Raw genomic sequence first — 144179 nt, forward strand, 5'->3', positions numbered from 1 at the left:
CAGCACCAAAAAGAAATTACAGCATCTCTATGCTTATATAACAGTGAAGATCAAGTCTAGCTGCATTTGACAGGGAAATCCAAATAATGTGGCATTAAATAGGACAGAAGTCCTATTGCCTCCCATTGAAGAAATCTGGAGCAAAGTAGACTTTAGCTAGTGAAGGACTTCAGCTTCATAGCCCTTGTTCTTCCCTGCCTAATGACATCTGTCCCTGAATCCACCTCACAGTCCACTACAGGTTCAGGAGCTTTAGCTATCCTATCAGTATCAAAAACTGCAGGAAGGTAGAAAGAAATGATGGATATGCTCCTCATTTTAAAGGAAATTTTCAGGAAGTCTTATACAATACTTTTGCTTGGCTTCCATTTAGCCAGAACTTAGTCACGTGGGCCGCTTAGATATTGGAGAAAGACCAGGAAATGTTGTGTTTTTGCTGTGTGGCAATGTCCCCAGCTAAAATTTAGGGTCATATTTATTGCAAAAGAAGGAAAGAACATTTTTTTGAACGATCAACAGTCTATGTAGCAATCTCAAGGCAGTTGCAATACAGAAGTTAGTTGGGTAATGAAAGGAATTATAACACTGGCCACTAGGAGTGAAGGAGCAGAAGAAAGAATACACAAAGAACAGTAAGTAGTGGTTCTTAGAGTGTTTTCATGAAAGGGACAACATCTGAAGGAGACTTAGAGGGGATAGTGGTGTATCAGACACTTCTGCACCTGCTAATGCACTCTGCTGCTTTGTTTCCGAGTGGCACACCCCAAGTTGGAGGCCCTCCCTTAAGAGCAAATCTTTCCAAAGGATGGAAAACTCTTGTTATCAGTTATACCTTAAATGTCACATAAGTTAAAAATATTCTTGAAGAGAACCTGAGGGCCTTTTTGGAAATGTATGAGTGTCTCAGGGGCTCTGGGACCCTTGCTTGAGAAATACTGGTTTATGTCTAGAGAAAGAAACACATGTTTTTGTTCTTGTCATGAAAATTACACTGGTTTGGGGAAAGTAGGCATAGTTTGGGGAAGTAATTAACCTTTTTTTCTTATCTGGAAAATGGGAATAGTAATAATTCCCATTTCATGGGTTTTTATAAGTGCTAAATGAATTAATATTTATGAACTAACTGAACAGTGTCTGACACATAGCTTGTGCTCGTAAATACATTTTCAAAAATTCAAATTGTTTCTTCCTCTACACAATCAGTAGTTGTCAATATTTAATAAAGTCTACTCCTATAACTTCGTTTCCTATCCTCTTTCTGTTTGTGCTTGCTGGGAAGAAAAGAAATATCTTTTTGCTGGCTCATTTTCCCTGAAGTCCTCACCTCATTGCTGGCTCGAAGGGAACCTCAGAGAACCCTGGCTTAGCAAGGGCTCCACTCAATCCTTAGCCAATGTCTCTTATTCTCCTCAGATTCTGCCTTGGAGAACAGAGTGGTTCATTGTTCCTCTTGTGAAATGAGCAGATCTAGGTGTGACTCCAGACTCTGTCACTTTTACTGCACGTTTCCTCAACCTTTCTAAATTTCAATTCCTTCATATGTCAAAGGGAATAGCAATATCTCATAGGGCTGTGATGAGAATTAAGGGAAATGATACACAGAGAGTGTTCACCATGGTGCTCAGGCACATCTAAATTCACAGTAAATTGCATTCATGGTTATTATTAGAATTAAAGATATCATGGAATTGGTCCTGCGAGTGAGCCCCAAGGAGTAGGCGGATGATGAACTATGATGTCACCTAACTCAGCCTCCCAAAGGTCAGGCAGACAGGAATTAAGGGAGCTAGGATTAAAGCAAAATCGCAGTAGCTGAGGAAATGAGACAGTGAAAAGGTAAGGGAAAATCCTGATGGCCAGAGAGCAAGTCCTCTGCCTTATAAATATAATTTGAATACCAAACATAAAACAAAATATATCCACTGCTACCATTTTTCAAAGAGGAATTTTGACATTTTGCAAAGATCACAACAAAAATTTGGGCTAAAGAAATTTATGATCATTTCACTCAGTGGAAGCAACAGTTACCATGAAGCATAATATGAAAATTCAATGCAGAAATAGTGGAATGTAAGAGCATGTGAGAGCAACATTTCAACTTATTTCTTGGAATTTCTGGGCAGAAGTGAGAACTCCCAAAATAATAGCACATGTTAACACAGCTATAATCAATTATTTTAAAAAATAGAAAGGGTCCCTTGGCACCCATTTACCTAAACTGTATTGTAGATTGCTAGGGAATTCTCTGAACTGGGCTGGCTCAATCCACAAAATGCTTCAGCTTTCTGCAGTGGTTTGAGGCTCCCAGGTCTTTGCGCTATGTGGTCACTGTTTTCATTAGCTGAAGCCAAATGATGGGTCTGATATTTGATACAAGATTTCCAAGATGGTGTAGGATAATTGGGGATAATTAAGTGATTGCAGTTAGTTAACTCATATTTTTTTTCTGAAGTACAAAGGTACCTTTGTGGAAATGTATTTCCAGAAATATACATCCTCATGATGCATGGCTGTTACTGTGGAATTTCCATTACCCTGTGAACCTGCATACATCGTAGCCCAAGGTGAAGGGCCATTATTTTCTTTTTCTGCTCTTTGGTCCAGTCCAGAAATTTCTGGGAAGTTTAAATAATATTTAAATTTCTGAGAAGTTTAAATAATATTCATGCATATTCACTCTGTTGGGAAAGGCAATATTTTATTGATCAACTGATACAGACATGTACTAAATAATTTAAGGATTTTTTGTACATTAGTCTTTGAGTTATTTTTAACAATATTAAATTAATACAAAATGTTTATTATTATTTGTTTTATAAAGGGATAACTTCTAAAATATTACATGTTTTTGGTGCAAAAAAGGAGGCAAACATGCTCTGGATAGTGCATCTGAACTTACAATGACCTTCATGCCACAGAAAACAGAATGCTTAACCTATTCTTGGATTTCTTATTATGCAGTAGACAGGACAATGTTAGTATAAAACACGTTGTTAAAACTAACACAAGCAGTCTGAATAAACTGTTGTAAACCTTCAATGAAGTGAAGAGGTAACAATTTTTACAAAAGGATTGCTCCATTTTGGGCCAAAATTATAGTTCTGCAAGGGTGTAAGAAGTTCACCAGATGGGAGACGGCTTGAATTTGCAACCATATATATCTTTTTCTTCTGAAAGAAAGAGGCATTTGTTGCCTGACATGCTATCAGGAAAAATGTTCATTTTTATTCTTCATCTGTCACTCAAAGTTGTCACTACATTTAGTGGCTATTTATTCTGCACATCTTTCCTACCTCTAATAGTGCTGTCAGCCTCTCTGGTATTCATATGCCAGCAACACATTTCTTTATAGTTCAAACACAACTTCTGCAAAGCAACTTCCTCCTTCTGTTATAAATCCCAACCAAGTCACTGCAAGCAGTCCTAGTCTGCTCACCCTCCTTTCTGTTCGTCATTTTTAATCAAAATAGGAACTAGTGACATTTTCCCTGAATAGTGGAGTCTTGTTTTCACTTATTCCTTGAGTTGAAGTATTCAATTCAAGTTGGTATCTCCATGCATTTCGACTGAGTTTTTTTTGGGACAAATGGCACAAAATTAAAATTGAGCAGTGGGAAGTTAAGGTGCAAATTGATCTGTGGCTCTCATAGCATAAACATTTCAATAAACAGAGCTTAACAGTAAGTACTTAGAAATAATAAAATCCATTTTTATTACTCATCTTTTCCACATTTGTGTCAAAGCTCAGAAGCTGGGGCCCACAAAGTAGCCAAACAACAAACTAGGAATTTCATATAATGCGTGAGTTAATTTCAAAGTAAAATAAAACAAAAACCAAAACTCAAATCAAACCCAAATAGGAAACTGAGAATTCCATTTCTTTATCAGTAATATACTTCATGATTATCAGTAAGTCATTTCACCTCTCCAGTCTAGTAATTCCCTTGACAAAGAGACAAAAACTAAAGCTATTTCAGAGAATAATACTACTTACTAAGATTGTTTTGGAAAGATTTTCATTAAGAGTTCTTATTTAAATATTTATAACAATAATCCATTTTCCAAGAAAGGACTAAGTAATACCTGACAAAGATAAAGATTAATACATAATTATTTGAAACAATTGTGAAGTATTCTGAAATGCACTACCTAAGTGAGCAGAAGAGCAAAAAGTACCACATAGCTTGAGAATGTCCATCTCCACAAGGAATTTTACTGTTGGTCGTGTCTGTTCAGGGGAATTATGTTTTCTCATACATGACTGTAGCAGTTATTTCTAACTTATGACTAATATATTCAGTCATGAAACATAGTTACTAGGTCCAGAAAGGCTAAAATCTATCCATAGAAAGAAAGAAACTCCTCAAGAATTTTATTCCTTCTCACATAAGTGATGGTTGCCCTGTGATGTTGGAAAGAGCCCTGTAATATGGATAAAGAGATGCAGGATCCAGTGCTGCCACTTCTCCCAACAAGGCTCCTGACCATGTAGTGCCTCAGTTTTTCATGTGTAAAATGAAATGATTAGGTCAGTTAATCCCTAAACTCTCTTCCAATTCAAATATTTTATTTAACAACTTGGGAATTCATTTATACAAATAGAAAAGTTTGCAAAATTTAAGTTTGGAAGTTGAGGTAGCCATTTTGAATATAGAAAAGGAACAGTTTATAGCACATTATATTTAGCTAAAATGCCACTTCTATAAATGACAGGATTCTCAATCTTAAAAATAAAAGCTGTATTCTGTACATTGAACAATGAATTACACCTGAAAACATCAGGCAATGCTAGTAACTCTACTATTTTGGGATCACTCTACTCTTTTGAATCAGAATTTCCAACCTTGACACTATTGATATTTTGGAGTGAATATTTCTTTGTTTCGGGGGGCTCTTCTGTGCATTTCAGGATATCTAGCAGATTTTGTGGTCTCTGTCCACTAGATACTAGTATCAGGCTGCCCCCCCCCCCCGTTGTGGCAACTAAAGTGTCTCAGACATTTGTCCCCAGTTGAGAATCATTTTTCAAAAATGAGCCAGCTTTCCCTGGTTTCCTGTCTTAACCTGTGCCCAAGGTAATGGAGTTGTGATACTGAAGCATGTCTTAAACTGGTATCCAAAGCTCATTGATTCAATATAGAGCATAGCTCTATGAACAAACTCATAAGATAACTTTCATTAATATTGGATATCATTGTATGTTATGAAAGCTGTGCTATATGGATACTTATGCCAGGCACTGCACAATTTAAGTTTCCTAAATTCAACGTCTGTGAAGTAAACTCTTGCATTATATGAAATACATCATTGTTATCTCCAAGGGCCTTGCTCTCTGGCTGGGAAGACACAGCATCCATGAATCTGAAAGGGGTGCCAGAACATTTCGGGAGTAGAACACTGATAAAGTGAGTGCAAGAAAGAGAGTGAGGAGTGAAAGGGTGATAAGGATGAGCACTGAAGGGGCCGGAAGGAAGTGGTCCTTGCAAACTGAGGTGGGGCCGGAAGGAAGTGGTCCTTGCAAACTGAGGTGCTGCCGGGGCCCAGGCAGCAGACAGCTGAAGGTGTGCCCAGGAGTGGCGAGCGCTCAAAATGAGGGAGGAACCTAGAGAGATGGTGAGGCAGAGTTCCATCTAAGCTAAGCAGGAGAAGTAGGTTCTGGGGGTCTATGGGGCAGCTGGGTGACTATAATTAATAATAATGCCTTGTGTATATGAAAACACTAAGAGAGCAGATCTGAAGTGTTCCCATTATAAAAAGCTGATATGGACGTGAGGTGACAGATATGTTTGTTAGCGTGATTTACTAATTTCACAATGCATACACATTTTAAATCATCTTATTGTATCCCCCAAATACACAAAATTTTACTGGTCAATTACAAGTAAATAAATAAGCTAATTTTAAGAAAAGATAGTGTGTGTGGGGATTGTAGAGTCCTGAGGCTCAGGAAAGGGGTTTTGCTGTGATTTTAAATGAAGGCAGCAGGAAATTCCATCTTGAGAAGGACTGCAAAGTGAAAGAGAGACTTGGGAAACACAACACCCTCCATCGCTATTACAAAGGCTTTGGAAGATACTGACTGTTATGGCTTGTGTGGAGACACCCCCAAAGCCTCATGTGGTGCTTTTCTCACTGGTGGCTGAATCTAGAGTGTGTGATGCTGGGATTAAGGGTGTGTGGTTACTAAATCAGTGCACCAATTTGCTTGGCATTTCCCTAATCCTTGTAGTCTAGAGAGTATAAAAAGAGGCAGAAAGAAGCTGCTAAGGTCACTTGTTGGTTCCCTTGCTTGCTTTGCTACAGTCTGCCCATCCAGAACTGTTTTTCCTCTGTGATGCCTGTCTTCCATGCCACACTGCCTTGGAGCCAGCCAATTACGGATTGAAACCTCTACGAACTGTGAGCTAAATTAACTTTTCCTTCTTTAACTTTGGGTGTCAGGTGTTTGGCCTTAGTAATGAGAAAAGTAACTAAGACACCGACTGACCACTAACTGCCAATTTACCTCTCAAGATAGAAGTCAAAGGATGGCTTTGACACTCTTCCTTTCTACTCCTACATAATAAAGTGAACAGTATGAAAATGTAGAGTCTAGCCAGCCTTACACACGATTTCAGAGCTGATAAATTATTCCATGCCTGAACTCCCATAACCATTTCACTGCAAGATGTTGATAAATCCACTTTTTCTTTTTTTTTTTGCCAAAAGATTACCAAAGAGAGCAATGTCAGAACTATCCAGGGCAAGAATCCATGCAGATGTTGACCATAAGATGGATATAGGGGTCACGTAGTTTGGACAGAAAAGTCAATTCAAGTTGCAGATACATCAGTGTTTTGGAAAGAACATAGTCTTTTTCACTGTTTAATTCCCGTCTATTCCTTGGTTTAAGTAACTGTTCTCTGACTTCCTTAAGATATTTTTGACTGAGAAATACAATTGCGTTGTTATATTAGGCAGCAAATCAAAGGTAACATAATTTCATGTTGTCTTTCTATTCTGAGCTGGTAGTCTTCATCTCTTTCTTGTCAGGGTCCAGTGTATAAGGTTTATATCATGTTGGTTGAAATGTTATTCTAACTAAAGTACACTATTCCTATCACCTAACTCCACTGTGTATATTTGTATGATCTTCAATTTTCTTACCTGTAAAAGAGAAATAATTTGAGTTGAAAAGAATCAGTGACATATTGGATGTAGTAAAAAGAATCAATTATATAATTTTTGTGTGCTCTTAGCAGGGTACCTCACATTTAGTAAGAACACCATAATTATGAGCTTCATTGCTATTCATGCTGCAATTTAAGTACTTCTCCTTAAGAGTTTTGAATATGTACTATAATTCTTGTGGTTACCTTTCATATGTAAACACGTATCCTGAATGCACAAAATAAGAACAATTTTAAATGAAAAGATACAGTATGAGGGGGAAAGCTTCAGCTATCTCTAGAGAATAGAAAGAGATCAGAAGTGCTTTTTGCTATGAATAAAAAGACAGAGAAAGAATGAGCAGGTTCCAAGTTCCTGGGAACTCTTATGGAGAGACAGTGTTAAGGGAAAGCTGTTGCCCTGCAAGGGGGCCCTGGCCTAATGCTGAGCTGTGCAGTCCCGCCCAGGGGAAGAGGCATTTCTTGGAAGGAGCTCTCTGTGCGTTGGATGTCCCTGGGGGTACTGGTTTCTCTGTATTGTTTCCTGTATCCCCTCCTCCTTCAACTCCAAAGGAAATAGGACAAGGGTCTTTAGCAGTTCAAACTCATCTCACTACTTCCAACCCCAGGAAGACAGAGAAAGGGACGTTTATCCTTGTTCAAAATGAGCTGAGGACATATAGGTCTTGTTCCAGTGTTGTTCTCTCTCCACAGTTTTCCCCACAACAAAAAAGCAAGATCGGTGAAGGAGGTAGCTACACAGACTGTACTTTCAACCAGAAACCAAAGGATCCTATGAAGGAGTGAAGCTTAAACTAAAGCTATTTAATAAAAAAATGAATCTGATTGACTGTGAGACCAGGGAAGATAAAGTAGAAGGGAGAGAAGAGAAGAACCCAAATCTTAAGGGTCCTGGATGAGTTCCCGGGACTCAGAGGTTTAGATGGAGTGCTAGTTCACCAAACTCAGGGCAGTCATCTTAACCCCTTGATTCTGTTGCCAAGATGCCAGTCTGTGGATATTTATTTATCAGGAAGCACAAAAAATGCCTTCCCATCAGATTCAAGTCTAACTGTAATTTTTTTTTTTTTGGTACTGGGGATCGAACTCGGGACCTTGAGCTTTCAAGGCAGGCAGCAGAACCACTGAGATAAATCCCCGACCCCTCTAACTGCAATTTTAAGACACTCTGACTTTAAATCTCTACAGTGAGCCCTGGTCTTTCTGGGTTTGGCATCTTCCTATTCTTACGTCCTTGTGCCCTTGTGCCCTTGTACCTTACTTACCCCTTCCCAGTCTTCTTGGTTTCTTGGTTTAACTTCTCTTCATTTCTTTCTATCTGTTGGTTTTTGTTTACTTCTATCTCCAAACTGTTTGATATGTTTGTATAATCTGATTTCAGCTTTCTTAGTTATTTTTCTGTCTTAATTCTCCTGGTCTTGGTTTACAATTCCTCATTTTGCAATCCATTGTTGGTCAAGTTTTGGTGTAAGGAAGTAAGACAGTCAGTGAGACATAAGAAGGGTCTAGCTGTCCAGATTTGACAAAAGAGGAGTAGAGCAATGACAATAGTAACGAATCTGTTCTGAGTGTCCTCATACTGTTACAACTTAGTCGTCTGCGTGAATGACAATGTTTATATGTATGGAGTTTTATATGTATGGAGAGTTTGCAACAAGAAGAGGTACCAGCGATCGTTATCAGGAAAAGCTTGATTTGATAGAATGATTTTGAACGGAAGAAATCTTCCCTTCCGTCCTTCTCATCTCTGCTGACCTTCATACTCAAGGATGATGGCAGAGTTTGCCTAAGCTCAACCAGCACACAACATGAGCTCCTTATGTATTTTATTACCCGTTCTGCCATAAAATGTTTACTAAATATGGCATCTTGTTATTACGGAGGATACTTTCCAGAGACGAACTATGACAGAAAAGTCAATTCAAGTTGCAGATACATCAGTGTTTTGGAAAGAACATAGTCTTTTTCACTGGTTAATTCCCGTCTATTCCTTGGTTTAAGTAACTGTTCTCTGACTTCCTTAAGATATTTTTGACTGAGAAATACAATTGCGTTGTTATATTAGGCAGCAAATCAAAGGTAACATAATTTCATGTTGTCTTTCTATTCTGAGCTGGTAGTCTTCATCTCTTTCTTGTCAGGGTCCAGTGTATAAGGTTTATATCATGTTGGTTGAAATGTTACTCTACTAAAGTACACTATTCCCATCACCTAAAATTCTGCTTTTAGTGAAAAACTGAAATCAAGTAAAAGGACAAATAACAAGTCAATGGCTAAATTGAGGGTATACTTATGCACAGTTGAGAGGCATTAAAAATCATGATTTCAAAAAAAAAATCTAATAATGCTTTCTACACAGCTCAAAAGAACAAGATTCAAACTGTATAGCTAGTGTAGTTTCAAGTAGTAAGAAAAAAAAGAATATATATGAAGATATTGGAAGGAAAATGCCAAATGTTAAGAGTTTATATCTGGTATAAATTTATAGCTGGTTTAAAATTTTTTCTTCTTGTGTTTCTATGCTTTTCACCTTTTAAAAAGTATACATTACATCCTAATTAAAAATATAAAATTTTTGTTTAGTCAGACCTTACTTGATATGTTTCAAGTTATATCTTCTAGTTTTACAATATCTCCATAAACTTTTATATTCATTGCATTTTGTATCTTTTGTTTGTTTGTTTGCTTTGTTTTTTGGTATTGGGGAACAAACTTGAGACCTTGTGCTTGCGAGGCAGGCAATGGAACCACTGAGCTAAATCCCTGGCCCCATATCTTTTAAATACTAAGCATTTATATGGGTTACTTTCATTAGTAATATGTTTCATACTACTTCCTTGTTACAGCTATATATGGTTTTATGTTTCAAAAATAAACTACTATACATACAGCTTATTGGCTTATGGTCAGCAGAAATGTTATTTTTGTTGGTTTTTGGGGTCTAAGAAGCAGAGCTTCCAGGAAGGTGCAGACTTTACCATAAGCTGGGAGTCAGAAATCAGAGTCAAATTCAATGTGGAAAGAAAATGGCTGGTAATGGAATGTTCTCTGCCAGATACATTCATGTTACCTCATTTGCTCTTTACAAACTGTTGAAGAGGAAGACATTTGCTTGGTAAAAAAAATGGGGAAGCTCAGTGAGGCCATAGGACTTTCCAGAGGTCACATGCCAGTAATTGCTGTGTGTTCTCCTTCTGTCTCTTCCATCTGACTCTTTTACTTTGCTCAGTCGTAAGGAAATATGACTGGCAACACCCGCACACTCAGAGGGCAACCACAAAGTTGAAATTTTGTTTGGAAATGCTTGATAGAAACGTGTGTGCTCATGCATTTTTTGGTTTGTTATTTCAGATCACAACAACTTATTTTAATGTAGTTCGTTGTTGGAGTAAGAATACTTTTATCCTTTTAAAACTCCCTATAGTACCTAGTGCACAGAGCCTTCTATCTAGATCCTCCATATGTGCTCTTACTAGCCACTAAATCTTACTGTTTTATTTTACTCATGAACACTATTGTTCTGGACGGAGAGGTAGCTCTGTGCATTTCATTATGTTAGCATTATATGTAGATGGATAGGAGCTAATGAGACAATAAAGATCTCCAGACAACCAAAACAATTAGTGTGGGAACCATAGCTATGCTCTCCTGTAACTTCATAAAATTGAGAAAATTAAATTGGCTTGTTTTGCCATTAGTTTTTGGAGAAGAACATTGGAAGATACATGTGTTGTTAATGCTACTTCTATAACTACTTGCTAGTAGAGAAACTTTTTGAGTTAGTGATATTTTCTGAGGTGTTTAAGTGCAGTAATTGTCATCAATAGGCAAGAGATTAAAGGAACAATGTGCGAGTCTCAGACAAAATCCACCACACAGATTTGGTAGGTTTAATGAAAGATTTTTACCTCTATAAGAACAAGAAACAACTCCCTATAGAGTCTTTCCAGCCTGCTAAAGGAGATTCTGGCTTTGTACTACTGTTTCACCTCTTCTATCTTCTGAGAAGAGAAAGGATGTTGAAATAAAGGAATGTTTTGGACATTAGTAGTGGAGAATGGCAACAGAGAGGAACAATGCTTGCAAGGTGGTAGGAAAGAAGAAGGATTTAAAGCATTGTAATCTAACTATGACAAAGAGCAAGAGAGAGAGTGACCAGAGGAAAGTAAAACCAGCCCAAATGGCTGGAAGAAGAAATGGCTGAGGAAAGAGGGTAGGAGTGAGAATAGCTAAGTGTGAAGGTAGGTTGGAGGAAAGAAAAAGGTGGAATTTTGAAGAACTGTTTTGGAAAGTTCTGTGTCCCCTTCATGATATTGGAGGAATGGATGTAAATTGTTTAAGATATTCTAAAATTACTATTGGTAGCTAAGTTCCTTTGCACACAGCAGTGCTCTGGATCAGAACTACAATTTGGTTGCCTATACATTTTGTATATTTAATGTAGCTGTGGTTCACTCAGGAAATAGCCTTCAGCTATAGAGACGCATGTCAGGATCATATATATTTAGGTCATTCATATGGAAGATCAAAAGACAATTTCTGCTGTCTCAATTCCTTTTTCCTTAATCTATTCTAGTATTTTCTAACATTGGAGGTTTTGATATTCTGGTTTTCTTTGTACCATATGGAAAAAAGTGATTTTTTTCATATTAATATTCATGATCATAGATACATATTTGACACAATCAATAACCACCATTAAAGAAATTTCTACCAAAACATAATATTTTCTAAAATTGATTCAGTAAGCAAATAGTTATTACTATCAGATCAGCATGTGGATTGTAGGAATGAATTTGATAAAGTACTCATGGGTTATAGGCTGAGAGATGAATATTTGAACAGCTAAGTGGTTCTGTTTCTATGCTGGAGGAATAATTACACATATACATACCACAAATATATGTAATTTTAATAATGACATGGGGTATAGGAAAAATTTAAATAATATTCTAAAAGTCTCATCAAGTCCTTTCCACCAAATTCATCTCCAAAGCAGAAATGTTAATAAATTGAAAACTAGTGGATATGAGCTTTTCCCATTTCTCTGCTTCCTCTTACTCTTATTGGAAGCACTAATGAACTGATGGCTCAAACAAAATCCAGAACATAGCCATCGATTAAATTTTTATTGAATGAAAAAGAAAACTCCCCAAATCAGATCACAGAATGATGCAAGGTAGGAAGGACTTCAGTGTATCCTACTCAGTTATAAACTGAATATCTGGTTCCCACAGAATCACAGAGTGGCTGAAGATGATTCATCTGAAAGACCTATTTAAGGAAGGAAGTGAAAGTCAGAGGGTAAAAAATGACCCAGAATAAGGTGCTGACAGTTGTGTGTTAAAAGGTTCTATGTAAAGCCAAACTTTCCAACCACAAAAAGGGACCTGTTTTATTCAACATTTTGGAGTGTAGAATTAAAGCAGAAAGTTGGGCTAAGATGAAATGCCTAGAAATAGTTTTAACTTTCATGCGTGACACCAAAAAAACACAAGAAATCAACTGGGTAAATTAAACAAATAAATGTCCAGTCATGCATTTAATTTGAATTCCCACTAAAATTTATAGAATTTGTAAGAAGGAGCAAAAGTTTATTTTTAATACAAGATAGACCAATTCATATGCCAAAAACTGAAAAGCCCCATAAGATCCTAAGCAAATGACTTGATAATTCAGAGGCAGAATATTCCGGTTGTTGTTGATGTTCCTGATGCTTCCTTATAAATTTATGTATGCATTAATTCACTTGGGCATTTTTTCTTTCTTTTTTATTCAACATACAGTTAGTTTCTTGTTCATGCTGGGCATTGTGCTCAGTTTGGGGATATAAAAATGTATCTCCCCCTGTTAAGGAACTTACAGTCCAATTTGTGACACAAGGAAAATGGGCTTTAACTGTACTGTAAATGCTGTGACAAAAGTAAATATAGATGGTAATTCCAACTGAGAAATCTAAAGCTTCTAGGAAGTACTAGTTCATGTGCTGAATGCTGAAATATACAGGGTTTAACTGGATGAAGGAGAAGCAGTAGAATATGTTGCTAAGTGAACAGATTTTACAGGCAAACTGTCCGGACTTATTCAATTCTTGTATTTGACAGTGACTATGCATGACCCAAGGCAAGTTATCCAACCTTGCTGTCCCTCACTTTTCTTCATGAATGGGGACAATAATCAGACCTACCACTTACCTGTCTGTCTTAGCTACTTTTATTTATTTATTTATTTAGTCCTTTTATTGGTACATTTTAGGTATACAATTCGTTTACATTTATCATTGGGTGTTTGTACCTGTACATGATGTATCTTGGTTCTTATTTTTTTCCCCCCATTACTTGTGCACCCTTCACCCCCTCCACCCTTCCCTATTTACATAGATTTCATTTCAATTTTTTTTTTCTTTTCTTTTCTCATAGTTTTTCCTTTCCCTCTTTTCCTTTCCCCTTCCCCTCCCTTCACTCCTTCGTCTTTGGACCTTTTTTCCTATTTCAAATTATCATTTATTCATTTTAATCATTTCAACCCTTGTTTACACTATCAGTTTCTCACATTAGTGAAACTATTCAATATTTACACATGTGTGTCCTATTTATTTCACTTAAGAGTATGGCCTCAATATGCATCCATTTAGCTATAAATGACTCTAGTTTTTCATTCTTTATGGCTGAGCAGTACTCCATTTTATAAAAAAACCACATTTTCTTTATCCAGTTTCCAGTTGATGGGCACTTGGGCTGCTTCCACGTTTTAGCTATTACAAACTGTGCCGCTATGAACCTGAGTGCACATATATCACTGTGGTATGATTCTTTTAATTCTTTGGGGAAGATCCCCAGTCCGGGAATAGCTGGGTCAAATGGGACCTCTAGTCCTAGTTTTTTGAGATATTTCCATATTGACTTCCACAGTGGTTGTACCAGTCTGCACTCCCACCAGCAATGGAGAAGGGTTCCTTTCTCCCCACACCCCCACCAGCATTTGTTATTTGTTGATTTCTTGATAGCAGCCATTCTTTGTCGGGTGAGGTGGAATCTCAGTGTTGTTTTCATCTGTATCTCTCGAATGATGCGTGATGTTGAACATTTTTTCATATATTTGTTTGCTGCTTTTACTTCCTTGTCTGAGAAATGTCTGTTCACTTCAGATGGCCATTTTTGAATTGGGTCTTTGAATTTGGGGGGTCTTTTAGAGTACAGGGCTACTGGCTGAGGAGTATTGAAAGACGAGGACTGCTAGGATTTGAAGGCTTTGGTAAAAGAGAAATGTGGTTAATATCCCAAACACTAGGAAGAACTTGGAAATATTTTGAGTAAACAAGTGATAAGAGTAGATTTGTACTTACACAGGCCACTCTGGCAGTGCTGTAGAGAATGGATTACCGGGTAGGAGGAACTTTGGAGATAGGAAGGTGAATTAGTGCAGTGTTTCCAAAAATTGCCTGATAATGACTCTTTTTAGGTGCTTTAAAAATGAACAGAGCCTCAGATCCCTTTCAATAGCCTCTGCCTGAGATTTGCACTGTGTTCCATCGTCTGTCTTTTTAACAAGCATCTCAAATAATTCCTGTCTTGAGATGCCTTTTGAAAACACTGAGTTGGGTAGTTATTGTAAATATCTTAGGGGAGAATAATAAGAACTTCAATAAAAATAGAAATGATGTGGCTGCAGAGAAAGAGGAAGATATAAAAAAGTAGAAACCAATAGGACCTGGTGACCCAAAGGATGGAATCAAGGATGACGCTTGGACTTTTGGCTTGGGTGACTGGATAGATTGTGGAGGAATTTGGCCTTGAAGCAGGTCTAGGGGGGAGGTTAGAGATCAGATGCTGACAGGTTGGCTTTGGAGGGACATTGGGAGCATGTGCAGTCAGAGGTTGTGTATGCATGTCTCAAGTACAGAAAAGTGATTTAGGCTGGAGATATAAAGCGGAAAGTCATCAGCATATAGGCAGTAACTGAAGCTTGGCAAACTCCCACTTTTAATGAATGGATAGGGGAACTCTATTTATTTGTTCTTTCATTTATTCACTCAACCTTTCATTCAAAAGATCAAGTTTAAGTGATTTTTTTTTTGTGCCAAGCACTAGCTATACACTTTTTCCATAAAGGACACCTTGAAGAAGTAGTGAAGAGGAAAATAAGGAAAAGTGTCATGGAAACCAACAGAGAAGATTATGTCAAGTGACGCTAAGGCTCCAAATGAGATGGTAAGCAGAAAAGTTCCCTGGATTTAGTAAGAAATAAGATCATTGGTAAATTAGGAGGAAATAGAATAGATTTTGCTCAGTGATGGTCAAGGAAATTGAATTTGAGACGTAGCTTGAAGCACAAATAAATGGTGAGAAAATGGAGGTAGGGAAGGAAGGGGAGAGTCAGATGTGGTTAGATACAGAAATGGGTACAAAATCTATTCTTCTCCATGCCCTTTGCAATATTTCTTTGTAATGTTTTCTCCTCTGCTCAAGAAGTGGTTTATTTCTTATCCCTTTGATTTGAGCTTGGGCATGTGATTGACTGTGTCCATTAAGGCATTAACAAACTGAAGCTTATAACTGTGCATTGCTGCGTGCCTACTCCTGCTGCTCTTAGGAACCTGCAAGCAGATAAACATGAACCAACGTTAATCTGCTGAAGTCCCATGTTAAATCACCTCTGCCACCCTGCTGGCAGCCACCAACAATGGATAGCCAGAACCAGCTACTAGGCTGAGCAAAGCAATGAATCAGCTTCTACTAATCTACCTGCTGACTCTAGCTGCTGAGGAAACCGAGCTCTTCCTAGCAGAAAAAGTGCCCAGCAAAGCCCAGCTCAAAGTATGGAGCCACAGAAAAGTGACTGTTCTCTTAAGTTTTGGGAATAGTTTTTATATAGCAAAAAATTAACTGATATAGTAAGGCATGATGACACATTCCTGTCATCTCAGCACTGTGGGAGGTTGAGGAAGGAGGATTGCCAGCTTGGCTCCAGCCTGGACAACTTGGTGACCTAAGAAGACCCAGTCTCAAAAATAAAAATAAGGCTGAGGATATAGCTTATTGTGAAAGCCCTGGATTCATTACCAACAAAACAAAACAAGCTCCCTGCAAAACACCCAAACAAACACTGATACAATGAAGCATTGTTTGAGTGTCATGGATTCCAAGTGCCTAAATTCATTCTCCTGGAATTTGTATTTGTCTAGAGATGTTGGGATAGATTAGGGAGTTAGAAAAGCTATAGTTGTCTTTAGTCTTTTTCTCTTCATAATATACAGTTCCAGACAGGAAAAAATAAAAACACACTAGAATGAATGCGTCATATAGTATTATTGACTCATGCCACTATTTTGGATAAAGCTTAATTATGTTGAGTGAGAGAACCCAAACCAGCCAAACAAAAAGAGAATATTTTCTTTGTACTTCCTTTTATATGAAATTTTAGAAAATGTACATTTATTTATAATGACAGAAAACAGATGAACATTTGCTTGGGAATGAGGGAAAGGAGGAAGGGGTAGATTACCAATAGGCATGAAAAACTTTTAAGGATGATGGATACATTCATTGATTGTGGTGATGAATTTTTTTTTTTTTTGGTACCGGGGATCGAACTCGGGTCCTTGTGCTTACGCAGCAGGCGGCAAAACCACTGAGCTAAATCCCCGGCCTGGTGATGAATTTTTGAGTACATGTGTACAAGAAAACTCATAAAATTGTACATTTTGAAAAGGCATGGTTTAATGTACATCAGTTATACTTTAATAAAAATTAAACAGAAAAAGTAACAAGGAAAACTTTTCAACTGGCTTCTTATTCATGAATATGGAGTCAGAACATTGATCACTCAAAGATGTTCATGCCCTAATATCCAGAACTAGACATAAATTTGTGAAGCAGTGTGATCTGTGAATGCTACCTTATATGGCAAAGGAATTTTGCAGATGCAACTAAAAGTGTGAACTTCAAGATTAAGGAGTGATTTTGGGTTGACTGTGTAGACCCAATGTCCTTACAAGGGAAGAATCTTTTCCACTGGGTCAGAGAGATGAGATGGAAGAAGGCAGAGAGATTTGAAGGACTCAAACTGCCAGTGCTGGCTTTGAAGGTAAAGAAAGGGGTTCATGAGCCAAAGAACATGGTGACCTCTTGGAGCTGGGACTGTCTCATTTTACAGAAAATAGGGACTTTAGTTTTACCCCTAAAAAAATTAAATTCTACAGTTAAGTCAAATGAGCAAGAAACAGATTCTCCCCTAGAATCTGCAGAAGAAAATACACCTACAAATGCCTTGAGAAGACCGATACTGGACTAATCTACTGAGCTACAACATACTTAATGTGTTCTATTTTATGCCATTACATCTGTGTTAATTGATTACAACAGTAATAGACAATGAATAAAGAAAATCTTCATGGGCAACAAGTTGAAATTATTGGTTAAAGTAGCTGTTTTGAATGGCCTCTGTTTTCCAGCCATAAATCACAAATAATTGAGTTGTTTCTATTTTGTACCTATTTACTTCCTTGTTACTAACATTATGCTTACTCACTTTAAAAAACTCTGCAGTGGTCACTCAGGTATGCCACCATGGGCTGGTTGTGGGGACTTTTCTGACCTCCGGGTCTGAGCCATACGTGGGTGACATTTTCTGCTGACTGTAGAAACACCCTCCCACTACACATTAGGCCCATCGAAAGTCACATTGTAGTTTACTTTTTTTTCCTTTTAGTGTCAACTTTGAAAGCAAGAGTCTAAGTGAAAACACTACATTTTCTAGTAGCCAAAATATTTTCAGGTTTTAAAAACTGAAAACAGACAGCCTGGATTTAAATATTAGTTCCACTATAATGCTTAACTGGTTGCTCAGCCTTGTGTGCATTGGTTTACTATTTGTAAAGTGAGGACAACAATGGTACCCTGAAAATGAAGACTAAGTGAAACTATTATAGGCAGCTAAGTTGGATAAAAATTAATGTACTGCTCTCTCAAGGAAGTCAGTGAGAGGGGGAGATTTCAGAATTGTGGCTGGAGGGTACCTAAAGAAGGCAAGACATCAAGATGAAGTCACAATGGCCAGACTTGAGATTATACTACAATTGGTATCATCCAGTCCATTAAATCCAGATATACATTAGACAGTTGGGTGGGTGACCAGAACACCTAGGGCCATCCCTTCCTAAAACTTTAGAAGTCATAGATAAGCCAAGGCTAATGATGTCATCCATATGCCTTCCCTATATTCCCTGCTTCCCTGTTGGATCAATATTAGCTAAGACTTCTTTGTACCCACCTCCTGATTTTGGCCTATAAAACATTCTTGAGGAAAGGACCTTGGGGGCAACCAACTTCCAGGACCCCTCTTATCTCCCAGGAGCTATTTTTATTTCCCAATAAACCTTTCCTACTCGTAACCGCCTTTGTCTTTTGGAATTCATTCTTCAATTTCAGGGGACACACACTTGGAACATCTGACAGGTACAAGGTTCGGAGTTATATTTCTCCTATATTGGAACAGTCTATGTGAAGCGCTTTATAGGCTTCCAGTGAGTGCTAGATTGATAACTGTTATGATTATGGTAATGCCTTTGCTGTGAGTTAGGCCAATTTCCACCTTAGTAGTGGATTCACCTAACTACATAGGACCTAGTAGATGGAATCTCAATTTTCCTTTTCTGGTGTCCGTCCTACTAAGAGATGCAGGTCATTTCCTGTGGCTTTTTTTGCTCTGAAAGTTCCTGTTTCTGCCTCATGAGACAGAAGCAGGAAGAGAAAGTGACACAGTGATGTTTGCTGATGGAAGCAGGATTCTGTCCAGTGACTTCTCTCTCCTCAATTAGAAGGATGTGTGTTCCAGGACGTGGATTATTCTTTTCACTTTCTCCATCTTTTTAGCTTTTTCGAATGACCTTGGTCTCCCTAGTGAGTCTTTCCTTATCAGTGCAGGACAACGAGCTAAAAGATTCCTAAAGTTCTGTTGTTTCTCAAAACAAAACAGAACATTCCAACCAAATTTAAGCAGAATCACTTACAACATTTACAATTCTATTACATATCAGCTTTCCTGTGTGGCATTTATTTGAGGCAAGGCTCACATGGATTCAAGGGAGTCAGTTTTAGAAAATTAAATCAGACAGACTGAAATGGTGATCCAATTCATAAGAAGAAAGAAGATACATTATGCCATAGGAGAGTTATTTTTGGAGAACTTATTTTCATGACTCTGAGTGCATGGGAGAGAAAGCATATGGATGGTATTGCTAATTTAGTACGGTGTTTGCTCCAGGCTCTGTATGCAGTTTCTACAAACTAGCAGCCAATTTTTGTGTCTCCATTTTTGAATGGAGAGATGCAAGAGATGCTATCTGCTACGTGGAACAATCAAGTGAAAATAAAGTAGAAGAGTTAACGTAGGTAGTTTTGCTCACCAGTTACAGAATGGTGTGGCCTTCCAAACATGCACACTCTACACTGAGGAGGAAGTAGATGTTAGCTCTAAGAGCTTTGTGTGGGCATTCTTGAGAGTAGGTACTTTGATTTGAAAATTTTGTTAGTTGCCATAGTAATTGTCATAATTATGTGGTTTGTTCTGTCTTTGTGATGCTGAACACCTCTTCAAAGTGCCCAGGAAACAGTAGTTTTACTTTTTGTTTTTTTAGATTCTGGTGCATAGTTACAGAGATACAAAACAATAATGTGTGATTGGATTTTCAGTTCAATTAAAACAACAAAATATTATCATTTGTATATCTTTCCGTGAGGCATGTTCATTTCCTAGTCATTTTTTTAAAATGAGATTTTTCTTCAGTAGAAAAATCATCAGGAAGTGATTCCCCCTCTGCCCCCCAAGACACAGAACCTCAGAAACCAAGGTTGCAAAGCTTCATAAGAAGAACAGGAAGCCCCCCTCTTATTATGATGTGTTGTGTCAGCTATGACAGGCCCAAGTTCAGATTGAATGTAAGCTGGATTAACAGTGAGTATGTTTCTACTTCCTTTGCATTGTGTTGCTCATACTGGCCACTGATTACTTAGTCCCTGAATGCTATTTCCAGGGCTAGGTTTTGCAGGTGGCTTTGAAATATCATGAAGCAATATTTAGCTATGCAAAAAAGCATCAAACTGCAATTTTTATAAAAACTTGAAGGCCTAATGGGCAAATCTTTACTGCTCTTATTTTTTGATATGGATATATATATATATATATACACATACACATATTATATATATGTAATATAATATGCATATATATCCTATCTCAATATTGATTATTGAATTGATTTAATTTAGCGATATAATAATTAAAAAGTGAGGGTTCTTTCATGTTTGATTGTTTTCTATTTTTATCAGTAGGGGATAGAACTGGCTCTGGTCTTGATTGAGCTTTGTGATGTGAGAATTGAAGCACCCCATTGGCTGGCAGATGTGTGAGAGGAAAATGTGTAGGCGTGGTTCAATTGGAGTTTGGGTTGTTGTACAGGTTGGGATGGGACAGTAGGAACTAACTGCCTCTTACCTGTTTCCAAACAGCTGAGAAAGTTTAGGATGAATGAGTAGTACATAGCATTTCTTACACTTAATATACTAGGCTTTTAAACAGATCAATTAAAACAGTATGTCTCAAAACTAAAATCTTTGTACAACTATGGATTTTCTTGCTGTTAATGTCTAGTGCCAATATTTGTGTTTTATGTGAATTTTTATTTATTGTTAAAGCATATTGATTATGCAAATTAATGCAACAATGAGATTTGCTTTGTATATATTAGAATGTCCAAAACTCAGAATATTGATAACATCAAATAATGGCAAGGTGTAAAGCAACAAGAACTCTCATTGATTTCTGGGGAGAATATGAAATGTAGAACCACTTTGGAAGACAGTTAAGAAGTGTCTTATGCTGGGTGTGGTGGCACATGCCTATAGTCCCAGCACTTGGGACGCTGTGGCAGGAGGATCTCCAGGAGTTCAAGGCCAGCCTGGGCTACATAGTGAGTCCATGGCCAGCCTGAACTAGCAAGGCCATACGAGAAAAAAAAAAAAAGAAAAAGAAAAAAGAAGTGTCTTACAAAGCTAAACACACCTTTATGTATATTTAGAGACCAAGACCTAGCTCCTTGATATCTAACCATTTTGCCCACAGGAGTTGAAAATGTATATTCACATAAAAATTTGCACAAGGATATTTATAACAAATTTATTCCTAATCGCCCAAATATGGAAGCAACCAAGATGTGGTTTAGCAGGTGAATGGATAAACTCTGGTGTATCTAGATAGTGGAATATTATTCACTGTTATGAAGGAATGAGTCATGAAGTCATGGAAAGAAATAGAAAAAAGTTAAATGTATATCACTAAACAAAGGAACTCATTAGAAAAGACTCTATACTGTAGCATTCCAAGCATATCTCTTTCTGTAAAAGACAAAATTATAAGACAGTATGATCAGTGGTTGTCAGAGATTAGTAGGGAGAGAAGGATGAATAGAACAGAGATTTTCAGGGCACTGAAAACACTTGGATAATACTGTAATAGTTGATGCATGTCATTATGTTTGTGCAAACCCCTGTACGGTGTGACACTCATAGTGGAAGCTATTAACTGTGGACTTGGAATGATAACTAAGCTGTCAGTGTGCATTAAAGGTGGCTACATATGTGTGGGGAAACGAGGTAAATGGGAAATCTTTTTCTTCCTTCTAATTTCACTGTGAACCTGAAACTGCTCTAAAAAGTTAAGGCTTGACAACAAAACACTTTGATGATAAGAATTCTGAACTGGGCAAGGAGGCACATGCCTGTGATCCCAGCACTCTTGCAGCCTGAGTCAAAAAGACCCCAAGTTCCAGCCCAGCCTGGGGAATTTAGCAACTTAGCAATACCTTGCCTCTAAATCAACAATAAAAACTACTGAAGTTGTATCTCAGTGCAAAGGCCCTGGGTTCAATCCCTAGTACTGAAAAAAACAAATTCTGCCAGTTAGAAAATGTGACTGGGAAACTATATACTCTTGGTAAAGTATTTTGAGAGAAGTTATTGACAGTCTAAAATTCATCAGTTTTATTTTTAATTTTTATTTATTTATTGGTAACAGGGATCGAACTTGGGACCTTGTGCCTGCAAGGCAGGTGCTAGAACCGCTGAGCTAAATCCCCGGCCCAAATTCGTCAGTTTTATTGGCTAGCCCTTCTGTGTAGTTTCCTGCTGGAAATGTTGAGGATTATGCAAATGTTAAATTTTTATTGAAAAGGAAATAATGTATAGTGAGATTTAGACTGAATTAATGCCATCAAAATTTAATCAGATACATTAAATCATGCATATAACTAAGAAAAATGAAAAAGCCACAAACCAGTATTAGCTTCATAACATATAGTTCTTTCTTTTTTATTTAAGCATTTTAAAATTTAATTTTGACAGATAAGACATTCTTGTGGTTCAAAACCACCTGAGGAGTTGTACAGGGAAAAGTGTTTTATATTCATATCTCTCATTCACTCACTCCTTACTTCTTACCTTATGGGTAACAGCTGCTACTCATTCCTCAAATATACTTCTAGAATTCCTTTCTGCATATAAAGAAAATGTATATTATTTTCCTTCTTTCTATCCAAAAGGTTACTAAGAATATACACTGTTCTATTTTCAATCAACAAACACTATTTTATACTGTTTTATTTTAACTTATATACACCATCTTTACATGACATACTTTGGATACTACCCAGTTTCAGTACATGCTGTGTTTATGTTTGCTTTTTAGCAATTACTTATAATCACATATGGATGTACAACTATTTATTAGCTATTTACACAGTGATGAACTTCTGAATATTTTCACATTTTTCATTGCAGTAAGAAATCTTGTGCATACAACAATCCATATATTACTAAAGTGTAGCTGGGGTTTCCTTCCAATGAAAAAAACCGTAGGCTGTAGGATAAGCATTTGTAATTGGTAAAGATAATAACACACACATCTCAATATATGCTCTGATCAGAAATGCATGAGAAAATTCTTTATCCCCCAGGGACCTAGCCACAGAGTGTTAGCTAACTTTGGATTTTTACCAAATGAGAGATAGAAAATGATATTTCATCTGTAGTTTTTACATTTCTCTTTTTTAATAAGTGAATTACCTTATAATTTAATTAACAGGTAATTTTATTTCCTTTTTCTACATTTTGAAAGGGTTACAGTCTCATCAATTTATATATTAAGAACTCTAAACTTTTGACACATAAGGGTTGGATAGACCTCCCTAAATTCAGATTGATAAAGAAAAACTTCCAAGTGATTTTCTTATTGTTTTATGCTTGCATTTAAAAATGTTTAAATCTTTAGTACATCCAGAATTCATTATGATATATGAAGTGAAATATATGTGGTATATGAGGTATACTACTTCATATATGAAGTGTATGTGGTATATGAGGTATATGAGGTACAATATATGTGGTATATGAGGTATATTACTTCACTTATTTCTATACCATTTATTAACTAGTTCTTTTTCACAATCATTTGAGATGGTATCATTTTTACACACTAAAAATACAATCAATTTCTACATATATCTGAGTGTAGTTAACCTCTGATTTTGCTAATAGACCAGTATGAAAGTCTTAATTATTTAGGTTTTAAAAAATGTTTAATATCTTTTAGTGTTAGCCCCATTTCTATATTCATTTTTCATCATAAATTTGGCTCCAGGTGATGTAGGACTGTTTGGCTTTCATTGAGATTATATTAACTTTACAAATTAATTTAGGAAGAACTGACACATTCGTGATACGGTCTTCTTAGCCAATAACATAGTCCTTTCTGTTTTGTTAGAAAGTTTATTTTGTGGCCTACAGTAGTAGTTAAAGTTTTATTTTTAATAAGTCTCACATTTTTCTTGACCAATAGGTTTATGTATTTTATTTTTGTTGCTGTTGTATATGGAACCTTTTCTTCCATTTAGTCATCTTACAGATTGTTTGAATAGATGAAAACTATTGATTTTGTATATTGACTTTGTACTTGATTATCTAACTGAACAATCTTACTGTTTGTAAAAGTCAGTAAACTCTCTTTAATCTTCCAATTACACTGTCATCTATAATTAGTGATATTATTACTAATTTCTTCTATTTTTTATACTTATAATTTCTTTCTTTTGGGTAATTGTGTTGAGCAACAACTTTTAACAAAATGTAGAATAGTAGTGTTAGTGAATTCTACCCAATATCATAAAATGTTTCCATAAAAGTAAAAAAATGGTATGATGGCTTTGAATTGAAATATTTGCATTTTGTCATGATAAGACAACATCTTTCTATTTCTGTATCATTCAATTTTTTTTTTTTTGGTACCAGTGATTGAACTCAGGGTCTCCTGCTTGTCAGGCAAGCGCTGTGCTGCTGAGCTACATCCCTGGCCCCATCCAATGTTTTCTTTGTTGTTTGTTGTATCAAGAAAGGTTGATAAATTTCACTCAGTGCTTTTTCAGCTTCTGTAGAGTGTTGTTTGGTGCTTTTCTTTGGATTTGGCAATATCATAAACTGCATTAATAGAGTTTCTAATATTGAACCAATGTGACCTCATTTTAAAACAATATTTTTAAAATGAGCTTCTGGATTCAGTTTATATTGTTTAGAGTATTTACATCATTTGTAATATTGTGATTAGTCTTTAGTTAGCATGTCAAAGTGTTGTCTATATTATTCTAGTATTTTTAGTGTTCATGAACATTTTCTATAGTCTTCTTGTTTGAAAAGGTGATGTACTCTATTTTTCAGACTACACTGTTTATAATATTTGTTGGGGTCAATGGGCTGAAGGGAAGCCCAGTCAGGAAAAGTTCTCAGAGAAAAGAATATGCATGGAAGAGACATCACAAAAAAGCTGGAACCAAATTTTATTTTCCAGCATAGCACTTATAGTAATTTTTTATGAGCTTACTGGGACATAATAAGATAAAATATTCTGGGCAACCTTGCAGGCCATGTGGTGCATGCGTAGTTGTCTATGCTGATTCATTATTATATGATGAAGCCCCATTGTGTAACTGCACTAAATGATGGGGTCATGTCCTCAGGTGCCCTCAGGTACCCTCAGATGCCTGGGCTTTGACACATCTTAGAGCAGCCCCCTACATTCCACCCTTTCAAAGATGTGGGGGCCTGCCACTTCTTTTGAATGGCACATAAGACTGCCCCTTGTTCCCAGGGCCCACAAAAGTAATACAAGGAATAACACATAACCACCAATCCCATTGCTATTGCAGCAGCACTGAGAGCTACCCAGTGCCAGGTGGATCCTAGGGATTCCCACCATTGGGTCAGAGGGTTTTGTTGCAAGGCCTGGATGGTGGACATCTTGTGTCCATCTCTTGTAAGGCCTCTTGTACTTGTTTCTGGTGGTCTGGAATAAAATCATAGCATTCTATATCTAGGAGGGCACAAGTGCCTACCTGTGCTGCAGTCAACAAATCCAGAGGCGTGTGGTTCTGCACACCACATTTCCTATCTGGGACATTTCATCCATGAGCAACATCAGAGACTGGCACATGGTATTTAGGGCCTGTGTCATGTGTTGAGCTAGAGCTTCAACTTGGAGGGCTAGGTCTATAGTCCCTGCTCCTGGGATCAGTACTGCCATAGGATAAAACCACCAAGCCACTTGTGTGATACAGTGCCATCTGTGATATACAGTGGGATATGCATCTGTGGGGTGTGTCTGTCAGAGTGGGCCTGATAGTGCCCTTAAAATAGGGAAACCCCTAAGTGTAGTGCCCTATCCAGTGTGTGGGGAGATATGGCCAACCTGTACTGCCACAGACCAGTAAAGCATCTGCCATGGGCCAATTAGTGGGCACTGTACCTATGAGCTTATGGTCATCCCACCAGGCATTCATGTCATTCACTCATAACCTGTCATTACACAAGTTTGGGGTATCCATCCCACTGTGTGATTTCCCACTGATGCACTGAACCTGTTCAGTACAGAGTGGGGCAACATCCAACAATATTACTTGATTCCCTGTCATCCACCACCAACTATTATGCATCATAGGTCCCAGTCCTTGTGGGGTGGTTGTGCTCTTCCAAATCAGCACCTCAACAGCCTGGTGTCACTGATCCCAGGTGAGTCCAGTCTGGTTCTGGTGTCACCAGTCCATCCAATTGTGCAGAGATGCTGGTGCAATTCTCCATGGAAAGCCTTCAGCCGCATTCATGGGGAGTTCAATGCACACCCAAAAGTATGATTGCTGGTGCATATGAGCAAATGTGTATGCCCAGGAGATGATGTTGTTGGCTTGGCTCATCCTGGTCAGAAGGACAGAGCAGAAAGAGAAACCATCATAGGGAATTTTCGCCCTTCAGGGAGGCTGCAGGCCACATGTTCATCCTGTGACAGGATGGTGGCTGGGATCATTTTATCTCCCGGTTTGGAATACCAGACCTGTGTCCTGGTTGCCACTGGAGGCAAGGGTGTTGGAGCCAGGTCTATCACCCCTATGGGAATAGGCCAATCAGCCACAATGTCACTTCCCTTCAGAATGGTGGCCCCAGCATTGGGTGGAGAGCGTATGGAGGCCTTCAGGGAACATGCTGAAATCCAGGGCAGCACCTCTGTGGCATAGTGCAGTAACAGAGCTCCAAGAGGAACACCAAATTCCCCAGCAGGGAGTCTGTGGGACACTCCCAAGTTCATTGGTACCAGGTCCCTGGCCAGATAGGCTTTAGTGCGAGGAGGATCAAAGCCCCTTTTCCCTCCTTAGGACCTTGCTGTGCCAGTTGAATGCACAGATGAGGGCTATGCTTTTAGGAGGCGACCCAATGGGCTGTCACCTGTACACCAGGGGCTGGTCATTGAGCCATTGAACAACCTATGGTAAGGCTCACACCCACCCGATAAACTTTGTAGTCAAATAGGCCACCTTAGTTTCAAGAGCCCAATATATCTCTCAATCATACCAGCAGCTTGTTACTGGTAGGGCACATGAAAGTGCCAGGTAATATCATTGCCTCTGGCCTACTAGTATACCTAAGCCTCTGTAAAGTGGTTTCCCTGGTCAGATGATATACTTGGTGGTATCCCGTACTCTGCAGTCAACCACTGAATGCCTTAATGGTATGGGCCTGGTCAGCAGAGGGCACAGGGTAGGCAAAGCCTATACCCAAGGCAATATCCACAGCAGTCAGAGCACATTTATGTCCCTGTGAGAGAGGCAGGGGCCTGATACAGTCTACCTGCCATTGCTGCAGGGGTTGGGGTGCCCGTGGTATTGCACCCAATTGAGTGGGCACCCTCCTCCCCTTGGACACATTGAGGGCATGCTTTCACTGCTGCTCGTGCCTCTGTGGGCATCATATCCAAATGCCATCACTGTGCTACAGCTTTTGTGGTATGGAGCCCTATGTTCCCCAATTTCTTACGGAGCCAAGGTGCCACTGCTGAGGGTGGCCCTTCAAGGGCTGCTACCCTTATCAAGGAGTCTGCTAAATCATTCCCTGGCAAGAGGAGAGGCCTGTGTCCTGACACATGGTATACCACATGTGTTACAGTCTGGCCACACTTACATAAGTCTTGTCATAACTCAGCACCCCATAGGGGTCAGTGTCCTATCTGACAGTCTTGGGCTTCCCAGGTTGGTAACCAGAGTGTCAGCCCTCAGAATATGGCCCAGCTGTTTGTGCAAACATGCAGAGGTTCATCCTCATGCATGACAAGTAACCACACTGCCTGCAGCTCTGCCCATTGGCTTGACTTGTCTGTCTCAACCTCAAACCAGAGAGTCTCTGCAATGAGCTAGACAGTGACCACCATCCACTGCAGGGTTGTGCCACGACTAGAGCCATTCATATACCAGCCCTCAGCCAGGGGTCTCTTCTTCCCTTCCACATAGGGACTAGGGGTCATGACCGGAAACTCATCATCCTGTAAGGTTTCTTGGGCCATGTATGTCATGGGTCCCAGCATTGCTGCCAGTTTGGCCACTAGAGGGCTGGCTGAAATCGAGGCTCTCTGTTGTAGATATGTTCCCCATTGTGCTAGGATCGGGGCCTGAGCCACGCCAGTCCGGGGATGAGACATCTATATGCATACCCAGCCCTGCTTTTGGTATTTAGTTTGCACTTCCACAGTCTGCTGCCCCGTGATTCCTTCACAAGAATGCAGAGCAGCATATACCGCTGCCAGCTGCTTCTCAATCAAGGAATACCTGCTTTCAGCTCCTTTCCACAACTGTGACCAAAAGCCAATAAGGTGCTTCTGCTTTCCCTGATTTTGCCACAAACCCCAGCCAAACTCAACCTCATCCATGTTCACTGTTAGGGTGAAAGGAAGGTCAACAGCTCAAAGGGCCTGTGCTTGAGTGACTGTCCTCTTTGAGTCATGGAATGCAGCATCTGCTGCGTCATTCCAGTCGAATGTTGCACCCTTTTGAGTCATCTGATGTAGACAGAGGGTGAGGCAAAGTGGCCAGGTGTGGAATGCATGTCTGTGAGAAAACTAGCAAGCCCACTTCTGCTTGTAACTGGCATACGGTTGTCAGTCTGGGATATGCCTGCATCTTATCAATTATTGCATTGGGGATTACTTTTGTTTTACCCGACCAGATAACACCCAAGAATTTGACAGATAAGCCAAGGTCCTGGATCCTGTCTTCATTGATGGCCCACCCCCAGGCCAGCAAAGCTTCATTTAGACTACCTTCAGCAGCTTCCAAATCTGTAAGGCAATCAGAGATTGAAGGAACATCATTAATATAATGGAACAGAAGACACAGAGTGTGGCTTGGTCCATGTGGCCAAATTCTGGGCCACTAGGCTATGGCACAAAGTATGGCTATGCAAATACTCTTGTGGCAACACTTGAAAAGACTATTGTCTGCCCTCCCAGGTGAGGGCAAACTGGTCCTGACTCTCAGGTTTGTTAGTGATGGAGAAGAACGCATTGGCCAGGTCCACTATGTAGTGGTGTTGACCTGATGTCAGGGTGAGAGCCAGTCTGTCAAGTCAGCAATATTAAGTACTATTGTGTGCAATGGAGGAGTCCTTTTGCTCTGTTCCAGGTAGTCCACAGTCATTCTCCAAGTCCCATTTGGCTTCCACAAACACCAAAAAGGGGATTGAAAGTACTTTGGGCAGGGAGTATCACTCCTGTTTCTTCTAACCTCAAAACTGTCTTATTTTCTCATGATCCTCAGGCAGCTGGTACTGCGTCACACACACAATCCTCGTTGTCTTGTACAATAGTTTTTTTTTTTTAATTTTAGAAGAATGCATTTGAGAGACCAAGTGGATATGTAATTCTTCACATTGGTAAAATGAAAGGTGATTGTCTTGCATTCTAAGCCATGTGTTCAAGTATGTAAAAATATATTATACATAAATCTTTAGCTTCAAAGTAATCTGGTATATACAGATGCCTGGAGACATCTGTATGAGTGGGAGGACGCAGGACAGGCTTTCTTGTGTTCCCTGGAATCCTTGAGGCACACTTCCTGTTCACACGGGGTGTGCACTGCGGAAGGCAGGAGCTTCTGCAGGTTCCAGTCCCGGATCCATTTCTCTGCCCCAGTTTAGCAAAGACCAGTGATACTTTGCCCCTAGCTGAGCTTTACTTTCCCCACATACTGTGCTCATCTACAAAATAGTAAAATACATAGTGCTAGATCCTAGTATGAGGCAAGAATTCAGTCTAAAATCTCTAGATAATTAAAATACTAGTTTCAATTGAGTTGCAAAACTGACACTGCAATAATTTCCTCATCTGAAATAACTGTTCCTATCAAGTAAGTGGCTATGGCTGACATAAAGAACTAGTGTCACTTAAAGTAGCATCTTAGCATCTTGACATGACCCGTGTGCCCGTAAGCTTGGAGACTAGTTCAGTCTGCTCTCGGCATTTGCTTGCAGAACTTTGGAGCTGGCTCCTTTTGAATGCTCTAGCAGCTTGATGGTCTTGTTGGAGTTCTCAATGTTTCTAAGCAGAGTCTCTAGTCTTCTCTTGATTTTCTTCTGATCCTCAAGAGCACAACCAATCACTATAGATTGAAACTTCTGATCCACTGGGCCCGGTGGCACCTCAGAACACGCACTGTAGAGTGACATTAAGTGACACTTGGCACTGCCCAGGTCATCCAGGAACTTGCTGACCACGTCATCTATAATCCTCGTGGCGTGATTCAGGGACTCTTCCTGCTGTGGGTTTCCAACTGTTTCTACTGAAACTTCAACGGTGAGGGTTTGTCCTATCAAACGGTCTGCAGTCAGATTCAATTCTTCTCGTTCTTGGGACACCAGCTGGCATCTCAGGTGTGTGCATCTGCACAAGCTGGGGATCTCTGCCTTCATAACCAGGACGGAGATCCCATGCAGAGTGAGCAGGCAGCATAAGTAGGGTGTGTGCTGGGAAGAGCTGCTGGGACACCCATCACTGATCTGCCGCATGTCCTGGCTGTTCTGGATGCTGTGGATCATCTCCAGGAGGACTTCTTTTTCTTGCTCAATAGCAGTTGCTGCTTCTTGCAAAGCTTCAACCCACAGCTCCAGCTGGTCCAGGCTCTCCAGCAGGCGGCCTGAGCGGTCGGCCATGGACAACGAGCGGCAAAAGCGGCCCTCGTCGGCCTTGGCCTGGATCCTCGTTGGCCTTGGCCTGGATCCTCGCCTGCCTCATCGCCGCGCGGCAGCCGGAGGGGAAGGAGGCAGCGGGCAGGAGGGGGCGGGGCAGCAGCAGGCCTGGAGGGAGGCGGGCCAACGGGGAGGGAGAAGGGACAAGGATAGGGCGAGGGGCGACGCGGGGGAAGTCGGGGAGGGAAGAGCCATACAATGTACAATAGTTTTTATCATGCAAATCCGCAAATGGAATTCTTCCTGTGTGGTGTCTAGCCAGGCACCAGCCAGTATGTGCACCCCTAGTACGTATTTAGCAACTGAGGAAACATTAACATCATAGGGACACAGGGCCAAATGCCCGATGCCCAAAGTCACCTTGGGCTTCCAAACCATAATGTAGTGACCTCCATACCCCTCTCTTTGTGCAGTGGTTCCTGGATTGGCATGGATCAACATTAACTCAGCTCCAGTATCCACCAATGCCAGTACATGCTATACATTTTTTGGGGACCAATAAATAGTTAATTCTACATGTGGCCTATGGTCTCCCAGGGTCCCTAGCAACTGGATACCTTGGACTGTCTCCTAATCTGGGTAAAAAGCTGTGAGGGTCAGCTCATCCTGCTTCACAGGGGCTGCCTTTACCCAAGGACCAGTATTGCTGGTCAGGGGGCAACTGGTTCCACAAAGACAACACGTCTAAGGGCTGCTCCTCTAGCCTCCCTGTATCTAAACCAGCTGCTATTAGATCTGCCCAGATTTGGTATTGGCTTACCTTCAAGGGACCAGGTGTCTGCCCCTGAGGGTTGGTCTTGTTTGTCCTGAGGGTGCTCGTTTTTTCTCCTTTGGAGTCTGGGATTTTACTGGTCTGGTCTTACCTTGGTGCTTCACCTCTACATTGCCCAGACACATCAAAGTGTCCACTGCATCATGAATTGGATGACCTACAAAAGGTGCTAGCAGGGCTGCCACTGTGCCAAACTTGCCAGCTGGGCTGCTGGCCTGGACCAGATCTTTCATGCATGCTGTGAGCAATTCTTAATCAGGGTTACTGTGGTAAGCAGCAAACATCATCTGCATGCCCATTTCATGCAGCACATCTACCAAGTCCAGAAAGGTTGTCCATTTTATGACTTACTTCAGCAAGTCACCCAGGTTTGGCCAAAGCATGTGGGCTGCTGCCATCAGCCAATTTATCATATTTATTGTATAACAGTTACCAGCCTCTGTGCAACCTGTAAAATCTGGCACATGGAGTTGGTACCAGCTATGCTGGCTAACTGAGCCATTTCCCGTGGGTTTGTGTTGGGAGCCATTCTACATAATTTTTGGGAAAAATCATTTCACAATTAAATTATGATTAGGCCTAATCTTCTTGCCTACAGGCTGGCTATGACATGCCAAAACATAACTCCATTTTTGCCTCCAGTCACAGCTGAGACCTCAATGGTCCTGTGATGCTGCTGAAGACATCCTGGTTCCTTGAGAATCAAGTAGTAAGAGAAAGGTTTCACCTGGGGAGGGACAAACTCCTTATCAGTTTAACTCATCCCACCTACTGTTGTAAGAACATCTTTGCTCATCTTACCATCCTAATCAACATAAGCTTCTCACTGACCTAAGATCCTCATTATCAAAAGATCCTCATGGTCATAGGATTACTGCCACCCTCCCAGACATCTGATACTTCCCCCAATAATAAGATCCTTGTCAATTTAGGATTATTTCCACCCTCTGAGTCATCTGTTACTCCCTATGAATCCAATAAATAGTGGCAAGCTCCGAGTGCCTTCGTCTTTGCTGCCCAGAGCAGCATTGATTAAGCCCAGAAACCAGCTTCTTCTCTAAGTCTCATTTCCTGTCTTTATTCTTTAATTCACCTTGTACTGTCATGGCTCACAGGAGACCAGGACACACTGCAGGAGCTCTGATAACATCTCCTTTTTCTGTTCCCTACAGGTCTACCTCTGTGTTGTCAGCCCTTCATTCCAGAGCCATAGCAGCCATCAAAACAGTGTCTTACCCAACCTTTGCTTCAATTATTTTACCAGTTTCTGCAGCTCCATTGCTGTGGTTGTATATATTGTATGGTGGGTAGACCTAGGTGGAACTCCTGATTCTCCCTCTTGGGTCAAGGGCTTTTCTGCTTTCACCCTTTCCTAGACAGTGGGTCTGCCTAGAACACCAGGAGGCTCTCCTATTGGGTGGGACTTACCCCCCAAGAGGAGGTAGCACTCCCTACTTCCTTCAGCATGGCTTCTGGAGCTGCCATGTGTTACTCTAAACTCTCTTCCGGTTTGCTGCAATTGGTTCATCTGCTGCATAAGATCTTCTGCCTCCTGTCTCACATGGTGGAAGAGACTAAAAAACAAACAAGACATCTTCCCTGCAGATTCATGGTAGGTGAGAGGAATTTGCGTCTCCAGCATTTCCAAGGCCGGTAAAACACCTCTGGGTCTCAAGTGAACTGCTTCCCAGTTCTTGGGAGATTTCCAAGCTGCCAATAAAGTTGCTATCAGAAGCCAGAGTGAGGCCAGGGGGATTCATTGCAGTACCTCCCCAGGGTTACTCCCCTATGTCTGGTGCTGTTTCTGCAGACACTGTGGTGTCTACACCAAATGTCAGGGTCAGTGGGCTGAAGGGAGGTCCAGTCAGGTGAGGTACCCAAAGAAAAGAACACTTGTGAAGCAGATATCACAAAAAAGCAGGAACCAAACTTTATTTTCCAGAGTAGCACTTTCAGTAGTTTTTTGTTTTTTTTTTTGTATTAAATTCTTTTATTGGTACATTGTAGGTATACAACACAATTACATTTCTCAATGGGAATTGTACCTTTATATAATGCATCTTGGTTCTTATTTTTTCCCCATTCCTAACCCTCCCTTCACGCCCTCCACCCTTCCCTATTTACAAAGACTTTATTTCCATTTTTTTCATTTCTCATCAATTTTTCCTTTCCCTTTTTTCTTTCCCCTGCCCCTCCCACTACCCCTACCCTTTTGGACTTTTTCTTCCTATTTTACATTATTGATTATTCTTTCTAATCATTGGTACATTTTAGGTATACAATATAATGACATTCATCATTGGAAATTTGCACCTTTACATAGTCTCTCTTGGTTCTTACTTTTCACCCTTGCCCAGCCCTCCCTTCAACCCCTCCAGTCCTCCCTATTTACAAAGATTTTGTTCTTATTTTTCCATTTTCTCATATTAATCCCATTCCCTTCCATTCTTTCCCCTAGCCCTCCCACTTCCTTCCCCTTTGCCCCTTTTCTTCCTATTTCACATTACCTATTATACATTTAGTCCTTATTTACACTTTCAGTTTCTCACACCAGAGAAACTATTCGGTATTTACACATGTGTGTCCTATTTATTTCACTTAAGAGTATTGCCTCAATGTGCATCCACATAGCTATAAATGTCTCTAATTTCTCATTTTTTATGACTGAGTAGTACTCCATTTTATAAAAAAACCCCACATTTTCTTTATCCAGTCTCCAGTTGATGGACATTTGGGCTGTTTCCAAGTTTTAGCTATTACAAACTGCACTGCTATGAACATGGGTGCACATATATCACTGTGGTATGATTCTTTTAATTCTTTGGGGAAGATCCCCAGCAGTGGACTAGCGGGGTCAAATGGGACTTCCAGTCCTAGTTCTTGGAGATATCTCCATACTGATTTCCACAGTGGTTGCACCAGTCTACACTCCCACCAGCAGTGGAGCAGGGTTCCTCTTTCCCCACAGCTCCGCCAGCATTTGTTATTGGTTGATTTCATGATAGCAGCCATTCTTTTTGGAGTGAAGTGGAATCTCAGCATTGTTTTCATTTGCATCTCTTGAATGACCAGTGATGTTGAACATTTTTTTCATGTATTTATTTGCTATTTCTACATCTTTGTCTGAGAAATGTCTGTTCATTTCAGATGCCCATTTTTGGATTGGGTCTTTAAATTTGGGAGGTCTGATCTTTTTAAGTTCTTTATAGATTTGAGATAGTAGACCTTTGTCTGAGGAAGAGCAGGTGAAGATTTTTTCCCACATTGTGGGTTGTCTCTTCACACTGCTGGTGGTTTCTTTTGCTGTGCAGAAGCTTTTTAATAAGAAGAGATCCCATTTGTCGATTGTTTGTTCTAGTTCAAGGGCAACTGAGGTTTTGTTCATAAAATCTTTTCCTACACCGATGTCTTTAAGGGTTCTACCTAACCTCTGTTCCAACTGGTTCAGAGTTTCTATTTTAATATTTAGATCTTTAATCCATTTTGATTTTAGTTGAGTGCATGGTGAGAGATACAGGTCTAGTTTTAATCTTTGGCAAATTGAAGCCCAATTTTTCCAGCACCATTTCTTAAAGAGGCTATCTTTCCTCCAGTGAGGGTGTTTGGCTCTTTTATTGAAGATGAGGTGGCTGAGTGTGTCTGGCATTGTTTCTGCATCTTCTAATCTGTTCCACTGGTCCTCAGGTCTGTTTCTTTGCCAGTACCATGCTGTTTTTATCACAGTAGCTTTGTAGTATAGTTTCAGGCTGGGGATTGTGATACCCCCTGGCACGTCTCTGTTACCTAGAATTGCTTTTGCTATTCTGGGTCTCTTCTTGCTCTAAATGAATTTTTGGATTGTTTTCTCAAGGTCTATGAAGTATGCTGCTGGGATCTCAATTGGAATTGCATTAAATCTATATAGCAGTTTTGGAAGTATGGCCATTTTCACTCTATTAATCCTTCTTACCCAGGAGCAGGGGATGTCTGTCCATTTTCTGATATCATCTTCAATCTCTCTTTTCAGAGTGCCATAGTTTTCAGAGAAGAGGTCTTTGATTTCTTTCATTAGGATGATTCCTAGATATTTCAGTTTTTTGGATGCTATTGTGAAAGGAATTATTTGCCCTATTTCTCTCTCAGAGAGTCTGTCATTGGTGTAGAGGAAAGCTATTGATTTTTGTGTGTTGACCTTGTAACCAGCTACTTGACTGAATTTGGTTATTAAGTCTAGACGACTTTTGGTGGAGTTCTTGGGGTCTTCTATATAGAGTATCATGTCATCTGCAAATAATGACAATTTGACTTCTTCATTACCTATCTTTATTCCTTTTATTTCTTTCTCTTGTCTAATTGCCATGGCTAATGTTTCCAGAACTATATTGAACAAGAGTGGTGATAGTGGACATCCTTGTCTTGTTCCTGATTTTAGTGTGAAGGATTTCAGTTTTTGACCATTTAGTATGATATTGGCTGTTGGTTTTTCATAGATAGCTTCTATCAGTTTGAGGCAGAGACCATGTATTCCAATTTTTTGTAGGGCTTTTATTGTAAATGCATGTTGGATTTTGTCAAATGCTTTTTTCTGCATCTATGGAGATAATCATATGGTTTTTGTCCTTGGCTCTATTGATATAGTGTATTACATTAATTGATTTTCATATATTGAACCATCCCTGCATCCCTGGGATGAATCCCACTTGATCAGGGTGTATGATCTTCTTGATGATCTTCTGCATTCTGTTTGCCAGTATCTTATTAAGGATTTTTTTTCTGTATGTTCATTAGTGAGATTGGCCTATAGTTCTCTTTTTCAGTTGGGTCTTTCTCTGCTTTGGGGATCAAGGTGATGCTTGCTTCCAGGAATGAATTTGGGAGTATTGCTTCCCTTTCAATTTCATTGAAGAGTTTAAACAGTAAGGGCAGCAGTTCCTCTCTAAATGTCTTGTAGAATTCAGCAGTGAAGCCATCAGGGCCCGGGTTCTTCTTAGTTGATAAGTTTTCAATTACATTTTCAATTTCATTGGTTGATATTGGATGGTTCAGAATTTTTAGGCCTTCTTCGTTCAACTTTGGTAATTCATATGTATCTAGGAATCTGTCCATTTCTTCTTTGTTGTCCATCTTATTGGCATATAGGTTCTGGAAGTAGGTATTGATGATCCTCTGGATTTCTGCTGGGTCTGTTGTAGTTTCACCCTTTTCATTCCTAATTGCATGGGTTTGGGCCTTTTCTTTCCTTTTTCTCACAAGGTTGGCTAAAGGTTTGTCAATTTTGTTGATTCTTTCAAAGAACCATCTCTTGGCTTCATTGATTTTTTTGTATCATTCTCTTAGTCTTCATTGCATTGATTTCTCCTTGGATCTTTATAATTTCCTCCCTTGTGTGATCTTTGGGGTTGTCCTGCTCTTCTTTTTCTAGAAGCTTGAGGTTCAGCATCAGGTTGTCTAATTGGGCTCATTCTGTTTTCCTAATATGCGTATTCACTGCTATGAATTTCCCTCATAAGACTGCTTTCATTGTGTCCCATAGATTCTGATATGTTGTATTGTTATTGTCATTTAATTGAAGGAACTGTCTGATTTCTTCTTTAATTTCCTCTGTGACCCATTGGTTATTCAGAAGTGTGTTGTTCAATTTCCACGTTTTTATGAAATTTTTTGAGTTTCTTTTGTTATGGATCTCCAATTTCATCGCACTATGGTCTGATAATATAGAGGGGATAACTTCAATTCCTTTGCACTTATTTAAACATGTTCTGTGTGTGAGTATGTGGTCTATTTTTGAGAATGACCCATGTGCAGCTGAGAAGAATGTGTATCCTGATTTTGTGGGGTGGAAGACTCTGTAAACATCTGTTAAATTCATTTGTTCAAGAGTTCAATTGATTTCTAGTATTTCATTACTTATTTTTAGTCTAGTTGATCTGTCTATTTGCGACAGTGGGGTGTTGAGGTCCCCCACTACAATTGTATTAGTGCATATATGACTTTTCATGGCCTTTAGTATTTGTTTTATATAGTTGGGTGCACCAGTGTGTGGTGCATAGATATTTATGATTGTCATCTCTTTATCTTGGATTCTTCCATTTATAAGGATGTAGTGTCCTTCTTCATCTCTCTTAATCAGGGTTGGTTTGAAATCTACTTGATCTGCAAAGAGGATAGCTACTCCTGCTTTTTTTGGGGTTCCTGTCACATGCAGTATTGTTTTCCACCCTTTAACTTTCAGTCTATGAGTTTCCTTTTGAATTAAGTGTGTTTCTTGTATGCAGCATATTGTTGGATTTTGCTTCTTAACCCATTCTGCCAGTCTATTTCTTTTGCTTGGTGAATTGAGACCATTAACATTGATGGTTATAACTGAAACATATTGACTTGTCATTGCCATGACTTTTTCTTTTTGTTGGGCTCTCCCCCTTTCCATTTAATTTCTTGTCATGCCAGATGGGTTCATTCTGCTTTGCTTCCTGGGGTTGTGACCCTCAATGTCTGTTCCTAGGATATTGTGTAAAATTCTTTGGAGTGCTGGTTTGGTATTCACAAAGTTCCTAAGGTGCTCTTTGTCATGAAAGTATCTTATTCATCCATTTTGAAAGATAGTTTTGCAGGGTACATCAATCTGGGTTGGAGGCTGTTTTCTTTTAGGGCTTGGAATATGTCACTCCAAGCTCTTCTTGCCTTGATGGTTTGTGTTGAGAAGTCTGCTGTGATTCTGATGGGCTTTCCTTTGTATGTGATTTGTTTCTTTTCTCTCACTGCTTGGAGAACTTTGTTCTTCTGTTGAGTTTCTGGAATCTTAACAATTATATGCCTATGTGTAGATTTTTTTTGATCAAGGCTATTTGGAGTCCTATATGCCTCACTTATCTGTATGTCAAGTTCTTTTCCCCTGCTTGGGATGTTTTCTGCCATTATTTCTGTGAAGAGATTTTTTATGTCACCTGCACTCTCTCCTGTTTCTTCATTGAGCCCAATCAGTCTTATGTTATTCTTTTTTGCATCATCTAGCAGCTGCTGGATTGATTTCTCATGTTCTCTTATAATTCTGAAGCAATTTTTCTTTTCCTGGTCACTAATTGCAATCTTATCTTCTATATCTGAAATTCTGTCCTCACATTGGCTCCTTCTGCTGTGTAGACTTTCAATGGAGTTTTTCATGTCCTGGAAATCTATTTGCATGTGTTTTATGGATTCCATTTGTTTCTTATGTTGGGATTCCATCATGTTCCTGAGCTCCTCTCTAGATTTATTAATCATGTCTTGCACTAGGGGTGCAATTTCTCCTGTTATCTGAGAAATTATTTCTGATTTCATTTTTTCCAGATCCTCTTTTGTTGCCAGTTCAGTGGGTCCAGGTGGTTGAGTATCAGAGTGTTCCATCTCTTTTCCCTTTGGGGTTGCTGTAGGTGATCTGGAAGTCTGGTTTTGAGACTTATTTATGTGTTTTCTCATTTCGACTGGGGTGGGGGGCTGTTAGTGCCTGCACGGATTACATCCTCTGAGCTGGGTGAGGTGGCACAGGGGTGGGGAGCAGCAGTAGGGATGGTGACCCAAAAGCCCTTTCCTGTGGGCTGGGAGCAGCCGGAGGGATGGTGGCTGGGAAACCCCTTCCTCTGGACCAGGAGCAGTGGGATGGTGGCTCAGAAGCCCCTCCCTCTGGACCGGGAGTGGTGGGAGGGATGGTGGCCTGGAAGTCCCTTCCTCTGGGCCAGGGGCAGCAGGACAGAAGGTGGCCCAAAAGCCCTTTCCTCTGGGCTGAGAGCAGCGGGAGGGCTGGTGACTGGGAAGCCCCTTCCTCTGGACCAGGAGCAGTGAGACAATGGCTCAGAAGCCCCTACCTCTGGGCCAGGAACAATGGGACTCAGTACCTTGGTCTGGTGGTCTGGTGTCCTCTGTGTCTTTGTAGTGTGGAATCAGGTGGCTGCCTATCTGCAGCGGGGTGATTCAGTGTCTTCCATGTGACTCGGGACCTTGGTCTCAGTAGTTTTTTATCAGCTTACTGAGACACAGTAAGGCAAAACATTCTGGGTGACCTTGCAGACCATGTGGTGCATGCATGGTTTTCTATACTGATTCATTATTGTGATGAAGCCCCATGCTGCACCTGCACTAAACAATGGGATCATGCCCACAGGTGCCCTCAGATGCCTGGGCTTTGACATTTCTCACAGTGGCCCTGAATAGCATTCCAATCATTTTCATTATATTATTTATGGTATTTCTTTCTTTCTTTATTTTGTATTTCTTTACTTGTCTATCTGATGGATCATGGAGAGATGTACTGAAGTCTCCTAAGATTCGTATGCTTGTGTCTATTTTTCTTGTATATTTCCTGTAACTTTTGCTCTATGAATATTATTCTTGTTACTTGGCTATGTTAACTGTTATGTCTTCATTGGGAAATTTACACTTAAGTTCTATGTTTTGGCAGTGAAGCTCAGCTGGTCCCAGCACCCGAAAGGAAGGTCCTCCACTGCCATCCCAGGCTCCTAGGGCCAAGAAGGTGAGCTGATCCCAGCACCTGGAAGGAAGCTTCCCACCTCCATCCCAGGCTCCTAGGGCAGTGAAGCTCAGGCGGTCCCAGCACCCAGAAGAAAGCTCCCCTGCTGCCATCCCAAGCTCCTAGGGCACAGAAGATGAGCTGAGTGGGTGCCAGTAGCACCCCCCCCCGTGGAAATGAGAAGACACATAAACAAGCCTCAAAAACAGACTTCCAGATCACCTTCAGCAACCTCAAAGGGAAATGAGATGGAACAATCTGGTACTCAAACACGTGGACTCTCTGAACTGGCAACAAAAGAGGATCTGGGAAAAATGAAATCAGAAATAATTACTCAGGTAACAGCAAAGATTTTGCTCATGGTGCAAGACATGATTAATAAATCTAGAGAGGACACAGATAAAAAAATAGAGGATCTGAGGAACATGATGGAATCCCAACATAGGAAACAAATGGAATCCATAAAACAGATACAAACAGATTTCCAAGAGATTAAAAACTCTACTGAAAGTCTGCACAGCAGAATGAACCAATGTGAGGATAGAATTTTACATATAGAAGATAAGATTGCAATTAGTGAGGAGGAAAAGAAAAATTGCTTTAAAATTGTAAGGGAACATGAGAAATCAATCCAGCAGCTGCTAGACAATGCAAAGAAGAATAACATAAGACTGATTGGAGTCAATGAAGAAAGAGGAGAGAGTGCAGGTGGCATAAAAAAACTGTTCACAGAAGTGATGGCAGAAAACTTCCCAAGGAGGGGAAAAGAACTTGACATACAGATAAATGAGGCATATAGGACTCCAGCTAGGCTTAATCAAAAGAAATCTACACATAGTCATATAATAGTTAGGATTCCAGAAATCCAACAGAAGAACAAAATTCTACAAATAGTGAGAGAAAAGAAACAAATCACATACAAAGGAAAGCCCATCAGAATCACAGCAGACTTCTCAATGCAAACCCTCAAGGCAAGAAGAGCTTGGAGTGATGTATTTCAAGCCCTAAAGGAAAACAGTCTCCAACCCAGATTGATGTACCCTGCAAAACTATCTTTCAAAATTGATGGAGAAATAAGATGCTTTCATGATAAAGAGCACCTCAGGAACTTCATGAATACCAAACCGGCACTCCAAAAAATTTTAGACAATACCCTAGGAAAAGCCAATGAGGATCACAACCCCAGGAAACCCAGCAGAATGAATCCATTGAGTGTGACAAATTAAACATAAAGGGAGAGAATCCAACAAAAAGAAAAAGTCATGACAAGGCTTTTAAAACTTTTGACTTCATCTCCCTAATAAGTGTATAGTTCAATCTTATTATTGTACTGATTAGTATTTTTCTGATTCTAGAATTGCACACCATTCCTTGTGCTATACTGGCTATTTATCATCTTCTTATGTCTACATTTTAATTGGGTTGTCTATTAATGAGCTCTCAGAATTCTTTATATATTCTGCTCATAGGTTATATGCATTGTAAATATGGTCTGTTTAAGGACTACTTTTCATTTTAATGATATCATTTAAAGTTCTAAATTTTGATGGAATCTCATCAATTTTTTTTCTTTTATACATCATGTTTTTTGTATCATAGGTAGTTCTTGCCTACCCTGCATTCATAAATATTTTCCCTTACAATTTCTTCTTAAAGTTTTATACTTTTAGGCTCTCTTATTTAGGTTCATAGAACCCTTCAAGTTATTTTCATGTATGGAAATAAAGGGTTGAAGTTAATTTTTTATATACAGATACCAGGTGTTCTAGTGCCATTTGCTGAAGACACTATCTCTTCCTTGGCTCTTGAATTGAGTTTATATTCTATAAAATGCTAATGATAAATAATCTTTCAAAACTCAGTGGACCATATATGTGTGGTTCTATTTCTAGATTCTCTGTTTTATTGCAATGATCTATATGTCTTTCCTTACACCAACACTGCCTTGATTACTGTAGCTTTAGAAGAAGTCTTAAAATTAGGTGCTAAACATCTTCCAACACTGTTTTTGTTTTTAATTTTTCTAGGTCCTTTGTACTCTTACATAACTTTAAAATTTCAATATCCAGTTCTTCATTTATAGCAAGTGTACACAAACCTGAATTTTTATATATAGCTTGTGTTTTCTAATCCTGCTAAATTCAAGTAAGTGTTCTAGGGGCTCCTAGAGATTTCTTAGTATTTTCTCTGTAGATGATCATTTCATCTACATATAAAGATTTTGCTTCTGCCGTGCCAATCCTATACTACTTGTGTCATTTTATTGCCAGACTATTTTGGTGGGGCCTAGGTTTCAAAGCTCAATGGACAGATAAAGAGTAAGCATATCTGCCCTTTTTCCCCACCTTAAGGAGAAAGCATTGTATCTTCTCCATTCATATAAGGTGTTCTCGCTGGAAGTATGGAGTACATGTCTTTAATCTGTTGAGAAGTTTCTGTTTTACTTCTAGGCTCCTGATAGCTTTTACCATGAACAGCTGTAGAATTTAGTCCAGTACTTTTCCGCCAACTACTGACAGGATCATATAGCTTTTTCCTTTCCTCTGTTAAAATGATGACTTTTGGGGGTGGATCTTCCAATGCTGAACCAACACTGCCATCCCTATAACAAAACCACTTTCTACATCCTGCCAGATCTGACTTCTAATAGTTTGTTTTGTTAAACAAATTTCTATCTATTTTCATACTTTTTTCTTCTATTATCTTTATCCAATTTTAGGATTAGCACAATGTTGAGTTCCTAAAATGAGGGGAGAAGTGTTCCTTCTTTTTTCTGCTTTAAATGTTTGATATAATTTATCAGTTAAAATGTTTATGAGCCTGCTGTTGTCATATAGGTAGGTTTTCAAGCTAGGAATATACTTTCTTTAATAGGTGCTATTCAAATTTTATATTTCCTGCAGAGTTAGTTTCATTAATTTGTCTTCCAAGGTACTTCTTAGAAGTTGTCAAATTTATTTCAAAAAGATTTTTGTAATATGCTTTCTATATCCTTTTCAATTCTGTAAAATCTGTGGTAATGTCTCCTAGATCTTAATATTGTAATTTAATAAATGTGTAACTGATATTGTGTAACAGGAAGAAAAGGTCTAAAAGAGCAGGGGAATTGGGAGGGGTAGGAGAAGGGAAAAAAGGGAAAGGAAAAAATATAAGAGGAAAAAAATGGAAACAAGGGCTTTGCAAATAGGGAAGGGTGGGGAAGGGAAGGGGAAAAAAAAAAAGAACTAAGAGACTCATGTAATGGTACAAGATCCCAATGATGAATGTGTCTGTATTGGATACCTAAAATGTACCAATAAAGTTAATGGGGGGGAAAAAAAGAAAAAATAAGTTCTATTTTTTGTTTTACTTAATGCTATTTTTCCTGGAACTCTACATTGTCTGATTTAAAGATTGTGAGATATACTTCACATTGATTTGTTTTGTATATCTATGACTAACCTTTTATTTTCAGCTCTTTCAGTCACTTTACGTTAGGTTTTTTGTTGTACTTGACATGGAGTTGAGTTTTACTTTGCGGTTCAATCTGGAAAGATTTTCCTTATCACAGATGAATCAAATTGATTTATATTTACTAATATTATTATAGATAGCTAAGTTAGGTAGAAATATTATAGGCAGTCAGACAGGGATAGGCCCTTGAGGGAGTCAGTGCAGAAGATAAGAACACATCAAAAATTGGCTGGAGGTGCATCTGAAGATTAATCTCACAATGGCCAAATTTACTTACTTCCCTATGGAAGCTTGAGATTATTGATACCACCCTTTTGAGATTTCCCATATAAATAAATCATCATCTTATTAGCAGTGAGCCATCTTCTCCCACTCATTAAGACTAAGACTATTAAGACTAAGACTAAGACTATAGACTATAGACCAAGGATACTGATTTCATCCATATGCCCTTGCTACTATTGAATCAATATTAGCTAAATTACTATGCTTGTAATCATATTGGATGATTTTAATTTGATCCACATTGTACCCACCCCTTGTGACTTTGCTCTATAAAACTTTCTCAGAGAAGTGGGCTTGTTGGCAACCCATTTGGGATCTCTCCTGTCTCTCAGGAGATATCCCTATTCCCCAATAAGTTTTCCTACTCTTAACCTCTGTTGTTCCTTAGAATTCATTCTTTAACTTTAGGGAACATGAACTCAATGTACCTGACATCTAGCAGGTTGGAAGTTACATTTTATTTCCCCTATATCAATATGGTGGAAATGTTTGGCACTTGTTTTACTGGATTATTATTATCATTCTTCTTCTTCTTATTATTATTTTTGAAATAGGGTCTCACTATATAGTTCTGCTGGGCTTGAACTCACTATGTAGCCCAAGTTGGCCTCAAACTCACGGCATTCTTCCTGCCTCAATCTCCTGAGTGCTAGGATTACAGGCATACACCATCATGCCCAGGCATTACTGTATTAATTTCTGTCATGCTTCTGGTTTATAATTTTTTTTAAAAGTCTATTACCACATGGTCTGTTTGGTTTATCTCCTTGCTTGTTTTCAGTATGAAGCTTTTCTGGTATTTGAATAGGTTTATATTTTTATTTTACCATTTTCACAATTATAATTAGTCTTAATCTTCAGCTTTATTAATTTCTTTGTAAGAATAATGAAAAGGTAGTTTATTATCCTTTTCTCTTTTAATACTTTCCCAAATTTAGTCAATTAACTTTCTTAATGTTGAGTTTTGTATAATTGTATATAAGTCGGTTCAAAATAGCATTTGAATCTAGGCTCTTGCAGATGGAAGAGCTTACTAGCCTACTGAAATTTGTTCCAATTTTACTTTCATTTCTTTTTAAAATTTTTTTTTACATTTTGGTTTTGTGAGACAGGATCTTACTATGTAGGTTAGGCTGGTCTTGAACTCACTACATAGCCCAGGCTGGCCTTGAACTCATGGTGATCTTCCTGTATCCTAAATCCCGAGGGCTGGGATTCATTTTTTTTTTTTTTTTCTTTTTTCAGTTGAATTCTTCTTTCTTTGTTTGCCTTACATCATTCACATTATATTTCTTCACCATAAACTTTAATTGTGTTAATCTTAATTGTATAGTAATATTTTCAGTGATTGTTACTAGTCCTTTTGCTGTAGTTTCCATAGTTATCTCTTGGTTGGTTGAAATTTTTCTTCTAGTACTTCCTCTGAGAAGTATTCATGGCAACAATATTCTATGAATTCTTGCACATTCAAAATCGCCTGTAATTTATATTTCTTTAGGACAGTTTGACTGCATGTAGAATTCTTTTTATTTATTTGTTTATTTATTTTTTTGTAGAATTCTTGATTCACCTATTGAGTATTTTACAGGTATTGTTCCATTGTTTCTGCTATCAACAATCAATTTGACAAAATATTACTCCAATATGATTTCTTTCCTTTATAATTAGTGTGATTTTTTTGTTGTCTAATTCTGTCTTTATTTCAAGTATTAAAAATTTTATTAGGATAGTAAATTGGCCATTCTGGGTCAATTGTCTCTGTTAGGGCACAGTATGTCTTTGTAATATAAAGATTTAAATCCACATTTTAAGAAAATTTCTTGTATTACAACAATAAATTTTTAAAATTTTTGTATTTGTCTTTTTGAATACCCCTTTTATGCAAACATTGGAATTCCTTAATTTTCATTTCTCTTGCTTTATCTCTAATTTCTTTGTCTTTTATTTCCATTCTTTTTTTTTTTTTTGCTTTCTTACCTGAATGTGCCTTATCATATTTTTGTTATGTTCATTTTCTTTGACCAGTTCCATTTTATATTCATTTCCTTGGTGGTTGTTTTTAGAAGTAGGGGTTGAACCTAGGACCCTGTGCATGCTAAGCATGTGGTCTACTGTTGATCTATGCTAGCAGCCCTCAGTTTTAGATTTATTTTTATCATGATTTTTGAATATACTTTTTTCCTGACTCAGACAGCATGACTAGAGTTGGTAAGGAAGAGATAAAGTATGCAGAAAGGCAGCACCATGGAAAAAAATGGTAGAAGTTGGGTTAGAATAGTCAGGCAGGAGCTGGATCATGTAAGCCTGAGGCTATGCCAAGGAATTTAAACTTTCTTTCAAATGTGATAGGAGCCAGTTGAGGATCTGGAGATTTTTAGCTTAGGTTTAATAAGTGAGCAAACAGTTAAGTTATATAAAGAAACATGGCAGAGAAAATATGATAATGGGGCAAAATCTCTCTGAAAAAACAGGTACATTTGAGCAGAGATCTAATGCATGTGCAATACCCACCCACATAAATGCCAGGGTGAGAACATTCCTGGGTAGAGGTAATAACAAATAAAAGATTGGAGACCATAAAGAGCTTGATTGGAGGAACAGAAAGAAGGTTGGTACATGGGCAAAAAGGAAAATAGTACAAGATGAGGCTGGGGATCTGGCATAGATGGCAAAGGCACAGTTTGGAGGTTTGGAGGTTTGGAATGGGAAAGGCCAGTTCAGGGGTTTTATTCCAGAGTCCATTTAGGAAATTACAGCTTGGATTAGATAATGACAGTGCAGATAGAAAAAGATGAACTTGATATATATACTGAAAGTTGGATTAACTCTACTTCTAATGGACTTGAAAAGAGGAATAAAAGAAGGAAAATATCAAAGATAATGTATAATGCAAACATTTAAGATTTTTTGAACATAAATTTGTTATATGACTTTGAGTCAAAAGAATTCATCCTTAAACATTTGGCTTAATATAGTGGGAAGGAAGTTGGAGTCTACTGGATGTTAACAAGGACACAAATGTGTTAAAACTAACTATGGGATAGGCATTTCACATATGGTGTCTCTTATTGTGCATGGGACTCTTATTCATGCAACAAATATTTGAACACCAGGCAACTTCTTAGCTACTGAAGACACAGCAATTGAGTATACAACATGAAAAGCCTAGATTTCCTGCTCATGTGAAGTTTACAAATTGGTGAAAGTTTTCATTTCTTAATACCCTGTAGTACCTAGATATTATTTTTCACTTTTCAGATGAAATTTTGAGGCTAACAATGCATAAGTGATTTTTCCAATGTCATATGAAGGGATAGGTCCTGGATTCTAATGTTCTATTGATTCCATTAGTTCAGATTGGAAATAGACCTGTGTACCTATGCATATAAACCTATGTAGATAATCTAAGAAATGAAAGGTTTTTTGTTTTGTTTTTAATTAGACTGCTTTTCAATTTTGCTTTGCTCATTCTTGTTTAATTTAAATTAATATTTAATTTTGGCTTTTGCAATTACAGGATGCTGATAACAACATTCTCAATTAGGATTGAAGAAGTGTACCTAACACACAGGAAAACAGTTCCCTACCGCCAAAGTGCCTCAATTTATGTAAAACAGAGATTTTCTTCACTGTCAGGTTTCCTGCCTCTCACTTCACTCCCACAGCTATGCACTTGAATATTCAGTAGCAAGGTTAGAAGGAGGAGCCGATTATTTTGGGAGGGTGACTTTCTGCTCACTTTTCACTCTGCAGTGGAGGCAAAACACTTAGTAAGTAAAAACAGAGATTACTGAGATGTTCGAGTTCTGAAACTTCCAATAGAAAATACATTTATAATGAATTATCTTAAATTAAATTTTAATGGCCTCTAAATTGTATATAAAGTACTAGCATAGAAGCAGTCTCCTGTGCAGATAAACATCATTAGTGTGTAAGTAGGAAAACTTCTTTGGCTTCTATTTCCCTTGGGTTTTCTAACTGCTCCATGGATGCTTTTCTGCCTAACGTGAATGCCAATATGCCATTCTTTTTGACTACCCCAGTGAGCTGCCAGTGTTAATAGCTGGCTTTTGACTTGTAGCTTTTGGAAAGCCAATGACAAAGATCCTCCTCGGCTGAGGTGAAACCTTACCTGCCACTGCATATGCTCAATTCTAGCTGCGCCTCGTGATCCTTCAACTCACAGGAAATCGTTGGAGGGATGGAAAGGACAGGACCACCTCCACAGCAGAGCAAGTTCCCAGCTCCATCACATCAGTGAGATGAGCACTGACACCATGTACTGACAGCTCTGTGGAAACCAAGCACTGCTGCGAATCAGCACACAGCTGCTTGGAAGCCTGGTGTAACCCCACACAGTGTGGAGTTTTCAACTTGTTCTTCTACTTGGAGTAGAAACTTCTTTCTATCAAATGGACTCTCCGGATTAATTGGCAGTGTGTGACCAGGTTGGTAGAGAACGTGGAGTCTTTCCTTTACCACTTGAGTTCTCACAGAACCATTACAGGAACATGGCCCTGTGGTCAGCTCACTGCTACCATCTATGCCAGTCTAAATTGTCACAGCCCCAGTAGCCTGGGCCAGAACAGCTGTGTGGACAGCCTATGTGGTCATACCAACTCTCAGTAAAAGACAAGCCTGCCAAACCCCAGAAAACTTGGGAGTTTCGTCAGCTTCATGCTTTCCCACTAGGCTCTGGGAAGAAAGAAGGTACAGAGAGACATGTGTTCATGGGAGTCAGTGTAATCCTGGTTGGAACATTTTCTGTTTTTGCCAGATTGGTTTTCTGAGCAACTGCTTTTTATGAAGATGCTTTTGTTTAAAATACATTTGGTCTCGTGCTCGCTTTGGCAGCACATATACTAAATCCGTTTGGTCTCTAAAACAAAATAGAGCATAAAAAATAAACAATAAAAGCTCTCAATTGAAGCCTACAGATCACATTGTTTACTTAGCCAAATACATTAATATCCTTCAAATTTCACATCTGTTTTATGGAGGGTGCTCTACAAATGCCAAGCACCTGTTTTCAAGTTGGAAGTGGGCCGTTAGAGGATTCGGGCTGGGGACACGGCCGTTTGCTATCAGTCACAACTGTGTGTTTACTGCTTGCCTTGCCTCTTACCCTGCCATCTTGGGCAAATTACTGGATTTTGCTAGGTTTCTGTTTCCTCATCTGGAGAATGCATGTAATTATTCTGAAGAACTTGTCACATTGGATTGTTGAGAGAACTGAGATCATGTGTACAAAATACTTAGAATGCTACTAGTTACATAACAAGGCTGGAAATAAGTGCCCGCAGGAATGGTGTTATGAGGCTGATAATGCCACTGCTTTGTTGTTCCCCCTACTTGTGCAGAGTGAAAACCACCGAGAGAGTAAAGTGTATGGGCATATGAGAATTTAGTCATTAGGCCAATTTAAAGAGAGAAAAAAGTAGATCAATGAATATATAAGGTCTTTTGCATCTATAATGCAGCAAATGGATTTTAGCAAGGATTTGATAAGTGTTCAAGGTATTTTTGAGTGAAATACTCAAAGGTATGAATATTACTACTTTTTTTCTGGACCATATTAAATTGAACAAGTCAACTTGGTTTGTGTGTGTATGTGCGTGTGTTTTACTTACATTGTGAATTTACTTTTCTTGCAGCTCATATTTATTGATGACTCTGAAGAAGAGATATGCTGCATTATTATGTGATTCTAAAACAGGTGGAATGGTGTTAATATTATCACATGACTTCAGGTTTTAGGATGATTTTAATATCAATAATGAGTGTATTCTTACTGTTGCCACAATACACACTGTTAGAATTCAAGAGAAATTTATATGATAATTTATTTCTATACTGATTAAGGGAAAAAAATCTCTTAAAATATCAAATTGACCAGTTATTAAACTTTTTAGTAAAAAAAATGCTCCTAGTATTTTTTGATGTTCTTGTATTATGAATCTTTTGTGAAACTTTAGAATTAGAAACATAACAAAAAAAAGAAAAAGGAAGAAAGAAAGAAAGAACCAAACTTGTCCCTGGGGATCTATCTTCTTTGAGAAAATTATCCAGCACCAACATTGGTACTTCAGTTTGCAAGAACTGATAAAATTCTCCTTCTTGTGGCTAAAATTTGTCTCTTACTAGCTGTACAATACCAGACTGGTGGCTTTGCTCTCTAGCTCTATTCCTAGTCCTTTATTGGAATAATCCATTCTGACTTTGGCCTGCTGCCATCCAGTTTGACATATGCACAAATCCGAGTAAAAACACTGCAGGAAACATTAGGAGAAGTTTTAGTTGCCAAACATTCACTAGTGGGCATTTCAGACTGTCTCCTAACTTTTGATTACTTGAGTGTTACTGACCAATTCAAGAACTAATCATCTGCCACTTTTCACATTATTAGTTATAAATTGAGAATTGATGTTTTATCCTGACGTATTCCTGACAAAATTGGCCAGTTATTTTTTCTCCCTTATGAGCTAAAATGTCTTTTTAATTAAAGGACAACTTGAAGATGGAAACTACCAACTCATAGACTGGTGGAGCTAGTGCTTTGTCTCTGCCACTGTTATTCAGAACAAAAAAACTTTCATAGGGTGTTTGTTAAGCAGGATGTACCAGTGCCACTGCTGGCCCAGGCTGCCATAACAAACTGCAAAGAGAATTTCTTTTGGAGCTTGCAAAACAAGGACATTCATGAGGCAATGGGCTAGGATGCCTTCAGATGGGAGGGCAGTATGGAAGGTATAAGAGTGACTCAGAACAAATAATATTTTATAATCATTCTTACTTCCCTCCATTGCCTGAAATTTTATACAGATGAGAGCAGATTAAGCTTTAAGATAACTGAAAGGAGAAAAATCAGTTACATTAATGAATGAGTAGGATTACACGACTTTCTATACCTCCATAGTTATTTTTTTAAACTTGTAGTTTACTATAACACATTTCACTTTATAATTAAGCCTCTTGACACACCTGTCTTTTCTGTTAGACAGCATATTGTAGTTCAAGAGGCTGGAGAATAGCCTCCTTTGTTTGGCATCCCAGCTGTGGCTTAGCACAGCTGAGCAAGGGTTTGCAATGCTCAGTGAGGGTGTGTGGGTTGTAGGAGTTGAGTAGGAAGTATCAACCCTTGGCCTTGGTCATGGTGGAAGTTAGATATTTTTGGTCAAAGTCTCTGAATGAAACCTCTAGCACACATTTACAACCTTTCTCACTTCTTCATCAGATATCCTTCTCTCAGCCTCCTCTCCACATATATCAGGATATTTTGAGCCGTCAGATCAATGTATTCATTTACATTTTTCATATTTTAGTGGCACAGACTCCAAGATTCAGGACAAGGGCCGAATATGAGGGCTTAGATAGGACCAGAAAGAGCAGTTGAGAAGTACAGGACAAGAGAAGAGAGAATCAGCTTTTCCAGGGATTGGTTGTTGAAGCAGGTAAGAAGAAACAGATGGAGGACCTTACACACACACACACACACACACACACACACAGACACACACACACACATGCACACACGCACACACACACACACAAACATGCATACCAGCATTCTAGGCCAAGAGTCCCTCTGCCGGCATGTTCATTGACTTGGCTTCTTTGTCTCCGTTCTCCCCCCAGCCTTTAGAATAAGACTGAGTGGGGGCCGGGGATTTAGCTCAGTGGTTTGGCTGCCTACTGTGCAAGCTCAAGGACCCGAGTTCAATCCCTGGTACCAAAAAAAAAAAAAAAAAAAAAAAAAAAAAAAAAGAATAAGACTGATTTAATTTGTGCTTTCTTTGCAGGATTATTTTTTAAAAAATATTTATTTAAAAAATAAAGACCCTACAGTTTATTCCAGAGTCTTCAGAGACAGCAACAGCATGTTTCATTTATAAAGTGCTTACTTACTTATATTTATTGTAACTGTTAGTAGTGGTAGAGGAAAAGAATTTTTAGAATCTGGTAACTTTTATGCTAAATAGGCAATCTTCAGCTGCCAGATGAATAGCTTCTTTATTCTTTTAAGTTTCACTCCTCAAACCAACTATTTTCTGTGTTCCTTTTTCCTTAAAACTTTTTTATGAAGGAAGTGAGGGTTGGGAGAAGACCAGGTAAAAAACAATACAGATTGATAAGTTATACATCTTTGTATAAAGCTGTTTAAGGATAAAGGGGTCCATGGACTTCTATGAGATGTAAACCGTGCATGAATGAATAAACAATGACATGTGGTTGCTCTGGTGAGAAATATCTGTTACTATGTAATGAAATAGAAATCCTATTGTTTGGAAATAGATCCTTACGTGATCCTAAAGATTTATTACTAAGTACTTATTTATAGGCAGAAAGTTTTAGGGTTCAGTTTAGAAATTTTATTTTGGTCAATATAATAATCAGCTGATTTTTATTGTATTAAATATTGTTTTGAAAGAAAGGAAAGGAAATATGTAACTTAATACAGAAACAGTAGTAAATTCTGTAACTCAGACAATAATGAAACTATTATCACATATTAATCTTTCCTACATAGTTGCCAAAAACCCTCCACTTTAAATGTTTAAAGATTGTGATTCTTTTCAAGTAAATCAGACAGTGTCCAGTTCTAATTGTAAGTGACCTTCCTACTCCTCTCGAGTAATAGTTTCTTTTTCTTTTTCTGTTTTGTTTTTCTGTATGTTTGTGTAGTCCAGGCTGGGCTTGATCTCACTGTGTAGCACAGACTGGCCTCCCACTTCCAGTGATCCTCCTGCCTCAGCCTCCCGAGTGTTGGAATTACAGGCCTGCACCAACTAGCCAGAGTAAGAGTTTCTAAACCTTCTCTTCAGACATTTGGTGAAGGAGAAGTAAGTTGCTACACATGCTATTTAGAAATGGTAGGATATCTTCACTGGAATACAGTGAACCGTAATTTGTAATTGATTATGGTTTTTTTTAAGTGAAAGAAAAGTTCACATGAGAGATTTTACATGGTACACTTCCTGTGAGTTCTAAAACAATTGCTGGTATCAGAATATATCTCCTGGAGTCAGTTTATTTTCAACTTAGCTTTTTCTTGCTACATTAACAATAAACACTTTTGTTACTGATCAGTTAAATCATAATAATAATGCTGCTAAAGAGGCAATGAGTACTGCACATAGATAGATGGACAGACAGACACATGTACCAAAAGTCACAGGCCCAGATGTTTACTAATCTATTGTCCTTCAGTTTAAGGTCCAAAAGTTGCTAAGTTTGGAAAGTACCGCACTATTCCAAGACCATTCTAAGTGTTTTAAAAGCAAGAGTGGTGGGTCTTATAATTTAGGAAGACTTTCTGAATAAGAATATTTAAATAACAAATTATGGATATTTCTCACTCAATAAGAAATACATAAATGTACTAGGACAAAAGTATTTTCAATCATTAAGGATTTTAGAATTTCAATTCCACTTCAGATAAAATAAGATACAAAAAGCAGTAGTAACTGTATTGGGGTCTTCCATGGTTGGGGGCTTACTATATTCTAGGCTCTCCATGATCTCTTACTATGCATTTTTCACAAGATGACTGTGAATTTGGAGTTAATAAGTCTGATTTTACAAAGGGAGATATAGATCCAAGAAGGATCAGTACTAAATTTGAACTGAGCTTCATTTCATTCTAAGTCTGTGATGTAGTTTCAGAATTGTGGCTCTAAAATAGCACAGGCAGTTATGCCCTATTTACTGAACTATTTGTGTTTTAACTAAGTTTGTTATAAGGTGCATTTTTCTGAAGGCAACTGTACATTCCCGAGTTGATGTTATACTGCCTGAGATTGGCTGCGTACAAGTTTTATAAGGGCTGGGACCATATGTTTTCTTTTTTTCATTGCACACTTAATTCCTAGCAGATAGAGTGTTTTCAATAAGTATTTGTTGAATGAATTAACTGTGGGTAAAAATTAATTTTTCCTTTGGTACCGGGGATCAAACTCAGGTCCTTGTGCTTGCGAGGCAAGCGGTGGAACCACTGAGCTAAATCCCCGGCCCTATACTAAGAATTTTAAATGTCATATAACTTCTCAGCATCGACAGTGATAGGCCATTATTAATTGCTACTTTTTTTTTTTTTGGCACCAGGGATTGAACTTGGGACCTTGTGCTTGTAAGACAGGCAGCAGAACCACTGAGCTAAATCCCGGCCCTTTAATTGCTACTTTTGATTAAAGCTTCTGTCCTTATTGATACTTTAGATAGGATTTATTGAAGCTAGAGAAGTGCTAATCACTTTTGACATTTAGCTACAACCTATAAATGAGAAGATTAGTGGAATAACACAAATGATTGTTACCAGAAGAATATATTAATTAGCTACATCCTCTAGATTCCCCAAGTTCTGGGAGATATTGTGAACTTTTCACCAGTTTGAGTCTGTCAAACTAATTTTGATTCAGTATCATATATTTACATTACATGTGGTTTGGTAATAAATTGTTCACATTCATCCTTTTTTTCTTTTGTCTTTTTCAGTGTTTGGAATTGAACTCAGAGCCTCACACATACTAAGCAAGCTGGCTGTCACTGAGCTCCATTCCCAGCCCAGTTCATGAGCATCTTTTTTCTTTTTTGGTACTGGGGATTGAACTAGGGTTCTTGCGCTTGCGCAGCAGGCAGTGAAACCACTGAGTTAAATCCCCAGCATCATGAGCATCTTAAATGAGCTCACCTTTTCAAACATGAACACCTGTGTTTCTTTTATTGCTCAAACTTGCATATATAAGAGATTTTAAGGAAGTACAAAGAGAAGTGAGGTTCCGTGACAATTAATTCTAATGTTAGCTCCAGAAAGAGAAATTTTCTATTTCTCAAAGTCAGTGGGGAAGTAAACATTTACTAAATATCCAAAGGGTGAACTACATAAGGCTCTTGAATGAGAATAATCTTCAAGATTATAGTGTGTCAGCCAAGTACTCATTTTCCTACATCACTCAAAAAGGAAGATTTATCTATGGTGCCTTCCCAAATAGCTGATTAAAATACTTAACACTAATTCACCTTTTAACTAAAGATGAAATAATTGAATGGAGAATTTATGAAGAACTCTTCTAAAGTTTAGATTACACAATTGATTAGCATTCCCATTCTTACTGTTGGGGTGTAAACAAACAAGAAATTATTAAAAAATCTCTTCCTATAAAAATCCAAGTGCTATGTAAATTTTATGTCTGCTGTGTGTTTGAGTCATTTATTGAGTGCCTACTATGAAACTATGGGGCAAGAGAAATGAAAATTCTATAAAACTCTCTAATGCCCCTGTAAATATGATCATGCTTTTTGAACATTTCTGCCCAAAAGAGGTTCTATGTTTTTCTAATGGAGTGGAAAACTGCCTTATTTTCTGCTTCTCTTTGTGTCTACTCAACTAGTTGGACCTATTACAAATTGCTTACCAAGTACAAGATGTTTCAAGGAGTTGTCTCTTCTGAACCTCTCAACCAACAAACTTACATTAACCATAGAGTATGATGTGGCAGGAAAAGAAGAGTTTGGAATCAAATGTATCACAGTTTAAATTCTATTCTTTTACTAACTGATCTCTTGGAAAAATCTCTTAACTCCAGTGAAACTCAGTTTTCTTATCTATAAAATAAGTTCTTTTTTCCTCTTCTTTTCTCATAGGGTTCATGGAGGATTAAAATGAAAAAAAAAATGATGTGCAAAGTACACAGCTCAATCTTTGGCATGTGTTAGTAACTCTCCAAATATCCTTGCCCTCCGTGTTCCTCCCTATATTAGGGTAGGGGTTAAGAGGAAGATGAAAGAGAGAGAGAAGGGAAGAGAGAAGAAGAATTGAGAAGAAAGAAGGGAATTGAATCATTGGAAACTGCTGGCAACTCTGCCCTTGCTTTTGAGCATACTCTGCACTTTACAATACAGCTCAAAACAGTTATTCTCTAATGAGGTTAATTATTATTATTATTATTTTTGGTACTGGGGATTGAACTCGGGACCTTGCCCTTGCAAGGTGGGTGCCAGAACCACTGAGCTAAATCCCCAGCCCAAATGAGGTTAATTATTAAAGACCTAATTAAAACATGGGCATCTGAAATGAACAGACATTTCTCAGACAAAGAAGTAAAAGTAGCAAATAAACATATGAAAAAATGTTCAACATCACTGGTCATTTGAGAGAAGCAGATGAAAACAAGGCTGAGATTCCATCTCACCCCAGAAGAATGGCTGTTATCAAGAAATCAACCAATAACAAGTGCTGGCGGGGGTGTGGGGAGAAAGGAACCCTTCTCCATTGTTGGTGGGAGTGCAGACTGGTGCAACCACTGTGGAAATCAGTATGGAGATACCTCAAAGAACTAGGGCTAGAGGTCCCATTTGACCCAGCTATTCCCCTACTGAGGATCTTCCAAAAAGAATTAAAAGAATCATATTACAGTGATACATGTGCACCCATGTTTATAGTGGCCCAGTTTGTAATAGCTAAACCTTGGAAACAGCCCAATTTCCCATCAACTGGAGACTGGATAAAGAAGATGTGGTTTTTTTTAAAAAAAAAAAATAAAATGGAGTACTACTCAGCCATAAAGAACAAGAAACTAGAGACATTTATAACTAAGTGGATGCACATTGAGGCCATACTCTTCAGTGAAATAAATAGGACACACATGTAAATATTGAATAGTTTCTCTGGTGTGAAAAACTAAAAGTGTAAATAAGGATCAAAATGTATAATCAAAATGGGCATGTTGACTACAGGAGACCGCAGCTCTCCCAAAGATTGTGTTTCTGAGATAAATGCGTGGGGCTCAGCAATATGTGTCTGTGGAGAAGGGGGCCTTTACTGGGGAGAATATAAGAGTGCTGAGGCTTGGGAATGTGATAGGGATCTAGCAGGTGTGATTCCCTGACATCCTGAATAAAGGAGCCTGAAAATGGACCATATGCCTTATTCTCATGTGTGCTAGGGGTTCTGAGAGGTAGAGGTTCTGCTGGGGTTTGAATATTTGTTCCTCCCTCATATTCATGTGGAACTTTAGTCTCCAGTGCAACAGTAGGAAGAAGGGAGGTCATTTGGAATCGATTAGGCCTTGAGGGATCCTTGCTCAAGGGTGAGCTCAGTGCCTTACAGGAGGACTGGTGGGAATTAGGTAGACTCTTTTGGCTCTTTTGCCCTTCTGCTATCTAAGCCCATGGCATTCTTCCCCACCAGAGGCCATAGCATTCAAGGAAGCAGAAAGCAGCCTTGGTCACACAGTGTACCAAACATTGCCTTGATCTCAGACCTTCCAGCCTCCAGAACTGTGAGAAATAAATTTATGATGTTGATAAATTACTTTTCCTCATATACTTTTTTGTAGCTGCACAAACAGTAAGGAGTGAAGTCAGGAAAAACTACTGAAATACTGAAACACGGTGGAAAGAAAGACAAGGAAATTTATAGTGAGTACCTCATAATTTGCCATTAGAGGTGATAGAGACCTTCACTGGGCCTGCCTTCATCCCAAGAGGAAATGAAGAGTGAAATCCAAAGGAGGGTGCCCCTTAGCTCCTTATTCATTTAGACTTGCTCATCTGATAGGCTACTTCACTTAATGGCTTCATTTAATGGTTTCCTTCCTCTGGAGTACTGCAGAGCAGTCTCTGCACATTTTTGACAGCACTTTCCTCCATGGAAGAATATCCATCTCCAAGTGTGCTCAGAGAAGCAGCTGTTCATAGATGTTATGTGAAAGCTATTTCTACCATCAGCCAGGTTTGGAAAATAGTGGGTGAACAAAAACAAATGTTTGTTTACAGTGATTTTTTTTCAAATCACTTAAAAATTAGTGTACTCAATGAATCTGCAAGAGATACACATAGTTTGAAGCTTTTCCCCTAGGTTTCTGATCGTAGTCCTCCACCCCTGGATTCTGGGGATCAAACCTGGGCTTCACATATGCAAAGCACAGGCTTTGCACTGAGCTACACCCCTGGCTCCCTGTCTTGGTTTTTATGCAATAGAAAACTTGTTCCATCTGACATAAGTCATAAGGAGAACTTATTGACTCATAGATAATGAAGCCCTGGCATGACTGAATCCAGAGGCCTCAAACGATGTCACCAGTGCTTGTCTCTCTACATCTCTTGGCTCAGGTTTCCTCTGGGTTGGCTTCATTTTTGTGCAGTCTTTCTTATGTGGTGGTCCTTGGCAGCTCCAAGCTTACATCATGCTTATGGTTATAAATATAAATTTTACTTTGGAAAAATCTCCACTAGGAAACAGAAGCGAATCATTTTGGAATTAGAAGTATTTAAATAGTAAACAATTAAATTAAAATGAGAAGAATATAAAATATAATTTCTGAATGCCCCGTGGTACCACTCTATGCTTTTTTAAGATACCATATAGTCACCTAGTGGGAGCTGCCCTTCAAAAACACTAATGTGTTTGAAAACTTCATTGGCTTTCCAATTCCCTGACGTTCCCCTCACCCCAAATGAGTGCTCTATAATACACAATGTTTTCTTATTGCTTTCAAAGTTTGTAGGGGCCACTTTGAATTAATGAAATAAGTTATCAATACATTGAGGTGAACATATAACTTATATTTATATATTCCATGTGATTTAAAATGGAATCTTTAAAACATCCAAGGCTATTACTCTCTATAACCTCTGACTATGAAACTAGTTTAATTGATTTTTCTTAGAGAACTACAGAAAATATATCTAGTCAAAAATTTTTATTAATTTTCAACTTGCGATAAATTTATGACTAGACTCCAGCTCTTTTTCACTGTGAATTACAGCATTCTTCATTAGCGTCCCAAATTGGTTCTAAATCAGCATCACCACACTTGTGGGGATTGCTGAGCAGTCAATATGAAAAAGGCTTTACTTTAATTGGTCCACTAGTAATCATTTTCATTTTCAAATGCATAATGGTAATGACTTTATTTTTATATAGGGGATATTTTGGGGGATTTTGATTTTTCTAATCTAAAGAAATGATTCTGGCAAGTAAGAAATTGAATTCCCGAAAGAATGCTAATTTCTTTTCTTATATATTTACATTGTCCTTATGGTCAGCTAGGAAGAGAACCATAATGAAAGCAAAATCATTAGAGATTTTTATAACTGGAATCTCAAACACTTCTGTTAATTCATTTTATGACACTACTTGATATTCACCGATGACCATATCTTAAGAGATTTCAAGATTCTTCAGCAGTTTCAGAGTCATTAAGAGACCATAGTACACTTAACTATAAAACAAGAACCAAATTCTGTATTTTTTCATTGCTTAAAAACTATTTATCTACATGAAACACGTATGTGTATCTTCTTTGAACTTTTGATCAAACAGAACACTCTGCAGGATAACAGTGAATTAAATGGATTTCTTTGTCTCAACTGTTTTGAATAAAATGCTTAAACATTCTTCCACATCAGAACACTAAAATGAATTGCCAAGTGATCTATTCAGACGATGTCATGCAATCTCCATAATGACTGTTAAGAAAGGGGTAGCATTTGGAAACTCCACTTTTACAGAGGAGGAAAGAGAGGCATAAGGAGGTAAAGTGATACAGCAGAACTGAGTAGTAGAAGTGAGTAGCAGAACTGAGGTGTTCCGACTCCAGAACCAGTGATAGATAAACCCTGTAGTGGTTGAATGTTTTAACTTGACAATAAGGCACAATGACCATGGAAACTCTCAGATTTATCTCCAGTCTAAGAGAGCCCAACACCACACACACACACACACACACACACACACACACACACACACACAAGCACACACACACACCCAAGATTGCCTGATGGTTCAGCACAGTTTTGGCTATTGCATGTCTTTTGTTTTCTTGACTTGGGTTAAAAAGACTTTAACAAAGCTCCCATAAATAAGAGAAACAAGTAAATAAAAATCTCATATTTGTACTGTTACACTAATAAGCTTAATAACAATAATCCACAAACATCTGCAATCATAAAATAAAAACTTCATTACCATTTCAATGCAGTCACTACAAATCCTCAGGTTAGCCAGTACACCAGCTGTGTCCTGGTGCTTCACAACAAAAACAGCAATTCATTCCAAATTACTACTCTCTGTTAGTGACTCTTGCTCCCTGGCTCCAGTCCCAAACTCTCCTGCTGTTCAGGTCTATTGTTTCTCTTCACCAGAAGGCTTTTATTTCTTGGGAAAGCTTGAAGGATTGTCTTGTGAAAAACTAGGCTAATTCTCTAGCTTCTGATTTTCCATTATTTGTCCTCCAGCTTTCTGGACATATTCAGCTTTCCCTTTTCCTCTTTCCAGTGCCATTTAATAAACAATTATGGGAGGTGTTAGAATACTTAACCCAAAGAATGAAGTTGAAGGACTTAACAAAGCTTATTCTCTTTGCAAAATGAAGTAGTCCACGTTTCAGATAATGAGCTTCTGTTTCCCTATGGGAGCTGTGGAGTTGAGCAAACTCCCTCCCCATCCTTCCTCCCCTGGGCCTTTCAATCATCAAATTTCATATCAAATTACAGAGCATTTCCCTCTGAGAGTTTATGGCCTTGGAACAGCAGGTTGAAAACCAGACTGGTGGAAAAGGAAGCATGGCCTTTGAGCCACATGTTACACATATAACAACTTTTAGAAACTTTAGACTACTTAAGAGATTCCACTTAATAGTTTATTTTTATGCTGCAATATATTTATCTATTCCTTTTGATCTGGAGCTTAAACTTTTGCAATCCTGAACACAACTGAAGAAGGTAATGAGAATGTATTTGATCTTAGCCTTCCTGATAATACAAAAGGTTTCAGAAAAACATTGTCTTTTGGATTAACTTTTGTAGTGCAGGAACATGACCAGTAAGTTTGTTTCTTAGGGAAACCTAACAGTGTTAAATGTCAAAATACAAACCATTTAAATATTTCTTCTACTTATAATTTCTAATGGGGTGTTAGAAAAATATTAGAAGTGTGCTTTTATGGTATTATCTTCTATTGTGTCATCGTAACCACTATTGTGTACAGATGACCTTACATTACTTTTTTGGGGACCTTGGCAATCTATTTATCACTGCTTCTTTTGATCTTCATCTGAGATACTTTATTGGAGGAGGTGGATACTCTCCTGGAGCTGAGAGCTCATTCCAGTGACCATCTTCCCCTTGAAATATAGCCACTGATTAAACCCGAGGTGAACTCTAATAGCATGTACCAGAGATAAATCTTTATTCTTTGAGGATGTCTCTGTTTTGGCATGCTAGTGAGAAAGAACTACTCTGCCTGCTATTGATGGCAACTCTGCTGAAATGAAATGTGGCAGCCATTCAAGACACCATACATCTTCTCCAGCAGTGTGTTAGACAAAGGGTGTTATTATGTGGTAAATGTACAAAAGTAAAAAGGTAGAAGAATCTGTCGGGTTCTGTTATACATTTCAGACATAGCTTTCAGGGCAAAATTCGTAATAAACATGGTTCATTGCTATAGATTGAGCTCATTAATCTTCTCAAGGACTCCTTTTAAGTTTTGACAAAAATTTTTACAAGGAAGTATAGGCATTTTGATATGAAGAAAGTAAATGGGAAACATTATAAAGCTTATGGATTTTAAGCACAAAAGCTAAGGGTGATACTGGGGCTCTTTCTCTACCAATCCCTCTATGTAATCTTATCTTTGGCAGCTGGCAAATGTTGCTTGGCATAGGTTTCAGGATAGAAAAAGAAAATGACACCTGTTTATGGGGTTTAGCCACAAGTCCACACATTGTGGGGTGTATTTTGACCATTATTTTCTAAAAATAGATTTAGGATGAATGTAAGCCTTCTTTGGCAGGGTTAGAGTCATCACAGAATGCTGACTTGATCAACCTGTGTCGCCTGAGTGCCTGTTTGTAGGAGGTCCCAGCAAGTACGTTGTAGTCATTTTGAAGACATCTATGAGGCTCCTATTGATTCTGAGATGATGGATTTCCATTATGAATGTGAGCTTTTAGAAACCAGATTCAACAGGAAGAACTGAAAGCATTTATTAGGAAAGCCCCACAAGGACACTTGTTTACCATCCAAAGATATCATATTGCAAAACACCACTGCAAATTTATCATTCCCACTTAGATGGATTGCACAGACTAAGTTAAAAACATACCACTTCTAAAAGGAAATAGTAAAGTTTACCTACTCTGAACACCTGTAGTCAGGTGTCCATGCAGTATCAGAGTATGATATGAGAGACAGGTTCAGGGAGGCATGAACAATTTGAACAGGGAATTTTAGTCATAAAATTTTATGGCCCCACCTTTTTACAGGGTATGATATTTGATACTTGTGTAGACACAGGATAGAAATAGTAGGTAGCTGCATAACTCTTGCTGGGATCATTAGAATTCTACATTAAAAACAGCCTCTTATGGGAAACAGAGCCCTCAATCAAAGTTAAACAGGACACACACACATACACATGCATGCACATGCACGCACACACAGGTACAGAATTTTTATTTAGAAGATGTCTACATACTTAAAATTGAAATATATTAAAACCCATAGAGCAAGGTGAAATTCTAGGAATAGCATGTAATCAAATAAAATCAAATAAAATTTATATTACTTAGAAATAAACATTTTAATTCAGATGTCAGGATACTGTTGAGATATAAAAGGTAAGACAACAGATTTTTTGAAGAAAATCTTGATTGAACGTGCAAATAATGTTGACATTTTGTAAAATATAGGATTAGGTTCAAATTTCTTATTTTCATGGTAACATTTTTCTATAGTTAAGTATTTGATTCATCCTTTACTTTCCTCTCTTAACATGGTGCCTTGACATATCTTGAAATAATTAATTAATACCTTCTTAACATTTCTTATTTGACTTCTGGATAAGTATATTTCTTTAGAGTTAGCTCACTTTCCACAGACCAGATAAGTTGCACTCTCATTAAAATACTTTTTCATCTCTAGTGATGATATATTCTAATTTGAAGATCTTTCTCAATTTTTCTGTGACTTAAGGAAAATATGTAGATATTACTCTTCTGCCAAAGACAATTTGGAAGTTAGGGATAAAGACAGAACTGGAAATGAGGGCCAAAAAAGGGGGGATAATTAAAACCACCCTGATTAAATCCAGTATATCGAAATATTTCAACAAAATGAGACTGATCATTCATGCCCTGGAGGAAAATTGCCATTCCATTCTGGATGACATTCCTATTTTTGAGAACTGAAAATTTGCTAAAGTAGTAGATTCATCCAAAATTAGCTTGTAAAATGCTTGCAGTAAGCAACATTTCCAAATCATGGTCAAATGGCATTTTGTTCGGATGCTCAGTGACAAAATAGCTTACATAGGTTAAAGTACAATTACAAAAATGTCTTCAGAAATTCATTACCAGCTTTTGCAGTTTAATATCATGTACTGATTGATATGAGCCAAAATATAATATATTTTTGTGTCTGTCAAGGATACTCAGCTTCTGCACTTGAGAACTAAGGAACCTTAAAACCGTGAAATATTTCAAAGAGCAAAACATTGGTAATGCAGTGATTAATCAATATCCTTACACCTTATCAAATCATATGAGAACTTTTACTAAATGTCTGTAATGTGCAACTGCCCATCGATAATGATTAAATGACATGCTCAACATTGGTTTAGCAAAAGAGAAAAACCTAAATAAAGAAGTACATAAATAAACCCCCAAACAAAACAACTTTGTAGTAAAATAGGTGGCACATAGTAAAAGTTTGATAAAAATTAGTTCGTTTCCCTACTTTTAATGGTGGAGGGAGATTGGGATAAAGAGAAGTCAGAAGAAGTGAGGAGGTATACAAGAGAACGTCCTGAAGTTTTAGATGTTCTCAGTATCAAGGATGGAACAGCACTGATCTGTCTCCAGTCTTCCAGATCCATTGGTGAATCATGGTGAAAGTTTCCAACATGATCAGTTCAGTTCAGCGATGTGGTAAAGGCAAAGCTTGACTTCTCTCTTGGGAATTGGATCTATCGCCTTGTTGTCTCTTGTCCTATACTTTTGGAGGGATTGAACACAGGGTCTAGTGCATGCTAGTCAGGATCTTTACTACTGATCTATAACCCTAACTCTAGTATTTTTTAATAAAGCTGAAATACAAAGGAAACAATTATGACTTTAGAAATTATCTTTAAATACACGCTGGTAGACAGGATCAGATCAGTTTTCCTTCTTACTACTTATATCTATGATGCTTTCATTTAACACAATCTGTTGGGAAATTATTTGGGCTCTTTTCACATTTATAGAGTTCAAGGTAAACCCTAAACAGTATTATAAACCATGGGAGTGTTCAAGCCTGCATCACTCCTGATCTTTCAAGTAGCCTCCAGAGGTCCTAGACTTACAAAATCAGATTCCAGCTTGGGTAATTTGAGAAATTTTCACTGTGTTCCTGCCTTGAAGAAAATCCAAAAGCAGTGAATCAGTCTCTCTGGTTCCTATTGGGATTGAGTCAATTGAGGGGAGGTACTTTATACACAGCAATGAGAATACCACTGTAACAATAAAACCTTTGGTTTGTTTTTCCTCCATCGCTGTGACAGACTCAGAGAGTGTGAAGGATCATAAAGAAGTAGAATCTTTTTTTCTTTGCCTCTAAGTGAGTTGATTCTGTGAACTGTCTAGCACTAGAAAGTGGCAGAAGTGTTGCCATGGAGTGATATCTCTTGCAACTCTGAGAAGCTCAAGTGACATGGGGAGACCACATGGAGGTGGACTCAGGTGTTCAGTCAACAGTCCTGGCTAAGCTTCCAACAACACGAATGCTTGCCATCTTGGATTCTGGCCCAGTCTGTTGTTTGGAGGAGTTCAGGCCCATCTGACAGGACATAGAATACAGGAATTGCCTACCTAAATCTAGTTAGTCCCTGGTAAAAATAATTATTATGGTTGCTCTTTCCACTAAATTTTTGGGTGGTTTTTATGCATCAAAACCAAAGAGACATTAACACTCTCCAACATTGCTTCGAGCTCAGTGACATGTATTTGTAAGATATCTAACTCGGAGATAACTGATTTAAAATTTTTTTTTTCTTTAAATTGTTTTGAATGGATAAAAATCAAAGTTGGGGCTATAGCAGCAAAATATACCACACATGCTTAAATCACTGGGAAAGGGGTGAAATCAAATGTTGTGAAGACAATGATTGATCCTGTGGCAGTGCGGGCTGTGCATGTGTGATCCACACACCCAGAGGTCACAGCAGTATCATCTGGTCATGGTGATATGGCGGGACCCCTAGGGGAAGCTCATGGACTTCCAAATCCTGCCCAGATATTTTGAGTTGCATGAGTAAGTCTTCATTCTTTTATTATTTTCACATTGAATTAAATGCTCTTTTACATAAATATCATTTTCTTTGGCATCTGTTGATTTTTTTGGACCAGGAAATTTAGCAGGAAATTAAAAGCATGGAGATTTGCATAGTATAATGCTGAGTTATGCAAGTTTGAAATAAAACTTTATCTAATTCTGTCACAAAAATCTGGTTTTTTTTTTGAAACATAAGGCCTGACAAGCTCACATTACTCATATCCACATTTGTGAATGCCATCACACTCTCCTCCTAAGATGATTCTGTTGCTCACCACTTTGATCAGGAAGTAGAAAATGCTTTGCCAATAGCCTGGGTCAGGTGACAATTGTTTTTGGGGTCCTTTGACTGCCATGTCTTTTCTGGAGAGGATAGATTGCCAAGGAAGTAGCAGGAGTCAGGATAGAGTCAAGGTCAGGAGATAACAGACATGGCATTAATCCTGGTGAGAATCAGCAGAGTTTCTGGAAGCATTAGATACAAGGCCAACAATTCAACTGAAACTCTTCAGGCCAGTGTTGAATCTTATGGATTCTTATTGCTCAATCTATCTTATGGGAAGAAGTAGTTATCAAATTTTAAAAGAAACCAGCTAGAAAGCGGGGCCTTGTTTCTCACAACTAGAATCAAAAGAGCAGCTTGGACATATGGCGCTGGTCTTTGGTTCAGGGCATTGTGTCAAGAGTATCAGTGCTAAAGTACAAGGTGAAGAAAAGTTCGATAATGAAAGGAGGGGTGAATATCAAACCCAAGGAAACAGGCAGAGCCGATCAGGCAGAGAGTAAGAATGTAACTGGAGTGGAGGGGGGGGGGGGAGAGGGAGAGAGAGATCAGGTTTGAGAAGTAGACTTTGGAAGGATTCCTGGGTAAAAACTGGTAAAAATCATGATAAATTTAAAAAAGTTATAATGTTATCTGTGGTCAGATGTGTGACAAACGAGGGAACAATAATAATCACCAGAAATATCACAGGACTAGGAATCAGGAGCCCTGCAAGATAGACCTAGTTTAGAAGCTAACTAGTTGAGTGACCTTTAGGAAGTTATTTTATACCAAAATATCAATGGCAAAATCAGAGGATCGGTACAACTGAGTCCTTGTGTTGTAGCAACAATTTTTGTCCTTCCTACTGGAGTGTTTGCTATGTTCCATATAGTAAGCTTCTGAGACAACTGGCCTGTGGATTATGTATTCAAATCCTAAGGAATCCTGTATTAAAGTTTTACATCTAAGATTCTATCTAGCTCTGACTCCATATGCTTCTTTTAGTTTTGAACTTAAGAATCAAAGTTATTTTCACAGTTGAGTTGGCTTTCAGTCTTCAGTCTGCAGGAAGCTATTAGAAAGCTAGATTTATGTGGTTATTGACATTAGAACTATGAGTGCAATTCCTGTTCTTACTGTGGAACCAAGATTATTGAGCCTGGGAAAGAACTTGAGTATAATGTCCTTGAACCATTCTTTAGGTACCCAGTTAAGAGAGGGCTTCATGATATGGGAAGGAGGTGAGGGTTTACCAAGAGTGGAGGATGAGAGTGTAAGGATATCAACTTGTCTTTTGCTAATCCAATGAAGAGACTTATTTGGAGGCAGAGGACTCTTGATGTTTTGTTAAAAGGCACAAATGTCTGCAAACAGAGACACTTGTATTCTAAAGTTTTTTTTAGTAGCTCCTTGTGACAGGTATGGAACACAGAGGACAATTATTTCAGATAGACTAAAAAAAAATCATCCTATATAAGTTATAGTGTAAACCTTAACATTCTTTGTAGCTCAAGAAGCCACAATTATTTAGCTTTTCCCTTTCAAGTAAAGCATAAGAATGTTCTGGGTTGTGTATGAGAAATGAAATAGTAGAGCCCAGTTCTTTGTTCTTTTTTTTTTTTCTTTTTTTTTTTTTTGGTACTGGGGATCGAACTCGGGTCCTTGAGCTTTCAAGGCAGACATCGGAACCACTGAGCTAAATCCCCGACCCCAGTTCTTGGTTCTTATACATGGCGATAAAAGGAAAGTTGACCCTAGACACAGATTAAATTTTGCTTTTATACTTCACAAATGTCATCAATCCTATCAATATAGAGTTCTGACTATGTTATTTAGAATCATCTTAATTACCACCACCATTATTGGAATTCTAATACAGATACTTTCTTTATATCAGGCATTGTGCCAAGCACCAACATACTTTAGCTCTTCAAATGTTCCCAAGGATGCTATGAAATTGGTATTGTAATGTCTGTTTCATGCATGAGGATTTTTCCAGCCAGTGAGTAGATGCAAAATATTGAACAACTTGTCTCACCAGTCAATGCCTCACCTGTAATGGTGCACAGATAGTCTAGTCTTGATAGCTTGAACATTTAGCCCTTATCTTCCCACATTTCTCTGCTGGTTAAGACGAATTCTTTCTTAAGTCTCAGATTAAATATTACTTCTTCAAAGAGACATACAGTCAGCCCTTACAAACAGCCAGAAGGCCTAGCCCAGAGTGCTTCGTGGTGCAAGCAACACTAGCAAGTGGAACTTGCGGATTCTTGAGCTTCACGATGATTCGTGCTCAGAGCTGGACCCTGAAGAAGGACTTTCTTTTTTTTGTTTTTTTGGTACTGGGGATCAAACTCGGGTCCTTGAGCTTGAGATGCAGGCAGCGGAACCACTGAGCTACATCCCCGGCCCTAGAAGGACTTTCAAGGCAACCCTACTCAAAGTGACTTTGAGTTGAAGACTGCCGAGTTCCCACACTTAAAAAATGGAGAGGTCCTCCTTGAAGCTTTGTTTCTCTCCATGGACCCTTACATGAGGATGGCAGCCAAAAGATTGAAGGAGGGTAAAATGATGGGGCACCAAGTGGCCAGGGTTATGGAAAGTAAAAGCTCAGTCTTATTAACAGGAACTATTGTAGTGGCTTGTTCAGGTTGGACAACACACTCCATTTCTGATGGGAAAGAACTGGAAAAATTCTCTACAGAGTGGCCAGTTACTACTGTCTTTGGCCCTGGTGACAGCTGGCATGGAAGGGTTCTTGGTCACCAACTGACAGGGGGAAGTCCATGAGAAGCCTCTGAAAGATTTGGTGAAATGGAATCCAGTATCATGAACACATTATTAAAGGATTTGAAAACATTACAGCTGCATTTATGGGAATGCCAAAAGGTGATAACTTGAGAAAAATAATCATGAAAGCAAGAAAAAAATGACATTTAAATAATCATAGCATGATTTGGATGACTACTTAATTTTTCAGTATTTAGTAAAAATGTATACTGTCCAAATAATCTAAGAAATAGTAACTATAATGAGCTACTGAAAAAAATACTTTGAGGTGGTCTGTAGCCAGTGACAAATAACACAAATTTCATAGTGAACAACCAGTCACCTTTCTACCTACTGCTTTTTCTGATTTATGGTAAATAATGGCTTTGGGCTCTGTATTAGTCAGTTTTCCATTACTATGACAAAATACCTGAGATAATCAACTTATAAGGAGGGAAGAACTATTTTGGCTGTTTTGTAGGTTTCAGTTGATGGTCCGTTGGCCCCATTGCTTTGGGCCTGAGCTGAGGCAGTACATCAATGTCAGGAACAAGTGGTGGAGGAAGCTGCTTACCTTATGACAGTTGGAAAGCAAAGAAAAAGAGACAGAAAGATGCTAGGTTCCCAATGTCCCCATTAAGGGCACACCCCTAATGTTCTAATGTCCTCCCACTAGACCCAACCTCCTAAAGACTTCATCACTCCTCAGCAGCACCAGAGGGTGGTGACCATACCTTTTAAAACAGAAGCCTCAGCGGTGGAGCACTCATTTAAACCATAGCAGAGTTCAAAAGTTTAGTATTTCTGACCTTGAACTTCCAATTTTTTCAACTACAAAGTAAAGATAAGTACTAGCTGCTTCCTTGCAGAAACTGAGGTGAATATGAGGAACACAAAAGAAGATTTGAACTTATAAAAAGTTACCATTCTGTTGGATAGGAAGATTCAATATCAGAAAGATCTTAGTTCTGCTGATCAATTCAAGCATCATAAAGAAGAATAATTAAATAAGATTGCAGTAGAATGAAGAAATGGGGCAATAACCTTGGAAAGACGTAATAAGCTACCAGTGTGTGCTTGAGGAAGAGAAGTAAGGAATGCCAGAAGGAGGAGGATAAAAGAAAAATTTATACTGTATTACCTCTTGCACTTTTTGAATTCTGAATCTTTTTTTTTTTGGTTGTCAATTTAATTTTTTTCTTTATTAATTTTATTGGCATATTTTAGGTATACAATACAGTTACATTCATCATTGGAAATTTGCACCTTTACATAATCTCTCTTGGTTCTTATTTTTGCCCCATTCCCCTGCCCTCCCTTAAACCCCTCCATCCCTCCCTATTTACAAAGATTTTGTTTCCATTTTTTCATTTTCTCATATTGATTCCATTGCCTTCTTTGATTTTCCCTACCCCTCCCATTTCCCGTTCCCCCCTTTTCTTCCTATTTCACATTATCTATTATGCCTTTTAGTCCTTATTTACACTTTCAGTTTCTCACACTAGAGAAACTATTTGGTATTTACACATGTGTGTCTTATTTATTTCACTTAAGAGTATCGCCTCAATGTGCCTCCATATACCTATAAATGTCTCTAATTTCTCATTTTTTATGGCTGAGTAGTACTCCACTTTATAAAAACATTTTCTTTATCCAGTCCCCAGTTGATGGGCAACTGGGCTGCTTCCAAGATTTAGCTATTATGAATTGTGCTGCTATGAACATGGGTGCACATATATCACTGTGGTATGATTCTTTTAATTCTTTGGGGGAAGATCCCCAGCAGGGGAATAGCTGGGTCAAATGGGACTTCCAGTCCTAGTTCTTTGAGGTATCTCCATACTGATTTCCATAGTGGTTGCACCAGTCTACATACCCACCAGCAGTGGAACAGTGTTCCCCTTTTCCCACAGCCCTGCCAGCATTTGATATTGGTTGATTTCATGATAGCAACCATTCTTTCTGTGGGGAGGTGGAATCCCAGTGTTGTTTTTATTTGCATCTCTCGAATGACCAGTGATGTTAAACATTTCTTCACATGTTTATCTGCTGCTTTTACTTCTTTGTCTGACAAAATGTCTGTTCATTTCAGGTGCCCATTTTTGGATTGGGTCTTTAAATTTGGGAGGTCTAATTTTTTAAAGTTCTTTACAGATTCTAGATAGTAAACCTTTGAGGAACAGCAGGTGAAAATTTTTTTCCCACATTGTGGGTTGTCTCTTCACACTGTTGGTGGTTTCTCTTGCTGTGCAGGAGCTTTTTAATAGGAAGAGATCACAGTTGTTGATTGTTTGTGCTAGTTCATGGGCAACCTTTTCCTACACTAATTTTTTCAAGAGTTCTACCTAACCTCTGTTCCAGATGGTTCAGTGTTTCTGTTTTAATATTTAGATCTTTAATCCATTTCAAATTTTAGTTTAGTGAATGGTGAGAGATATAGGTCTAGTTTTAATCTTTGGCAAGTTGAAACCCAATTTTTCCAGCACCACTTATTAAAGAGGCTATCTTTCCTCCAGTGAAGGTTTTTGGCTCCTTTGTCAAAGATGAGGTAGCTGAGTGTGTCTGGAGTTGTTTCTGCATCTTCTAATCTGTTCCACTGGTCCTCATGTCTGTTTCTTTGCCAGTACCATGCTGTTTTTATCACAGTAGTTTTGTAGTATAGTTTCAAGTTGGAGGTTGTGATACCCCTTGGCATGTCTCTGTTTCCTTGAATTGCTTTTGCTATTCTAGATCTCTTCTTGTTCCAAATGAATTTTTGGATGTTTTATCAAGGTTCATGAAGTATGGTGATGGAATTTCAATTGGGATTGGATTAAATCTATATAGGAGTTTTGGAAGTATGGTCATTTTCACTATGTTGATTCTTCCTACCCAGGAGCAAGGGATGTCTTTCCATTTTCTGATATCATCTTCAATCTCTCTTTCCAGAGTGCAATAGTTTTAAAAGAAGAGGTCTTTGATTTTTTTCCCCCATTAAGTCTATTGGTACATTTTAGGTATACAATAGAGTTACATTCATCATTGGGATCTTGTTATCTTTACATGACGTAACTTGGTTCTTATTTTTTACCCCATTCCCCTGGCCTCCCTTCACCCCCTCCACCCTTCTTTATTTACAAAGACTTAGTTTCCATATTTTTCCTTGTCTTATATTTTTTCTTTTTCCTTCTTTCCTTTCCCCTACCCCTCCCACTTCCAGTACTATTTTAGATCTTTTCTTCCTATTACACAATATCAATTATACATTTTTAAAATCACAATATTAAGATTTAGAGGACATTACCAAAGATTTTACAGAATTTAAAAGGATATAGAAAACATATTACAAAAATCTTTTTGGAATAAATTTGACAACTTCTATGAAGTACCTTGGAAGACAAATTAATGAAACTGACTCTGGAAGAAATAGGTGCTATTCAAATTTTATATTTCTTCCAAAGTCAGTTTCATTAATTTGATTTCTTTTGTTAGGTTGATTCCTAGGTATTTTAGTTTTTTGGATGGTATTGTGAAAGGAATTGTTTGTCCTATTTCTCTCTTACTGAGTCTGTTCATGTAGAGAAAAGCTATTGATTTTTGTGTGTTGACCTTGTATCTAGATACTTTACTGAATTTGGTTATTAAGTCTAGAAGACTTTTGTGGACTTCTTGGGTCTTCTATATAGAGTATCATGTCATCTGAAAATAACGACAATTTGACTTCTTCATTCCCTAACTTTTTTCCCTTTTATTTCTTTCTCTTGTCTAATTGCTGTGGCTAATGTTTCCAAAAACTATATTGAACAAGAGTGGTGATAGTGGACATCCTTTTCTTGTTCCTTATTTTAGTGTGAAGAATTTCAGTTTTTGACCATTTAGTATATGATATTGGCCATTGGTTTTTCATAGATGGCTTTTATAAAATTGAGGTAAAGACTGTCTATTCCATTTTTTTTGTAGGGTTTTTATCATAAATACACGTTGGATTTTGTCAAATGGTTTTTCTGCATCTATTAAGATGATCATATGGTTTTTGTCCTTGGCGCTATTAGTGTATTACATTGATTGATTTGCATATGTTGAGCCATCCCTGGATGCATCCCACTTGGTCAGGGTGTGTGATCTTCTTGATGATCTTCTGCATTCTATTTGTCAGTATCTTATTAAAGATTTTTTGCCTTTATATTCATTAGTGAGATTGACCTATAGTTCTCTTTTTCAGTTGGGTCTTTCTCTGCTTTGGGGATCAAGGTGATGCTTGCTTCCAGGAATGAATTTGGGAGTATTGCTTTCCTTTCAATTTCATTGAAGAGTTTAAAAGTAGTGGCAGTAGTTCCTCTCCAAATGTCTTGTAGAATTCAGCAGCGAAGCCATCAGGACCTGGGCTTTTCTTAGTTGGTAAGTTTTCAATTTCATTGATTTATATTGGGTTGTTTCGAGTTTTTAGGTCTTCTCCATTCAACTTTGGTAATTCATACATATGTAGGAATCTTCTGTGTTTTCCATCTTATTGGAGTATAGGTTCTCAAAGTAGATATTGATGATCCTCTGGATTTCTGCTGGGTCTGTTGTAATTTCACACTTTTCTTTCCTAATTGCATGGATTTGGGCCTTTTCTTTCATTGTATTGATAAGGTTGGCTAAGGATTTTTCAATTTTGTTTTTTTTTTGTAGAACCAACTCTTGGCTTCATTCATTTTTTTGGTATTGTTCTCTTATTCTCCATAGCACTGATTTCTTCTCTAATTTCCTCCCTTGTATGAGCTTTGGGTTTGTCCTGCTCTTCATTTTCTAGAAGCTTGAGGTTCAGCATCAGTTTGCTTAATTGAGCTCTCTCTGTTTTCCTAATGTGAGTATTCACTGCTATGAATTCCCCTCTTAAGACTGCTTTCTTTGTGTTCCATAGATTCCAATATGTTGTATTGTCATTGTCATTTAATTGTAGGAACTGTCTGATTTCTTCTTTAATTTCCCCTGTGATCCACTGGTTATTCAGAAGTATGTTGTTCAGTTTCCATATGTTTATGAAATTCTTGTGGCTTCTTTTGCTATTGATCTTCAGTTTCACTAAGGTCTGATAAAATACAGGGGATAACTTCAGTTCCTTTGCGCTTACTTAAACATGTTCTATGAATGAGTATGTGGTCTATTTTGGAGAATACCCATGTGCAGCTGAGAAGAATGTGTATTCTGATTTTGTGGGGTGGAACCCTCTGCAAACATCTGTTAAGTTCATTTGTTTAAGAGTTTGATGTTGAGGTTCCACCTCATCCCACAAAGAATGGCTACTATCATGAAATCAACCAATATCAAATGCTGGCAGGTCTGTGGGAAAAGAGGAACACTGCTCCACTCCTTTTGGGAGTGCAGACTGGTGCAGCCACTGTGGAAATCAGTATGGAGATACCTCAAAGAACTTGGACTGGAAGCCCTATTTGACCCAGCTATTCCCCTGCTGGGTATGTTCCCCAAAGAATTAAAAGAATCATACCACAGTTATACATATGTACCCATATTCATAGCAGCACAATTTGTAATAGCTAAAACTTGAAGCAGCTCAATTTCCCATCAACTGGAGTGTGGATAAAGAAAATGGTTTTTTAATAAGATGAAGTACTACTCAGCCATAAAAAATGAGAAATTAGAGACTTTTATAGCTAAATGGAAGCACATTGAGGTTATACTCTCAAGGAAATAAATAGGACTCTCATGTGTAAATACTGAATAGTTTCTCTAGTGTGAGAAACTGAAAGTATAAATAAGGACTAAAAGGTATAGTAGATCATGTGGAATAGGAAGAAAAGGAGCAAAGGGGAAGGGGAAGTGGGAGGGGTAGGGGAAAGGAAAGAAGGAAATGGAATTAAATATGAGAAAATGAAAAAATGGAAACAAAATCTTTGTAAATAGGGAGGGATGGAGGGGTTTAAGGGAGGGCAGGGGAATGGGGAAAAATAAGAATCAAGAGAGATTATGTAAAGGTGCAAATTTCCAATGATGAATGTCATTATACTGTATAACTAAAATGTACCAATAAAATTACTTTAAAAAAATTTTTAAAAAGTGTTTGATTGAGTTGTAGTATTTTGTTGTCTATTTTTTGTCTAGTTGATGTATCTATTTGTAACAGTGGGGTTTTGAGGTCCCTCACTACTATTGTATTAGTGCTTATTCGATTTATCATGTCTGTTAGTATTTGGTTTATATAGTTGGGTTCACTAGTGTTTGGTGCATATATATTTATGATTGTCATCTCTTGCTCTTGGATTGTTCCCTTTACAAGGATGTAGTGTCCTTCTTTGTCTCTCTTAATCAGTATTGGTTTGAAATCCAATTGACCTGCAAAGAGGATAGCTACTCCTGCTTTTTTTCAGGTTCCTGTCACATGGACTATTGTTTTCTACCCTTTAACTTTCAGTCTATGTGTTTATTTTTGAATTAAGTGTGTTTCTTGTATGCAGCATATTGTTGGATTTTGCTCCTTTTTTTTTTTTGGTACCGGGGATCGAACTCGTGTCCTTGTGTTTGCACAGCAGGTGGTGAAACCACCGAGCTAAATTCTCAACCCTTAGATTTTGCTTCTTGACCCATTCTGCCAGTCTATTTCTTTTGATTGGTGAAGTGAGACCATTAACATTGATGATTATTACTGATTCATATTGACTTATCATTGCCATGACTTTTTCTTTTTGTTGGATTCTCCCCTTTTGACTTTAATTTCTTGTCGTGCCTGATGGATTCATTCTGCTGAGCTTCCTGGGGATGTGATCTTCATTGTCTTTTCCTAGGATATTGTCTAAAATTTTTTGGAGTGCTGGTTTGGTATTCATGAAGTTCCTAAGGCACTCTTTGTCATGAAAGTATCTTATTTCTCCATCAATTTTGAAGGATAGTTTTGCAGGATACATCAATCTGAATTGGAGGCTGTTTTCCTTTAGGGCTTGGAATATGTCACTTCAGGCTCTTCGTGGCTTGAGGGTTTGTGTTGAGAAGTCTGCTGTGATTCTGATGGGCTTTCCTTTGTATGTGATTTGTTTCTTTTCTCTCACTGCTTGTAGAATTTTGTTCTTCTGCTGGGTTTCTGGAATCTTAACTATTATATGCCTATGTGTAGATTTTTTTTGATCAAGGCTATTTGGAGTCCTATATGCCTCACTTATCTGTATGTCAAGTTCTTTTCCTCTGCTTGGGAAGTTTTCTGCCATCACTTCTGTGAACAGTTGTTTTTTTTTTATGTCTTCTGCACTCTCTACTGTTTTTTCATTAACTCCAATGAGTCTTATGTTATTCTTTTTTGCATCGTCTAGCAGCTGCTGGATTTTTTTCTCATGGTCTCTTACTATTTTAAAGAAATTTTTCTTTTCCTGGTCACTAACTGCAATCTTATCTTCTAGATCTGAAATTCTATCCTTACATTGGCTCATTCTGCTGAGTAAACTTTCAGTGGAGTTTTTAATCTCCTGGAAATCTGTTTGCATCTGTTTTGTGGATTCCATTTGTTTCTTATGTTGGGATTCTATCATGTTCCTGAGCTCCTCTATTTTTTTATTTGCGTCCTCTCTAGTTTTATTAATCATATCTTGGACTATGGGCACAATCTCTGCTGATATCTCAGAAATTATTTCTGATTTCATTTTTTTCAGATCCTCTTCTGTTGCCAGTTCAGGGAGTCCAAGTGGTTGAGTATCAGAGTGTTCCATCTCATTTCCCTTTGGTGTTGCTTTAGGTGATCTGGATATCTGGTTTTGAGACTTGTTTATGTGTCTTCTCATTTCAATGGTGTGTGTGTGTGTGTGTGTGTGTGTGTGTCTATGTGTCCTGCTGGTGCCCACCTGGCTCACCTCCTTGTTGCCAGGGGTGGCTCTGCTCCTTGGCACTGGGGGCAGTGGTCCAGTGGCCTAAAAGGCTCACCTCCTTGGCGCTGGGGGCCTCTGCTCCTCTGCCTGAATTCTGAATCTTATGGACAATTAATTACAATTAAATACTAATTAAAATTAATAGTAATTTAAAAATAAAATAATAAAATTCTCTGTCTAAAAAAAGAGAGATATCCATTTCTCAATGGACTGGGAAAGTATTCCTTCTGACCCCTCAGCACTGTCCTGTTGTGGAAAGTCATTCAACCCTTGTTATGGCTTGTGTTTAGATGTCCTCCCCATATCTCCATGTGGATGAGGTGGGGCTTTCATTTTCAGAGGTACTTGAAGCTGGAATGTGTGATGCTGGGATTAAGGGCATGTAATTCCTAAACTATTACACTTGAGCGCCTGGTTTGGCACTGCCCTAATCCCAGTAGTCTGGGTGGGATAAAAGGGGCAGAGAGGCACTAAGGTTCCCTTGCTGTTTTTATTTCGTTGTGGGTAGCATGATCTGGTTCTCCTTTGAGACACCCCTCTTGCTTCCTTTGTTGCTTTTGCTATCTTCTGCCACTATGAACTGTTGCCCCTCTGCTGTGTTCCATCCTGCCTTGGAGCCAGCCGATAATAATTAATAATAATAAACTTTTACAAACTGTGAGCTAAATAAACCTTTCCCCCTTTAACTTTGGGTGTCAGGTATTGTTTCTCAGCAATGTGAGAAAAGTAACTAAGACACACTAAAAATTTATTTACATTTTGTAAACAAATAAACATCAAGTAAACACTGGAGCAGTGTTCTTTTAACTAAATTCCTTGTTTCACCTCTCTATGCAAAGGAATAGATATATGATTTTCTGTGTGGGGAATCTATCAGTTATCAGTAAGAGTAGATAGATTTGTATTTTCATTATGATTATAATCTTAAAAATATATTCTCAATTGTGTTAGCGTGAAGTTGTGGTCCTTTCATTGTCATGGGCTAATGAGAGTAGAACAGAGTGAACCCATCAAGTCTGTGCCAAGTGAAAATTAAATAATGTCAAATTATGTCCCATAGAGATTTATAGGCACTCATATAGAAAACATATGCGAGAGAAGGCATACTTTGTTATGGAACTGGGGTACATTGTGAGTCATTCATTGTTGGTTTCAACAAAGCATCTTTTATTATATTCAATTAATGATGATGAGTTGAATTCTATTAATGTTTAAGTTCTGTTATTTATCTTAGACTTAAATTTTTTTTAACATCTTACTGAGAGTTTACGCTGATGCCAGGCATTTTGCTAAGGACTTTCCATACATTGTGATAGTCAGTGTTCACAGTGACCCAGAGGGACAGGGATTATCATCCTCATCTCTGAAATGACAAGACAGAGGCATGATGAGGTTAAGCAATTCACCCAAGGTCACTCTACAGCCAAGTGACAAAGTGAGAGGTAGATGGTCCCAATAACAGCAAAGCCCGTGCTCTTATTTTAGATTTTTAATATATGCATATGTAACTGTTTGAGTGCTGAGGCATAATGTTTTCATACCCAATTTTATGTTTATTTATTTTTATGTAACATTAGAACAAATGAAATCAACACCAGGTATCTGGGAGAATTTGGGTTTTCCATTCTCCAGATCTGAGAAACACTGGATAAAACAGTGTTGTCCACATAGGTAGGGACTGCGTTTCTCTTCTCCAAAGCTGTATCTACATAGCTGGCAGTTTTCCCACTGCTCAACACATAGTAGGTTGTCAATAAACACTTGAGGAATGAAAGGGGCACTAAATCTTTCCTCATCTTGAGGAATTTTCTTTTCCTAATCTGTTCATATGAGTCCATGTTCTAGGCTTTACAATGAGTAAGCATTGGGCAGCTGACCCTTTTCTCTTGCTGGGAAGTTAGTGCTATGCATTCTATTTCAGCTGTTTCTGACAGCACCCTTGGTGACCTGTATTTTGCTGTCAGTCTTTCTGGGCCAGTCTTGCAGAACCCCAAAACAATAGGCACATTGCTTTATGGAATGAATCATCTTCAGTCTCTTTTTCATACCAAACATTTTTCAAGTACTTTGTAATATGACCCAATTTTCCCAAACATTTCCAACAACTTTCAAGAGTACACCTTGGCACAAACATGCTTACATTATATCTGATGAAAACAGGATGTAATAACACAGGAGATTTATTTGATACTAGTCATTTAAACCTCCAAGTAAGATATAAAACAAAATAGATTTAAAGTCTTTTAAATGCATTAATATTGAGATACATCCCCTGGTAAAATATTATACCAGGAAACAAAATGTTAAGAGAAATATAACAATAAAAGCTAGACAGTGTTTGAAATGAAAAATATTCTTCCCTTTACTAGATTGCTGGAATAATCTGCACTCCTGAACTGAGTCAATTGTCTTGTATCTCTAAAGAGATGAAAAAATCTAGACACATAGAAAGTCAGTAGAGCTGGATTGCATATTGACGTGCCATTTATTTCTAGATCCTTTTTTTCAGTCGTATTTAATCCTCACAAGTTTTTTGTAATACAGTAAACAAGTAGAGGTTTTTATTTTAAACTGGAAAAGGCTATTGTACATGTTTTGAAAATAATTTAAGTAATTGAATCGGCTTGTTGACAACTAGACCTCTTGTGAATTGATTATGTCAAAAGCTATCATTTGAGTTAGGTTCAGTGGTGCATGTCTTTTATTTCAGCTATGTGGGAAGCTGAGGCAGGAGGATCACAAGTTGGAACGCAGCCTGGACAACTTAGCAAAACCTTGCCTCAAAATAAAACTAAAAAAAAGAAAAGAAAAGGGTTGAGGATATCACTGAGTGTTAAAGCATCTTAGGTTTGATCCCCAGTATGAAAAAGTGGAATTACTTCTTTATCAAGTGGATTTAAGAATTATCTCCAGTCAGAGTGGCTATTGCAGAGGTGGCTTGAAGGTGATGTGAAGTAAGACACTTCCCTGGCACTGATCCACCAGTTGGTGTACTGCATACATGGTTAGATGCTTGCCTATTTGGCATCAGTTACATTTTTTGAAATTAATATAATTGTGTGACATCTAGATTGTGAAGATATTAAAAATATAAAGTATCAATGAAACAATGCAACAGAATAAAATATTGGATATGAAGGATTTTTTTCTAAAATGTGTTATTTCTTATTCTCTATGAATTAGGTTTGTGACAGATGGGCGATAATATGGGTCATCTGGTAGTAGGAGGCTGCCACTAGAACAAACACCTGTTCTGGGGTGTAATCCTCCCTCCGCTCTTCTTCATAGTACTGTAGTAGAGAATTCAGTTCAAAGGAAATATTTCAAAAGAAAAATAACAAATAACTACAAAAGAATGGCATGAGAAATTGTATCCATCATTATGTTTTTATGTGGTTCTTCTGCTACCCAGATCACAGCTGCAGGGCATTAAGATCACAGGATCATCTGACAAGGGAGAGTCCTACATTAGTCTGCCATGTACTGGTGGAGCTCTTAGCAACAGTTTTATGTTTCTAAACCTTGGTGTTCTTAGCTGTGATTGGAGGGTTCCCTGAAAAATGAATAGGAACTCCATAAAACAATGTAGAAAAACATTGAATAATTTTATTAAAGCAGGATTGCCTAGGGTATATCCCATGCTGGTAACATGTATTGTGAGAAATCCAAAAAATGCAAAGGTTTGAGAATTGCTCAAATGTATTTGCACTGGCAACTTTGCCATTTATTAAAGTTCCGCATAGCAATGGGTGTAGCTCAGTGGTAGAGCACTTGCCTAGCATGTGTGAGGCCCTTGGTTTGATCTTCCACCACTATCTATCTATCTAACTATCTATCTATCTATCTATCTATCTATCTATCTATCTATCTAGATATATATATCTATAGATAGATAGATATATAATTTGGTTCAACTGAAATTGCACACCAAAATCACTTGAAGGCCTGAAGGGCCTTACAGGACTTGGCTGGACCTTCTCTGTATTTCTCAGGGCAGAATGGCTGGTGTAGAGGTTGGATCTTCCCAAAACATGTTGCTTTGCTATACTGATTATTTTAAACTGAAGGCACTTGAGAAGCAGCAGAAGTTGGAAGGACTTTCCGATCTCCCCTTTTCTACATTTTTCTAAAATTATCCATAAGCGAAGTACTCTTCTCGTCCAGGGAGAGAAGAAAGTCCTTATTACCAGTGATTGGGAATCAAGACCAAAATCAATCTGTACAAACAAATTTATCTTCCATTAGTTTTCTTCAAAATATCTGTTAGTAGCTTACTCACAACTTAATGCCCCTAACCCAAAACCCTTCATCGTATCTTTATAAATTTATTGTTTATCTGTCTAAAAGGTATATAAGATTTCTGCTCTGGTCACTACTTTGGCCTTTGTTTCTTGTAAGTCTTCCTCCCGTGTGTATATATAAATTGTAAATAAAATCTGTATGCTTTTCTTCTACTAGTCAGTCTATGTTAGTTTGATTTTTAGGCTCAGAGTTACTAAGAAAATAAAAGAGAAATTTTTCTTCCCTTAATATTATGAACATCTACTCTATGTAGAGAGTTTTCAGACTTTGTGTAAGAATTATCTGGGGAGCTTGTTATATATTCAGTTGTTCAAGCTCTTCCACCAAAGATTATGAAAGATTATGATTAAGTAGATCTAAGAGGGAAGCCTAGGAATCTACATTTTTTTGTATGAAAGATTATGATTAAGTAGATCTAAGAGGGAAGCCTAGGAATCTACATTTTTTTGTAGAGCACACCAGGTGATTCTGATGCTGTTTTGTGGACCAGATATTGAGAGACATGGACCTGTAGTTCACATCTTTGGTTGTACATTAGATTCACCCAGGGAGCTGTTACAACCCACTGATACCAGGCATCACCCATAGTTCCTGATGTGACTGGTCCAGGGTGATGGTTTACTAATCACCAGGTGAATGTACTATGTAGTCAGGGTTGAGAACCATTGATCCAGAGGTCCTACACTTGTCAGACATGGGAATGATTGAATAATTAAAGCACAGATTTCTAAACCGTAGAGTTTTTGATTTAGAAGGATTGGGATTGAAGTCTTCATAAGCCAATGAACTGATTTTCATCCTTAGGCAAGTTAAGGTTAAAAGGTTATTGATATCATGGATAAGCTGATGATTCATTATCATGCAGTAAAACAGAACAGAGTGTCCTGGGGTGTTATAACTTGAGTTGAAGATTTGATGAAAAAGAATGCAGGACCAGAACACTGGCAGGAAAACCTGGTATGCATGGGGGAAGCAGGGCCTGTCTTAGTGGCTGAAGGGTATTAAAAGCTGTAAAAGGAAGACATAACAAGAATTAAGAGAGAGTCCTACACAGCTTCTTCTATTTTAACATGTTTTAATAGCCCTGGATCCTTAATAATCTCAATGGAGTTTTGAATCTGCTAATGTTTAATTTATGATATACTCAAGCATTTAAAAAATGTATGTAATTTTTAAATTTTGAAAAATAAAATGAAAAATTTTTACATATAAAAGCATACTACCTTTTTCTCCAGCATCCATGGTTTCCTCCAGATTTTAAGTGGTACAGACTTGAGTTTAATATACTCTGTGGCTTTCTTTTTTAACTTTCAACATAGTAGGAAAAAAAATTGTGTGTGTGTGTACACACATATTACATGAATACTTTATCTACTGTTAAACTTCATAATGGCTTCAGAATTTTCAGATTTTTAAAAGCATATTGATGTACATTACATGGAAATGTCAATAGACATTCTCCATCATGGCATATTTAGAGTCAATGGAATCATCTAGTTTTTCAGATTTGTTTAACAAGATTGATGCTAAACACTTTTGTTTAAGGAAAATTTCAGCATCCTGAGAGGGATTAAACATTTACATTGATCTGATATGGAATTGTTCACAATGAATTCTCAGAGTTTGGAAAGTAGCAAAATGGTTAAAAAATATGAATACTTAGCGATTCAGTAATTATTTCAAATGTTTCCCCTTTGCTCTGAATGACTCTGTTGAATTGTCCATTTAAATGCACTATAACAGATCATGTTCCATTTAAACCTTTGCTTGGCTTCTCCTCCCATTAATCTTCAGCCTCCAAATCCCTACAATATTTTGGCTTTTAGATACGTTCTCTTATCACCTAGTGGATAGAAATAGTACACAGTGGTTGCAGGCAAGTAAATGCTGGGTAAATTCTATCAGGAATGTGCTTAATAAACAGAGCTGTTGATTAGGTAAATACAAGACATTTTAATATGTGTTAACTGTTAAAGAGTATTTACTAAGGATTCAGGGAGAGGGGGCCAGCGAATTGAATATTTTCTGTGGTAGAGGGATTCAAGTACAAAAGTTGTCTTTATACCTGACCATACTTTTCTTAGTCTTTGGGATATAGACATATGGACCTTCTTTGCTACTCTTGAATCTTCATCCCCACCCCTTCTAATTCTACTGTTCTCCCTCCAAAAATAAAATGTCATCTAATCTCTCCAAAAGTGTTTGGATCAGAGCGGAGAAATCTGTGACTCCTGAAGTCACAGGCTCATTAGGAAAGGGTTGTCTCCCAGATGGCCTCCCCAGGGACCCTTAGTACTATTTTCATGTTATGTAGACCTAGTTCTATTTATATCACTTTTGTGGTCTATGGAGGGAAACATTAGTGGAACCCGCCAGGCCCACCATTATTAGAAATGTGAAGGATGGAAAAATTAGGCTTAAAAAAACCCCTGTTTTTTGGTTTCTAAGGATTCTCCCTGTGACCATGTGGATATTTTCCAATTTTGAGGTGGAGGAAAAGGAAAAATGGAGAAGATATTTTCCTGCCACATTTTTTTTTAGTCTTTGGGTCACACCCTGAAAATTTCCAGCATAAACGTCCCTCAGTATGTGTGCATTTTATGTTTAGGGATGGCAATGTTAGCTTAGGTCTGTAGTTTTAGAGTAAAAAACTGTTTTTTAAAGAAAATACCAGATAATTTTTTATGTTGATAGGAAATAAGTTTTGCAATTCTGTCACTTTCAACAAAAGAGCTGGCTATAGTTCTAGACTCATCTATATAGATATGAAAAATTCAGCTGAGAAACTGCCAACTCTAATTTAAAAATAAGACAGTAAGAAAAGTTGTGTTCTTCTATTCACTGGGTGACTTACTGAAGTCACTTTTTTTGTAAGGTAAACTGGTTTTCTCTATCTATGGATCCTCCATTTCTACTGATAACTTTTAAATATAACTCACAAATTCCTTCTTGGTCTATTACTCTACTTTCAAATTCCTCTATATTCACTTATTCTTGTGCTACATAAGTTATTGAAAAGCCTAATGAGAGGGAGAGGAGACTTGGGGATGCTCTACTTCAATACCTTCACTTTACAGAAGAGAAAACCAGATCCAAGATCTTTCAGTGATCTGTCCAAGGTCACATCGATAGTTTATGTTGGAATCAGGATTGACCCCCTGAAAGGGAAGACAAGGAATGAGGCAACTGCTGTTTACTCCAGTGTACCAAGGGCTACCTTCTTCATCAGCCTCCAAGAAAGAGGAGAAGGTTTCTTTCTGTAAAAGGAGTGATTTGTGGAACTCTCAAAACTTTACCAGTTAGGAAGGGGCTTTCAGAATGGAATCTCTCCCATCTTCCATCCTCTGTGAGTGTTGAAAGTGAATTCTGTGTACGATATTAATTCATATGCTCCAGAATGGGTGTGGTGCTTGTAGAAGGTGGGAGATACAGGTCATGTGAACAGTGACGTTAAGAGAAATGTGGGTTATGCACATGAGTACATAGCTCTGTTCATGGAATTTATAGAATTTCTACTAGACCCCAAAGTCTTTGGGATGAGACACTTTGTTTACTGCTCTAGCCCTTCTTCTTAGAACACTGCCCAAATGCACAATAGATGTTATTAAATCTTTGTTGAGTGAATGAATGAAATGGCCCAGGTGTAAGGAGATATATATATATATATATATATATACATACATATATGTACACACAGAGAGCATGCATCTCTCTCCTATGCATCTCTCTCCTAGCACCCTGACTTTGCTCCTTCACTTGAGGGCTTGGATAATGATACTCTAAGATGACAGTGATGACAGAGGGCATGCATTCTTTGGTTACTGAGATGCCATTAACTCCTCTGCAGTCATGTTTCTCTGCTTGCATTTTAATTAAGAAATTATAATTCCTCTAAATTGAAATTGCAGTGAAAGTTGATGGAGTCCTAGCTTTCATCAGGATGGTCTTACATTTTACCCTCTACTGTTCAAACAAACTACAGAGTCACTGGTTTTCTCTCCTTTGTTATTTTTAATTTAATTTGATTTTTTGTTTTTTTGAGACAGGGTCTCACTTTGTAGTTTAGGCTGCCCCTGAACTCACTATGTAGCCCGGCTTGGCCTCAACTCTCAGTAATTCCCCTGCCTCAGCCTACAGTGATGGGATTTTAGGGATGAACCACCATGCCCAGCTTGGTTTTCTCTCCTTTCAATCACTGTTCCATTACTTATGTAAGAAGCTTATTTTCACTTCTGTGTCAATAGGAAAATGACAAAGTAATTAAATCATTTCAGCTTTGTTTAAAGAACTAGTGAGTACTTTAGAAAAAGATGTTATGAATGTGAAGTGCAGATAACCCATGGAGAATTTCCAAAGCTGCCCCTGGAAATCATATCTATATCAGCTGACTTTTGACAAAGTTCTTGTAAACTAAGACCCTTTACTTTTGTTACGATTATATCAGCTTTTTGGATATTAAGTGCTCATACTTAGAGCAATGTAAGATGATTTTATACTTTGAATTTGAAACAGTTTTAAACCTTCAAGAATATAGATACCGTAGAAATTGTCAGGAAACAAGAAAGGGTATAAAGACATTTGATTAATGAGTTGATGAGGTCGATGTTGGAGTTGACTCTCATGGAATCTTGTTTGCCTCTCTTTTTGACTAGGAATATAACACTGGTACCTATGAGTACAGAATAGTACAAATCTTTCAGCCTGTTGTAGAAAAGTTGGAAAAAGTCATTATGTGAACAGCCCCTTTGCAAGGTATGCCTGGCACTCAGGTTCATGGCAATGTTTTTATATGCATAGGAAGTTGAGAGTCCTTTGCTAAAGTACTAGAAATACAAGTATAATGTGAGGCAAATATATACTTTAAATTTTTCCCATAGCCACATTAAAAAAGTAAATTGATAAATTTGGTTTTAATCATATATTTTATTTAATCTGTGACAACAAAAATATTAACTTCAACATATTCAAACATAAAAACTATTAACAAAATATTTAGTATATCTTATTTCATACCAGATATTTGAAATATATTTTGTTGTACTGAAATACATTTATGTGTATGAGATACATTTTGTATCTATTTTATACATCCAGTAATCTTATTTTGGACCAGCTACAATTTAAGTGCTCAGTAGCACATCTGGTGGGTGGCTACCAAATTGAACAGTACAGCAGTAGAGAGATAGGATTCAGTAGGGCTGAGGTAAGAAATGCAGCTCATTGATGCCTATACAGTTATTATCTGTTACTTGAATTGCACAGCAACTTTGAATTTGTTCACTTATAAAGGTGAAAATTTCAAGTTTGGTGATGTTAAATAAATTACCAAATCCTTGCAGAAACGCTTTCCTTCAGTTAGTCTTCTTCTAGTAATTCATATCCAGGATATTCACATTACTTTAGGGACTCTGGCAGAGAAGGGACTTTAGAGAGCAGATGACCTTGGTATTGCTGACAGGTAAACGTATTAGCTTCACGTACAGTCAGTTGTTGAAAAGAGTAACAAAGGATTGGTTTAGCCGTCAGTAACGCAGTGCAAAAAACCATGGCAGTTAAAAAAGGTAGCATGTGGCCTTGTAAGAAGAGATCACTTGCTAATATTTGAGATATATGAGTCTGTGAAGAAGGAGACAACAGGAACACAATTTCACTTGTTTATAGAACATACTGGTTCCACAATGACAGGCATTATGATGGGTAGGCAAAGTTATTCTGCACTTTCTGATGCTAACCTATAAATAACTAATTGAAGCATCGTTCAGTCAATATCATTACAGAGCTATGAATGAGATTCTATGGGAGTGCAGAGATGTCCTTATCTTTGCTTAAAAAAGGGGAGGTGGTGTTTCAACTGAATCTTGAAGGAAAGATACTTCACCAAGCAGACAAGGTGAGAGAGTTGTTTAGGGGAAAGAGACAGCAGACAGCAATAAGGCTAACACTTATTTAAAACTTACATGTTCCAGGCCCTGTTCTAAGCTATCTATCTATCTATCTATCTATCTATCTATCTATCTATCTATCAAATCTAATTTGATTCTCAGAGCAACCCTATTAGATATTTGATTTTTAAATGCAATATTGGGAGCAACAGGGAAATTCCCTCCTCCTCCTCCTCCTCCTCCTCCTCCTCCTCCTCCTCCTCCTCTTCCTTCTCTTTTTGTGGTATTTGCAGTCAAACTCTCACACTCCAGAATGCTGGGTGGGTGCTTTAGCACACTTTAGCTATACTCCCAGTCCTTTGGCAATTCAGAATATGGTCTCCTTTACATTTAAAAAAGTATCACTCTGGATTTTGTGTGTAAAAAAGGAAATAAAGATGCTTATCAGTCTTTCTTGGCCTAGGAGAGAGATGAGATTTGGACAGGGAACTTCTGGAAGAATGTCGAGATTTATGTGTTTGAGAAGAGAAATCTGAAGTCAACAGGGGTACATTGCATAATATTATATAAAGGAGAAGGAAAAGTAGTGGATAAAATTCACTGCTGGCCACCCAAGGTATGTTAATAAATTAGGGAAAAGCCACTTAATCAGTTCTTCTATCACCCATGTCCTGGAAAAGAAGCCAAAAAGAATATGCTGTTCTTCAACATTTCCCAAAGCCCATATGAGGAAAGGAATTTAAAACAAAAGACATTTATATATTTTTTTTAAATCACCACAATAAATCTGCTGCAGAAATAAAGAGTGTATTTTGGTCACTGAAGAATTACATCTCCCAGTTCTTTGTTAGCTGACAGCTCTCTTATTTCGGTCACCATCACTTTACTGGGATGATTTTTCCCCCAGAGGTGTTAGCAGGTAGAATGTTCTGTCTTGGAAGAATCAGCAGATCTGAGTTAAGTGGGCCTATGGACCTGTACAGTCCAGAAGGAGATCTAGCTTTTGGAAAGGTGTGGCTTAGTGGAGTATCCAGGTGACACGTGACCAGGTTTCTTTCTAGCTCTCTGTCTTGAGATAGTTCTTATCAGCCTCCAAACCCATCACCTTCTTCTTCATGTTTGGGACATCTGTGTCCCAGAATCTATAATGAAGTCCTAAAGCTCACGCAGACCATCTGAAGTTTATGTACCCATCCTTAAACCCATCACACATGATAGGAAGATTCAGCCCTCTGGGACTAGAGCCATGGATCCATCTCACACACTTCAATGGCTCAGAATGGGCAAACCAGGGGATGAATTTCTCAGTGAAAATTTGGAGTTCTGTTCTCAGAAGGGAGAAGTAAAAAAATTAGACAACAAACAGCAAGTCTTCACGGATGCCCAGATCCAAGTGCTGTCTTCTAATCATCATTTTACTTTATCTCCCTGCCTTGTGTGACACAGTTTTAGCTTCTTTGAAAGAACCTCTTAGGTTCACTTACGGATTCTACTCACATCCAGTTCTGGGCACCTCTATGACTATGGAACTCACTCTTTGGAAGATGGCCTCTCTCTGCTCTTGAATTCTTAGCTTTGTTTTCTTCCTACTCTCTTCTGGAGTGGGCAGACCTAAGATTCAACTCATCAGTATAGAGACCCATGGTACCCATTCTACAAATGTGTAAATTATCCAAATAGGACTTCTAGGGGTAAAGGAACTTTGTAGAAATTGTATACACATTCTGTATATGTACACATAGGGAAAATTAATAGCTTTCATTAATTTTTCAAAATGACTCAATAGCAAAATTTTAAAAATTGCTATTACACCATTATTACTCCTAAAGTAACATTTCTCTTCAAACTTCTGCCTTTCCTACTGTGTCTCCTTCCAGATGTCTGGCAGGCAACTCATTGTTTTAGGTTAAGTAGGGCTAAGAAATAGTTCCTGTTCTCCAGTGGTTTACAGTTTAGTAAATCACATTGATTCACTTTAAATTCAATATTTTCTTCCTTAGACCTCTTCTCTTGTATTTATCATTTTACTTAAGGCCCATGATTGAGCTTTCTGCACAAATGAATTCCAGGACTCATCTTAGTGGAGAATCTCTAGCAGGGGCTGAGGGAGATTGGTCTCTCTTAACTAGTCTGTAAATTGAATGTTTATATTTTAGATTAAAACATCATTTTATATCTGAAAACAATTCTTATGGTTTTATAATACAAATTATAGTAATAAAGTTTGACAAAATATTTCCAGGCTAGTAGGGCTAATCTGAAGGGAAGTGATTTTTAAGTATGCTGGGATGGAGCATGTTCCATTAGGCACCCAAGAATTTTGTTGGGGGGGTAGTATGAGATTTCTATATTCAAAACAGAGCTTACATTTAATAATGAATAAAAACACTTCTAGAATACTCCTTCACCCTCAGAGAACGCATGTCACCTGTGACTAGAGCCAGTCCTCCCTACTTTCCAGATCTCTCACAAGTTTATCTCCCTTTTTTCTGTCTCCATTGTTGCCACCAGAGTCACAATCCCCTCTCCAGTATTGGTCCCCTGGTTTATTGTGGCTTTTGCAGATAGGCTCCTAACTTCAACTGGCATTCAGTCTTTTCCTTTCCTCTATCCTTTGCAAGAAACCTGAAAAGTCTTTTAAAGTCAGAAAGTTATGTTTTTTTAAAAAATTCTGGTAGCTACAGCATCAAATAATTTAATGGTTTTTCTATTGTCTTCAAGAAAAAAAACAATATTGGTATTCTTTAGCACACTGGATTGCTTTTGGGGGGAAGGTTTAACCCAGGGCTTTGGGCCTGCCAATCATGTGCTGTACTGTTGAACTACCCTCCAGTCCCTTTTGGATTGGCTTAAAGACTTTCTATAATCTGACTTTTCTTTACCTTTCCACCTTTGTTCTCTTGCCTGTCTCTTTCTCCATTTAGACTGTATAGTCATGAACTTCTGAGATGCTGTGTTCGAAGGCAACCACTTCCTCCAACGTTATCTCAATCCTCTGGCCTCTCCCTTTATAACAGGTTTTTCTTTTTTTACATTATCAGTATGAGAAATCAAATACCTTCAGAACACAGAGCTTGGCAATGGTGACTTGGTAGCAAATCACTCATTTACACAGACAATATTATTACCAAATTTTTTATTCAGTATTCAAATATATCCTTGCTGGATATTCATCTTTGAACTATACAGATGTGTCCTTACTGCTTCTAGTATGCACCATGAGCAGACAAAGTTTTACCTTTTTTTCTTTTTCATCTTTTACCTTATTTAGACACAAATTTCTGCATCCTGAAATTTAAAATAGAACTACAAAACTATCATTTATCTAACATTGGACATTTATTTTTCCTTATCAATCTTAAACGCTAAAGGAATTGCTGAAGTCTCCTATCCCTTGATCTGACACTCTAAGAGTTAGGAACAGTCACAGGGTACAGCTGAGAGATAAGATGTAGATTAAAAGAACCATTAACTCACAATGGCATTAGAAAGAGGATCATGTGTTGAATCCAAATTGGATGCATTTCAAAGAGCCAAGAAAAGTGGGAAGTGAAAGGCTATAAATAGTTTTTAGTGCCCTGAAATTTAAAAATTTCCCCTGGAGCAGCAACAGAGGAATATCATCATTAAGGACTAGGTAATTTGTTAGCCACTCTTCTCTCCTTCATGGAGCACTAAATTTCTGCTGCTTTCTGCAGGAACACATCCTACCTCTTGTGGCATTGTGGGGGACATGCATGGCTTGCTCCATCTCCTTTCTCCTTGCTCAGGGGAGGCTTGGGGAACCAGGCCGGGAAGCGAGCACCATGTTCCCACACAACCTGGTTGCTCTCGACTACCATAGCCCTGCTGGCTTCATCTGCAAAGGTGAACCAGAATTTAGAATTTACTGTTTGACTTCTGGACCAGAAAATCATACACTGCAAGACTGAAGACAGGTAATTTAAGAACATGCACAGCAATGACTGGCCCAAGTTCTTTGAAAAGTATCATGGACATGTGAACTGTCCTTTCAAGATTCAGGAGCCCACAAGAAGCTATTGACTGACTTCTTTGTTTAGCTGTTAGACTGTTGCTGAAAAATGCAAGGACTTAGTACCAGATAATGCAAAATTTGCCCACAATCTAAGTAAAAATACAGAGCCACTGACCAGTTTGGACATAAGTAAGACTGGTACAATAGTTTTGCCTAACCTTCCAATTCAGTGACATGATGATTAATTTCTTATGGTTACAGGAGTTGCCTTTTGGTTTGGGATGCAGTTGATAACTCAAATCAAACAACAGAGGACTGGGTCTGAGGTGTAGTTCAGTATTGTCGCTTTGCCTATCATATGCCTAGCTCTGGGTTTTGTCCCCAGCACCACAATAAGAGGGCTTGTCTTTTGCTTTGAACCCAGGGGTTTTGCTTTTTCTCCAGCCCTTTTAAATTTTTTTATCTTGAGACATATTCTCACCAAGACTAAGTTGCCCAGGCTGAGCTTGAACTTGTGATCCTCTTGCCTCTGCCTCTCAGATTGCTGGGATTACAGGTGTGCACCACCATACCTGACAGAAGGGCAGTTTTATAAGTACTCACATTTTTTTTTTTTTTTTGGTAGGGGGGATTGAACTTGGGTCCTTGCACTTGCGAGGCAGGCGGCAGAACCACTGAGCTAAATCTCTGGCCCAGTACTCACATTTTTAAATTGGTCTTACTGTTTTCACGATCTCTCCTGTCTTTATTTTTAAAATTTAAAAAAAAATTTTTTTTGTTTTTTTTTGAGACAGGATCTCACTGTGAAGTTCAGGCTGGCCCTGAACTCACTATGTAGCCCAGGATGGCCTCGAACTTGGGGTGATCCTCCTATCTCAGCCTCTTGAGTGCTGGGATTATAGGCATGCGCACCACCATGCCTGGCTTTCTCCTACTTTTAAACATTTTGAATTCCAGATAGGCAGATTTGAGGAAAGTAGGATATTTTTGGCATAGGTGCAGGCTAGAAGTGCTGACAAGCTTCATGTAATCCAGAGCCTAGGTCATCTGTGAACCAGTGTGTGGCTCCCTTCCCGTCCGCAACAAAGGCTAAAACAAAACCAGGTGGATAGATAGTTCAGCCATGTCATGAAGCTGAAGGACTGAGGGGTGGAAGGATGCAGGCTTACAGCAGAGCAGGGTGGCACATGTGGCTGGGAGAGTCTGGAGTAAGGCCCTGGGTCAGTTAACACAGTGCCACCATTTGTTATGTGGTGGCATTGGCAGTGAGCAGTGAGAAACCCAGGAGGGACATAGATTTGGCATGAAAAAAATGTTCTAGAGTCCATGTAAAACAAAAGGCAGTCATAAAACTTTCTTATATTTTTGAATCATGGCACTACACTGGGACTACAGAAAAATTTATCTAGTATCTACAAAGACAAATGTAGGAAAAAAAGGATAAAAAAGATATATGCCCAAAGATTCTCACTGTACCACTATTCAGCAGAATAGTGGAAGGATTGGAAATTGCTTAAATGTTCTACAATAGTGGAAATGATAAGTGAAACAAGAAAGTATCACCTGATTTAATATTCTCCATCCATTAAAGTGATAATTATTATAAAGGCTATTAAACAATGAATACTTTTATACTTCAAAATATTTTAAGTGAAAGAAGCAGAGTATAGAAATGAAATCTCTATTATGGCTATATTTACAATTATATTGGTAACAGGAATTGGAAGGGAGCATAAAATATGAAGAAAATGTGAATTTGATTGAGGTTAGGAATAATTTTTTTCTTACTTTGATCTATCCTTTTACTAGCATAATGCAGGGAGCAGTTGGGTAGAATTTCAAGCAGAGTACAGAATACATGTAGAAGCAGAGTTGGAAGAAAGTTGCAGGTAGGGTCATGCAATCTCATCAAGTTCCAAACAGACTCTTTTTTTCCTCAGTTTTTTTCCTCTTGTAAGGGAGGCATTATCATTCATCTAGTCTCCAGGGGTGCAAACCTGGGAGTCTTCCGTATATGTCCGTTGAAAACATATATCTTGTCAGACACCCAGTGAGATTTTAACAGTCAGACTGCCTGAAAGTCCATCCTCTTGTCTTCCTTCTCATTGCCATTGCCTGGGGCCAGGCCCATATCAAGTCTTATCTAGACAATTTTCTCTGCTATCAGTCTTCTTTCCTTTTCACTCAATCTCCCCAACAGTACCAGACTAGACTTTCCAAATAGAAATTTGGTTAGGTCATTTTCCTTCCTGTTGTTCCTTAGCAACTCCCCTCAGGCTACATAAGAACATAGCACCTCTGTCTGCCTATACAGGCCTCACCTGATATGACCCTGCCTGCCTTCTCCATATAGGAAATGTATAAGAAACCACTCTGCTCCATGCTTTGGGATTTGGCATTCATGGCTCTGTCTGCATAAGAAGTAGTCACCATCTTCTTATATATCTTTATTTATCCCTAACTTGGGAATAATGAGCATGGTTAAAGAATTCCAAGTTGGAATCATCTCTTCCCTTTACTTCCAAGGCATTACTCCAATGTCGTCTCACGGTTTAGGGATACAGATGAGAAATCTGATGCCTTTTTGTTTTCTGATTCTTTGTGTATGACCTGATTTCCCCCCTTATTTTTCTCTGGAAAGTTTTGAGGCTTTTATCCCTGGTGATTCAATCACAGTGACAAATCCCGATGTGGGTTTTTTTTTCTCAATCCATTTCATTGGAGGTGTGGTGACATCTTTTAATCAAGAAACTCACTGCTTTTAGATGCAAGGAATTTTTGTGTGTGTGTGTGTGATTTCTTTGATAATTTCTTCCCTTCCATTTTGTTGCTCATTCTCTTTTGAATTTGTAATCTTTAGATATAAGATTCCCTAGATTGCTACCTTAAACTTTTTTACTTTATTTTGCTACTTCCCTGATCTTTATTATTTATTTTATTTACTAGATTGTTTTCAATGGAGCTTCTAAACATTTTTTTACAATTATATTTTTATTTTTCAGGAACTGTTTCTCATTCTCTTAATGCTCCACTAAAAATCCATCCGTTTTTCATTTATAGATACAATATCTCTGAGGATATTAAGGGCAATTTCATTTGTTTGCTTTAGTTTAGTTTTACCTCATGCTCCCTACATTATTTCCCATCCTTCTAGATCCTCTCTTCTCTATTTGTCTATTTTAACTACTCTGTTTTTTGTTAGAAGTTTTCCATAAATATCTGTTAAGACTTGACTCCCAAGTGCCTATTCCTATGGCAAGAATGAGACACTACAGGAAACTCACTACAGGTTCTTTGATTGTGTGTGTTGGGTGTGGTCCGTATTGGTTAAATGAGGCGCTTCATTGTAGTGACTGGACTGGTCCAAATATCAGTGTCCTTGGGTCCCCACCAACCCCTCTTGGGCTGGTTGTTTTTCCTAGAGAGTAATATTCCATTTTTATATCCTGATAGCATAAGCCTAGCTACCTACACACTGCAAGGTGATTAGAAAAAAGGGGATAGGAATTTGCCTATGTTTAGTATGGTACCTCATCCTCACACTCAAACTGTTGATTCTTGAGTGCTGATAGCTGTTTTCCTGTGCTTTCCTGGGATGTGGTCTACTCATTGATAATCTCCTTCATAAGCACTCCCACTTCCACTTTTCCCTGATCTGCAATGTTGGCTAACACATATTTACTATTTGTCCATTTTTCAAGTTTTGCTGATAAACCTTATCAACTATGATTCTACTCTCTTTGTCCTTGTCTTTTTGTTTGTTTGTATTTTTATATTTTGCTATAAAAATCCACATTAAGAATGTGGATTCAATTTGCAATGTTCCATGAACCCCCTCTTGATCTTTATGGTAGGCCATGGCCAATCTGGTGTAGGCCTGATGTTGCAGGTGGGAGATATGTAACTGGAGTTCAGCAAGAACTTATATGGTAAACTGATGGACTAACGGATGATGACTCAGTACTTTCTAAAGCCTTAAAATTTGAATTGCCCAAGAACCTAGAGTTCTGGTTCTTCTGACCCCTACATTTCTTTCCACAAGCCACAGCGAACTTTAGGGACACTTCTGGAGAAACTAGCAATGCATTGGAAGTAGCTTTTACTCACAGTATCTTTGATTTTGTGCATATCATTGCCCTGCTAATTTGAAATTTTGGTAGTTAACCAAAAGGAAAGCAACTTTAAACTTCAATCTCCATTACTTCCTAGTCTTGTGATTCTAACCTAATTTCACTTCCCATTTCTAGAAGACTTCATTACTTTTTTAAAAAATTTCATTTCTTTTTGGTATGGTCTATTCCCAAACACCTAAGATTTATCAGATTTGTAAGTTCTCATTTCTTTTTCTGTCCACCAGAATGTAATGTTCTTGAAGGCAGGACTGAATCATACTCATCACTGCATTCCCAGTGAAGTGACATACCTTACATACCATAGATGCTCATAGTTACTTATTGAGTTAAAGAATATAATGGGAGCTGGAATGTCAGCCAAAGTAGATAAAATCAGCTGAGTTGTTTACGTCATTTGCAATGACTTGCTAAAAAATCAGTATTGATGCTACTTATTAGGAAAAAAATAGTGCTCAATGATTAAACAGCTTTCTTTGATTCATTTATTTCATTAAGAATTGGGATATCTGTGTTAAGATTTATTTTATTCTGTTTGGTGTTAGTTATCCACCTGCCTTTATAAGACTGTAAGCTATCTGAGGGCAGAAATTGTATCAGTTGTCTCTGCAATCAATTGTTATGACAAAGCACAATTGACAGATATAATAAGCTCAATCCATATTTTCATATTTAAATTAAGCTGTCCTGAACTTGACACACATATATGCTGATGAAGATGTGAGACTATCAGTGAGTAAGCAAAGAAATTAGCAGGGATTTTCTAGTTGATATGAGTTACTTTACTTCTGGAAATTGATCAACTGCAGATTTACCTTTACTAAGCAGATTCTAACGAATTTTACAGTACCAAGTTACAAGTTTGACACAGTCAGTAACATGTCAGTATGCTCTGAAAAAAAAAACCTGGTAGATGGTCCTCATCAAAGTGGGCAAAAATTTGAATAATCTGAAGATTATTATCTTGACACATATTATCAACTCTACATAGAATTAAAGTTCTGTTTGTCTTATGACAACAACATTGGCCAATTCAACTTTTTCTCTTTTTCTCCAACTTCTCTCTCTAAAGGGGAAGCAAACTTTATAGAGCTATTGCTGCTGATTTGTTCAGAATGCTTAATGGGAAGCAGGGTGAAGTAACTCTGGATTCTGAAGTGATCAGTCTATGTGTACAAAAACAACAAATCTGAATTTTTCAATTCTCAAGATAAGGTAGCCTACTCTGCAACGTATAAATGCAGAGCCTCATGGCTCTGGGCAGATGTTTCTAGAACAATGTTATTAAGTTCCTTCAAACATTTATAAACTGTATTTATTTTAATCACTGTAATCATAACAGGGATATGTGCAGGTGCTTAAAATAACACAAATACCACCTATGTGATATAAGTCACTGAGCAGTGAAAATGGTTTTCCAAACTGCAAATAGCCAGAATAGCAAATATATTTCCTGTTGAAAATTTGGGTTGCTTTTATATCAAGGAATAATTTAATGGTGAGAGTAAAAAAGTTTAACTTCAAATATAAGGTCTAAGGTTTAATTGGATTTCTGAAAATAGTTAATAGCACAATCTATAAAGTGCCAAAAATATATATCGTGAATTTTGGATCTGGCTATGAGCTGCTAGAAAAAAGCATGAAACAGAAAAAAATATTAGTAATCTGAAAATGAGTCATTAATTAGATACTTAAAAGTAGAGGCTTTTGGAAGTTTTAGCAACTAAAGATGTGGGAAAACCCAAATTGGGACTCTGTATAGAAGTAAATAAACTGTTGGCCAATGTATAGATTAACATGAGCTCTAGGGAGCCATAATCTCAAATTTGTGAGTGTCCCGCAGATGCTCAGACTCAGTTCCTGTGCTGCAACCTGTGAAACTTTTCCTTCTTCCTCAAGTCTACCTACCTATGCTTGCCAATACATTACATACCTCCTAAATCTTCACCTGGGGTCTCACCCTTGCTTCCCCAATTTGTGTTTTCAACTCCAGCTTCGTTACCTAACTCAAATTGTCATTTCTTACTTTATTTAGTGATGCTCTCTTTGGTTATGCTTTGAAACCATGAGGCCTTTACTGACTCAAGAGTGCAGGTCTAATTTCCTTCTTGGATGTTCCAAAGGTTGCAGATTTCCTTCTTTTCTTATTGTGGATAAAGAAGTGATCTGAATAAATATGTACTTTATGGGGGAATTTAGCCAAATAAAATGCAATCTATTCCTTGAATGATTTTAATTCCCTGATGCATAGAATTAAAAATAATTTTGATTTCTTCTAGGACTCTGATTCTTGAGTTATGAAAAAATTCATGGAAAATAAGATCATTTTTTAACTGTTTCCTTACAGTGACAATCAAGAAAATACTCTTGGATTCTTTATCTTCCCTGACATTTTCCAGCATTGGCCTTTTTTTAGTGCTACTTCTTTTCCTAAATTTCTCCCCATCCTTGTCTCCTTGCCTCCATTTGTCTCTCTCAGGATCTTAGTGCTTGCTTCCCAAATATGGTTAGTACCTACTGCTCCCTTTCTTTGTCTTTCTCGCCATAGATGCACCCCAATTTATGATGGTTCAACTTATAATTTTTTGACTTGATTATGGAAAGCTAAACACATTTGGCAGAAATTCTACTTGGAACTTTGATTTTGATCTTTTCCTGTGCTGATGATATGCAGTTTTGTATGCTTCCATGTTGCTGGGCAGCAGCAGCAAGTCATGGCTGATTCACTCATGCGATCACTGGGGTAAACGATACCGCACAGTGTGCTGCATTGTATTTGGATATTGTGTTTTGTGCTTTCACATCCCATTGTATTTTCCAATTACATGAGACAGTCCATACTTCATTATACAACAGGCTTTCTGTTAGATGATTGTGCCCAATGTAGGCTACTATAAATGCTCCCAGCATATTTCAGGTAGGATAGGCTAAGCTATGATGTTTGGTAGGCTAGGTGTAGTAATAATATAATAGCATTAGTATAAATATAATTATAAATGTAAAGCATTAATGATAATGCTTTCTCCATTAGCAATATTTTCCATTTATTATGGGTATATTGGGATGTACCCTCACCAGCCCACAAGTATTTGCAGTTTGTCCTTTGCTTGATTTATCTACTTTAGTGTTTACCATTGTCTCTCTAGTAACTTGAACAAATGGTAAGGTAAAGACAAATAAAGATCATAAAAAGAAAACTATGGTAGAATTGTGGTAGAGAAAAGATTAGAAGATGAGTTGATGGCTTAAGCTTGAGTGATTTGGAAAATGTGTGTGTGGGGGGAATGGAGCTGCACTTTCCAAAAGCTTACTCAGGGGAGGATGGGCCTTAGTTTGAGTTTTACACATGTGAAATTAAAGCAGGGTGCTCTGATAGAAATGTTCTGAAAATACAGAACTAAAGACTGACTGAAAAATTAGTATTGGAGACACAAAATTTGGACCGATTGAGGTAGAGACTAGAATGTAAGCAGTAGGAGATATATTAGAGATTTGCGGTTATATGCTCATTTACTCAAAAGACACAGTCAGCTTTGTTAGTTTAACAGTACATTCTGCCAGGAAATACAACCTCCTCCACGGTGGTTCTCCCTTTCTGCTTTGACTCTTTTGGAATCTCTCATTCCTCCTTTAGGAAATGTGGGGATAGGAGGGGCAGAAGTTATGGGAGGACAGCTGTACTTTCTCATCTTTTCCCACCCCATCTTCAGACTCTTCTTTATACGTATAGTCAGATATGGAGTGAGTTCTCATTGTAATCGTATATCAAGACCTGAGGTCCCTGTGTGAGTGTAGTGTGTGAATTTGTGGATATATTAACTCACCATCTTTTCTTTTTCTTTTGCTAATCTAATGACTGAAGATAGCACCCCACCCTCTGGTTCACAGGGACCCAGGGAAAACTAATGAGAAAAACTTGGGAAGGCCCAGGGGATGCATATCTATGGGTATTTCACAGTGCATTCAGGCAGCTTATTGTCTTTAGTTCCAGTAAAAATAGCCCACTGGGGATAAGTTCAAAGTCTGTGGAATCTGGTGTTAATACAGTGAGACTCTTGATGTTGCAAAGGAATATGCTTTTGAACTTCTCTCCAGAATTTAGATGTTCTATGAATATGGTAATGATGATAATGAATCTAATAATTATAAATAATAATTCTATGAGTTAGAAATTTGTCTTCCTGATGATACAATTGTTCTCACACTCTTCTCCTAAATTCTAATTAGAACATCATGCCTCTTTAAATTGGAAAGAGGTAATAGTCTGATAAGACAACAGGTATTGGAGTTATCTCCATTTCATACTCTCATGGTTATAACCATGGTACCATTTGCTTCCCTTTGTTCCAAACTGGGGTGATTTCCAAGAGAGAAATTTCCCAGATAGCTTGTGGATCCAAAGAGAAACTGGCAACTGATGAGATTTATTCCATTGCAATTTTAGCACAACCTTCTGGGAAACGTTGTACCACATGAGAGAAGACAGCGACCCGCAGGGAAATTAGAAGAAAATATTCGACCACTCTGATACTACAAAGCCTTTTCAGTTCTGCAATCAGTGGCCATTTAAAAAGAACAGTGAACAATTTAGATTGCCACCCATGCACTAAAATACCAAGGAGGTGATTATAGATTCATAGTGTAGTATCTCCCTATAAATTATATAATAATAACTTAAAAAATCTGCTTCAGAATGTACTGTTTTACTTCTCTAGGAGAGAATAGAGTGAATCAACCATTACGATTATTGATAAAGTACAGAAAAAGCTTAGCATACAGAGTGACAGCTATGATTTTTTTCTTTTCATTGAGACATCTTCTACTGACAAAGTCATTTTTAGTTATGAAGGGGAAAGAGAAATCATAGGGGAGCAGAAAGAGCCTGAGCTTACCAGTCAGTTTTGGATTCAAATTCTCACCTGGGAACTTGCTAGCTTTGTGGCCTCTAATCAAATATTTATTGTCATTTTCATTCTTTTTATTTGTTTTGATTGGTAAAATGAGGAAAAATAATGTCTACTTAACAAGGTTTGTGCAAATTAACTAAATGTGCTCAGTACATAGTAGATACCTTATAAAAAGGGAGTATCCTTTTTGCTTGAGGATATAAAACTTCACAAAACATTATTGTATAGTTTCTTCTTTTTATACCTCCCCATTTTAGAACCTCAGCTAGCAAAAACATCAAAGGGAAAAAGAGCTAAAGAGTCGATGTTGTTTAAATAGCTCTGACACCACACAACAAATGTACATGCTTTGTGGCGGTTGATCTTTAACAAGGTAACAGAGAAATATTAACTGTAGAAAGTCTTTTAGTTTCACCATAAGTGGCTTTAGTTTTCAAGCTGAACTTTGAATTACTCTCATAAGAAATTTCTGACAGAGTTTTTGAAAGAATCAAACAAATTCCTGGTTAATTTTCCAAAAGATACCTAAGCCCTTGTCCCTTCCCTGTGCACTCAAACTAATTATGTTTCATGTACAAGAAAGAAAGTTTCTCTTTTAAACCCTTCTTGTTTATTATTAGTCCATCCATAGTAAGTATTTGTTTATTTGTTTTATCATGAACTACCTTGAGAAGGTAAATAAGGATGGAAAATCCTGTGGTACATTTAATTGCAGTCATCAGTAGTTTCATTTCATTCTCCTGTCAGGATACCTTTCTCATCTTTTTAATTTCTGTAACAAATCAATAAATTAAATAAGGAAACAAGATTCTGCTTTATGTGGATTAGATAGGTCCTCCTCATTTGCCTTGTAAGAGAAAAACTCATGTACTGTTGCTGTGTGGTCTTATAACTTATTATGCCTATACCTACACCTATAACCATATCTATGCCTATATTATTGTTGTTATATTGTTGGAAGGGTGCTTTAAAAATACAAAATGTAATAGAAAGGACATTGGTATCTACTCAAGGCATCCAAGTTTTCTTGCTTTGTTACTATTAAATTATGTAACTGAGCTTTACCTTTTTAGATTTAAAATGTCCTCTTGATTTTAGATCGGTGGGTCTCAAATGCTAGTTTCTGGACTTTGATTATATTAGACTCACCTGGAACATATGTATAAAGTCACATTTGTGAAGCTTCCCTTTGTCTTCTGAATCTCTGGGGGGTAAAGTTCACAAGCTCCCCAAGAGACTCTGCTGAGCCTGTGGGTTTAGGAGCCAGGGGAATCTTTCTATATATTTCTTGCTTATAGATTCTAAGTTTCCACCAGCTTTGTATTTTCTACTTGGCCTTAAAGTATTACAGGGAAGACAAGAGGCATTGTAGAACTGTTTTAGAGGCCGTTCAGGACATTTGGGGCTGGAAGAAGAGCTTAGTAAAGAACAACTTTGTGAATTAAGTAATTTGATTTCATTTTTGGCAATGAACTTTCTCTTTGGGTGGCCTCCAACCTTCTTAGGTATCAATTTTTCCTCATTTCTTAAGAGAGACAAATTAGCTTAAAAATATCATTTGAAGTTTTCCCAGATGTATCAATACCAATAGTGCACAGAGGTCTTCACAATTGATTATACCACACCTGTTAATGACACAGGTACAGGGACTTGATTTAGCCACATGTCAGCTACATATAAATGTGTGCAATTGCTTTTCAGTTGCCTCTGGTAAAGTGATATTTTCAGTTGATTGGGGAAACAGATTCTGTACTAGTAATTTTGACATGCTAAAATATTAATTTATTTAAGCTCTTAAAAGAAAAGGAAAGCTTACTTATTTTAAAATATTTAGAGAGTGTAGAAAATAACAAGGAAAAAATTTCAATTACCCATACTACCACTACTCAGAAAGACCACTCAATATTTTGATGCAAAGTTTTTCTAGTTATACACACATACTCAAAATAAGTATTTGAGATATTACCCAAACTTTAATCCTGCTTCTCCTATTATTTTATATTGACTAATTCCTCATGTTTTTAGTTCTCTCTGAAATAAATATTATTTTGATGGCTATGTACTACTTCCACAATAAGAATAGGCCATAACCTATCTAATCACCTTCCAATTTTTTTGATTGTTTCTAACTTATTGCTCTTATAGTCATGTTGTATTGTACTTTTCAGAAATAGTAGTTTTTATTTGAATATTTTTCTTTGCTTTTTCCCCAAAACAAAAATTGCTGAGATGGTTTGAATTTTTAAAGACTATTGATATGTATTATAAAGTGTTTTTCAGAAAATCAATAGCAGGACTGCATGAGAATATCCGTTTTTCTTAAAACACTTTCGTTTTTTGGTACTGGGGATTGATCCCAAGGCTTCCACATAGAACTGTATTTCCGGCCCTTTTTAAAAAGATTTTTTAAAAATATTGTGAAACACAGTTTTGCTAAGTCTCTAAGTAGCTGGGGCTGGGTGTGGACTTGTTATTTTCTTCTCAGAGCGCTGAAATTACAGACATGTGTCACCATGACTGGCTTATTATTAAACAGAATCTTTGATAATTGAAATTTTTGTTATTTGAAACTTGCATTTATCTGAACATTAGTAAAGTTGAATATTTTCTCTACGTTTTTTGAACTAATTATATTTCTTCTACTGTAAATTATCTTAAATTTAAAAAATCTTTTTCTATTAAACTTTTTTCTATTAAAATAATGTTTCTATTTGTTTAAAAGTGCCTTTATAGTACTCATTGGCTTTTAATGTCATATTGTTGGCAAATATTTTCTGGGTAGTTGAGAGGTATTTTATTTATTTGGAGTAAAAAATGTGATGATGGTCACATTTTTAATGGTAATAGTAAAGTTATATTACTGTTACTATAAATAAAGACATTCATGGTATAAAGAGATGGAAAGTCTACACAACACAGGTCTTTGTACATCTTAAATGTGTTTATGTGATCCTGATGGCTTGACTTTATAGATATCTAGGCCTTTTTACAGACATGGATTGTCTGACCTTCTCTTCGGTGGTCTGGTGAGGAAATAAAGGTGAAAACTAGAGGTGGAATACTCTTGCATGTTAAGCATTACTTTGTGTCACATTTTTACAGGGAAAGAAAAGAGACATTATACTATTCTTCTGACTAGGAATCTAACACAAAGTCCTAAGTTCCATGACAGACCTATTGAACTGGAATATGTGAAGGTAGAACTTGAAATCTGTACATTAATAAGTGCCCTTGGTGATTTTTAAACATCCTAAAATTTGAGAACTATGGGTACTGGGGAGTTCAGATGATCCATAGTGAATTTTGTCTTATACTAATGGCATTTTCAATAATCTCCCTCTAGTGCTCAGGTACTCAATTTGCATTGTATTAGATTGTATTGGTTTATAACAGTTTTCAAGTGTGTGCCATGAATCTGAAGCCAGAGTTAAACTCGTTCAAGGCTGGAGATGTGACATTCTTTTTTTACATTTAAATATATCTTCAGGCCACTTTGTATAATTCTGCAAAAGCTGTTGACTCACAAGAATTCAAAGGACTAAAGAAATGGAAATATTTATAATTTTAAAATTATAAATCTGTTCTTATAAGGAAATGGAGGTAGATAATTTCAGTCTTGGAGGTAGAATTTTCAGCCTTTCAAAGTTTGTCATGTTTCCTGGTTTTTTACATTTTCTTGAGCTTCTGAATGATGAAACATGACTGATATTACTTCAGTGATATTTTAAACAATATGTTCTAAGACATTTCAAAGATGTCCCTTTTGTAGCAAAGAGACATGGGGACATTAAATTAGAATCTTTATTGTGCTTAATTCAATAAGAATTTATTGAGAACAGTATCTAATCATAGAGAATCAAAAAAAGTCTTGCTTTAGTCTACAGTATACCTAGCTTGGAAAAATGTATCTATTACAGTCATATGGAGCATGGTCCTTGAAGAATTTATTATATTTTGCCTAAGCATAATTTATGGTATTGTCTTATATGTAACTTCATATAATTGTATTCTCTATAATTATTTGTAGTTATATTTCTAGGATATTGATATTACTTTCTGTGTTTTAATAGTGCAATTGTGATTTATATTTGTATATAATTTTATGTTGTTTTCAAAGATGTTTATAAATATGGTTTTAGAAGAGTCTCAATAACTGAGTAATATATCAATAGGTAAATTTACTGGGTATGTAATACATGTTTGACTCTTAGCATCACATGAATGTCACTCCTGGATCGAACAATGCTATGAAATAGACTATATTGTTATCATCTCCAGTTCAGCACATGTGAAAACAACTGAACAAAGCTAAATTTGTTCAAGAATCCACAGTCTGACTCAGGAGCCCACAGTTTTCCTTAAGAGCCTGAGTCTTAACCATTAAATACACTGATTCCCAAGCAGCATATGTCAGTCTACTTACATTGCTGAGGTAGAAGAAGCGTATTTGCTGAATCTGCTCTGTAGTGCTCAGTAGAATATGTTCTGTGCATAAATATAAGCCCTGGACAGTGCTCAAATGGTGACTGAGATACTCCCCCCTTAATATCTCTAAAATCACATGATTTATCTTTATTCAGTTATAAATCTTTTCTGTGAAGGCACCAGTCATCACATCTCCTAAATATGCAAAACAAAACCTACAAAACCAAAAGTGGGCTATTTCAACACACATATTCAAAATTAGATCAAGTAGAGAAAACAAAAGTGATGAAATAGAAGAAATAAATAATTATAATAAAATATATATTTTTATATATGTAGAATCTTATATACTTAAGATATATCATATATTTGTACAATATCTCTGGAATGTTCACAAAATCAATCAATGCCTGGCCAAAAGAAATTTAAAGCCAAAAGTGAAGATTTCATAATCCTTGTTCTCTGATAGCAATATAACTCAAAATTTATGGAACATGGTAAAAATTATTCTCAGATGAAAGTTATTGCTTTAAGTGGTATCACTATTGAAGGATAAAAAAATGGCAGTTCCTTCTACTCTTCCTAAAGATTTTAAGTACCACAATAAAAGAATGTATTAATAAATATAAAATCCAAAATTTACAAAATAAAAGAATGCAACAACTATAAAATTGATATATAAATGTAGAAACTGGCTATTTGAAAAAAGCCGTAAAATAAATAGATCTTTCTTAAGCCTGATTAAAAAAAGTGTGAACTATGAAAGTAGAAAGAAATCATAATTACAGATGTGGAAGAGATTGATAGGCTTAGGAAAAAATTTCATGAAACTATGGTAATATATTTGATACCTAGGAGGAAATGGATATTATAATGAATATAAATAACTAAAACTGATAAAAACAAAGTACAAATTTAATATTCTAAATGCTAGATAAAATACTAGGAAGGTGAATAAAAATAAGCCATTAAAGAAATTAATAGGAGCAGATGGCTTTGTGGCTGTGTTTCATTAAATCCTCAAAGATTATGCAATCCATGTATTTAAGCTCTTCCAGATCATAGTAAGAGATGTAAATCTCCTCACATATTTTATAAAGCTAGCATAATCTTAACACTTGATTAGAGTAGTGACAATAAAATATTATAGTCTAACTTATGAATGTAGTGTTAAAAATTCAAATTAAAATATAATGAAATGGAATCCAGAATTCTATAAAAAATACAAACTAAAATACACTATCATTAAGTAACATTAATTCCAGGATGCAAGAAAGAAGTCAGGAAAATTATTATCATGATTATATGTTGAAGGAGAAAAGTCATGTGATTTCACCATTAAAGGTAAAATGTTTTAGATACATTTGCTAAAATTTGTTAACTATTTCTAATAAGAAATATATAAGGGAGTCATGGTGGTGTGTGCCCATAATCTCAGCACTTAGGAGGCTGAGGCAGGAGGATTACCATGAATTAGAGGTCAATCTGAGCTGTATAATGAATTCAAGGCCAGCCTGAACTGCACAGTGAGACCCTGTCTCAAAAAAAGGAAGTAAAATAGAAAAAGAAAGAAATTATTTATGGTTAAAACTCAAAAAAAGCAATAGTAAATAATTAAAATTGTTCATGTGAACCATTCCATACATAAAAAGAAGATAGCAATATTTATCCTCAACAAGAAGATAAAATAATTGGTAACAATTTGGAAAAGAGATAAAAATGATATCTTACTGCAGATCATGATTATGTAAGAATTTCACTACTATCAAATAGAAGTAAGAAGAAAATGTGGTAAGTCGATTGGTGTGTTAGCTTTCTGTCACTGTGACAAATAACAGATAATCAGCTTATGAAATGTTTACCTTGGCTCCCAATTTTAGAAGCTTCTGCCTATGACGAGTTGGCCTTGTTGTATTTGGGCCAGTGGTGAGGCAGCACTTTATCGTGGAGGCATGAGGCACAAAATCACTCATCTTATGGCTGGGGAATGAAAGAGGAAGAGGAAGGGAGTGGGGTCTCATGTTCCCTTTTATGGGAATCCCCAGCAAATCCCAGGACCTCCTACTAGGCTCCATCTCTTGAAGGCAGTGCCATCTCCAGAGAGAGCTACTTTGAGGACCAACTCTTTACCACATGAATCATGGGGAACACTTACAATCCAAATGAGCAATCAGGTGCATTGTATTACAAAGAATCTAAGAAGCCATGGTTTTTAAGATATCTCATTATTCTATGTACCTCATAAAGGAGGAAAAAAATGTTACAATTAGGATGTCATCTTTAAAGGACATATCCTACATTTGATGATGTTAAAATATGTTTCAGAATTGATGATATAAAAAAGGAATAGCTTGTGCATATATAAACAATAACCTTTTACTCACTATAGTGATGAAAGCCTTGAAGTACCCAGAAATAAATTCATTACAAAAGATAAGACTATGTAGAAAACTCATAAATTGTCATGTAAAGCATAAAACTCTTTTAGTAAATGGATCAAGATGCCATATCTATAGATAAGAAGAATTAAAAATTTAAAAAATCTATGCTTGTGAAGTTAATGTATAATTTGAGGACAATGCTAATTCAAAACTGAGAGCATGGAGGGGATTTGACAAGATGGCTTAAAAATCACATTGAAAAATAACTATTTAGCATAACCAAGAAAATTAAGAAAACAAGCATAGTGATTATAGGTTAAACATAACTGATAATAAAGCATTTTACAAAGCCACCATTATTCAAATGCAGAGATACAAACAGAGAAACTGACAAACTGAATAGGGGAAGAAAAAAGATTATATTTTACAATTTAATAAGGAAAAGATGTTTGTTTATAAATGTTGCTGGAGCCAGGCATGGTTGCATATATCTGTAATCCCAGCATTTTGGAGGCTGAGACAAGAGGATCATTGTGAGTTCAAGGCCAGCCTGGGCTACATAGTGCATTCAAGGACAGCCTGAACTACATAGTGAGAGTCTATCTCAAAGACAAAACAAAACATACAATAAACAGTGCTAGTAAAACTAGCCTTCTGGCAGAGGTGATGAACCTTCTGGGCTGCTGTACCACTGCCCCAAGCACAGAGGAGTAGAGCTGCCCTGAGTGCAGAGGAGGTGAATCTTCTGGGCCACCATACTGAAGAGGAGATGAACCTTCTGGGCCACCATACCACTGCCCTAAGAGCCGAGGAGGTGAGCCACCTGGGCACCAGCAGCAACCCCCCCCCCCCGACAATGAAATGAGAAGACACATAAACAAGTCTCAAAACCAGACTTCCAGATCACCTAAAACAACTGCAAAGAGAAACAAGATGGAACAATCTGATACTCAACCACCTGGACTTCCTGAACTGGCCCCAAAAAAAGGATTTGGAAAAAATGAAATCAGAAATAATTTCTCAGATATCAGCAGAGATTGTGTCCATAGTGCAAGACATGATTAATAAATCTAGAGCAGACGCAGATAAAAAAATAGAGGAACTGAGTAACATGATAGAATAGCAAAATAGGAAACAAATGGAATCCATAAAACAGACACAAACAGATTTCCAGGAGATTAAAAACTCCATTGAAAGTTTATGCAGCAAAATGAGCCAATGGGAGGACAGAATTTCAGATACAGAAGATAGGACTGCAAACAGTGAACAGGAAAAGAAAAATTTCTTTAAAATAGTGAGGGACCATAAGAAATCAATCCAGCAGCTGCTAGATGATGCAAAGTAGAATAATGTAAGACTAATCAGAGTCAATGAAGAAACAGGAGAGAATGCAGATGACATAAAAAAAACTGTTCACAGAAGTGATGGCAGAAAACTTTCCAAGCAGGGAAAAAGAGCTTGACATACAAATAAGTGAGGCATATAGGATTCCAACTAACCTTGATCAAAAACAATCTACACATAGGCATACAATAGTTAAGGTTTCAGAAACCCAACAGAAGAACAAAATTCTACAAGTAGAGAAAAGAAACAAATCACACAAAAAGGAAAGCCCATCAGAATCACAGCTGACTTCGCAACACAAACCTTTAAGGCAAGAAGAGCTTGGAGTGACATATTTCAAGCCCTAAAGGAAAACAACCTCCAACCCAGAGTGGTGTACCCTGCAAAGCTATCTCTCAAAATTGATGGATAGGCCTTTATCTGGAGTTTCTCTCCTCGGGTCGGCCAAGCAGCCTGAGGCTCCTCAGCTGTGTTCCGGTTCCTGTCCACGGTTCAGTGAGGTCCCGGGAGCGGCTTGGATCCCCGCCTTCATCCAGTGCTCACCTTAGCCGCACAGGCACCTGCAAGGCCCAATTCCATCTCCCCCCCACCCCCCGCCTTACAGCTCTTCTGCTACTTGGTCCCTCATTACAGAGGCACAGGGGATTATACTTCACATAGTTAAATGTGATAGATTAATAACTACCACAAATTGTCATTTTCTAAGCTGCGCTTGATGCTATGGTATTGCTGATTGTAACATTTGGCCTAACATGTTGTGATTGATCTAATCAGTTTTCCTTCCTGGTATAAGGAAACTAAAATAGCCTTAGAGTCATTAGAGCCTCAAAACCTAAACACAAGCCATATATGGAAGACACCTCTAAAAAGGAATCATTCCACAAGGATTTTAAACACAAGCAATAAAGATACCTGCATTAAGCAATTTTGAAATATCAACCCAGGAATTAAACCAAGGACAGTAAAAAAAACAAAAATGAGAAGACAGTTAAGCAAGGCACAAATGCAGGCTTCCATGCCACAAAAAGGAAGTTCTGGGGGAAATGAGGTGGAAAAGTTGGATAATTGACCACCTGGACACCCTTAACTGATAGCACAGGAAGTAACAAAGCAGATACATGAGGTTCTATAAAAATTCAAAGCATAAATAATCTCCCAGATAAATACAGAGATGGTGAGTAGAGTGAAAGACATGATTAGAGGCTCTAGAGCAGAAACAGACAAGAAAATAGATGAGATCAGAAACATGCTGGAAGCCATGGATGTCCAGCATAAGAAAGAAATGGAAACCATGATTGCTCAACAAAGGAAAGAAATGGAATCCATGAAAAAGATTCAAACAGATATCCAGGAGATTAAAAACTCCATTCAAAGCAGATTGAGTGAATGGAGTATCAGATATAGAAGATATAGAATATCAGATATAGAAGACAAGATTGCGGTTAGTGACTATGAAAACAGCAATTTCTTAAAAATAGTAAGGGACCACGAGAAATCAATCCAGCACCTGCTATATGATGCAAAGAAGTATAACATAAGACTAATAGGAGTCCATGAAAAAGCAGGAGAAAGTACAAATGACATAAAAAAACTGTTAACAGAATAATAGAAAACTTCCCAGACAGAGGTAGAGAATTGGACATACAGATAAGTGAGGCATATGGAACTCCAACTAGCCATGATCAAAAAAAATCTAAACCTAGACATATAATAAGTAAAGATCCCAGAAACCCAACAGAAGAACAAATTCCTACAAGCAGTTAGAGAAAAGAAACAAATCACCTACAAAGGAAAGCCCATCAGAATCACAGCAGACTTCTCAACACAAACCCTCAAGTCAAGGAGAGTCTGGAGTGAAGTATTTCAAGCCCTAAAAGAAAATAATTTCCAACTTAGACTGTTGTATCCAGCAAAATTATCTTTCAAAATCGATGGGGAAATTAGATACTTTCAGGACAAAGAACACCTGAGAAATTTCATCAACACCAAACCAGCACTCCAAACAATTTTATGCAATATCCTAGAAAAAGACAATGAAGGTCACAACTCCATGAGGGCCAACAGAGAGAAGACACCATGCAAGGTAAGGCGCTAAAGGGAAAGGGGAAAAATAAGAAAAGAGCCAACAACAATGAAACATCTTGGCAAGAATGAGTCAATGCCTCTTAATTATAACTATCAATGTTAATGGCCTCAATTCACCAATCAAAAGAAACAGACTGACAGAATGGATTAAGATGCAAAATCCAGCAATATGCTGTATACAAGAAACACACCTAACTCAAAAGGAAATTCATAGACTGCAAGTAAAAGGATGGAAAACAGTTCTCCACGCGACAGGATCCCAGAAAAAAGCAGAGGTAGCAATCTTATTTGCAGACAAAGTAGATTTCAAACTAAAACTAATTAAGAGAGACAAAGATGATCACTACATCCTTGTGAGGGGAACAATCCAAGAGGAAGAGATGACAATCCTAAATATTTATGCACCAAATACGAATGCCCCCAACTATACAAAACAAATATTAATGGACATGAAAAACCAAATAAGCACTAACACAGTTGTAGTGGGGGACCTCAACACCCCTCTATCAGAAATAGACAGATCATCTAGGAAAAAAATTAACAATGAAATTCTAGAACTGAACCAAGCTATTGAACAAATGGATTTAAGCGATGTTTATAGAGTGTTCCACCCCACAAAATCAGAATACACATTCTTTTCAGCTGCACATGGATCATTCTCCAAAATAGATCACATGCTAGCTCATAGGGCAAATCTAAGTAAATGTAAAAGAATTGAAGCTATCCCCTGTATATTATCAGACCATAGTGCAATAAAATTGGAGATCAATAACATAGGAAACTGCAGAACACCCACAAACACATGGAAATTGAATAACACTCTCCTGAACAACCAGTAGGTCACATAGGAAGTTAAAGAAGAAATTAGGCAGTTTCTACAAGTAAATGATAATGCCAGTACAACATACAGGAATCTATGGGACACAATGAAAGCAGTTCTATGCGGGAAATTCATAGCAGTGAATGCCCATATTAGGACAACAGAGAGAACTCAGTTAAATAACCTAATGCAGAACCTCAAGCTCCTAGAAAAAGAAGAGCATAACAAACCCAAAGCTCATACAAGAAAGGAAATTATAAAGATCCGAGTGGAAATCAATGCAATGGAGACTAAAAGAATGATACAAAAAAATCAATGAATCATACAGCTATTTTTTGAAAGAATAAATAAAATCGATAAACCTTTAGCCAACCTTATCAAAAAAAGGAAAGAAAAGGGTCAAATCCATGCAATTAAGAATGAAAAAGGTGAAGCCACAACAGATCCAGCAGAAATTCAGAGGATCATCAGTACCTACTTTGAGAACCTGTCTTCTAATAAAATGGAAAACACAGAAGAAATGGACAGATTCCTAGATACATACAAATTGCCAAAGTTAAATGAAGAAGATATAGAAATTCTAAACACCCCAATAACAATGAGTGAGATTGAAAATGTAATAAAAAATTTACTAACAAAGAAAAGCCCAGATCCTGATGGGTTCACTGCTGAATTCTACAAGATGCTTAAAGAAGAACTATCACCATTACTCTTTAAACTCATCAAGGAAATTGAAAGGCAAACAAGGCTTCCAAATTCTTTCCTGGAAGCAAGTGTTACTTTGATTTCAAAACCAGGGAAAGACCCAACCCAAAAAGAGAACTACAGACCAATCTCCCTAATGAACATAGATGCAAAAATCCCCAACAAGATACTGGCTAGCAGAATACAGAGGGTCATCAAGAAGATCATATACCCTGACCAAGTCCGATTTATTCCAGGGATGCAAGGATGGTTCAACACCTGTAAATCAATAAAAGTAATACACCATATTAACAGAGTCAAGGAAAAAACCATATGATCATCTCAATAGATGCAGAAAAGGCATTTGACAAAATCCAGCACTCATTCATGATACAAACGCTACAGAAAATTGGAATAGAAGGTCTTTATCTCAACCTGATTAAGGCTGTCTATGAAAAACCAATAGCCAACATCATACTAAATGGTCAAAAACTGAAAACTTTCATGCTAAAATCAGCAACAAGACAAGGATGCCCACTATCACCACTCCTGCTCAATATTGTTCTAGAAACATTAGCCATGGCAATTGGGCAAGAGAAAGAAATAAAAGGAATAAAGACAGGAAAGGAAGAAGTGAAACTGTCATTATTTGCTGATGATATGATACTTTCCATAGAAGACCCAAAAAATTCCACCAAAAGACTTCTAGACTTAATTGACAGACTCAGTAGAGTAGCTGGATACAAGGTCAACTGTCAAAAGACAATAGCCTTCTTTTTTTTTTTTTTGTATTAAATTCTTTTATTGGTACATTGTAGGTATACAACACAATTACATTTCTCATTGGGAATTGTACCTTTACATAATGCATCTTGTTTCTTATTTTTTTCCCATTCCTAGCCCGCCCTTCATGCCCTCCACCCTTCCCCATTTACAAAGACTTTATTTCCATTTCTTCCATTTCTCATCATTTTTTTCTTTCCCTTCTATCCTTTCCCCTGCCCCTCCCACTACTCCTACCCCTTTGGATTGTTTCTTCCTATTTTACATTATTGATTATTCATTCTAATCATTGGTACATTTTAGGTATACAATATAATGACATTCATCATTGGAAATTTGCACCTTTACATAGTCTCTCTTGGTTCTTATTTTTCACCCTTGCCCAGCCCTCCCTTCAACCCCTCCAGTCCTCCCTACTTACAAAGATTTTGTTCCTATTTTTCCATTTTCTCATATTAATCCCATTCCCTTCTATCCTTTCCCCTAGCCCTCCCACTTTCTTCCCCTTTGCCCCTTTTATTCCTATTTCACATGACCTATTATACATTTAGTCCTTATTTACACTTTCAGTTTCTCACACCAGAGAAACTATTCGGTATCTACACATGTGTGTCCTATTTATTTCACTTAAGAGTATAGCCTCAATGTGCATCCACTTAGCTATAAATGTCTCTAATTTTTCATTTTTTTGTGGCTGAGTAGTACTCCATTTTATGAAAAAAACACATTTTCTTGATCCAGTCTCCAGTTGATGGGCATTTGGGCTGTTTCCAAGTTTTAGCTATTACAAACTGCACTGCTATGAACATGGGTGCACATATATCATTGTGGTATGATTCTTTTAATTCTTTGGGGAAGATCCCCAGCAGTGGAATAGTGGGGTCAAATGGGACTTCCAGTCCTAGTTCTTTGAGGTATCTCCATACTAATTTCCATAGTGGTTGCACCAGTCTACACTCCCACCAGCAGTGGAGCAGGGTTCCTCTTTCCCCACAGCCCCACCAGCATTTGTTCTTGGTTGATTTCATGATAGCAGCCATTCTTTCTGGAGTGAGGTGGAATCTCAGCATTGTTTTCATTTGCATCTCTCAAATGACCAGTGATGTTGAACATTTTTTCATGTATTTATTTGCTATTTCTACATCTTTATCGAGAAATGTCTGTTCATTTCTGCTGCCCATTTTTGGATTGGGTCTTTAAATTTGGGAGGTCTGATCTTTTTAGGTTCTTTATAGATTTGAGATAGTAGACCTTTGTCTGTGGAAGAGCAGGTGAAGATTTTTTTCCCACATTGTGGGTTGTCTCTTCACACTGCTGGTGGTTTCTCTTGCTCTGCAGAAACCTTTTAATAAGAAGACATCCCATTTGTCGATTGTTTGTGCTAGTTCATGGGCAACTGAGGTTTTGTTCATAAAATCTTTTCCTACACTGATGTCTTCAAGGGTTCTACCTAACCTCTGTTCCAACTGGTTCAGAGTTTCTATTTTAATATTTAGATCTTTAATCTATTTTGATTTTAGTTGAGTGCATGGTGAGAGATACAGGTCTAGTTTTAATCTTTGGCAAGTTGAAGCCCAATTTTTCCAGCACCATTTATTAAAGAGGCTATCTTTCCTCCAGTGAGGGTGTTTGGCTCCTTTGTCAAAGATGAGATGGCTGAGTGTGTCTGGCATTGTTTCTGCATCTTCTAATCTGTTCCACTGGTCCTCAAGTCTGTTTCTTTGCCAGTGCCATGCTGTTTTTTATCACAGTAGCTTTGTAATGTAGTTACAGGTTGGGGATTGTGATATCCCCTGCCATGTCTCTGTTACCTAGAATTGCTTTTGCTATTCTGGGTCTCTTCTTGTTCCAAATGAATTTTTGGATTGTTTTCTTGAGGTCTATGAAGTATGCTGCTGGGATCTCAATTAGAATTGCATTAAATCTATATAGCAGTTTTGGAAGTATGGCCATTTTCACTATATTAATCCTTCCTACCCAGGAGCAGGGGATGTCTGTCCATTTTCTCATATCATCTTCAGTCTCTCTTTTCAGAGTGCCATAGTTTTCAGAGAAGAGGTCTTTGATTTCTTTTGTTAGGATGATTCCTAGGTATTTCAGTTTTTTGGATGCTATTGTGAAAGGAATTATTTGCCCTATTTCTCTCTCAGTGAGTCTGTCATTGGTGTAGAGGAAAGCTATTGATATTTCTGTGTTGACCTTGTAACCAGCTACTTGACTGAATTTGGTTATTAAGTCTAGAAGACTTTTGGTGGAGTTTTTGGGGTCTTCTATATACAGTATCATGTCATCTGCAAATAATGACAATTTGACTTCTTCATTACCTATCTTTATTCCTTTTATTTCTTTCTCTTGTCTAATTGCCATGGCTAATGTTTCCAGAACTATATTGGACAAGAGTGGTGATAGTGGACATCCTTGTCTTGTTCCTGATTTGAGTGTGAAGGATTTCAGTTTTTGACCATTTAGTATGATATTGGCTGTTGGTTTTTCATAGATGGCTTCTATCAGTTTGAGGTAGAGACCATCTATTCCAATTTTTTGTAGGGTTTTTATCCTAAATGAATGTTGGATTTTGTCAAATGCTTTTTCTGCATCTATGGAGATAATCATATGCTTTTTGTCCTTGGCTCTATTGATATACTGTGGTACATTGATTGATTTTTATATATTGAACCATCCCTGCATCCCTAGGATGAATCCCACTTGATCAGGGTGTATGATCTTCTTGATGATCTTCTCCATTCTGTTTGCCAGTATCTTATTAAGGATTTTTGCATCTATGTTCATTAGTGAGATTGGCCTATCGTTCTCTTTTTCAGTTGGGTCTTTCTCTGCTTTGGGGATCAAGGTGATGGCTGATTCCAGGAATGAATTTGGGAGTATTGCTTCCCTTTCAATTTCACTGAAGAGTTTAAGCAGTAGTGGCAAGAGTTCCTCTTTAAATGCCTTGTAGTATTCAGCAGTGAAGCCATCAGGGACCGGGCTCCTCTTAGTTGTTAAGTTTTTCTTAGTTGATAAGTTTTTAATTACATTTTCAATTTCATTGGTTGTTATTGGGTTGTTCAGAAGTTTTAGGTCCTCTTCATTCAACTTTGGTAATTCATATGTATCTAGGAATCTGTCCATTTCTTCTGTGTTGTCCATCTTATTGGTGTATAGGTTCTGGAAGTAGGTATTGATGATCCTCTGGATTTCTGCTGGGTCTGTTGTAATTTCACCCTTTTCATTCCTAATTCCATGGATTTGGGCCTTTTCTTTCCTTTTTCTGACAAGGTTGGCTAAAGGTTTGTCAATTTTGTTTCTTCTTTCAAACAACCAACTCTTGGCTTCATTGATTTTTTGTATTGTTCTCTTAGTCTCCATTGCATTGATTTCTCCTCTGATCTTTATAATATTCTCCCTTGTATGAGCTTTGGGGTTGTCCTGCTCTTCTTTTTCTAGAAGCTTGAGGTTCAGCATCAGGTTGTCTAATTGGGCTCGTTCTGTTTTCCTAATATGTGTATTCACTGCTATGAATTTCCCTCGTAAGACAGCTTTCATTGTGTCCCATAGATTCCAATATGTTGTATTGTCATTGTCATTTAATTGAAGGAACTGTCTAATTTCTTCTTTAATTTCCTCTGTGATCCATTGGTTATTCAGAAGTGTGTTGTTCAATTTCCACATCTTTATGAAATTTTTTGAGTTTCTTTTGCTATGAATCTCCAATTTCATTGCACTATGGTCTGATAATATACAGGGGATAACTTCAATTCCTTTGCACTTACTTAAACATGTTCTATGTGTGAGTATGTGGTCTATTTTGGAGAATGACCCATGTGCAGCTGAGAAGAATTTGTATTCTGATTTTGTGGGGTGGAGGACTCTGTAAACATCTGTTAAGTTCATTTGTTCAAGAGTTCGATTGAATTCTATTATTTCATTACTTAGTTTTAGTCTAGTTGATCTATCTATTTGTGACAGTGGGGTGTTGAGGTCCCCCACTACAATTGTATTAGTGCATATATGACTTTTTATGTCCGTTAGTATTTGTTTTATATAGTTGGGTACACTAGTGTTTGGTGCATAGATATTAATGATTGTTATCTCTTCCTGTTGGATTGTTCCCTTTACAAGCATGTAGTGTCCTTCTTCATCTCTCTTAATCAGTGTTGGTTTGAAATCTACTTGATCTGCCAAGAGGATAGCTACTCCTGCTTTTTTTGGGGTTCCTGTCACATGGAGTATTGTTTTCCACCCTTTAACTTTCCGTCTATGAGTTTCCTTTTGAATTAAGTGTGTTTCTTGTATGCGGCATATTGTTGGATTTTGCTTCTTGACCCATTCTGCCAGTCTATTTCTTTTGCTTGGTGAATTGAGACCATTAACATTGATGGTTATAACTGAAATGTACTGACTTGTCATTGCCATGACTTTTTCTTTTTGTTGGGATCTCCCCCTTTCCATTTAATTTCTTGTCATGCCAGATGGGTTCATTCTGCTTTGCTTCCTGGGGTTGTGATCCTCAATGTCTGTTCCTAGGATATTGTGTAAAATTTTTTGGAGTGCTGGTTTGGTATTCATGAAGTTCCTAAGGTGCTCTTTGTCATGAAAGTATCTTATTTCTCCATCCATTTTGAAAGATAGTTTTGCAGGGTACATCAATCTGGGTTGGAGGTTGTTTTCTTTTAGGGCTTGGAATATGTCACTCCAAGCTTTTCTTGCCTTGAGGGTTTGTGTTGAGAAGTCTGCTGTGATTCTGATGGGCTTTCCTTTGTATGTGATTTGTTTCTTTTCTCTGACTGCTTGGAGAACTTTGTTCTTCTGTTGGGTTTCTGGAATCTTAACAATGATATGCCTATGTGTAGATTTTTTTTTGATCAAGGCTATTTGGAGTCCTATATGCCTCACTTATCTGTATGTCAAGCTCTTTTCCCCTGCTTGGGAAGTTTTCTGCCATTATTTCTGTGAAGAGATTTTTTTATGTCATCTGCACTCTCTCCTGTTTCTTCATTGAGCCCAATCAGTCTTATGTTATTCTTCTTTGCATCATCTAGCAGCTGCTGGATTGATTTCTCATGTTCCCTTATAATTTTGAAGCAATTTTTCTTTTCCTGGTCACTAATTGCAATCTTATCTTCTATATCTCAAATTCTGTCCTCACATTGGCTCATTCTGCTGTATAGACTTTCAGTGGAATATTTCATGTCCTGGAAATCTATTTGCATGTGTTTTATGGATTCCATTTGTTTCTTATGTTGGGATTCCATCATGTTCCTCAGCTCCTCTCTAGATTTATTAATCATGTCTTGCACTAGGGGCACAATTTCTCCTGTTATCTGAGAAATTATTTCTGATTTCAATTTTTCCAGATCCCCTTTTGTTGCCAGTTCACTGGGTCCAGGTGGTTGAGTATCAGAGTGTTCCATCTCATTTCCCTTTGGGGTTGCTGTAGGTGATCTGGAAGTCTGGTTTTGAGACTCATTTAAGTGTTTTCTCATTTCAACTGGGCCAGGGGGCTGTTAGCACCTGCACGGATTACCTCCTCTGAGCTGGGTGAGGTGGGCTAGGGCCGGGAGCAGTGGTAGGGATGGTGACCCAAAAGTCCTTTCCTGTGGGCTGGGAGCAGCAGGAGGGATAGTGGCCTGGAAGCCCCTTTCTCTGGGCCAGGAGCAGGGGGACAAATGGTGGCCCAAAAGCCCTTTTCTCTGAGCTAGGAGCAGCGGGAGGGATGGTGACTGGGAAGCCCCATCCTCTGGACCAGGAGCAGTGGAACGATTGCTCAGAAGCCCCTACCTGTGGGCTGGGAACTGCGGGACTCAGTACCTTGGTCTGGTGGTCTGGTGTCCTCTGCATCTTTGTAGTGTGGAACCAGGTGGCTGCCTGTCTGCAGCGGGGTGATTTGCTGTCTTCCGCGTGACTCAGGACCTCGGTAAGGCATGCACAGACCTGCCTGTCTGCAGCGGGTTGATTCGGCGTGTTCTGTGTGACTCAGGACCTCAGTAAGGCATGGGCAGACCTGCCTGTCTGCAGTGGTGTGATTTGGTGTCTTCCGCGTGACTCAGGACCTCCATAGGGCATGGGCAGACCTGCTGTCTGCAGCTGCTTTTCGACAGTAGCCGTCTAATATGCAAATAGCAGACCCATTGAGAGAGAAATTTGGGAAGTAATTCCTTTTACAATAGCATCTAAAAAAATGAAATATCTAGGAATAAACCTAACAAAGGAAGCAAAAGACCTCCACACTGAAAACTACAGCACTCTGAAGAAGGAGATTGAAGAGGATATAAGAAAATGGAAAGATACCCCTTGTTCCTGGTTAGGAAGAATCAATATAGTGAAAATGGCCATATTTTCAAAACTACTATATAGGTTTAATGCAATACCGATTGAAATTCCAACAATATACTTCGCAGAACTAGAGAAAACAATCCAAAAATTCATTTGGAAGCAGAAGAAACCTATAATAGCAAAAGAAATTCTGGGCAACAGAGACATGGCTAGGGGTATCACAATCCCCAACTTGAAACTACTACAAAGCTACTGTGATAAAAACAGCATGGTACTGGCAAAGAAACAGACCTGAGAATCAATGGAATAGATTAGAAGATGCAGAAACAACTGCAGACATACTCAGCCACCTCATCTTTGACAAAGGAGCCAATTGCCCTCATTGGAGAAAAGATAGCCTGTTCAATAAATGGTGTTGGAAAAACTGGATTTCAACTTGCCAAAGATTAAAACTAGACCCATACCTATCACCATACACTGAACTAAGATTGAAGTGGATTAACGAGGTAAATATCAAGACAGAAACAATAAATTTGCTGGAAGATAAATCAGGTAGAACTCTCAATGACATTGGCATAGGAAAAGACTTTATGAACAGAACTTCAGTAGCACGGGAACTAGCACAAAGAATCAACAACTGGGACTTCATCTTATTCAAAAGCTTCTGCACTGCAAGAGAAACTACCAACAGAGCTAAGAGTCAACCTACAATATGGGAAGAAATTTTTAGCAGCTGTACCTCAGACAAAGGTCTACTATCTAGAATATATAAAGAATTGAAAATAATCAGACCCCTCAAATTCAAAGACCCAATAAAAAATGGGCATCTAAAATGAACAGACATTTCTCAGACAAAGAAGTAAAAACAGCAAGTAAATATATGAAAAAATGTTCAACATCACTGGTCATTCAAGAGATGCAGATGAAAACAACACTGAGATTCCATCTCACTCCACAAAGAATGGCTGCTATCAAGAAATCAACCAATAACAAATGCTGGCAGGGGTGTGAGGAGAAAGGAACCCTCTCCATTGTTGGTGGGAGTGCAGACTGGTGCAACCACTGTGGAAATCAGTATGGAGATACCTCAAAGAACTAGGACTAGAAGTCCCATTTGATCCAGCTATTCCCCTACTGGGTATCTTCCCCAAAGAATTAAAAGAATCATACCACAGCGATATATGTGCGTTTATGTTTATAGTGGCACAATTTGTAATAGCTAAGGATTGGAAACAGCCCAAGTGGCCATCAACTGGAAACTGGATAAAGAAGATGTGGTTTTTTAATAAAATGGAGTACTACTCAGCCATAAAGAAAAAGAAATTAGAGTCATTTATAGCTAAATGGATGCATATTGAGGCCATACTCTTAAGTGAAATAAATGGGACACACATGTGTAAATACCGAATAGTATCTCTAGTGTGAGAAACTGAAAGTGCAAATAAGGATGAAAATGATTAAAATGAATAATTGATAATTTGAAATAGGACAAGGTCCAAAGATGGAGGGGTGGCGGGAGGGGAAGTGGAAAGGGAAGAAAGGAAAGGAAAAATTATGAGAAAGAAAAAAAAAAAGGAAACAAAATCTATGTAAATAGGGAAGGGTGGTGGGGGTGAAGGGCGCATAGGTAATGGGGAAAAAAATAAGAACCAAGATACATCCTGTTCAGGTACAAACACCCAATGATGAATGTAAAAGTAATGTATACTTGAAATGTACCAATTAATATATAAATTTTAAAAAATTGATGGATAAATAAGATACTTTCATGATAAAACTAGCCTTCAACCATGAAGAAAACAAAATTAGATCTCTCATTTTGGTCATAGAAGTTCTAGGGAGATTAAGTCATTACTTGGAAAACATAGACTAAGAAGATGGAATAGGTGATAAGTAAAAACAATCAGTGTTTGGGGCCGGGGATTTAGCTCAGTGGTTCTGCTGCCTACCTCACAAATGCAAGGTTCTGAGTTTGATCCCTGGTACCAAAAAAAAAAAAAAAAAAAAAAAAAAATCAGTGTTTGAAAAAATATTTGCAATCTAAACAACAGATAAAGTGCTATTTCTTAAAATATACATTGAGACATTAACAATAAGACAAGCAAAACAAAGGGAAATAGACAAAGGATTTGATTGGAGAATTCATAAGAGAATTGGGTCTAGATGGGCAGTAAACAGGTACAAAGAGGATCATTTTTTTTTTTACTAGCCAGGGAAATACAAATTAAAAGAAAAATGAAATAACCCTTTTTGCATATCATTTTTAACAATTATAAAGGGAGATTACACCTGCTAAAGGTAGGAATTTGGGAAAAAATATTTTTATGCATGATTGATAGAATGTCCTATTGGGAAAGCAATCCAGCAGTATTTTAAAAAATAAAAATAAAGATGTAAAAAATTAAAAATAAAATTTTATATTTAAAAATTTAGATAAAACTTATACACACTGTTTCACTCACCTGTTTCACTCATATGATTCTGTGCCATAGAAATAAAAGCCCCAGAACCTAAGGATATTTATTGCAGCTCTGTTTTTAGAGCAACTTTATTTTTAGAAAAATAAAGTGAAGAATCAATTTTGAGCAAGAAATGAGAAAAAAGAGAAAAAAAACCAAAATAAAGTAACAAACACACAAAAAATTCCACAAGCTTCGAATTAAACCCTCCAATCAGAGAAGATATCATTATGGTATTGGAATAAGTATAGAGTCAGACATCCTGAAGAGAACTTAGAAAATGACCATAACCTCCATTTGGCAATGCTAGTTCTGAGTTAATTCTCCTTTCCTTGTCAGAAATTGGAAGCTGATTTCAGAACTCACACTCTCATCTTTACTTCTAGTTTTATGTGTGGGTGATAAATATTTTGGAAGTCTCAAGAAATTAATTTTAAAATGTAATATATCCTTAATTTAGCTATTAATTCAAAGTCTGTCTTCATTTGGTAAAATGATAGCAAGACAATGCTTCTCTCAGCATTTTAACATGATCACAGTGTGTCATATTTTATGTTGTGAATTCCTGGTGCCATCCAGAAATGAGAATGAATATAATTTTTTTAAATCAATTTTCTCTGTATGCCTTCTTTCTCATAGTGGGATTTCAATAAATAGTTTGTTGAACAGGATTGAATTCCATGTATGTTTTTCAAGAATGCTTTCCAACTAAGTCACCAAATAGCGATAAACAGGATTTCCCAATCCCAAGGAACTTTACATTTCTTCTGATGCAGGACATAGACTTTTATTTAAGTGCCAAAGGATCTGAAAAATGCAGACCTTCAGGCACAGTGAATACCAATTTTACCTTCACTCAAGTGTGTGTTTGGCTAGTAACAGGTGATCAAACCTATCAGGGTATTACTCTCTGACTGGAGGCGCTCACCACATTCTTGCTGTTTCTAAGGCAACTGATTAAAGAATTTAAGAACTAAGGCCTCATTTAGACTGATGTCCTTGGAAAGGTAGGATTTCTTTTCCAGCAGGCAGCACTGGGAGACAAGGCTTATTTGTCTTAATGTTTCCATTCCTCTGAATTTCACAACACAAGGTGCTCAGATCCCTTTTGGTAGAACCTCCTGGAAAATGTGACCAATGTAAACATGTAGAGAGTTCAGTTTTGCCAATCCAAAAATCCCTTGGTGTGATTACTGGTAAATAGGAGGCAATTCAATGAAAACTCTGTTTTTCTTTTAGCCTCATTTTTTAAATTTAGTTATTTCAATACAACCTGTAAATAGTCATGTTGGTGGTTTAGGGCCAGCACTTAAGTGAAGGACTCTCTTTTAGAAAACTCATAGTGTTGGATGGGTTCAAGACAGATATGCTTTTCATGTAGTTCTCTTCAGCCTTGACACCCACTGTAATAAACTGCCATTGAGATAAATTCAGTGGTTTTCTGGAATGAGCCCTTTTGGTTTACAAAATGGCTTTCAGGGAGAGTCAAGGGGTTCCTTCCAATGAGAGGTAAATAAGATTTGTTTCATCTTTCTCTTTTTACACAGCTAATCTGAGATCCAACCGGTAAATTGGTCATATATTTCTACAGTGCTCCTAGCTTCAGCCACTGCCTTGCTTTCTCCTTATTGACTTATTACCCAAATGTCTGAAATGAAGCAATATTTTTCATTAACTCACTGAACTATAACAGGAGCATTTCATTAGCACATAAAAGTTACTATCTTTGTTCTTTTCTCTTGCAAAAGGCACATTAAATCTTAGCTATCAGCTTCAAGAGGCAATGTTTGCTGCTCTTCGATGCAAGAATAATGTTCATTACATTTCCATACATTTTCAGGCCAATGATAGTGGTTATGACTCTGAAGGTCTTGAAGTAACCTCAAAGCAGCAATAACTTCATATATCTTCTGGAATGAATCCATCATGCAAGCTTCACATTACAATGTAAACTCTGAGTCTTTAATAATTTGCTTCACTGACACATTCATATGGTATCTACAGTACCTGTCATATAGAAAGGTCCTTGATTCTGGGCATGGTGGCACACCTCTGTCATCCCAGCACTCAGAAGGCTGAGACATGAGGATCGCCATGAGCTTGAGGCCAGGATGAGCTACATAGTGAGTTCAAGGCCAGCCTGAACATATATACCCTGTCTCAAAGAAAAGAAAAGAAAAGAAAAGAAAACAAAACAAAGGTCCTTGATAACTCTTTATTGAATGAATGAATGGAATGTCCTGTACTGGGAGCTGAGCACATGATGTGCCAGGCAGGATTATGAGGACTGTAACCTACCTACCAAATCAGGAAATGGTGAGATAGGCCTGGTTAGAAGCTCTGGGGGGGCTGTAGGGAAAAAGGAACTCTTCTGCATTGTTGGTGGGAGTGTAGACTGGTCCAACCACTGTGGAAATCAGTGAGGAGATTCCTCAAAAAACTAAAACTAAAGGTTCCATTTTACCTATCTATTCCCTTTCTTGGTATCTTCCCGAAAGAATTAAAAGCATCATACCACAGCGATATATGCACACCTATGTTTATAGCATCACACTTTGTAATAGCTAAATCTTGGAAACAACCCAAATGCCCATCAACTGATGAATGGGTAAAGAAGATGTGGTTTTTTATACAATGGAATACTACTTTGCCATAGAGAGGGATAAGCTTGAGACATTTCTAACTAAATGGATGCACCTTGAGACCATACTCTTAAGTGAAATAAATCGGATGCACATGTTCAAATATCACATGGTTTCTCTGGTGTGAGAAACTGAAAATGTAAATAAAGACCAAAATGTACAATAGATATTGGGAAATGGGAATAAACTGCTCAAATGAGACAGGGAACAAAGGAGATGGGAGGGGGAGAGGAAAGAAGGGATAAGAAAAAAAAGAATGGAAGGAAAAAAATGGAGACAAAGCTTTTGTAGATAGAGGGGAAGAGGGATTGAAGGGAGGGGAGAGGAGTGGGAAAGAAAAAAGAAGCAAGACATGTCATATACAGGTACAAATTCTATATGTTGGATGTTATTATTATGGATATCTAAAATGTACCAATAAAATAAAAAGAGAAAAAAAGGCAAGAACACTATTTAGTTGTATAGATTGACATGGAAACTGGTAATAATGATAATAGGTTATTTTCTACTTTATACACATTGCAAACTTTTATAATGTGAAAAATGAGTACCTGGAGCCTTAATGGCTTTCCTAATATTACATAAGTAGTAAGTGGAAGAGTTGAGATTAAAAATCCTGGCTGCCTTCAAAGTCTAGGCTCTGTGTAAATGCAGGTAAATAATGGCATTGGATGTGCGCTTATATTTAGTAGAAGACAAGAAAGCCCAAAATTCAGACCTCTCCAGTCAGCAGTGCAGAATTTCAGGAATCCAGACAGGACCATAATCCTGTAAGACCAGGGCATTGTTTTGAGTAGGTAGCAAGGACTCAGTTACTGGCCTGGAGGAAGGCAAATCTGGAATCTCAGAGGAACTGGATTACTAAACAGGCCACAAAGGTAGTGTGTCAGGCACAGAGTGTATAGTTTATTACTGAGTAACAAAATTACCACTAACTCAGCTTGCCATAACACTCACTATGTTAGCTTCCCATCACTAGAATAAGTATCTAATAGATAAATCAACTCATAAAGAGAAAAGGTTAATTTTGGCTCACAGTTTTAGAGGTTTCCATCCATATCAGTTTGTCCCACTGCTCTGGGCATGTGGTGAGGTGGCATATCAGGGTGAGAGCACACAGCAGAGCAAAACTGCTAACCTTATGGGTTAGGAAGCAGAAGAGGGGCTCCCCTATCCCATCCAAAGTTATATTCCCAATGACTTGAAGACGCCCGCTGGGCCCTACTTCTGAAAGTTTCCATCATTTGCAGAAATGCCCTGGGGGACGAGCTTTAACACAAGGACCTTTGTGAGACATTTAAGATTGAAACTCCAACACTCACAATGAACTCTCAGTTCTATAGGTTACGAGTCCAGGCAAGTTTCACTGGCTTTTCTACTTGGGCTATTCTAAGACCCAAATTTATCAGGTGAGGCTCTTACCTGGAGGTTCTGGGGAAGAATGTTCTTCTCAGCTAATTCAGTTTGTTGATGGGATTCATTTCCTTGTGGGTGAGTGACTGAGGTTCCTGTTTTATGGCTGGCTGTTGTCTGGGGACCACTTTCAGCTCATAGAATCCTGGACTGTGGCCCTCTAGTCTCTGCAATGTATTAAATCCCTCTCACATGAATCTCTCTGGCTTTCTCTTCTATCAGTTGGATAAAAGGGCTCATGGGGTTGGAATAGACCCACTGGAATAATCTCCCTATTTTAAGGTAACTGATAAGTAACCTTAAATGCATTGCAAAAATCCCTTGAAGTTATATAAGGCAGCATAATCATGGATGTCATATATCATCACATTCATAGTCCTTTGAGTAGGAGGGATCTTTTGGGTGTGTATCTTAGAATTCAGCCTAACAAATAAAGGAATCATCAGAGTAGTGTAAGTGTAACAGTGGGATGTTGAGGTTCAGTGTATTGAGCTCTTGAAACTTTATCTGCTCGAGGTCCACTAGTCCAAACTGTGGACAGGCTAGCCGTGGCGTAATTGCCAATCCTACCCATACTGAGTCTCATTTAGCAGGCTCGTGGGCAAAGTGGCTCAGGAGAGCAATGAGAAAGCTTTCTGAGCACTTGTACACATGGAACACTTTTGCTTCTAGACATCTTTAGGTGTAGTACAAGAGGTGTGTGACTGCTTTTTCTGCTGGTGGAAGAGAACTGTATGATAATAATAAGGAGGTCTATGTCATTCTGGCCTTCTCTGAAATCTGTACCTATAAATGAAAAAAATATGTTTTGGCCCCAAGGCCTATTCACCTGCTTCCAGTTGTCATTTTAGAGTTCAGAAGTAGGCATGGGACTCTTGCCTGTAGAGAGACTTTGCAGCAGCCCTCACTTAACAATCAGCTCCACAACAGACATTCTGACACTGAAGAATGATAATTTATGAGGCGTTTGCTATTTTTATTTCTTTGTGTGGCAGGAAAGAAAATTTAGGTTTTTTTTTTCAGAATAAATTCCCTCTATTTAGGCAGAGAACTTTTGCCAAAGGCAACAACTGAAAATAAAATCTTTCTTTCATGGCTGTATTCCTGGGCTTCCTCACTTAATCAGAAGATTCTACAGGGACAGTGAAGTAGACAACGATCCTAGAATATTTTAGAATCACTGAGTTCCCCAGCTGGTATAGAAACTGCATTGTATCGAGTGCCTCACTTACTGATTTGTAATATTTGGGTTATAAAGCAGTCTGGATGAGACAATTTAATATTCTCGACAGTATTAAATGTCAGGATCAACCATTGTGCAGAATTCAGATTTCCTTCTTCCCACCTTCAAAACATTTTTTTCTTTTGGGTTTTTGAAAAGTCTTAAGCTCTGGATTTTTACTCATAATCAAATGGGATAGATGTGCCCAGATAGTCCCAGAATAACAGCCGGGCTTTTAAAACAAACTGTAGTCTTCAATTACCCTGGAATGGGTGTCAGCTACAAGGCCTTGTTCTCCAAGCAGACAGCAAGCTAACAGGGTAGTTCTTCATATACTCAGTCTGCCTGTCTGACAGAACATGCATTGCTTTTCTCATGGCCCAGGTATGTAGCTTCTGCCACAGAACTCTCTTATGAGTACACTAAACCTTTCTTTTTATTTTGCAAAACTCTACTGATAAGAAAGCAGAAATAGAACTCACACTGGAGTAATGCTTTTTGCACATATGCCCATTAGTTTACTATTTCATCTTTGGAAGAAGATGACAAAGCAAGATCTCAGAAGGGCTCTCCTGGCATAATTCCCTGTGTGAGACATTCATCTTCCCAAACAAATGTCACTTCATGATAAATTTTTTTTTTTGTACTAGGGATTGAACTCAGAACCTTCTGCTTGCAAGGCAGGTGCAGTGCCACTTAGCTAAATTTCTGGCCTTCATGATAAATATTTACTCACCAAAATGCCCCTTAAGGAACATAAAACTTGTAGGTGCGAAAGCTAACTGATGAGACACGAGTATAATTTAGCAATTTGACTTTACACATCAATTCCATGTTTGAAATAAATCAATGTCACAGATTTTAACTCTTTGTTTTATTTAGCTTTTAATAAATTGGAGAGTTCTTCCCTCTGCAAGCCCATTTCTGGAAGCCCTGGCCACCCTCACTGTGATCGTGGATGTGGCGTCTGTCAATCTGGTGACTGTAGGTGTCAGGACTGTTCTCTGGGAAGGATTGATGGGTATTTCTCTGGGCATCAGAAGGACATGACTCCAAGCTGTGCCACTTCCTTCATGCCTGCTGAGACATGGATGGCGGTCCTTTCTCATCTTCCAATAGCACGAGAGGAGACACAGTGTTCAGGCTGATGTGGAGGATGTCACTGACTTGTATTAGTTCCCTAGGGTCGCTGTACTGAAGTGCCACAAAGTGGGTGGCTCAAAACAATTCACTGTCTCACAGTTTTGGGGGTAAAAACCAGGGCACCAGTAGGATCATGCTTCCCCTGGAACCAGTAGAATCCACTCTTTCCTCTTCCTGGTTTCTGCTGGTGAAGGTCAGTCTTGGATGTTCCTATGCTTGCAGCTGCAGCTCTCTCATCTTCCCTGTCCTTGCCTGACATTCTTTGCTCTCTGTGCCTGTGTCTTCATACAGCATGCTTCTCTGTGTCTATGTCTGTGCCTGAATTGCCCTCTTCCTGTGAGAATGACTCAGACTCAGTGACAGACTGTCCTGTCTTTCATCTTAACTGGATTTCCAAATGAACTAACATGAAGAAGTACCAAGAGTTAGAATTTCAAAGTATCTTTTCTGGGAGGACATAATTGAACTCAAAGTAGTTGCCAACCCCCCAACTTTGGTATATAATGAACTGAGCCGGAACAGTGAGAAAGTGTAACACAAACTCTCTATTTGAATAAGGGTCACTTTCTACCCTACATATGTGCAAAGGACAATGTTTGCTTGTTTTTGTTACTGTGTGTGTGTGTGTGTGTGTGTGTGTGTGTGTGTGTGTGAGCCTCATTGTAAAGGTTCACACACTAAGAGAAAAACTAATTTCCTTCAATTCTACTTCTGGAATGAGTAAAATAAAATAGTCTATAAGGGATTAATATGAGTTGACCTGTTTTACGTATTAGAAAACTGAAGCACGGATGAGTTTAAGCGTGTTGATTACATCTATGTTTCAGACATGGCAGGTGTTAGGAAGTTAGCTCATAGTCATGCGACTTGCTCTAGTTTATACACTTAGGGGAGAGAAGAAATGTCTCTGGCATCTTATCTGAAGGTTTGGGCTTTGTTTGTTTGTTTGTTTTTTGGTACTGGGGATCAAACTCAGGTCCTCGCACCTGCAAGGCAGGCAGCAGAACCATTGAGCTAAATCCCCGGCCCTCTTTTATTTGTTTTATTTTTTTAATTTTTTGAGACAGGGTTTCACTATGAAGCCCAGGCTATTCCCCTTGAACTCTTGGAGCTCCTCCTGCCTCAGCATCTGGGGTACTGGGATTACAGGCACACACTATTCCATCCAGCTAGCAGTGTGTCTTTGAGGCTGTAACCCCGGCCATATCCTTCTCTTTTGGGTTTCTCTCTCCAACCTGTATTGGAATTCCTTCTGAAAAGCTCCATTTTATGATAAAATGAAAGTTCATTATTTATTGTACTGAGTATTTACATGTGATTCTTAGCTAAATTGTTCTGTATACTATAATTCCATTTGCTTTCTTGAATAACTTTAGTTGTGTTGGGCTAAACGTTTGCTTAGTTTTCTGTGTTCCTATCACAAGGCCATCTTCAGACTCTGATCTAGCCTTCTTTCAGTACCTTCTAACATGTTGGCAAACTGAAGTCTTAGCATTTTCTGGAAGAGTCTCCCTGGGCCCTTTATCCTCTGACGTCAAATGTGGACTGGTTGCTTTCTAGACTTGCTGGGTGGCAACTCTCCACTACACCCCTTCACTCTCTTCCTGGGTGTTCCTTTTTCCTCTCTCCTCCACTGGATTTTCTACCTGTTAATTTTTGCATTTAATTTACTCCTTCATTTTGGTTAAACACTCTTCAGCATCTTCTTTGGTAACATCATATTTAAGGCAAGAATTCTGCCAGTTTACATACTGATAATTTAGTTTTCTCTAATTAAAGGTAGAGAGTTTAATCTCCTCTTTTTTCAATTAATAGTGTGGCCAGGTTCAAAATTCTGGGTTGAGAGTAATTTCCCTCTTACTTTTGATGGCATTGGTCCATAATCTTCTAACTTCCAGGGCTGTTGAACAATCTGACCTCACTGTAAGTATGATTCTTAGGATGTGCCTGACCTTATGTCTTCTCACTGAAAATAGCATTTTTTCTTACATGTATTTTAAACATTTATGAAAATATACATCTGCATAAGTATTTTTTATCCACTTTTCTGGAACATACTGGTTCTATCAGAAAATCCATACTTTTAGCTTTTGAAAGTTCTTAATTTAAGTGGCAAAGCATCTCAACATTCAGTGCCTATTAATTCTTTGGGGAAGATCCCCAGAATCATACCACAGTGATATATGTGCACCCATGTTCATAGCAGCACAGTTTGTAATAGCTAAAACTTGGAAACAGCCCAAATGCCCATCAACTGGAGACTGGATAAAGAAAATGTGGTTTTTTAATAAAATGGAGTACTACTCAGCCATAAAAAATGAGAAATTAGAGACATTTATAGCTAAGTGGATGCACATTGAGGCAATACTCTTAAGTGAAATAAATAGGACACACATGTGTAAATGCCGAATAGTTTCTCTGGTGTGAGAAACTGAAAGTGTAAATAAGGACTAAATGTATAATAGGTAATGTGAAATAGGAAGAAAAGGGGCAAAGGGGAAGGAAGTGGGAGGGCTAAGGGAAAGGATAGAAGGGAATGGGATTAATATGAGAAAATGGAAAAATAGGAACAAAATTTTTGTAAATAGGGAGGGCTGGAGGGGTTGAAGGGAGGGCTGGGCAAGGGTGAAAAACAAGAACCAAGAGAGACTATGTAAAGGTGCAAATTTCCAATGATGAATGTCATTATATTGTATACCTAAAATGTACCATCGATTAGAATGAATAATCGAAAATGTAAAATAGGAAGAAAAGGTCCAAAGGGGTAGGGGTAGTGGGAGGGGCAGGGGAAAGGAAAAAAGGGAAAGGAAAAAATGATGAGAAATGGAAAAAATGGAAATAAAGTCTTTGTAAATAGGGAAGGGTGGAGGGTGTGAAGGGAGGGCTAGGAATGGGGAAAAAATAAGAACCAAGATGCATTATGTAAAGGTACAATTCCTAATGAGAAATGTAATTGTGTTGTATACCTACAATGTACCAATAAAAGAATTTAATACAAAAAAAAAACATTCAGTGCCTAGATTTTCACATCATCTTCTTGATTTTAATATGGTGCTTCCTGCTTAGTCTCTGCTGTGGCTGTATGTATTCCTGTGTCCAGAGCCTGGGGCTCAGTTTTCTAGAAACTAGAGCTTCAGCTGTCCATGTGACTAGGGAGAAATACTAGTGTAATAGTTTATTAGGAGAAAATAAGTAATCTGGAGATTTAACTTTCAAGAATCTAACCCAATCATTTCCTTTAGGCATTTACCTCAGTCCTGGAGATGTTTAGGGTTTCAGTGGGATAAAAGCACATATAAAAAAATGTGATCACTTTTTCCCATTTTGAGGGACAAAATCCTTTCCTTCCTTCCTGAGTTTAACTTTCTGCACCTTACTACACTCTTCTCTCTAATTTACAAATCTCAATATTTTATTGAAAACTTAAGTCTGCTGTCCTTTTAACTTACACCTTTTAAAAATTATTATAGTGTCATTTTTTTGTGGTGTTTTCAGAAAAAAAAGTTTCTCTAAACCTTCATTAGAGTTCTACAAGCCTCAATTAGCACATCTATAAAACTGAATGTTATATTAGATCAAGCTTTCCAAATGTCATTTAAAAAGCCAGTAGCCTGGTTTACAGTCCCAGCACAATGTAAAAGGGTTCCTTTTTCCCAACCACCTCCCCAGCATTTGTTATTATTTTATTTCATGATTACCATTACACACAACCTTAAATATCATATGGTTTCTCTTATATGAGAAACCCAAAGTATAAATAAATGAAAGAACAAAATAAAAGATAGATAAAAGGGAAGATAGATATTTTGCAAATGGGAAGGAGACCAAGACATGGATAATGAGGAGAGGGAGAAAAGCAAGAGGAAGTAAAAAGTATTAAGGGACATCACATATGTATACCAACTATCCACAATGAATGCAATCATTATGTATCACAAGCAGGTAATAAGCACAAACAAACACACACAAAGATCCAGTAGGCCAAATTGATACTGGTAGACCAGATTGCCAGTTTCTACTAATCTAGAAATGTAGGTTAGGTAGGATGGGGTCATATCCTCCATTTTAAAAAAGCTTTCCGGGTATTTATGATGGCAACAGGATTTAGGGACTATTGGAGAAGTTGTCTGTGATCCCGCATCTGACCTTGGATGAAGTATAAATAACTCTAATTTCCACTGACCACTGGGAAAATGGGATTTCCTTGTAGTTCCACAGCCTGTTGGAAAGTCTAGTTTAAGCAGTTCTTAGCCATCAGCTTAATGCCAAGCTTTCCTCCATTCCAACTTCTCCAAATTTCACAAGTTTCTTTATTCACATGACTTCTTCTTTAGTTTGAATTTTCCTGGGGCTCATCTCTTTCATATCCTCTAAAATCCAGTACATATCAGTATACATATTCACCCTGGAAGCAGAAGGCTTCACTGAAAAATTCAGACAGAGCAGGGGGACCTTTCCTCATAGAGGTTGACCAAAGTAGTCTTCCTATCGAGAAATAGAAGATAGACACAATGTCATCTATGCAGAAAGTGAGAATTTGTAACGCTTCTTTGGAAGTGTTTAGTCAAGGATGACACAATCATTGCAGTAATCAAGATGGCTTATTTCCTGCTTTTCCTTATAAACCCTTTGTTTAGACTTCTTAGGCAAATAAAAACATGCTATTTTAAAAAGGGTAGAGTTACATCCCTTGTATATATTTGGATGTTTGGATTTTTTTTTGCAAATTATCTTGCCATTGCCTTGCTTATAAAGTGCTTAAGAAATATTTAAGAATACAAGAACCAGAGTCCAAATAGTTCAGTGATAGAAATCCAACTTGCTTCTTATCAGCTCGATTCCTTGAAAGTCAAATTGGGGACTTTGGAATTTTAGCAATCAGTACTTTTTCAAATACTATTTTAGGTCAGAAAGTTTAATGAAGAGATCATTATAGACATTAACATTCCTCTTAGTTATAAAGCTCACTATTCCTATCATACTTTGCTATGAGTTCTACTATATCTTAAGGGTGGGGGAAGGTGGACAATGATTAATATTGGTGATACTTAATCAACATTTTACTAATAAGAGGTTGGTTCCTAAGTATTCATTAAATACTCATTCTTTCCATCTCTGTCCAAGAAGTATAAAAGATAAAGAAGTGAAAGAGTTTGGACCCTTTCTTGGTGGAATTTACAATCTAGCCAGATATATTTACAATGAAGGGGTTTTTAAGTTCTATGTTTCCCCTTCTCCCTTCCTGTTTTGTTTACTCTGACACTCCCATTGGGTTCCTCCACTAGTTTCCCTTCCCTGTCAGCCATGATTCATCACTTCAGTATGAGCAGATCTCACTGAGTAGAGACAGTGTAGAAAAGGTTTTGCAGATGAAAATACTGAATTTAAACTCATTTCTGTCACTCATTGAATCTTTGAGCTTGGGGGAAATCAGTTGAACTCTAGAAGCCCCAGTTTCCTCATCCTTAAAATTGAGGTAGGTAGGAGTGGTGGTGTATGCCTGTGATCCCAGCACCTGGGAGGCTGAGGTAGGAGGATCTCTGCAAGTTCAGGCCAGCCTGGGCTACACAGTGAGTTCAAGGCCAGCCCAAACTATATAGCAAGACCCTGTCTCAAAAGAAAAAACAAAAAACAAAAAACAAAAAACTGAGATAATACCCACCTTGTCCATGCATTGAAAGTATTAGAAATAATGTATAGAAAACATATTATGTGTTATGCTCGTAGGAAATGGTTAATAATCTTGAGTAGAGTTAAAATGACTGGGAAAGTTAAACATTAGATAGAGAAAGAACTAGTAGAAAATAGCTCAAATGCCGGGAAGTGCTTTGAAAGATCATTAGAGCAACAGATCATTTGTGTCTGGTGAAGATACTTAGTTTGCTGATGTCCACACCATTATTTTTATTAATGCATACTATTAGTGATATTCATGGCTGTCTCCACCTCTCATTTCTGACACCTTAAGAATTAGAAAATAGTTGGATTCTACTAGATAAAATACCTACCCATCATTCTATAGCTGAGGAAGTAAATTGGACTGTATTTATTCACTAAACAAATACTTACCGAATCCACACTAAAGGGTGAACATGAAAGACAGCAGGGACGTGGGGGAGAGAGAAGGTGTTTGGTACAGCTAAGTCAGAGGTAGAAAGCAATGAGGAACAAAGCTGGGGAGCTAGGCAGGGCTTGTACACATGGGGCTTTCTAGGTTGTATTCTAAATGTGTACTTAATGACAGAAACAAAATGTAACATTGAAGGATTTTTAACAAGAGGAGAATATTTGCCTTTTAAAAAATTGATTATTGTGGTTGTTGGTGGGAGTGGATCAGAGCAGGTAAGACCAGGGATGAGAAGGCTTGGGGAATGTTGCAATCCTGGCCACTGGTGATGGGGCTTTATTCGAGGTGGATGGAGGCAATTAGAAGAGCTTGAGAGCTATTTAGGAGAAACAGGCCCATCCCTGGGACTCGCTGAGACAAATTTCTTTTTTTAATTTAAGAATCTTTTTGATGTTCTTAGAAAGGTAATATGATGTGTATAAAATATATTACGTGATGCCCTCAGGGAGGTCTTGGCAGTAATCAAGACATCAAAACAGTATTGTGGAGTAAAACATACAAATGTTTTTAAAAAGAGATGCTTCGGACCATTAATAATCTTTATTCACTTCAGAGAGGTTTTGCTGCCAAGTGGGTTATGGAAAATCTTTGAGTCTCTGGAGCTTTAGGGGACTGAAGGTAAATGTCAGCAATTACTTGTATATGGAAGATAGAAAAACAAAAGCCAAATTAATGTGAATACTTGGGCTTTTGTTTTGGGAACAAGGTGGATGGTGGGGTCTTTTAGACAGACACAGGGGACAAATGAAATGTTTATTTATGGCCATGAGAATCTGCTCAGTTTGGGAGTGAGGCAGCACCATTTATGGGACATTTAACTAGACATCAAGTAGCAGTACTCAACGAACTAGGAAATGGTAATAATCAATGTCAAAACTGGAAAGAGAACACAAAAGATGAGTACTTGTTTGACTTTAGGATATAGCTACTGAAGGGCTGTTGGTGACCTCGAAAGAAAATTAGTGGTATGGTAGGAAAAGGAAACGCAAATGTAGTGGACTGGGGAATACAAGAAAGGTAAGAAAATAGGATAATCAAATGTGGATACATCTTTTAAATTCACTGCATATTTATTGACTTTTCTGGTTAAAATGAGAATCATCTTTTAAGTCAATGAGCATTAGAGTTGGCTATTAGTTATACAAAATATAAAATATAAAAAGTTGTATACCTTGCCTTTAATAATCTGGTATAGGAGACAAACTATAAAAAAAATTAGATGATTAACTGTCTCAAAAGAAGTGTTTTAAAGACATTTTTAAACCAGAAGTACGCATCTAAATTCCTGTGGAATTTTAAAAACACACCCAGGGTCTGTCCTTGAACATTTTGATTAATTAGGTCTGAGGTGAGATCAGGAATCAAGATGATCTGAAATGAACTGTACAAGACTTTGCGAACTAGCAAACACCATACTATCCTGAAGTGGCATTTCACAGAAGGGCTTTGAGCAATATTAAGCCACTGGAGGATTATTTAAACAAATGACTTCTACTGTTTTTGTTTCTCATTACAAAAATATTATAGAGAAGCATCACAAAGAAAATGAAAATTCTTGTAGTCCCACATCTCACGGTAACCACTTTTTATTTTTCAGTGGGTATCTTTTCTGTCTTGGCAAATAATAGAAAGAATAGACATATGTCTAGTATGACGTATTTTTACATCAAAAAGGTACTTTACAAATAAAGGCTGAAGATGAATGGATTGTTTTTGAATGTTAATGTGTGGTGAGAAACTTTGGAAGCTTTCTGGGTGGAGCTATAACTATTCTGAAAAGTTATAGTGGAAAGTGTAGACCAGAGGTTGGCAAATGTGAGCCCTTGTGCCAAACCCAGTCCACTGCTTGTTTTGTAAGTAAAGTTGTGCTGGAATACATGCTACACCCTTTTGTTTATGTAATGTCCATGGCTGCTTTCCCACTACAACTCCAGAATTGAATAATTGTGACAGAAACTAACTAACTGGTCCTTGAAGTCTAAAATTTATGATATGGTTTTTTACCTAAAATGGTTGCCTGGTGATGACTGGTGTAGAGCAAATTTTCCAAACTATGTTCCATGGCATATTAATTTCCCATGAATGCTAATGAAAAAGGCTTTGTGTTTCAGTAAGTCTGGAAAATGCTGGACAAACAACGTTAGCCACATTTCTTTATGGTTAGACATTTGGTAATCTTTAATATGCTCACTGATAATTGGCAAGAGCAATATGTATATGTTATCTATAATACGCTATAAAAATTATTTGGTTCTAGAAACTCTTTTTTATTCCCCCAGGAACACCTATTAACATCATATAGCTTAGAAAAATCTTAAATTAGTCTGTTTAGGAGACTTAGTCAAGGTCATAAAATTTTGAGCCCATGATGTTTTAAATTCTAGGATATTTGTACCGAAAGCACATTTAGTTCCAAAGATCAGAAAACCATCCTCTGTTGGTGAATCACCTGAGATATCTTTGTGATCTGACCTCGGCAAAGGAAATTTTAGCCTGAATGAAAATTCCCAGGAGTGCAATACAGAAGTGGATAAAGAAGGTATATATTCTCTCCAAGACAGTATCTGTGATAAATGAAGCATTCCACTTTCTAAATGCTGTAGGGTAGAGTTTTGAGGTAGAAAGTTTGGGGTATTGTTTCCAAAGCCATGATATGGCTTTCATGGATGCAGGGCACTTTTTGCTTTTGTGGGACTCTTTCCCCATAAAAGAGAGTGAAAATTATATTTTATAGCTGCATTGACATAAAGACAAATATAATCCAGGCTGATATATTCATTTTTATTTCTGATTTGAAAATATATTAAAAATAAAACATTTCATGGTTCCCCAAAATATCACAGGCCCTAGTGACAGTGCCTACTGTGCCTATGGGGTGACTCAGCCCTGAGAATTGCCTAGTCATCATAGATTTTCTGCCAGGCTGAAACCTTCTTGAGGTTTGTGTACTTTGTGCTTCCCTCCTACCTTAGTCACATAATTATCTTGTATATTGTGTTAGTTCAATAACATCTAGAATGGGGCTGAGGATTTAGCTCAGTGGTGCTGCCGCATGCCTCACAAGTGTAAGGTCCGGAGTTTGATCCCCAGTACCAAAACAAAAAACAAAAAACCAAAAACTTAGAATGAAGGAATGATTAACTTCAAGTTTCTTAGAGACATTACAGAATAAAAAGGAATATTTATATTAAAAGACACTGAGGTTTCTTCTAAAGATGAGTACAAATTACTAAACTAGGTGTAAGTACCAGGGTGTGAAAGAAAGAACACTTGAAGTTAGGTTTCTTGTCACTAAATAGTAGTGCAGCAAAACATTTCATAATTTGGTGCCTTCATTTCTTGATTATTTAGAAAAATATTAATTTAAACGAGGAAGTTCTAGACATATTTTTAACCAGAAGCCAAAGAAAATAGCTAAAGTTTTCCTAATAGTTAGGTTATGAAATTCTTAACCTGTTTTAAAAACAGTTCCAGTGGTAAATTCTTTAATTCATTTAAAAATCAAGCTCTCTCTACAGTGTCAATAAGGAGGATATGGTTACAGATGACATAATATGCTTTCAAAGGACAGAGCATGGACCCCTTCCAAGAGCAAAACAAATGAGAAAGTTCGTTAAATTCAATAAAGCCCCTAATAAGCCACCTAACTAAATTTTCTTTTAATATATGCCTCTCCTTGGAGAATATTCTTACCTGTCTTTTGTCACATGCTGCTTGCAAACAGTAATCCTCTGACCCCAATGTTTTGCTTTTACCAGGAATTTTATCGATTCCAACATACAATTAGTAGAAAAGAGGTGGTGTAGTTAATATATCATAGCAACACCCACACAAGACTAGATCTGTAGAAAGATTTTTAAAAACAACTTGCAAAACAAATACGTAGACTGTTATACATTTGCTATTTAACCAGGAATGAGAGGTACTATTTTATCTGATAGTAGTTTGCCAATTGAATGAAAACAACCCATCACTATAAAGAAGGGAGGCTGGGCCAGTCTCCCTTTAAATTACAGACATTTCTGTTATTTTCTCCAATGAAATAATATACAACTCAGAGAAAGGCCAGGGAACACTTCTGAAATATAGAAATGGATATCTGAGCTATGATTTTCATTTCAAGAGTAGGTGGAAAGACTGAAATTTGTTTAGTTTCTTCCACAATCTCTCTCCGTTCTCTGTAGTCAGTGCTTTTCCTTACTTAGAAGGAAAGAGCTGTGTGGGCTGGCAATGCTGTTTTCAATACCCTCATCCACTCTGTGTTTCCCTCCATCCTGAATAATGGAAGAAGGAAGATTTATCAGGGAGAACTAAACGATATTGAAGAGGATACTTTATCCTTTATCCCAAATGTGATTTTTATACAGGTTTTTTCCCTGGTAAGGAGATCATATGTTTTGGATATTCCAGGAAAATATGGATTTTATCTATTCCTTTCCACTGTTGTGTGTGTTTGCTGGTTTTGAGTGGGGCAGAGGGGATCCACGTACCTTGGGAAAGTCACTAAACACCGCATCACATGTTTGGTTGCTAACCCAGCCTTGACCATGGAAGATTTAGGGAGAATGTAACCTTTGCCAGAGTCTAGGACATTTCAAGAAGGAACTTCTCATACCTATGATTCTCGGACAGCTTTATCTCTCAATTTTCAATGAACGTTATTGACATTATCCATTTTGCAGACTCATGGGGCTTTTTCTTTAAAATACTCATAGAGAACCTAATGAAAATACATTCTTGATGTAGAAAAGAACTCCATGCAAGTCAAAAATGCTGGATAAGAAAAGCTGTTCTGAGTGGATCCTTGACCTTGTAATCCACAGTACCTGAGGTTTGTCCTTTTCTTTTGCATTTTGTCATGGAAGAAATGAGAACAATTAGAATGCTTTCTAGATTAGATATCAGGTGTTGGAATTAAGACGATATCTATTTCAGAAGACTAATTATTTTTCAGTGTCAAGTACAGTACAAAGTTTCTGGTTCATAGCCCTTGCCTTCCCTAGTGCTCTATTGTTTTGCCTGAAAACTCCCCTCCCGGGAATGTAAAGCACCATTTTAATCCAGCTACTGCATCTGGGGTAAAGCTCCATCTCAAAGGCTAGAGTGTAATGAGATGCGAAGAACCAACTAGGTAGGTACAAAGTCCTCTTAGGACCATATTTGAATGATTCTCACACTGATACTCTAAAAGGAAACTTTCACTTACTTCTCTTCCTTTTCCTGAATTCAGTCACCTGGAGATCAAGATCCTTAACATTAAATTGGAGCCCAATCTGAATAGACTGGTGTCTCCAGAATATAGTTGGGCTGCAAGGAATGTAGCTGGAAGAGGCTTCACTGCCTGGGCTTTGAACTATGTCCCCCGGTTCTGATGGTGAGGTGTATAGTAAGAAGAATGCTGAATGTAGGGCTGGTTATGGAGATATTAATTAATTGCGTGTTATAGAAATGAAACTTTGGAAAAGATGAAAAAGTTCAAGATCTGTAAAAGAAATTATAGACTACAAAATAAGAGAAAGGAGCTTCAAAATGAAAGTTTCAGAAACAAAATTGTAAAAATTATTTTGCAGTTTAAAGAAAACTTCTATATTAAGATGAGATGTAGCAGGATAATAATAGGTTTGGGGTAAGGGCCTGGGATCCCTGAAGCTCTTACTATGGTTCTAAGGCCTGGAATATGGAGGGAAGGCAATAGATATTTCTAGGGTTTAAACACCCCCTCCCCCTTTTCTGGTTAAAAGTTTATTGTTTCCAGTTTTGTCCCTTAGTGAGAGATGCTAGTAGTACTGGATCTGATAGAAAACAATTTCCTATGACAGTGACTTAACAGCACCTTGAAATTCTCACTATTGTTAGTCTAGGTGTGATGATTCTGGCTGAATCTTCCTCTTTTATTAATAGGATTGGCCTTTGTGACTTTAGAGAAGAATTTTAGCAAAATGCTGATTCTAATCCTGGTAGCAATCACCAGGCTCTCAATAACTCTTTGTGTGGGCTTTCCCCTTCCTCCTTTCAAAACTTGCAATTAACCCTGGGTAAGGAGGCTTTTTCTTGAGATTAGCTGAGGGACCCATAATTTAAATGTACACCAGGAAACAACAGAGACAGAAACTAGGAGTTTTGCCAGACACCTGGGAGCAGCTCTATATTCTCACAGAATCTTCAAGTGGGAAGGGGCTTTAGAAGTTTTCCTGCTCAGCCCCTGCACTTCAGAGATGGAGGGAGGAAGGCTCAGATGAGAAGGAACTCTCTCAGTGCCTTAGATGTGATTTGTGGCAGAGAAGAGATTAGCAAGCAGGCACCTGACCTTTTCTCTTACTCCATGCTAGCTGAGACCAGAAGGAAAAATAAAGTCCACTCTGGCATGGAAATGCTTTCTACTAAGATTAGAGGAGAGTGAATCATTGGATCTTTTTTTTTTTCTACTTTTACTTTTATTTGTAACAGTGATTCAGAGAAAACTGCAGCATGTGCATGATTCAGAAGGATAACTGAATCATGGGTAACAATCCTAGTTATTTACCAGGTGTGTATAGACATGGAACCTGTAGGTTGCGCTTGTTTAACAATAATTACACTTGATCTTAAAATCCACCCAGGTAAGTTGAACCTAATGGAAATTCGTGTACCTTACTGTTGGTGAAGTTTCCATTTATTAATGTGGAGAGATTCCTGTTGTACATAGAAAAGAGCTGATAAATTGCTTTGCTTATAGAATCTCCAAGGTGATTAGACTCCACTTATTCACACCCACTGTTAGTAGGAATCTTGATAGCTCATGTTGTTTTGCCATTCTAGAAAGCAAAAGTATTTTGCATGATAAACTATTACTTTACGCAGTTTTCCTAAATTTAATTTTAATTTTTACTTTAGTTTTCCAATGATAAAAGTCAAGAGTGTGTAGGCACTAAAAACTCTTGTTGAGAATAAAATGGTTAGTAAGAGAATATATTTTAATTTTAGAAATCTGAGTGAAAGATTTTAATAGGTGGCTTTCAGGACAGTTGCCTTGGGGCCATTGCATGATACAGAAAGTTTATAATCCAGTGCTTTGTTGGATGATTTGTGTCAGTGGTTCTGCACTTTTCCCATTAGGGGTTAAATTGATTTGGATCCTGAAGTTGTGCTTTTTCCTAAAACATTTTTAGATTTAAGTGATGGAAAGCTCAAGTATTCTTTGCAGGGTTATCCTCTTGCTTTCAAACCCCATCTGTTATTTAGGTGAGGAAAGTATCATTCAACGTTGAGAGACACAGCTGAGAGCTAACAGTCTGTTTTCCGGAGCTGTTGTTTTCAAGATATTGACAGAATGCCTTCAAACTCCTGAGTGGAGCATGAAGAGATGGATTTCCTTTTAGGCAGTTGTGCTGCAGGAAACCCAAGTTATCTTTTGCAAACTGTAAGATAACAGTTAAACCAAGATAAAAAGCCTAAGTGGCTATTTATCTACAATGGCTATTACTTTTACACTAGGACATGAGTTTCCACTAAGCCTGAGCATGTTGCAAGGGACTTTCTGATCTTTTTTCCTATTGGATGAAAGCACAGGGCTGTTGTCACCAATGTAATGGCACTTATTTTGTTTTAAACAACAGTTTTTTGTACTCTCCTCTCTATGCAGCTTTGCATTAGCAACAGTAGTGGCACAGTTGTCCTTTTGTGTTCTTAAAAATCAAACTTTTCCTAAATCACTAGGAATCATCTAAGTTTTAAATTACTCAGTAAACAACTGAGATCATAAAATTACCATTTTTCTCTTCTTCAGGGACTTAAGGTCCTTTTAAATGACTGTCTTTCCATGTGACCTTAATTTAAATTTCCTCATTTAAAAAATGGGAATAAATATTATATTTCTTCAAAGACTTATTGGGAAGATTAAAAAAATAATGTATTTCTGATAGTGTATGTGTTAATTTCCCATCTCTACAAATTAATGAAACAATTTACTTAAGTGAAATCACATTGACTTTACTTCATCCCTGGATTATATGCTGATGAAACATTTTTATTTTTTTTTCTATAGCTCATCCTGCAAGTCTTTAAGCTCATAAATACAGATATTCAATATTTTTCTTCTTAGCTGGCCCACTCTTGAACAGGTCTGTGTTTTTAGTCCTGTTTTATATTTCATTTACTGTTATCACCAAACACATTTTTACAGTTTCTTTTACTATCCATGCAATGGAATATAAACTAAAAACTCTATGAGGTTCATTTATGAAGAAATAAAAGAAAGTTTTCAAATAAAATAAAATGGTAAAATCAAGATACTCACATATTTAAACTTTTCTATCTTGTGAATAAAGACAAAAATGTTTTGATAGAACATAAATATTGAAGCAATAAAACTTTAAGCTACAATTTGAATTCTAGATTGGACTTCACCTAGAAGTAATTTGGATTAGAGTGAATTGAATTTATTTGTTGACTCATAATCCATGCAAGAGACTTAGTCTGTCCTTTCCTGCAATTCGCTGATATCCCTGGAACACTTAGTCTTCTTAAGAGTGATCAGGCTCCTATGGTAACCAGTGAACCAAATGGACCCCGTTGCCAGGAAAGGTACATGAAACAAAACCAAAACAAGGCAGACAGGAACACAGGGGCTTCCCCAGTGGTTGTGCTGAGATATGTCAGGGGAAACATAAAAATACAAGTATGAAACAGCTCAGTGCGATGTTTTAATAGTGATAGTGACAATGGTAATAAAATATATATTAATGTGTGGTAAAAACTTCCCTCTCTTTATTGAGTACTGTGGTTTTGATTACATAAACATAGAATTCTATGAGAACTGACTATATGTCAGGAATTTTATTTTTATGTTCAAAAATCTTCACACCCACCTTGAAAGTATATTTACATTGGTTTTACAGGTTCTTTTGAACTCAGTTTAGTTATCAGCTATCCTTCATGCCCAGTTATGCCCCTCAGCAATATGGTCCAGTAGAAGGCATCTTCGTAGCTATTCTCTGCTGGGCTGTAGAATGAGATAAGGACCATAATCTGTCCACTGACCCATTCTAGGAGCCTAGCACAGTGCCTGGCACACAGTCATTGCTCAATAGACACTGGTGGAATAGCTGACATTTAAGAAGACTCTGGGTCAGAGAAGAGGCTTTTGCTCATGTGTAAACAATTGATGAAACACAGCTTGAGGCCTTTTTACTAAATACTCTGCCCAGGTAATATTTTTGCCAAGATCTCAGAGTACACAGACATTCCTACTTTGAGGCATTAATCACATTGCAATAATTTAAAGGAGGAATACTCTTCCTCCATTTTAAGCACGTAAAGACAAGTTCATCATCTTGCTTAAAATCACACATGTTCTGTAATAATAAATAGGTTGAGGAGAATCATTACAATAATGATATAAAATATGGCAGGGCTGGTCTGCTAACTTCCAGCTTTTAGTAAAAAGATTTTTTCAAGCTTTTCCTTACAGTTTTTGGCTGATTAAAGAAGAAGAAGAAAAGATCAGTGAACTTTTATCCTAATTCTTTGTACCTTTGTCAGGTTGCCTTCCTGTTTTCCATTAGACAACAAGCACTTTCAGGACAGTCATTTTATCTTCTCTCTGCATTTCCAGCCTACGTCGTGTACTTTCCTAATGGCAATTTAATAGATATCATTAAATGAGTTATGTCGCCATTTTCTTTATGACTGTGTGCTCCTTTGTGTCTTTCTTTTCTATCTGGTTGTGTCACTATGGGCCAGGATGTGTTGTGATCACAACTGTAAAATTTCAGGTTATGTCCCATTCTTAGTGTCAGGGAGAGCTTCACTGATCATTGTCACATAGGGGCTAAAGTTGAAGGATACTCACCGTCTTATGACTCTGCTACCTAATCACCAAGCTTCAGGGTTTACCATAGCAAGGGATGAGAAAGACTGGCAAACAATGCTCAAGCCATGAAAGCCATGGTCCAGAGTGTTGTTCATACTGCTTTGGCAAGAACCAGTCCCATGGTCACATCTAACTTCAAGGAGGCCTGGAAGTGCAATCCCTTGTCTCACTAAAAGTAAAACAGAATTAGATATAAGTGAACAAAAATAATGCCCATCACAATCATCATCTATGACCTCAGGCTTTGTAAAAGGATGAAGGCAGATGGCAGGTGGGTCACAAAAGGAAGAGAGGATCCGGGAAGCAAAATAATGGACAGAAAAGAAGAAACTCAGCTGGCAGAGGTTAGCTCCTGTTCCAAGGTGAAGTTAGAGCCCTCAAAGAAGCCAGTCTTGTCTTCTCAGTGCCTCTGTACTGACCATCTGTAAACTCATTGTAAGTTAGTTGTTGGTTTACCATTGTGTTTTGTTTATGTTCTTTTAGAACTCTCGGTTATGTTTTATTGGGGAGATAATCATTAATGGTTTTTGGATCCTCTTTTGTTCATGAGATATAAAATTCTTGCCCTCAACTTGAGGTAGGTATGACAAAGAAATGAAAATAAGCAGGAAAGGTATCTGACACCAGGATAGATTATTACTCTCTGGCTCTCTTTCTCTGTCACTAGGTCTCTTAGTGTATTCCCTCCCTGTTGGGGTTAAAAACCAAAAAAGGAAGAGCCATGGATGTCTTATTTATGACTATGTTCCAAGTCCACAGGCATCAGGCACATGGTCAACGATCAATAAATATTTATTTATTTGTGGGTTAAATGGGACAACTTGGAATGAGTTACAATTCTGATAATTAAAGTTTAATTTCCCAAAGTGAACCCTTTGGGGAACTGCAGAAATATGAAGTTACCATTCATCTGATTAGTTTTGTTTTAGGGAAGTTAAATTGTTTTTAATCTTTGGATTGGTCCTTGGCAAGGTCTTCTTAGTCATTTTCTTTCTAGTTGGTAGTTTGGAAGTCCCAGCAGTATAGCTTATGGCTGGCAGTCAATTAGTTGTGAATTTATTTTTAATCTTCAGCAAATGTCCCTTGTGAACAAGCACAGGATACATTATAATTATCATCAACTACTATCTGTTCAACTCCCCTGTGTGCCTGGCAGAGTACTTTGCAAAACAGACAAAATGTAGTTCTAGTCTAAAATATCTGACAGAACAAATAAGGTTCATTAATTTTTTGCTGTATTTAAAATAATTATTTTATGTGGGGGAGTGATTTTCTTGTTCTTTGATGAAGTGATTCATGAAGGACTAGATTTTTAAAGAAGGTTATGAAAGAATAAGGAAAAATGATAGAGCATGCAAATACCAAAAAAGAGTTCTTTGATAACAGTAA

The 144179-nt window shown here is 37.6% G+C and overlaps 1 long non-coding RNA gene and 1 pseudogene across 3 annotated transcripts; one reads left to right on the forward strand and one right to left on the reverse strand.

Moving 5' to 3' along the window:
• Positions 1–246: 246 nt before the first annotated feature.
• LOC147823564 (uncharacterized) lies at positions 247–57213 on the forward strand. Of its 3 annotated transcripts, none has more exons than XR_015443521.1 (5): positions 247–632; positions 6304–6399; positions 47923–48212; positions 52447–52604; positions 54256–57213. It is a non-coding gene; the product is annotated as an uncharacterized LOC147823564 (long non-coding RNA). The 3 variants fall into 3 exon arrangements; XR_015443519.1 differs by having other exon boundaries at positions 52447–52559; XR_015443520.1 differs by lacking the exon at positions 47923–48212 and having other exon boundaries at positions 52447–52559.
• LOC101716018 (BAG family molecular chaperone regulator 2-like) lies at positions 30026–31777 on the reverse strand (annotated as a pseudogene).
• Positions 57214–144179: the final 86966 nt, after the last annotated feature.

This window comes from Heterocephalus glaber, unplaced genomic scaffold (genome assembly GCF_053883595.1).
Source record: "Heterocephalus glaber isolate CG9 unplaced genomic scaffold, H.glaber_assembly_v1.0 deba00001572, whole genome shotgun sequence".
Lineage (NCBI taxonomy): Eukaryota > Metazoa > Chordata > Mammalia > Rodentia > Bathyergidae > Heterocephalus > Heterocephalus glaber.